Raw genomic sequence first — 144,179 nt, 5'->3', positions numbered from 1 at the left:
AAATAAAAAATAATTATTAAAATTTTTTTGAAAAGTAATTTAAAAAAAGAGAAAGAAAAAAGAAGAGAGCAACCAAACCAAAAACAATAATACACCAATGATAACAAGCACTAAAAACTGTACTAAAAAACAAAAAGCAAATGGACAGACAGAACGCTAGGACAAATGGTAAAAGCAAAGCTATACAGACAAAATCACACACAGAAGCATATACATACACACTCACAAAAAGAGAAAAAGGGAAAAAAAGTATATATCCCAAAGTCCACCTCCTCAATTTGGGATGATTCGTTGTCTATTGAGGTATTCCACAGATGCAGGGTACATCAAGTTGATTGTGGAGATTTAATCCGCTGCTCCTGAGGCTGCTGGGAGAAATTTCCCTTTTCCTTCTTTCTTCGCACAGCTCCTGGGATTCAGCTTTGGATTTGGCCCTGCCTCTTACGTGTAGGTCGCCTGAGGCCATCTGTTCCCACCCAGACAGGACGGGGTTAAAAGAAGCGGCTGATTTGGGGGCGCTGGCTCACTCAGGCTGGGGGCAGGGAGGGGTACGGAATGCAGGGTGAGCCTGTGGTGGCAGAGCCCGGCGTGCCATTGCACCAGCCTGCGGCATGCCGTGTGTTCTCCCGGGGAGGTTGTCCCTTGGATCACGGGACCCTGGCAGTGGCGGGCTGCACAGGCTCCTGGGAGGCGAGGTGTGGATAGTGACTGATGCTTGCACACAGGCTTCTTGGTTGCTGCAGGAGCAGCCTTAGCGTCTCATTACCCTCTCTGGGGTTTGCGCTGATAGCTGCGGCTCGTGCCCATCTCTGGAGCTCCTTTAAGCAGCGCTCTGAATCCCCTCTCCTCGTGCACCAGGAAACAAAGAGGCAAGAAAAAGTCTCTTGCCTCTTCGGCAGCTCCAGACTTTTTCCCGGACTCCCTCCCGGCCAGCTGTGGCGCACTAGCCCTCTTCAGGCTGTGTTCACGCAGGAATCCCGGTCCTCTCCCTGGGATCCGACCTCCGAAGGCCGAGCCTCAGCTCCCAGCCCCCACCCATCCCGGCGGGTGAGCAGACAAGCCTCTCGGGCTGGTGAGTGCTGGTCAGCACCAGTCCTCTGTGCGGGAGTCTCCCCGCTTTGCCCTCTGCAGCCCTGTTGCTGCACTCTCCTCCGCGGCTCTGAAGCTTCCTCCCTCCGCCACCCACAGTCTCCACCCGCGAAGGGGCTTCCTAGTGTGTAGAAACCTTTCCTCCTTCACAGCTGCCTCCCACTGGTGCGGGTCCCGTCTCTATTGTTTTGTCTCTGTTTTTTCTTTTTTCTTTTGCCCTACCCAGGTACGTGGGGAGTTTCTTGCTTTTGGGAGGTCTGAGGCCAGTGTTCAGTAGGTGTTCTGTAGGAGTTGTTCCATATGTAGATTATTTCTGATGTATTTGTGGAGAGGAAGGTGATCTCTGCGTCTTACTCTTCTACCATCTTGAAGCTGTCTCCCCATGAATTCTTGAAAAATATTTATCCTCTGTTGATGGGGTACAGAGTTTAAAATATACATATATATGTAACAATTAAACTTTAAAAACTGTGCTGTTCAGATACCATATAAACTTATTAATGTTTTACCAACTCAACATATCAAATACTAATAGAATTTTTATTATCTATTTTATAGTTCTTTATACATTTTGATGATAGGTTATATACATAACTACTTATGTCTGTTATAGAGTTATCCTTTATAAAAACAAAATAATCAATCTTTCCCTCTTTAGTGCTCTTTCCTTACCTTGGGTTCTACTCTGACCAGCATTAATAATATAATATCTGCTTTTGTTTTTCTTTTGTACTTTTTTTTTTTTACTTTGTCTGATATAGTATTATTTTACCTTAAAACATTCTTATTTTGTTTGACAGTGTGACTCCTTGTAAAGAGCACATAATTGACTTTGTATTTTGACTCAATCTGAGAATATTTATGTATTTTAATTGAAAATTTTAACCTGTTGATTGTTACCATCATAGCTGACATCTTTGTACATGTTAACATGTCATTTTGATTTTTTTTTTTTTTGTGGTATGCGGGCCTCTCACTGCTGTGGCCTCTCCCGTTGTGGTGCACAGGCTCCGGATGCGCAGGCTCAGCGGCCATGGCTCACGGGCCCAGCCGCTCCGCGGCATGTGAGATCTTCCTGGACTGGGGCACGAACCCATGTCCCCTGCATTGGCAGGCGGACTCTCAACCACTGCGCCACCAGGGAAGCCCTGATTTTGTTTTTATGCTTCTTTGATATTTCTGTTGATTCTTAGTTTTATCTTATGAAAACTAAAATATACCTAATTATTCTAGCAATGTTGATAATATCCATTTTTATCATTCTACTAATGATTACCATCATATTAAATAAATAAATTCATGTTTCCTTATTGATTACTGTATCAAAGAAAGTATAATGTGTAATACAAAGAAATTAATACCCTATCCACCCAACGTCCGGGTTATTCTTAAATGTTTTTATACCCTACGTCCTTTTTTAAAAATGATCTTTGCTTCTTGTTTTGAAATCATTTAAAAAACTTTTCATTACTTCTATATTTCATTGTCTCTGATGTTTACAACTAATCCTTCAATGCCATTATTAAGTTTTATATTTGCCTTGTCTCTCATTTAGCTGAAATATGTCTTTTATTTTTTTATCAGTTTATTTGTTTATTATCTCAGTTTATTTAAGGAGAACAGATGAGTGGCATATGTCCTAAGGCCTTTCATAACTGAGACGTATTTCTACTGCCTTCACACACAAATTTGTTTTTGTATGAAATTCTTGAGCCTCAGTCTTTTTTTCTTCCTGAAAACTGTGGATGGTGTTCTGTTTTGCTCTAGTTTATTATGAGATGTTTATTTTGTTTATTATAAGGTGTCTAAGACAAGCTCAATTCTTATTCTAGGATAGGAAATCTGTCTTATTTTTCCTAAAGCCTTTAGGATCTTTCCTCTTGCTTGCAATTCCCTACCTAATGTCATGGGAGTATATTTAAAGAGGAGTCTCTTTTTATCGTGATGTCTTTTCACTAAGATGAGACTGCTCAGTCTATATATATCAGTCTTTCTTCAGACCAGAAATTTTCTTCCATTAGGTCTGAAGTGTCACTTCTCTTTCATTTGTCCTCTGCATTCTATTTCTATGATCTTCTCTTTCATAGTTTAATTTTTCCTTTTTTTATTATAGTAGTTACCCTAGTATAGCTTCCTTATTGCCAGAACATTTTTCTAAATCTGCAATTTATTACTTATGACAATGTCTTCAATTCTGCAGATGCATTTTTTTGTTTCTTTCTGATCTTTCACTTTGTTCCCAGCCAACTCCCTTTTTATCCCAGTCTGTTGTCTCATCTTTTACTTCCTGATTCATAGAAGCTAAATCTTCCTGGATTTGGGGAAATACAGGGAAAAGCTTTAAAAAATTTCCTGTAGTAAATGTTCTTCAAAACTGTGCTGTCCATTTGTATCATAAAAGTGATATTTGAATTTGACACTGCAGAAAATTTTCATAGGCCTCATTTTTATTTCTATGCATTTATAAATTAGGAAAAATCTATCTAGTCCAGTCTTCTCCTCATTGTCTATCTGGTTGTTCTTGGATCCATTGTCTTAAATATTAAGTTGGAGGGCTGGCTGATGTGTATAATTTTTATCCTACTTTCTGGATATTTAAAGTCTCTTTACTAATGTGGATCTGCTGGTCAAAGAAATACCTTGATCCTGCTGCCTGAGTATCTTACTATGATAAATGTGGTTTATGCTTGGGTAATATGAGGCAACTATGTGTTATTCTCTTGCCATGACTCTTCCTGGTTGACCTCATCTTTAACATAACCAGATATAAATTGACACCCACTTTAAACTTCTGAGCCCTCCCAACTCTTCTTTTGGAGTTCCTATCAAGTTAAATAGAGAGGTGAATCTTCAGGAATGGGTGTGGGAGAAGTGGAGCTTGAGGAGGATGCAAATAGAACTGTCCTCCCTAGAAAGCACCTTCTGCCCAGTGTGAAGGGGGTTTGCTTTTTGATGGTTGATGTGGACCTCTTGTCTTTAAGGTAGGGAAACACACCATTGGTGATATATGGAAATCTCCCACTATTTTTCACCCAGAGCCTGACCTGGCACTATAGCACCCTGTGCCCATTTTAGAAAATGAAAATTTCCATTATTCTTGCTCCACTGTATTGCCTTTGCTCATTTGTCAAAGATAAGTTGACTGCATTTATGAGATCTATTTCTGGGCTATCTATTCTTTTCCATTGATCTACTTACCTATTATTTGGCTAATACCACACTGATTTGATTACTGTAGCTTTATATAAAATCTTGAAATTGGGTAGTGTCAGTCTTCCAATTTTGTTCTTCTTCAACATTATATTAGCTATCCTGGGTCTTTTGCCTCTCCATATAAACTTTAGAATCAGTTTGTCGATATCCATATAACAACTTGCTGGGATTTTGATTGGGATGGCATTGAATCTATTGATCAAGCTGGGAAGAACTGATATCTTGATAATATTGAGTCTCCCTTTCCATGAACATGAAATACCTCACCATTTATTTAGTTCTTTGAATTCATTCATCAGAGTTTTGTAGTTTTTCTCACACAGCTCTTGTTCATATCTTGTTAGATTTATACTTAAGAATTTCATTTTGGAGGATGCTAATGTAAATTGTATTGTGCTTTTAATTTCAAATTCCACTTGTTCATTGTTGGTATATAAAAAAGTAACTGACTTTTGTTTCTTAACCTTGTATCTGGACAACTTGCTATAATATTAGTTCTAGGAATATTTTTGTCAGTTCTTTTGGATAGACAATCATGTCACACATTACACAAAAATTAATTCAAAATGGATCACAAAACCAAATGTAAAATGTAAAACTATAAAGCTTTTACAAAAAAAAAAACAGGAGAAAAGCTCTGGGACACAAGGACCAGACAAAGAATTCTTAGGCTTGATACCAAAAACATGATTCATAAAAGAAAAGACTGATAACTTGATTTGATAAAAGTTTTAAACTTTTGGTCCGTAAAAGACTCTGTTAAGAGGATGATAAGAGAAGCTACAGAGTGGGAGAAAATATTTGAAACCACATATCTGACAAAAGATAGGTGTATCTTCGACAAAATATATTCTGCATCCAGGATATATATATAAAGACCTCTCAAGACCAACAGTGAAAAGGCAAGAATCCAGTCAGAGCATGGGAATGGTAAAAGACATGAAGAAACAGTTCATCAGAGAAGATATACAGATGGTAGATAAACACATGGAAAGATGCTCAGCATCATTAGCCATTAGGGAAATGTAAAAAAACATAATTAATATCACTAAACACCTACCAGCATGGCTTAAAAAAATAGTGACACCACCGAATGTTGGTGAGAATGAGGAGAATCTAGATAACTCATACACTGCTGGTAGAAATGTAAAATATACATTAGTGGTACAGCCATTTTGGAAAATAGTTAATTAGTTTAAAAATAATTTGATAGTGGTCTTAAAAATCTAAACATGCAGATATTTTCCAGCCTAACAAATATACTCTTGGGCATTTATCCCAGAGGACTGAAGACATAAATTCACACAAAAACCTGTATATGAATATTTATAGTAGCTTTATTTGTAATAGCCAAAAACTAGTAAAAAAAAAAAAAAGCAACAGATGTCCTTTAGCAGGTCTATGACATGACAAACTGGTACACCCATACCATAGAACACTACTCAGCAATAAAAAGCAGCAAACTGTTGTTTCACTCAATAACCTGGAATAATATCACCAGAGAATTATGCTGAGTGAAAAAAAGCCAATGACAAAAGTTTGCATATCTATGATTTCATTTACATGACATACTTGAAATGATGAAATTATAAAAATAGAGAACAAATTAGTGATTGCTAGGAACTGAGGAAGGGCTGGGGGTAGGTGGGAAGTGGGTGTGGTTATAAATGGGCAAAAGAGGGCTCCTTGTGTTGATGGAAATGTTTTGTATCTTGACTGTATCAATGTCAATATTCTGGTTGTGATATTGTGCTATATTATACCATATTGTACTAGTATCATGTTACTATTGGGGGAAACTGGGTGGGTAAAGGGTTACTGGATGTCTGTATTAATACTTACAACTGCATGTGTATCTACAATTACGTCATAGCAAAAGATTAATTTTAAAATAAAATGTTTTATAAAAAGGATATTTGAACATTTACCAAGAAACCACAAGAGTGGCAAAATGGAAGGATTTTTAAATGGAGGTGGGGAGGGAGCATAGAAACTGGAGAAGGAAGAGAGCCTTCCAAAAATAAAGAAACGCTCATAGGCAATATTCATGCTTACACTAATGTACACATAAAGTACAGTCAAGTACTTGCTCAGGCGAAATGAACTGACTCAGGTCCTCTGGTTGTGACCTACTAAAAGATTTTGTCCTGAGAGAAGGAAGGATAGAAAGTGAATCTCAAATTGATAAGCACTCTTTCTCCAGGGCATGGTTTACTTACTCAATATGACACCTTTGGAAAAAGACCCCATCTGAACCTTCTAGGATTTAACTTGACTGAAATGCCATCTGATTTGCTTAGAGGTTATTTATTTTGCAGTTCTAAGCATATTAACTGAAAATTGCTGTGAGTCGGAAATCCTGTGTTTTTCACCTCCTATTTAGCTGGTGCTAAACAACTGTAAAAAAGCAGAATTTTCTGCAATTATTCATATAGCTTAACGGAGAAATTGATGGCTTTTTCTTCTCTGGCCTCTGCTACCACCTTTCTACATTTCACGTTATTTAATATCCACTTCACCATTAAATTGCTACAGCCCTAATGTGATAGTTCTAATATGATAATAATGGCTAATCTTTACTGAGAACTTACTACATGCCAGACATATGCCAGGCACTGTTTAAATACTTTACATTTATTAAACTCATTTAATCTTCCTAACAAACCTATGGGTTAGATTTTGTTATTATCACCATTTTACAGGTGAGGTAGAGAGAGGTGAATTAATTTATCCTAGGTAACACTGGTGCTACAAATAGTGAAGCCAGGAAACAAATCCAAGTGATTTTAACTCTAGAGTTCATACATTCAACCACTGTGCTTTATTGCCTTCTGTGAAACTGTACTACATAGTGAAGTATGACAGTCCTCTAATAACTGTATGATACAAACATAAGACGTGACAGTTCCTGACTAGTTGTATCTTGCATTTTGGTGTAGCTGGGTGACTGAATTTTGTTAATGGTATGTGGGCAGAAGTGAAACACATCATTTCCGGGACTGACCATAAAACCTTCTGACCATGATTTTTCCATGTGCTTTCCTCATCTTTTGGCTGAAGGGTAAGGAGTTCAAGGACCTAGAGGGGGGCAAAGCCACAAGCTGAAAGGAGCCTGAATCCTTACATTGCTGCTGACGAAAGAACTGCTACACAAAAATATCCATGTTGAACTCTTGTTTGAGTGAGAAATATTTTTTTATTGTTTTAACCATTTAAATTTGGCATTGTTTCTTGTTAGCCAATCTTGAAGAAATATAAGATGTTATTGGTAGTATTACCATCTGAGTTCTCTTCTGTCTTTAGCTCTTTTTTTTTCTTTTGTATCAAACCAAACCCTTAATTCCCCAAGATTTTGTTCTCAGCCCTCGTCTTTAGTCCCTTTACTCACTCACTTGCCCAGTAATTTCATGCTTCAATGGTTAGTTCGTATGAATCCCAAGTTTCTCTCTTCTCCCATTCCTCTCACATAGAGGGTATCTTTTGGTTACCTCTATCTAGATGTCCTCCTCCTAGCCCTTCAGATTTGTGATGCCTAAAACCTACCTTGTCTTCTTCACTAACTTGGATACTGCTGTAACCGAGCAGGACCCTATGGGGCCATCCCAGAACAGATCCTCCCACCATGTCTTCTGCCTGCCTCTTGTCTGTAGAACAACTTTAGCCTCCTAGGCCTTCCCCAAGTTTCAAAGAATAAATTTAATCAGAGAAGTGAGAAAATGCAGAAAGAAAGGAAAACAGTCAAGCAAGACAAAATAATAATAGCTTAGCCATTAAACAAAGTTAAGGACCTTTAGTTCCTCCTCAAGGGCTTTAGATAATATTCTGAGCCATATCTTAGAGCTACTGAAACCCACAACAGGTGGAAGGAGTTAATTATATGCTGCCCACAAGCACTAGACCCCAGATGGATTGAAACCAGAAAGTCGATGATGTTGACTCCCAGTTACCTCACCACCAACCAGTCAGAGGAATGTCCACAAGCTGATCACACATCCCACAACCCCCCTCTCTCACCCTGTCTTTAAAAACCTTTCCCTGAAATCCTTCAGGGAATTTGGACATTTTAAGCACTGGATACCTGGATTCCTTGCTTGTTGCCCTGCAATAAATGCTGCATTCCTCCACCACAACCTGCTGTCACTAGATTGGCTTTACTGCATGCAGGCAAGCAGATCCAAGTTTGGTTTGGTAACACTACCAACCTGGCTTCTCTGCATCCAGACTGGAAACAAAATTTAAAATTTATCTTTGACTATCTCTGTTCTCTGTCTCTCTCCTCACGATTCAATCAATTGTCCTAATATTCTCCCTCTAGAGCTCCTCTCTTTCTTGGACTTTCTATTCTATGTCTATTGTCACTATTCTTTTCTGGATTGCATAGCTTTCTCCTGAACTTTGTAATATCCTTCTAACTGGAATTTGGATTCATATCTGCCTCACTCCAGCCTCTTTATTTCCTGCATAATCAAAACTTTTAATCAAATCATAGCGAAGTCACCAACGGATATTAACTGCTGTAATAATTTTAAATGTCACGATTTAATATTCAAAGTCATTGAGACAATAATAAAAATAATTTTTAGTTTTATATCATTCTCCTATACTCCAGTATATACCTTATGCTTTAGCTAAGCAGTATAGCATGAATCTCATCAGCCCAGGGTTTTTCCAACTACATGTCAGGATCTTGGTATGTCTACCCACACTCCTTGGTTTATGGAATAGTACCTTTTTGTCAAAGTCTATCCTCAAATACCACTTCATTCATGAAGCCTTTTTAAGAAGCACTTTTTATTATGAAAAAAATAAATGGACAAAAATAATGTAATGAAGCCCCATGTACCCATTAGAATAGCTCAATACTTATCAATTCATGCCCAGTCTTTTTTCATCTCTACCCCTACCCAACCTCTTATCAGATCCCAAGCTGAACATAATCACTCCATCCTCTTTGTTTCTCTCTTGTAGCACTAATGTTGCGTGTGAGCATTTAATTACTATTGGCAGGGCTTCCCTAGTGGTGCAGTGGTTGAGAGTCCGCCTGCCGATGCAGGGGACACGGGTTCGTGCCCTGGTCTGGGAAGATCCCACATGCCGCGGAGCGGCTGGGCCCGTGAGCCATGGCCGCTGAGCCTGCGTGTCTGGAGCCTGTGCTCCGCAACGGGAGAGGCCACAACAGTGAGAGGCCTGCGTACCACAAAAAAACAATAACTATTGGCATACATTTTATACTCTCTCCTAGATTTAAAGTCTCTTGAAGGTAATGTCTGCATGTTGCTGCCCTTCAGCACCTATCCAGCACAACATAGTACCCTGAGTTTAAAAGGAAAAACAACAAAAATTTTAATTGAAATATCTAACGCTATTTTAAAAGAAATTATTTTCCCCAGAGTTAATAATTGTATCTTTTAACAAAATTATCTCTGTACAAAGCCAACATGAGCACCAATCCTATTTTTAAATTTTCTGAGAAGGAGATCCATGTGCTTCTTTAGTAATCCAATGCCCTGTTTGGATTATCTCAATAATCACTCAATTCTATGCTGAGCCTCAGTTCAGGGTGACATTGGATAAATCATGTGGAATTAGCATAGTGAATATATTCTCTTTGCCTGTTTCTTTATTAGCAAATTGCATCTTCCCATTCTAGCTCACAAGAGAATTATGAGATTAAATAGGGTAGTCACCTATTGATTATACAAGTTATGAACCATTCAGAATTTTTTTGCCCTTTTTAGATCTGTCATCCAATTTTGTGTTTTTATTATTCACTAGCTCTCCCCTCAAAGGATGATGCAAAGGGAGAAATGGCATATTAAGCTTAAATTATTTAGCAGTGGGGTCAGTTAAAAATTTGGTAGGGTGGAAAATTACAGCTATTAACTAAAATGAAGATCATCTGCCCTTCATTAACATGAATGATAAAGAATCATCTGTGAAGCATTTTGAATTCCTTAGAGAAAGTCTTTATGTTAGTTTTTTGGGTTTTTTTTTTGCATCTGAGTGTATGTGTATTTTTATCATGGACATCCTTAAGTTTTCAATTTTGATATTTCACTAATACAAAAATTTCATCATACCTTAAAAGTACATATAGAATTGGAACATGAACTTCACAAAATCATTCACTATGTTTCCATAATTTGTAATGCTGAAAATGAAATTGTGGGTTGTATTTAGTTTCTGTTACGCTTATGTACACTTTGAAATGAAATACTAAATCCAACATTAAGTCAAAACTGGGATTATATAAAAAATTATGCAAAAAACTCTTCCTGAACAGTTATATTATGCTAAGTTGATGTGACGGAACAAGTTACATAGGTAACAATGAGCCTAGGGAATTATCCAGCATTGTCATTTCAGGATGTTTCTGTAGTTTTCTGCTTATTTTATGTGCAGTAACTCTGATAAAATTATGCTATGCTGGGTGAGAGGGAGTGTATGATCAGGCCACCCAAGATGGCTGTTCTCTTGCCCTCCTCCTCCGTACATGCCCTGTTCGACCAGTACCTGCTTCACCTACACCCTCCTCACAAGACTGACCTTCCTACATACTTGCCCCAGGCCCCAGCTGGTGATTGTTCTAATCTTTAGATCAGAACATCCTCACCTTGAGAGCTTATCAAAGGGGCGGGTGAGGGGAGTGCCCTTCTGCTGGTTTCCCTGGTAACAGATGAGCCAAACTGACGTCATTTCCCCCTACTACTGGTAACCTCCCCCTCCTGCAAAGACTGTGGCCCTTGTGCCACACACAGTGGGGTGTCGCTCAGGACCTTGCTTCAGACATGTAAGATCCCCCCCGCCATCCATTAAACCACTGATGTCTCTGTTGCTGATTCCAGGCTCTTTCTTCAGTCTTGAAGCTGGGCAAGTACAGGGCTTGCAGGCCTGCTTGGAGTGCAGCCTAACAGGGAGTTAGTGGGAATAATTACATATTTCGGTGGTATTGGTTAATTTGGAGATTTGCAACAATCTAAGGACACACCTTTATAAAGGCCAGGGTGCTTTATCATTGATGAGGGAATATGGAGTAATGCCCTAAAATTGTTCAGGGAAGCTTGGGGGCCATACTGAGACATGTTGGGTGCCCCATCCCCATGTCAACCAAAGCAGTTCTGCTTTCATTGGCCTTAGTGAAACGTTGTACATGGTTGCGTCTTTTTTATTTTTAAATTTAAATGCTCACTACTAAAAATACTTGAAAACTACTTATCACCACCACCCCGACTCGCCTCTAAGATTTCACTTGAACTTAAAGACTCTCTGACGTATCAGTTAGTATCCCATTCTGAAGTCCAATTATAGATTTTATGATTATTATTAGTACATGCCTGAGTTAGATACTGTCTTTCAAATTCTTCATTCTGAATTCTTTTAGTTACCAGTTCTTTACACTAGGTAAATTATTGAGTTCCTTTCCTAAGAATTTATTTTTTAATTATAACCCTCTCCCTATTTGCCTCTTAATCTTCAGTTGTTCTTCACTGCTTGACAAATTATGGACAATCTCTGTATTCTGACATTTAAAGTCCTCAATCACATGGCACCTGAGCTATCTACCACTGCACACCACCACACACCTTGGAGTGCAGCAGAGTTAAAGGGCCAGGGCAAGGTCTCACGCATGCAGGGTTGAATGAAATCTCATAGCAATAATATCAAGCAACCATATCTCTGTTATTGTCTCTGTTAATGCTTCCCATTATTAGCCCCAAGTAACTAATCTTTTTAAAAAAACTCTAATTGAGGGAGAAGAAAAATGTTTTATTTTTCTTCTCCCTCAAAAAAAAAATGCTTCTTAAGTTTATGACTAACCTATTTCTTAGTTCTGTATTTCTTCTGTCTTTGAAGAAATAGCCTATTTCCTCCCCATTTAAAAAAAATTTTAAGGATATACAAGCAATATATTTAACATTAAGTCTGATGCATCATTATAAGGTTAATAAATGCTTAATAAAATCACCAGTTTGTTTACTTTCTGAAATCACATAAGGAAATAAAAATATAATTCCTTTTTTATGTGTATAAATGTAGTACTTCTGAAAGATGCCAAATGAAGGATTGAAATCCTTCATTTATGACCCAGATAAATAAAATAAAGGAATAAAACACAGAACTCTATCATAGTTATTTAAGCTGTTAAGTATTTATGCTGTTAAGTTTTATTTTAGGAATAATTTAGAGGAGGCATTGTTCACATTTACAACCAGGAAATTTTAAATCAAAAGTTTAAAAACCATGTGGTACATTTTAATTTAATATTAACTACAAATACGCAAACAATTAGACTTACCTGTTTTCTGTTTACTTCTATTCCTAGAATACTTCTAATACAGTCTTAGTGACCAATTTTCTAGACGTAGCTTGCAGTTTATCAGCTTGCTTCTATTTAGTAATCATTAGAGCATTCAGATGCATTAAATACAAATATGATGTATACCAGATTTTGATAATATATACAATTTATGTGGTGTGTGGTGATTGCCTAGTGACTGTATTTATGCATAATATATCTTTATATATATCATATATAAGTACATATATATTTTAGAAACTATATTATAGAATGAGTGAATGTTATATATCTTCTATTATAATATATATTTTTCTTTTTCCTTGAATGGCTCTTTTCAGTTTATTGTATGAATCAGCTACTAATCACAGCTAAAAACTAGCATTGCTTTCACATTGCTTGTGTGTATGGGGGAAGTGGCAGAAGGGAGGGAGGTTGCAGGTTCTGGAAGCATACAGAATGGTGAGGAACCTCAGTGGCTGGGTCCAATAGTTTCTTTAGAAACCATAATCCAATCCAGTTCTCTTAGGCTTTGAATTTGCAATTATTGGAGGTTAGTAAATATTGTCTTTTGTTTAACATAGTAACTTCTTTTTCCCATGTTCATGTCCTCCTATGAATGTATTATCATAAAAAGAAATATATAAAAAGAAATAATTTGCTATTGCTGCTTTCTCTGGAGTACCATACCTAGAGTTGCCCATGTGGGAAGCAGCCAATTGCAAATCATCCACTGCTTGGAATCACTGTCTCTTAGAAACCATTGCTTATTTACTCCCTTCCATTTGCATCCTGTTGCCTGTGGCTTGTCTCTCCCATTGAATAGTCACATGGGCCCCTTATTGTGCTTCAGTTTCAGCTGCCCTGAGGGATTATCACATTTTCGAATCTTTAGTTTCACTCAAATCATCCCAAACATAATCTCAAATCTGGTGAAAATCAGTTCTTTTTTTTTTTTTTTAAATAAATTTATTTATTTTTGGCTGCATTGGGTCTTCGTTGCTGCACGCGTGCTTTCTGCAGTTGCGGGGGCTACTGTTTGTTGTGGTGTGCGGGCTTCTCATGTTGTGGAGCACAGGCTCTAGGCACACGGGTTTCAGTAGTTGTGGCACGTGGGCTCAGTAGTTGTGGCACGCGGGCTCAGTAGTTGTGGCTCGCAGGCTGTAGAATGCAAGCTCAGTAGTAGTGGCACATGGGCTTAGTTGCTCCACGCCATGTGGGATCTTCCCGGACCAGGGCTCAAACCTGTGTCCCCTGCATTGGCAGGCAGATTCTTGACCACTGTGCCTCCAGGGAAGTCACGAAAATCAGTTCTTAAATGCTGTGCTATTTGTCACAAAATGGAAATGTTTTATTTATGTTACATCATTTTTATTTATTTATTTATTTATTTATTTATTTATGGCTGTGTTGGGTCTTCGTTTCTGTGCAAGGGCTTTCTCTAGTTGTGGTGAGCGGGGGCTACTCTTCATCACGGTGCGCGGGCCTCTCATTGCCGTGGCCTCTCTTGTTGCGGAGCACAGGCTCCAGACGCGCAGGCTCAGTAGTTGTGGGTCACGGGCCTAGTTGCTCCGCGGCATGTGGGATCTTCCCAGACCAGGGCTCGAACCTGTGTCCCCTGCATTGGCAGAAAGATTCTCAACCACTGAGCCACCAGGGAAGCCCTATGTTACATCATTTTATTTACTTTACTTATTCCTCAGTACAACCCTATGAGGAAGGTATTCTTGTTATTCCCATTTTACATATGAAGAAACTGAAGCTTACAGAGGTTAATAATTTGCTGAAGGCCACATGAATAAGAGAAGCTAGGAATCACACCTGCTATATCAACCTTCAGAGGTCAAGCTTTTAAGCAATGCATAATATTTATCCAGCCCTGGAGGTACTGAAAAATCTTATTAAGAGAGAAAGAAACAAAAAATGAGAGCATTTGGAACAAGTTAGTAAACAATTATACCCCATAGCACAAGACTGTTACATGGTAATAACTCGCTTTTCTAGTTCATAATCTGGACTATTATTTTAAAAAATTATGTACACTGGGGAAGTAGAGCACATCTAACTATATCTTAAGAGAAGAAAAGTAACTGTAACCTCTAAATGTGGGTTTCCTCTGTAACTGAATAGCTGAAAGTTACCTTGATGTCAATTAATTAACAATTTATTTTATTTTATTTTAAATTTGTATTTTATTTATTTATTTGGCTGCATTGGGTCTTAGTTGCAGCACACAGGATCTTTGTTGTGTCATGCGGGGTCTTTTGTTGTGGTGCGCGGGCTCTTCTTTGCAGTGCGTGGGCTTCTCTCTAGTTGTGGTGTGCGGGCTCCAGAGCGCACAGGCTCAGTAATTGCGGCATGCGGGCTTAGTTGCCGCATGGCATGTGGGATTTTAGTTCCCTGACCAGGGATTGAACCTGCGTCCCCTGCATTGGAAGGCGGCTTCTTAACCACTGGACCACCAGGGAAGTCCCAATAATTAATTTTAAATGCTACCATGAGTTTGCTCTCCTATATCCACTGAACCTTATTCTCTGTCTCCCCAGGGAATTGCCTTTCTCCTCCTAGTCTCACTGCTTTAGGTACCGCCCATCATTCAGATTAGCACTCATTCTCCTTCAGTTCATTAGAGATCCCATCCATTCAACTCTAATTACTAAGCAGATGATCCTCTATTAGATTCAATGTGACAGTCTTCAAGAGAGAACAAGAGTTGAAGTTACTACTCCTTCCTTAGTTTTTTTCTTCTTTCTCATTCTTTTTATCTTAAGCTGACCCCTGGTAAACTCTATCTCATAGACCTTTGCTATTCTACACTCCAGAGAAGGCTTATCTGGAGAGAAAATCTATGCTCAGTACAAGAGTCCATACTCTTATGCCTTTGGATATCATCTGGCAACTGCATAGTCCACTTTCCTTATTTCCATTCATCCAGTTCCTGAACTTGACTTGGAATGCCTTTTCCCTGACCATCTGCAGGTTCTCACCTCAGACTGCTCTTAGGCCATTATATTCTCTGTGATCTGTTTTTCCCCTGAGTCTCTCAGTTTAGTTTTCCTGTGTTTGCCTGGTTACATTTTAAATCAACTGAAAAAGAACCATATTCCGCTTTACTTCTCTTCATAACCCTGCATTGGTTTTCAGATTGTTGAACCTGGATTCTAGCTAATGAGAGATGCTCCAGGGGGAATCACACCTTTAAAGGAAAGTGCTTCTTAATTTTGGTATCAGTTTTATAGTTTTGTATAGGGTTAACCACTGGAGGAAAAAGAGATATTTTGAACCAGTAATCCATTTTTACAAGAGAATTTATTTTATAATTTCCTAGGTAGGCAAAGTTACTTAAATAAAGTTAAGAATTGAAGACTAGACACATCCTGCTTCTCTTTTACTTTAAGGCAAATATCCCAGTTGCTGGATTCATTTTGGCATCACATCTGTGCAATAAGTATTGCATACACTGAACATGAAGTAGGGCATATGCTTAAAACAGGCTTTTTATACTTCAAACTGTAAAATTTGCAGCCAAAATAATGATAGAGAAAACAATGACAGGCATTAGTATCAAGCTTTGCTATTTTAAATATGTATCTACTTAAAATTACTATTCTGAGAAAGACCAATTAAAGTAAAATACAATCAAAAGAAAAGATAGTAGCATCTCTCTTTGAAGTGAAAATAATTCCCTTGGTCCAACTAGGAAGTGCTGATTTGGAAGAATTGGTAGTTTGACACTGTGAAAGAAATAAAATTGTCATGAACAAAGGTGAAAAGGGATTGTATTTGTCAAGAAGAGGCTCCTACTGGATGAACTCTCTGAGGGCTGTGGCATGTCACGTCTTGTCTTGGAGAGTTAATGACTGGTAATGTTGAAGGAATAGGTCTTTTGTCAGATCATTACAGCAGTCCTGGTTACAACTGCCTCAAGTGTAGTGACTGGTTCAAATAAGGGGCCAAAATACTTCATGTGAAACATGACTTAATCCAATCACCTTCTCCTGATTAGGAGAGGGAATCCAAGGCAGTTTTACCTAGAAAGCACTGAGGGTAAGTCCTAGGGCACGAACATAGGAGCTGCTTTTGGTCCTCAGGAAATGAGGGCTGAAGTTTGCTTGGTCTCTGATTCTGCCCATGTAGTGCATTGCTACATGTACTACACGTGTAGTGCATGTACAATGTGCAATATATTGTTCAGCCTTGCTCTATTATGACTATACTCTCATTGCTTAAGCATTCTGAAAGAATGAGAAGAAAAAATTAAACTGGTAAATTGAGTGAGGCTGGATGAAAGGTGTTATTGCTCCTGAATTAAATGAAACATTTTATTGCTCCTTAGAAGAAAAGACAAGATCCCACACAGTTTAGGTAACTCAAGAATATCAGGAAGACACAGGGATGTTGTCCCTTTCCAAGATTACCAGAGGTTAAATTTAATGCCTGGGGATATTGAAGGAGCATTGGTTTTTCTCACCCATACTGCATATCAGATATTGATGTGTATCTAGAGCTTGCTGACTAATGTTAACCTGGGCGGGACACAGAAAGGCTCCTACTGAAAAAGAAACAAACAACCAAGAGACATCATTATGATGAAAAATAAATATACTTTTAAACCACACTTTAACAGTTAACTAAAAAAATATTTTCCTCTGGTTTAAAAAATATCTAAAAAGTTTTAAATGGGACAGTGCCTAGTGCACTACCCAGCTCATGGTAAGTACTCAGCAGATGTTAGTGCTCTTTCATTCCCTTTAGTAAAAAAGAACTAATATCTTCATTTCAGTTATAAAGCAGTTCAATTACAGAGATTTGGAAAATTCTAAAAAAACGTGAAGGAGAAAACAAATCATCTTATAATTCCACTATCGAAAGGTGAACACTTAAAATATTGCTTATTCATTTTCTTACCAACATTCTAAATACTTCACAAACACAAAAATCACCTAGCAAGCTTTTCTTTATGATTCCACCAACAGTAGATTTCAGAGCTAGCAGTGATCCATTCATATGCCTCTACTAGTTAATTATTTCAGGAAGCCATAGCTACAAACTGGTGGATGTCACTTAAACACCTAGATTCATCAGACACTGTATAAGTGGGGGGCATTGTAACAGTTGTTATAAGCTTTAAAAATTTGCCTCCATCTCTGGCAAAAGGAGAGTATCTACTATTGAGCAAACTGTTCCACAGGTAACAGTGATAAAATATGGACAGTATCTCAAAAACAACTATCTAAAGGCATGGGAATATGACCAAAAGTAATAAAAAACAGGAGTGAATCAGAAAAATTAATTGATAAAGTGAATGACACTAAGTGAACTTCCTGTTTTTATGGGGGTTTTGGCCATCTGGTGCCATGCTGGGTGACTAAAAACCAGATAAAAACTTGCAATCTTATAGGCCTAAAGAACTAATGTTCAGTTTGCCTAAAAATTGTGGATAAATAGACAAAGAAGAGCAAAAAGCTAATGGGACAAACAGAAAGCAAACAGTAAAGTGGTAAGAATAGAGACAGAATAATAGTTACATTAGATATACATTAGTTAAAAACTCCAGCTAAAAGGTAGAAAATTTCAGAATGGATAATAAAAAAGCAAGACTCAACTACATGTTCTGTAAAAAAAATAATTTACTTTAAATACATGGCTAGGTTGAAAGGAAAAAGATGGAACATTATATAAACCATGCAAACAATCAAAGAAGGCTGAAGTGGCTATGTTAATATCAGATGAAACAGACTTCAAGGCAAAGGAAATTAACAAAGATAGGGATAATTCATAATAACAAAAGGATCAATTCACTAAGAAGACATAATAAAAGACCTTTAAAGCACATGAAGTAAAAATTGACAATTAAGTGAAGAAATAGACAAATCTAATCATGGAATATTTAACACCCCTCTCCCAGCAATTCACAGAACAGCCAGAAAAAAATCAGTAAAGATGTAGATCTGAATACTACCAATTTCCTTGACCTAACTGACACTTATAGAATACTATATACAACGACTGATAGAATATCCATTCTTTTCATGTGCACATGGTATGCTCACTGAAATAGATCATATGCTGAGCATATGATAAAACAAGTCTTAATAAATTTTAAAAGACTGAAGTCTTGAAAAGTATCTTCTGTAATCACAATGAAATTAAATTAAAAATCAATAATAATAAGATATATTTCCCCAAATGCAAATATTTGAAATTCACATTACATGTTTAACTAGACCAGTGGGTTAAAAATGGAAATCGCAATGGAAATTAGAAAATATTTCAAACTGAATGATACTGAAAATATAACATATCAAAATTTATGAGATGCAGCTAAAACAGTGCTGGGAGAAAGTTACAGTTCTAACTGCATATGTTAGAAAAGAAATTATAAAAGTGGTAACTTAAGTTTCCAAGTTAAAAAGTTAGACAAAGAAAAGCAAAGTAAACTCAAAATAAATGGGAAAAGAGAAATAATAAAAATAAGAACAGGAAGTAATGAAACAGGAAACTACAGAAAAAATTAACAAAGCCCAAAAAACAGCTCTTTGAAAAGATTAATAAAAGTGATAAATTCCTAGCTAGACTGATGAAGACAAAAAAAAAGAGAACACAAGTTATCAGTGTGAAGAATAAAAGAGGGTGTATCAGTACAGATCTTAAAGAATTAAATGGATAATAAGGAAATATGATGAATATCTTTATGCCAATGAATTCAACAATTTATATGACATAGACCAATTCTCTGAAAAATATAACTTACTCGACTGACAAACAATGAAACAGAAAATCTGAATAGCACTTTACTTGAAGAAATTGAATTTTTCACTGAAAAACCTTCTGGCAGAGAAAGCTCTAGGCCCAGATGATTTTATTGGTGAATGCTATCAAACGCTTAAACAAATAACCCTTGTCAGGTACAAACTCTTTTAGGAAATGTACCAGGAGGGAACACTTCCTAAAAAAGTAAAATAAATGGTAGCCATTTTTAAAGTAGAGCAATATAATTCTAAACTGAGAAAGCATTAAACATTTGAGCCTAAAACAAAGAAAGAAAATATCCGTCTTAGTCCATTTGAGCTGCTACAACAAAATATCACAAACTGGAGAGCTATAAACAACACAAATTTATTTCTCACAGTTCTGGGGGCTGGGAAATCCAAAATCAAGGTGCCAGGATGGTCACATTCTGATGAAGGCCTTTTTTGGCTCATAGCTGGTGACTTCTCTCTGTGTCCTCACAGAAGAGGGTAAGCAGCTGCGTGGGGTCTCTTTTATAAAAACACTAATCCCATTCATGAGGATTCCACACTCATGACCTAAGCAACCTCCCCAAAACCCCATCTCCTAATACCATCATCTCTCGGCGTTAGAATTTCAACATACGGATTTCGGGGGGACCCGAATATTCAAACCATAGCAGTAACTTTTTCAGTTTACAGGTAAACAGCAGGAAAAGGTATAAGGAGAGTTAGCTGCATGGCTTAATGCTTTATGCTCTTGGTCCATCCATATTGTTGTAAATGACAAGATTTCATTTTTTATATGGTTGAGTAGTATTCCATTGTACAAATATACTACATCTTCTTTATCCATTCATCTATTGATGGGCACTTAGGTTGCTACAATATCTTGGCTATTGTAAATAATGCTCCAAAGAACATTGGGGTGCATGAATCTTTTCTAATTAGTGTTTTTGTTTTCTTCAGAAAAATACCCAGAAGTGGAATCACTAGATCGTATGGTAGTTCCATTTTTAATTTTTTGAGGAATTGCCATAGTGTTTTCCATAGTGGTCATACCAATATATTCCCGCCAATAGTGCATGAGGGTTCCCTTTTCTCCACATCCTTGCCAACGTTTGTTATTTGTTGTCTTTTTGATAATAGCCATTCTCACATGTGTGATGTGATAATTCATTGTGGTTTTGATTTGCATTTCCCTGATGGTTAGTGATGTTGAGCATCTTTTCATGTGTCTGTTGTCCATCTGCATGTCTTCTTTGGAAAAATGTCTACTCAGGTCCTCTGCCCATTTTTGAATTGGGTTGCTTGCTTTTTCGATGTTGAGTTGCATGAATTCTTTGTACATTTTGGATATTAACCCCTTATCAGATGTACTATTTGCAAATATCTTCTCCCATTCAGTAGGCTGCCTTTTTGTTTTGTTGATAGTTTCCTTCTCTGTGCAAATGCTTTTTAGCTTGATGTAGTCCCATTTGTTTTTTGCTTTAATTTCTCTTGCCTGAGAAGACAGATTAAAAAAACATTTTGCTATGCCTGATGTCAAAGAGAACTCTGCCAATGTTTTCTTCTAGAAGTTTTATGGTTTCAGGTCTTATATTTAAGCCTTTAATCTATTTGAGTTTATTTTTGTATATGGTGTGAGAAAGTAGTCCTGTTTGATTCTATTGCATGTAGCTGTCCTGTTTTCCCGACACCATTTATTGAAGAGGCTGTCTTTTCCCATTGTGTATTTGTGCCTCCTTTGTCAAAGATTAACTGATAATAAAAGTGTGGGTTTATTTCAAGGCTCTCTATTCTGTTCCATTGATCGATGGGCCTGTTTTTATGCTAGTACCATACTGCTTTGGTTACTGTAGCTTTGTAGTATAGCTTGAAATCAGGAAGCATAATATCTCCAGTTTTCTTCTTTCTCAAGATTGTTTTGGCTAGTCAGGTCTTTTGTGTTTCCATACAAATTTTAGAATTTTTTGTTCTAGTTCTGTGAAAAATGCCATTGGTATTTTGATAGGGATTGTATTGAATCTGTAGATTGCTGGGGAGTATGGTCATTTTAACAATATTAATTCTTCCAATCTATGAGTATGACACGTCTTTCCATTTGTTTGTGTCATCTTCAGTTTCCTTCATCAATGTCTTTTAGTTTCCAAGTACAAGTCTTTTAGGTCCTTGCTTAGATTTAGCCTAGGTATTTTATTCTTTTTGATGCAGTTGTAAATTGGATTGTTTTCTTAATCTCTCTTTCTGATAATTCATTGTTAGTGTATAGAAATGCAACAGATTTCTGTATATTAATTTTGTATCTTGCAACTTTATTGAATTCATTTATTAGTTCTAATAGTTTTTTGGTGGTATCTTTAGGATTTTCCATATATAGCATCACATCATGTCATCTGCAAACAACGACAGTTTTACTTCCTCTTTTCCAATTTGGATTCCTTTTATTTCTTTATCTTGTCTGATTGCTGTGACTATGACTTCCAATACTATATTGAATAATATGATGAGAGTGGGCATCCTTGTTTGTTCCTTATCTTAGAGAAAATACTTTCAGCTTTTCACTGTTGAGTATGATGTTAGTTGTGGGCTTATCATATATGACCTTTATTATGTGGATGTATGCTCCCTCTATACCCACTTTGTTGAGAGTTTTTATCCTTAATCGATGTTGGACTTTGTCAAAAGTTTTTTCTGCATCTATTAAAATGATCATATGATTTATATGCCTATCCTTTTAAAATCCTTAAAATATAAAATACTTGAAAATATTTAAGTATTTTATTTGCTAAAATAATCATTTGATCACTTCTTGTTTCTTCTCTCAGTTCCTCTCTGTTATACTTTTAAAGACAGATGGTATTGCATAGCTATGGATATTTGGGGGATTTGGACAGGGGGAGGTTGAGTTGAGAAAATCATTTAATTTGGATTTAGGGGAATATATTTAGGTGGTTCACTGTCAATTTGTGAACCGTTAACTTTTCTTCCATAGTGCCCCCAATGTAGGAAAGATCTTAAGAATCCTGCTTCCAACTTTGCTGACTCACTTGGCAAAGCTACAGAGCCTAGGGATGTATCATGATGTAAGTGTGTCCCATGGTACCCAGCACTGGAAGTTATGTAGACAGTGAGGGGGACAGAGGGACCAAGCATGAAAGATACACAGCTAGAATACAATTTGCTTCTATTAGCTTCCAATAATCGGAAATGCAAAATTATAAGAGAAAATGTAGGGAAAAAAGTATTATAGAAGTATCCCAGGCAGTTAATAAAAATATTGTTATTTTCTGGATTCTGTTATGTTTGTGGAACTATCATTTTTTAAAGATTTGTAAAATTTAAAAAATTATATTTTGTTCTGATTTCTTTTCTCATTCTAAATAAACATTCACTTTCTTACCCAATTTTTAAGTTTAGAATTTCAAATTATTTTAAAGAGGATCCCCCAAATTGTATAAGCTTTGGACTGTACAAAAATTGGATCTTCCCCTATTTGAGTTGTAGGAGAAAGTGGGGGAGAAGGGCAGGATCAGGGCAGGATACAGATGCTACTTAATTCTACACTTTAAGAGCAAATATATATAAAATGGAGGTTAAAATTTAAATATATAGGAGCAGAATACAAAATAAGACGTATACTTTCTAAACTACTAAAATAAGAAAAAAATCAAGCTTGATTAGTTCCACAAAAGGCAGAAAAGAAAAAAAAAGTAGTAAATAATATAAATAAAATGGCAGGAATAAATACAGTCACAATAAATATAAGTAACTTGAATCCCCCTAATAAAATAAAGTCTTAATCTAATTGGGCTTTAAAAAAAAATCCAGTCATATGCTTTTTAAAAGAGTAAAGGAAAATAGACTTTTAAATTATGTTGGAACAAACTCGTATCAGAACCACCTAGAAACTTAATATCAGAATCACCTAGAGAAGTCATTATATTAGAATCAGGGGGTGGACTTTGGGATAAAGGGCTTTCTCTATTCAGGACCCTAGAAAGTTAAGCAGAGTAGTTGGCATATCTGGGCACTGACACTTGTCCTTGCTTCTGGAGAAAGAAATAGAGTACAGACGAACAGAATAGAAGGTACATTTATTTCTGCTCTTCACCATTTGCATTTTTGTACCTTTTTAAATTTAGTTTCTTCATTAATTTGTTTTGATTTTCTTACCAATTGAATGTATTGTTCACTCAAATAATACATTTAATAGAATAGTTAGGGGAAATCATCACACATTAAGAATTATATGATTTATGACAAAGGTGCAAGTCAGTGGAGGAAAGGATAATCTTTTGAATAAACTGTTCTGGATCAATTGAATATTTATATGGAAAAATTTTAACCTGACCCCTTCCTCACATTATACATAATATTAACTCAAAATAGATCAAAGATCTAATGTAAAGGGTAAAACAATGAAACTTCTAGAAGAAAACATAGGGAAATACCTTCATGACCTTAAGATAGGCAATGTTTTCTTAAATACAAAAGCACAAACCATGAAAAAAGAGACTGATAAAATAGACTTCATTAAATTAAGAACTTTCACTTATCAAAAGACATTTTTAAGAGAATGAGATAACGATACACAGAGTAGGAAAAGAAAAATATAAAACGACTATTGACAAAAAACTTATATCCAAGATATATAAGGCACCATTATAAATCAATAAGACAAAGAACTCAATTTTGTGAAAAACGGGCAAAAGATTTGAATATGTATTTCATAAATCTAGATATCTAAATGATCAACAAGCATATGAAAAAAGATTCAGTATCATTATTTATGAGGGAAATGTAAATTAAAACCATAATCAGGTACCACTACATACTAAAATTTTCAGAATCAGATACTACTACTCTTGTACATTGCTGGTGGAGTGTAAATTGGGACAACTCCTTTGCTCCTACTGTTTCCATCTTCCCTATACCCACCAGCAAATTGTCATCCTGCCAAAAACTTCTTTGCTCATCACAAGGTGATAGATTTTTCTCATACATAGTTTTTCCTTTCCAGCTCAACTGGCAAATATTAAGCACATAATAATAGTTAATTGTATAAATCTGTACCAGCCTCCTTCCTTATCTATTCATCTTACCTTTACTTTTTGTATGTAACTTGGTTCCTTGTTGCAAGACAAAGGGACCTGTGTTTCCTCACTTTTTAGTGGATGGGGTCTCAATCTGTCACATTCAGTTTAATAGGTAAACAGTTTATGCATTGATGAGTGAATTACTGGAGAGAGGACATATGGAGAGCTTCTCAGAAACAGAAAACTTAAAAATTTTGTCTTACTCTCAAGATGCTCAATATATACTAATTACTCTACAAGTAGGGAATGAATTTAGCATGATTATGGTCATAAAAAAGCAAATGACCAGGATATTTAAGGAAGTTGAGTTGCTCTCACATTTTAGGCATGACTCTCCTGTTTTGTCTGTATCATTTTCATTGTATCTCATCATATAGTAATATATTTTCTTTCTTCTATTGTAGATGCCCAGAGCAACAAATCAAAAAAGAAATCCACTTCTTTTTTCTCTTTCTCCTCACAGTCATCACACATTATAATCACTGTTTTCTATGGCCACAGATTTCCCTCTAGCTTCTCTTCAAACGTAACCTGTACTCTTCCAACCTTTTCTCCCCATAGCAGTCCTACAGTCAAATCAGAGTTTTCAGGAGTTAGTGTTACCTCTTGGTCTCAGTGCTTTCAAAATTCACTTTCAGGAAAAATAATTGATAGAGAATTCACTTTTTTCCACAGGTAACTGCTTTAAGGAATTACTGTTTAAAATGCAAACAAATGAATTTCTAATGGTGGAATTTTAAGTTCTGACAAGGTGGTAGAGGACTGGGGGTTGGTTTTTTAGGTTAGTAACCCCTCTAACCTTTCCTCTGTTCCTTATAACTATAACACATAATCTCTTTTCCAGTAAAGCTAGCTCTGTTTTCAACAGACTACAAAGTATAGCTATCTGATCTGCCCTTAGCCCCATGTATCTTTGATCTATTTTCTTTCAGAGGTATCGCCTTCTCAAAAAGCGAGGAGGAACTGGCAAGGAGTTGAAAAGAATTCTTTTTTTTTTCCCTCCCAAACGAAAATGACCTAAGTTGCAAGGACTGGGTGATCTCAGTTTCTCTGGAAAGTACAGTGTTGTTTTTCATGGTTGGTAGTAAACAAAGAACAGAACACATCATTTGCAATACTTACCTAAAACAACCCTTCAGTTTATGACCTATTGTCCAAATTAATGGCAGCTTACAAGAGACCTATCTGTAGGTGGGGACCCTGAATATAATAAAGTGCAAGCATTCACAACTTCTATAAGAAGCATTAGCAGCTAAACAAGATCCAACCATTGCTGCCTTTGCACTAAGCATGAACACTTCCACTGTCAAGTAGGGAAACATCATTTCAACAGTCTATAACATATGGTGTTCAAAAGTTACAAACCTGTAGCTTTAACATTTTAAAGTCAGTGCCTCAAAGTATAGAAGGTCTATAATCCAAAGAGATCAATAGTATTACATATTATGTTAATATCTTGCCATTATTTGAACTACAAGTAGGTAACCAATGCAAAAAACTCAGAGAGATGGTGGGCTCAATTCTTTTTGGTGCGTGAACTGTGCCCTAGTAAAAGACAGCTATAGAACTCTTTGAAATTCTCATTTAAGCACTGCTTTGTCTTTTTGTATAAATAGGAAATTACCAAAGAAACACCAGTGATAAGGGGGTTAATATTAGTATCCTTATACCTAAGCCAAAACTGGACAGCTCAAAAAGATTTATAAGCTCTGCCCTCAGTTTGTGTCTTTTACATAGCTTCTTGTTTTTACATAGACACTTGGAATTTGTTATCTGTAAGAAAAGAATGAACTTATCCAGGGAACTGGTAGCCATGGCCTAAGGAACTAGCATGACAAAATGACTAAGCATGTTAATAACAATAATAATTGCACTTGCCATACATAGCACTTAATGTGTTGGGAATGGCTTTAAGCCCTCAATGTATATTAACTCATTTATTCCCTGCAATACCCTATAAGGTAATTATTATTCCCAATTTACAGAGGACAAATCTAAAGATCAGTGAGGTAAAATCTTTTTAACATTACATAGTTAGGAACTGCCAGAATTTGAACGTAGGCACTCTGGCTCTGAAGCAACATTTATACCCACCTGAGTTCAGTCAATTAGTTAATCAGTTATTAAGTCTTTAAACAAATATTTATCAAATATGCAGTATGTTCTTGGGCTCCAGGGCATACATAAATGAGTTAAACTATATATGGTACCTGCTCTTAGAGAATGTATAGCAGTAAACACAAACATTAATCAAATAATTACACAAACAAATGTAAAATTGCAATGTGACAGGTACACAAAGGAGGGAATGTATGATGGGAATGTATGAGAGTCAATCGGAGATTGGGGGAAGTTTTGCTGAAGAACTGACATATGCACTAGATATGAAGGATAGGCAGACTTGAACTAGACAAAGAGGAAAAGGAAGAGATTTCAAGGCAGAGGAAACACCACATACAAATTCTCTGTTGTGAGTAGGAACAGGAAAAGTACTAGTAATTGAAGGAAGGCCAGTGACAGGCAATCAAAGAGAGCAAGAGTGAGAAGAGTTCAAGACAACACTCAAAGGGTTGGCAGGACCAGATCGGGCAGGAGTTTGGTAAGCTATGTTAGGTTATGTCTTTGCCTTATGATCTTCTCTGAGTCCTAAAAGGTTTTAAATAAGGGCAGGGATGGTGGTGGAATTACTTGAATAGATTTGTGTTTTAAAAGGATCACTTTAACTTTAATATTGACGGTGGGATGGGAGAGGATCAATGGGTATGACTAGATGAGTGAGAAGATTGTTATAGTGGTCCAGGGTGAGACATGAAGGTAGTCTGGACTGGACTGATGGTGGTGATAAAGAGAAATGGATAGAGCCAAGCTGTAGTAGGCAGAAAAATCAATAGGCCTGTCTTGCAAAATTAGCTAAGTCAATTTGGTCACGCACAACTATTTTGTTCTTTTTGACAGATAAAAGTAGCCGCCAATTTTTGACATAAGTGAAGGGGGTGGTTCCTCTGACATAGCTTTTTTACTAAGTCACAGTGCAAGCAAGTATTAGACCAAATTCCGTCATATAAACAGACATTTTAAAAAGTAATTAACAAGGAGGCTTACACGCAACAGTTCATACAATCTCTTCTATAAGTTCAATTAAGTTCCAGCTCTCTGTCCTTTTATGTACTATGATGTATTAGCTATCTATTGCTACATAACAAATTACCTCAAAACCTAGTGACTTAAAGTAACAATAAATATTTATTACCTCATAGTTTCTGTAGATTAGGGATAAATCAAATTGGCTGGGTAGTTTTTGTTCGGGGTCTCTCATGAGTCAAGATGTTGGCTGGGGCTGTTGTTACCCAAGGCTTGACTAGGCCTGGAGAATCTACTTCTAAGACGAGTCGCTCACAAAGCTGGCAAGTTAGTTGACTACCAGCAGGAGACCCGAGTTCCTCCCCACATGGATCTCTCCGTAACAGCTTCACAGCATGGTGGCTGACTTCCTCCAGAATAGATAATCCAAGAGAGAAAATGCAGGGTCTGCAATATCTTTTAAGACTTATCCTTGGATGGCCCTGTCTTCATTTCCAGAATATCTTATTCACACAGGTCATCTCTGTTCAGTGTGGGGGAACTACAGAAAGGGATAAATACTAAGAATCATTGGTATTAACGGCATTAAGGATCAGTTTGAAGACTGGCTACCATCTATGACTACAACATGCATGAAAGGTTCACTTAAGGTAGATGCAGTAATGTTTAGAGACAGGATTCAGGCAACCAGAGTCCAATGAAACAATAGCTGGGTACAGGACATTTTAGGGATCAAATATTGGTACCTTTCCTAAAGATACAGATTACGGTGCTTGCTAGATTTTTATACCCTATTCAGCAAAAGTGGAATGTCTAAAATATATTAGCCAATCCATATAACTTGAACAACACTAATTTCACCAATGAAAACTGATTGCTAATATTTATTATGCTAATTAGCAAAATTCTGGTGTTGGTCAAGATAAGGATGTCTAAAGCACTTGTCGTAGCTTCCTCTGGACTGTGGCCTTATGGCTAAATATCAGCTGACCATACCTGGGAGTGCGAGCTCCTAATTAGGGCAAGTAACAGCACTCATGATGTAGCCTAAATTAACACACATATATATTCCCATATAATATCACAATATCCACGCTCAATTTTTTTTTAAAGTAAATTAGAGACATCATAATGCCATCATGATTTAGAAGATGCAGCCCATGAAAAGTGTAACTATCTTGGCCAATGACAGTTACTGAATGGGACTGCTCATATTAGATAGAGTAACTTACAATGGAAATTACTGAATGGTCATTAGCAAAGCATTTCTGGGATTGGGGCATGTTGCAGAAAACACCTATATTGATTTTCATTTTTTTTTTGCGGTACGCGGGCCTCTCACTGCCGTGGCCTCTCCCGTTGCGGAGCACAGGCTCCGGACACGCAGGCTCAGCGGCCATGGCTTACGGGCCCAGCCGCTCCGTGGCATGTGGGATCTTCCCGGACAGGGGCACGAACCCGTGTCCCCTGCATCGGCAGGCGGACTCTCAACCACTGCGCCACCAGAGAAGCCCTGATTTTCATTTTTGAAGGCAGAGCATTTAAGATTATATTATAGGGTTATTTTGGGAATTACGTGAGTTAATAGTTTCAGAGCACTTAAGATGTGCCTGGCACATAGTAAAATTGTCTGTAAATATGATAGTGATGATGGTGGTGGTGATCATCCAACAGACAGATAATGCCTCATCATGATTATCAGGTGTACTGGACACTGGGGTAGATTCCACTGACACCACATTCCTCTTCAGGACTTGTTTGTCCAGCTGCTGGGAATGCTGTGGCTCACAGCTGTCAAGATGTCAGCTCCATCCAGAAATTGCCTTACCCAAGGTCACACCTACTTCCTGGGAGCAGTCTTTATCCAATGACTGATCATTGATGGGTATACAAGGGCCCAGTACCCTTGTCTCAACTTGGAACACTTCTGAAGGGCCACCCTAGCTTCAGAGCCACCCTTAGGGTAGGGTTGGTTTAGGCTTTGTTATAACTATTTCACAGCCCAGCTTCTCCTCTATCCAATCCTTCATTTCACCACAAATATTAATTCCAAGACAACCCCCTAATAAGTTTTCCTGCATGCAAATCTCTATCTCAGGGTCTGCTTCCCAGGGAACATGACTAGAAACATCTATGGTTATTTAATGAATTAAAATACTGCATAAACAAATGTATCCTTCTTTACTGGTTGGTAATGATTAGCACAGGGTGTAAGTTTGAGATATAGGTATATATAATTTAAAATATTGTTCATTTAGATTCAAAATTTGAGATCTTAAGTTGGTGGTAGAGACTAATAGAATAGGTTATTAATTAAAATGCTAATTATATTAAATATTATTGGAAAAGGTGTACCATATAACTATCATCTGACTATGGAAAACACAAAAGGCCATGAAAACCTTTAACATAGGCAAAGTTAGTATACAGATTCTATTTGTCAGGTTAGGCTAGGGAATGCTGCAGTAATAAACTATGCCAAAATTTCAGAGGCTTATCACATAAAAGTTTCTTACTCAGGCAAATCTGCTAAGGTCCAGGAGTTTCTCCAGGGCAGCCCTTCATGTAGTGGCTCAACATTCCAGATTGCTTCCTTCTTCTGGTAACTCCATCTGAATGATACCTCAGGGTTCTTTGTGCCAGGAAAGACAGCATGGTGAATCATGCACAGACTTGTAAATGCTTTGGTCTGGAAGTAGCACATCACCTCGGGTCACTGTTCATTCGTAGAACTAGTTACACAGTGCTGCTTAACTTGTAGAGCTAAGAAATGTAAGCTTTTGCATATCCAGAGAAAAAAAGAGAATTGAAAATATTGAGCATTGGTAATGTTAGCCACAAGAACAGTATTATACTGTCTGAGAGACACTAATATTTTAGTATTTGTAAGGATCAACTTATAAGAGAAATTCACTTTTGGGACAAACTCTGTGTAGATCTTATCCTAGGATAGGAATTAATTTTAAGCTTCTGTGTTTATTATGCTATTTGATTGGACGTAAATTTAGTTCAGTATAAATAGAATCAGCAGCTAAAGTAGAACCTGGCAAGGTGTGGACAATCTCTTAAGTCATATGATAAATAAAATATAGATCACATTTGAGTGAGCTGTGAAAATTTATATAAAAATATTTTCCAGAGGCTTCCTTAAAAATGGGATAGTAAAATTTAAAAATAAGAATAAAATATCAATAAAAGTGAGCTTTACCTGAATTTACTTTCACATTTGACCATTTATTCCTTTAAAGAAAAAGAATAAAATTACTGTTAAGTAAATACACCTCACACCCTATTTCTACAGCACTCTTCAATAAAAAAGTTTCATATGAAAAACCTTCCATATTATTGATTATAAGACAGTCCAAAGCTAAACATAAAAAGTCAATGTAAACAAAAAAGTGAATAATGAAAATTTTCTTGCTTTCCAGAACCTTGAAGATAAATGTAATTTTTTTTTGGTGTATAGTTCTATAAAATTTTACCACATGTAATAGATTAATGTAGTGATCACCACAATTAGGATATGAAATTATTAATTATTCCACTACCCCAAAGTAACTTCCTCATGTTACCCTTTTATAGTCATACCCTCCCCCCAACCCTAACTCCTTGCACCACTTATTTTTTCTCTATCACTATAATTTTGCCATTTTGAGAATGTTATGTAAATGGAATCATACCATATGTAACTTTTTGAGATTACTTTCTCATCAACACAGTGGCCTTGAGACCCATGCAAATTGTTGCATGTATCAAATTCGTTCCTTTTTATTGCTGAGTAGTATTTCATGTTATGGATGTACTACAGTTTATTCATTCATCCATTGGAGGGTACTGGGTTGTTTCATTTTTGGCTATCACAGATAAAGCTGATTTGAACATTTATGTACAGATTTTTGAGTGAATGTAAGTTTTCATTTCTCTAGAGTAAATATCCAGTAGATGGATATCTGGGTTTTACGATAAGTATATATTTAACTTTATAAAAAACTACCAACTGTTTTCTAGAGTGGCTGTCCCATTTTACATTTTCCTCAGCAAAGTATGAGAGATACCGTTGCTCCGTATCTTGTCAGCACTTGGTATTATCAGTATTTTTTTATTTTAGCCATTCTAATAGGTGTGTAGTGGTATTTCATTGTGGTGTTAATTTGCATTTTCCTAATGGCCAATGATGTTGAACTATAACAAAATCTTACATAAAGTTTTGCATTTTTACAAATACTTTTTTAAACATCTAAATTAATTCTCACAAGTATAGTGTGATGTATTTCAAGTGATAAGAGTCTGATATCAAGTAAATCTGGAAAAATCAGCCAAACGTAATTACACCAATGCAGAATCAAAACAATTTAAAACTCAAAACGAACATGGAGGTAATTTAGTCAAACTTCCCCATTTTAGAGAACTGTGTCCCAGAAAGGTTAAATGACTTCTCACACAGCTGGAATCATACCAAAAGTCATACTTCTGATGCTTGAATCTCTTCTATGTCTAGTCAAGTAGGTGACAATTTATGCTTGAATTCTTCAAGTGACTGGAAATTCACTCATTCCTTGCCCCATTCCATTAGAAAGTGTTTCCTGACATTGAGCTGAAATGGCCTATAAACAAATAAACAAGTCTGTAAATGTTTTGACATTGAACTGAAATGGCTTACTATAGCTCTTGCCAGTGGGTCTAGTTTCATCCTCTGAGACTTTCCTGAGGAGGTATGGACCCTTTTCCATACGACAGTACTTCAGATACTTGAAGACAGCCATCATGCTCTCACACATATACTCCAGGCCAAACATTCACATTTTCCTCCAATCATTCTTAGATGAGCTTGTTTACCATCCTTCTTGCTTGTATGTAAACCGGTCCTAGGTTTCTTATGGTGAAAAATACCGAACAAAATATTTTTTGTAACACAACCAGAATTATATACATTCTCCAGTTATATGAATTCTCTACAGGAAATAATAAAATTTTCTTTTCCCTTAGTGTATTTCCTTACATCGTTAGACAATATTTGTAAGTGTATTTTTAAAATTTTATGCTGAATACTTTTATTTTTAAATTGCGTTTCTTTTTTGGATGTATTGCAATGCAAATGGCACAAAACTCAAACCATTTAAGAAGGTTAACAGTGAAAAGTCATGATCCCTAGACTTCTAGTTGAATAATAATATAATATAATAAATATAATATATATAATGCAATGTAATATAATATTACAGATACCCTCTTTTTAAGCACATAATTCTGATTATACATTCCATCATATGGTTGTACATTTAAAAAAATTATTCATCTTAATTTTTTATTAGTATTATTAAAACTGCTGTTATGGACTGCCTTATGTATATTTTAGATTATTTCTTAAAGTAGACTCCTAGAAGAAAATAGCTGCATTGCATAGTATGACTTATCTTACTATAACATTCCACAGTTACCATTTAATACACATAAAATGTTTATTAATATACACCGGCAGTTTATGCATCCATTTCACCAAACCTCTGCAAGCATGGAATACTACTATTTATTGATTTTTTTTTCAAATTTGTTCTCCTGATTTGCTTATAATTGAGAATGAATTTTAAAATACGTTTTTATATCTCTATTGGTTATTTGTATTTCCTCCTTAGGGTGTTTAGTCCTTGTTAATTTTTAGAAGATCGATTTGTATGAGCTAGAATATCGGCCCACTCTCAATATTCTTAACAAATATTATTTTGTTCAGCTTATCAAACTCTTAAAGGTGTTTTACATATGCTAATGCCAGTCCATCCCAAACAATTAAATGTAGTTAATTTAAAATTTTTTTTGCTAAATATAAGGCCTTACAATGAACATTTATATTGTAATATATCTTATCTCTTTACAAGTCTGTTTCACCTACCATATTTTAAACTAGTGCAATTCAAGGACGATACCTTAATCATCTTTCTAAAGCTTAACATAGACATTTACAGAGAATAGATGTTCCCTAAATTTATGATATATAAATGCGTGAATAAACTTAAAAATCCCTATTAGTTTGTTGGATTCTGCTTGTATGGTTACAGATTCCCCAAATTTTTTGAATTCTAATTATGGCTATCTAGGATTTAGCCCAGAGTCAACATTAAGCTGTTCTAAGGTTTGCTAAACCCACTACCCTTTCCAACTTCGAATCAGGTAAAAATTTGATAAATATGGGTTTTCTCAAGTCAGTGAAATATAGTGTTGACCCATATAGGGACCATTATTCTACCCTAAAAACCACTGGAGAGGCTGACTGCCCTCCAGAAGTCAGTACCCGTTGGGTATTAAGTCATTGCCTGAAGGTACTATCATCTAGCCTTTTTTCCTCCCCAATTTACTTGTAAGTAAATGATGAAAAGTGTCAATAATGCCTGTTGGGCACAGATAAATATTGTCTACTGCATTTTATTGGCATACTGGTCTAGTATCCCTGTCAGGAAGAAAATAAAATTAGACAGATTCTGGTTGGTAAACCCATACTGTATTTGATTGATTACTGCTTTCTCTTATAGATGCTCCCAGAGCATCCTTTTAATAATTCCTTTTAGATTCTTGCCTAAGATCAAAGTAGTCCTGGTGGAGGGTTAGAGGTGTAAGGGACTCTCAATTGAATGATTAAAGTCCCAATCAAGTAAAGATTGAAGGGAGGGTTTCCAAATGATATGGATTTCCATTCTATATCACTGGAACCCCTTTAGTTGTCCATGATCTTTTCTCTGTTTCTGAGTGTTTGAGACTGCCAGGGACTAATGAAAAAGTACCTTTTCCTATGGGTAGTATGGATAGGATTGCAAAAGCTATTGGCATACAGACAGCTGTTACTCCTGCTACAGATCAAGGGAGTGGGGAGTGAAAAGCATTTGTCAGTGAAACAGAAACTGTTTTTGATGATATGAAATACTCTTTGAGGGAACTCTGAATATTAGATTGGCTGCCACATGGCTTTCTGGTTCTGGCAGTGCATGGTAACCCTGTCAGGTGTCTTCTAAACTCTAACAATCTCTGTCAAAGCAAAGACTGTGGGGTCTGTAATTTGCTAACTCCACCCTGGTTCACGTATTTCCTCCAAGGAGTCCCTCAGACCTTCTTCACCCTCCACCATCCATTTCACAATCCCCCATTCCCTCCAACCCAGGGAAGTCTAATCTTGAAATTCTCTTTAAAATCTGTGTATTAACTTCATAGGGCTGCTGTAACAAATTACCACAAACTGGTGGCTTAAAACAACAGAAATGTATTCTCTTACAGTTCTGAGGCCAGAAGTCTGAAATTAAGGCGTTAGCAGGGCCGCAGTTTTGGAGGACCTAGGGGAGAATCTGATTTTTGTTTCCCCCAGCGTCTGGTAGAGCTGGTCAGTATTCCTTCACTTGTGTCTGTATTACTCCAATCTTAGCCTCGTTGTCACACTACCTCCTCTTCTCTGTCTTCTCTTCAGTCTGTCACATAAAGATACTTGTCATTGGATTTATGGCCGAGCAGCCAATCCAGGGTGGTTGATCTCTTCACCTCCAGATCCTTAACTTAATTACATCTGCAAAGACCCTTTTTCCAAATAAGGTAACATTCACACATTCCAGGGATTGAGACACAGACATATCTTTTTGGGTGCTACTATTCAACCCACTACATTTTGCTTAAGGATACCATTTTTTCCTTCTTCTTTTAAGCTTTACCTCTTGAAGCTTTGAGGAAATTCAAGAAACCTCTTCTTTCTTCATCACCTTAGCTTTCAAGACTGCATCTTCACATTGAATACTTTGGAAAATTCAATCTACTCCTTTGTTTCAGTTGCTTTTTTTTTTTTCTGGAATTTCCCCTTTCCTGGGCAAATGAATATTACACCAGTGGGAGGAAACATCCCAAATAATTCCAGGTTTTATATTTCCACTTTTCACCTTGAAGGCAGACATTTGCCCATGTTTAGTGTTCTAGCACCTATTCTGTTTCCCATAATTCCTCAAAGATGGGAACAGCTATTCTCAGGTTTCATTTGTACTCCCTGCCCCTCCACCGCCAAAAGCCTGTGATATAAGCCATTCACATCAGATGATGGAATCTAAATTGGAACTGTTAGGTACTTCTTAGAATTCCTTCTTCTATTTGGGAAGAGTATTGCTTCTTGTCACTATTTATACTACTCTTTTGAGTAATATTAATAAGTTCCTATTTACTGAGTCACTACTATGAGCCTGGCTCAGCGTTTTGAATGTGTTACTTCCACTACTCAGAACAATCCTATGAGAAAGATATACTTATCTCCATTTTACAGATGGGGAAAAGGAGACCCAGGGTAATATAACTATTAAGTGTTGAAACAGAGAATTAAATCCAAGTTTGCCTGACCCCACAAATACACATAGTTCTTTCTACTATGTCAAGCTGCTTCTCAAGTTTCCTTTGTAGAGAATGAAGAAAATAATATTTAGGAACTCTGTTTTCTCTCTCAGATCTAACCTTATACCAGCAGCTGTAAGTGGGCTTTTCCCTTCCTTCATCATCTGCCTTTGAAGAGAATTTTAAAAAGCCTGTTCTTTGTCCTCTCAGCATTTTTTACAAGTCTCACCTCATTTGGGAGCTTCAGATTTCTTGACTATGCTTTAAGGCCCATGTTACCTTCTTATAATTATCCTTGGTATGTGGTTGTTTTCTCTCAAGGTTTCTGTCACTTCCAATTAGCCAAGCAATTCCTCCTTGTTGGTCAGAATTAGGTTCCCTAGTTGCTCTGCTGGGACATCAAATCATGAGAAAGGCAAATCAAAAACTTGTCAGATGTTTTGCTTTTAGCCCAATGAAACTTTTAGGAGGTGTCCAGCTATTTGAATTTTCTTTTTTGATTGTTGCATTGCTACATGTATTGACAAATAGTATACTGTAGGGTATTGTGGTATCAATAATGAATTCTTTTATGAATAATTGCATGTGACAGTACATGTTTGGAACCAGTTTTAAACCTCTTAAATAAAACACTCTAAAGCAGTTCCAAGCTTCCCATTGTCTGTGTGTACACCTAGTCATTCTAACACATTCCTGTTTCTCATTCCCCACTCAAGTCTATCACATGGAGAAATATTTTTTATTTCTAGTAAACTAGTTTGTGTATCTCATTTTGAGCATAATCCCAAACCAGAATGTGGAAGATAGGCTGGGGAATATGACCTCTCTGAAGTAAAACATATGTTAGGAAGTCTATGAATTAAGGTCACAAAACAGAGGGCTGTGAATTTCTATGAAAAAAATATTATAACCTAATTTTTGCTAACCTCTAAGTGAAATTTAGCATTTCTTTCAATTGTGAACATAGGCAACAAACCAGTGTTACTGAAGTACCGCTGACTTTTTCACCAATAAAAATCACAAATATTTTCCCATCACATTACTATAGTTGTAGAAATCTCAAGATATAATTAGTGTTCACTACTTTAAAATTATAGATATTATTCGACCCTCTGCTAGATTTTGTTTTTCAACGCATTAATAAAGAAGCACATGTACAGCACACTTTTGTTGAATAACTTGATTACTGTATTTTAGTATAATTGGTTTCATTCATGATCCTATGCATATTTTATGCATTTAAAAACATGATTCTAAAAAGGGCTTTATAGGCTTCACCAGACTGCCAAAGGGATCCATAGCACAAAAAATGATTAAGAATATCTATTATGGGGAGAGTGGGAGGGAGGGAGACGCAAGAGGGAAGACATATGGGATCATATGTATATGTATAGCTGATTCACTTTGTTATAAAGCAGAAACTAACACACCATTGTAAAGCAATTATACCCCAATAAAGATGTTTAAAAAAAAAAAAGAATATCTATTATGGATCTGGCATTGCGTTAAGAGCATGTAGTCTGGTGTCACATTGCTTAGGTTCAAATTCTGCTCTGTCATGGTATGACTTTGGCTACGTTACACATACATTTTGTGCCTCAGATTCTTCATGTGTAAAATGGAGATAATATTATAATACCTACCCAAAAATCTTGCTATGAAGATGAAGTAATATCTGTAAATGGCTTAACACAATGCCAGGCATACAGTATGTTATTTATCTCTACATATACCCAGATGATAAGGGTTTCATTCAAATCCTATTTACATTTATTCTACATACAGATTTTCTTTTTTTTAACCACGTTGTCACTGTCTAAAATTTAAAATTACATTATAAAATATTGGCTATTTGCAAATGGATATTTGTAAAATACATGTGTGATGTAAGGAAGAATTATACAGTGAAGATCCATAGGCCTTCCATCCTGTTAAAGGGAAAAAAAGATACTTTAAAAAGGATGAACATATAATTTACTATCCAAACTAGGACACTTTTGAGAGTGAAAGAGAGTGCTATTAGTTATTACACCAGGGATATAGGCAAACCAGGACTGTTCTGACTGAATTAACACATATAATCACACTACTTTTATGTTTCTTGTGTTCCCCTGCCTTAGTCCATTCCCTTCTTTCTGCAGCTAGAGAAGATCACTATCTTGATTTTGTGGTTACCATCCTGTTGCTTTATAGATTTGCTTCTTATGTTTGGTCTCTTAAACAAAATATTGTTTACTTTTACTGGTTCTTTAATTTATAGAAGTGAAATCCTACTGTACTGTTCTTTTGTGAATTGCTTTTCTGCTCAGTGTTGTTAGAGATTCATCCATGTCCATGGATTTGTGATTCATTTTTCCCACTGTTGTATTCTACTGTATGAGTATACGTAATATATTTAACCACTCTACTGTTGATAGACAGTTGGGTTGTTTCCAATTTTTACTGTTATGAATAATACTATTAGGAATTTTCTTTCTCATATATCCTGATACACATTTCTCCTGGGCCATAAGAGACATGGAATTTCAAGTTTACTAGATAATGCCAAATTGTTTTCCAAATGGATATATCAGTTTATACTCCAACCAGTAACATATAAGTGTTCTGGTGATATTGTCAGACTTAAAAATTTTTGCTTATGTGGTGGGTGTGAAATGATATTCAGCATGTGGTTGAACATCTCTTCGGGTTTCCTCCTTTATGAATTATGAATTACCTATGAATTACCTATTTATAGGTAATAGGTAATTATGAATTACCTATTTATAGTGTGGTAGTTAAGAGCATTATCTATTTTTAAAAATATTTAAATTGTAGTAATTCTTTACACAATTATTATTACAAGTATTAATCCCTTTGCCAATAATATGGGTTGTAAAGATCTCCCAGTTTGTATCTTGTCTTCTACTCTCCTTATGATGTCTTTTTTCTTTTTTTTACTTTTTATTATGGAAAATTTTAAACATACATTAAAGTATAAAAATATGCAGAATAGAATAATGAGCTCTGATTTACCTATCACCCAGCTTCAGGATTATCAACACATAACCAATTCAGCTTCATTTATACTACCACTCACTTTCTCCATCTCTTAGTATTTTAAAGTATATCCCAGACATTATATCATTACCTCTCTAAATATTTCAATATGCATCTCTAAAAAATAGGGATCTTTAAAAATTACTATTATAAACACACAAAAAAATTTACAATACTTCCCCAATATCATCAAATATTCAATAAGCATCCAAATTTCCAATCATCTTAAGCGTGTGTGTGTGTTTTAAAGTTTGAATCATGATCCAGATAAAGTCTTGTGGTAGCAGGCCTCCAAAATGGTACCCAATGATTCCTACTCCCTGGTATTTACACGCTTGTATAATCTCCTATGTGTGATCAACCTGTGGGTCACACATCTGTGTAATGGTATGTCACCTTTTTTTTTAATGTTTTTTTTGATATTCACATTGTTGATAACAAATCATATCAAGCATTTTTTAAACTTTTAATTTCATATTGGAGTATAGCTGATTAACAATGTTGTGATAGTTTCAGGTGCACAGCAAAGTGACTCAACCCTATATATACATGCACCCATTCTCCCCCAGACTCCCCTCCCATCCAGGCTGCCACATAACATTGAGCAGAGTTCCCTGTGCTATACAGTAGATCCTTGCTGGTTATCCTTTTTATTTTTTTTTCTTTATATATTTTTTGAATTGTTGAATTTTATTTATTTTTTTATACAGCAGGTTCTTATTAGTTTTCCATTTTATACATATTAGTGTATACATGTCAATCCCAATCTCCCAATTCATCCCACCACTACCACCACCCCTGCCACTTTCCCCCCTTTGTGTCCATACATTTGTTCTTTACATCTGTGTCTCTATTTCTGCCCTGCAAACTGGTTCATTTGTACCATTTTTCTAGGTTCCACATATATGTGTTAATATATGCTATTTGTTTATCTCTTTCCGACTTACTTTACTCTGTATGACAGTCTCTAGATCCATCCACGTCTCTACAAATGACCCAATTTCATTCCTTTTTATGGCTGAGTAATATTCCATTGTATATATGTACCACATCTTCTTTATCCGTTCGTCTGTCGATGGGCATTAAGGTTGCTTCCATGTCCTGGCTATTGTAAATAGTGCTGCAATGAACATTGGGGTGCATGTGTTTTTTTGAATTATGGTTTTCTCTGGGTATATGCCCAGTAGTGGGATTGCTGGGTCATATGGTAATTCTACTTTTAGCTTTTTAAGGAACCTCCATACTGTTCTCCATAGTGGCTATATCAATTTACATTCCCATCAACAGTGCAAGAGGGTTCCCTTTACTCCACACCCTCTCCAGCATTTGTTGTTTGTAGACTTTCTGATGATACCCATTCTAACTGGTTTTTGTCCATTTCTTCCAGGTTGTCCATTTTATTGGCATAGAGTTGCTTCTAGTAGTCTCTTAGGATGCTTTGTATTTCTGTGGTGTCTGTTGTAACTACTCCTTTTTCACTTCTAATTTTATTGATTTGAGTCCTCTCCCTCTTTTTCTTGATGAGTCTGGCTAATGTTTTATCAATATTGCTTATCGTCTCATAGAACCAGCTTTTAGTTTTATTGATCTTTGCAACTGTTTTCTTTGTTTCTATTTCATTTACATCTGCTCTGATCTTTATGATTTCTTTCATTCTACTAACTTTAGGTTTTGTGTTTTCTATCTGGACTATTGTGTCATTTAAAGCTTGTCTTTCCTTATTAATTTTCTGTTTGGATGATCTGTCCATTCATGTAAGTGAGGTGTTAAAGTCCCCCACTATTATTGTGTTACTCTCGATTTCCTCTTTTAGAGCTGTTAGCATTTGCCTTATGTATTGAGGTGCTCCTATGTTGGGTGCATATATATTTATAATTGTTATATATTCTTCTTGGATTGATCTCTTTATTATTATGTAGTGTCCTTCCTTGTCTCTTGTAACATTCTTTATTTCAAAGTCTATTTTATCTGATTTGAGTATTGCTACTCAAGCTTTCTTTTGATTTCCATTTTCATGGTATATCTTTTTCCATCCCCTCACTTGCAGTGTGTATGTGTCCCTAGGTCTGAATTGGGTCTCTTGTAGCAGCATATATATGGGTCTTGTTTCTGTGTCCATTCAGTGAGCCTGTGTCTTTTGGTTGGAGCATTTAATCCATTCACATTTAAGGTAATTATTGATATATATGTTCTTATTACCATTTTCTTAATTGTTTTGGGTATGTTTTTGTAGGTCCTTTTCTTCTCTTGTGTTTCCCACTTAGAGAAGTTCCTTTAGCATCTGTTGTAGCACTGGTTTGGTGGTGCTGAATTCTCTTAGCTTTTGCTTGTCTGTAAAGCTTTTGATTTCACCATCAAATCTGAATGAGACCCTTGCCGGGTAGCATAATCTTGGTTGTAGCTTCTTCCCTTTCATCACTTTAAATATGTCATGCCACTCCTTTCTGGCTTGTAGTGTTTCTGCTGAGACATCAGCTGTTAACTTTATGGGAGTTCCCTTGTATGTTATTTGTCATTTTTCCCTTGCTGCTTTCAATAATTTTTTCTTTATCTTTAATTTTTCCCAATTTGATTACTATATGTCTTGGCGTGTTTCTCCTTGGGTGTATCCTGTATGGGACTCTTTGCTCTTCCTGGACTTGGGTGGCTATTTCGTTTCCCATGTTAGGGAAATTTTCAACTATAATCTCTTCAAATATTTTCTCTGGTCCTTTCTCTCTCTCCTCCTTCTGGGACCCCTATAATGCGAATGTTGTTGCGTTTAATGTTGTCCCAGAGGCCTCTTAGGCTGTCTTCAATTTTTTTCATTCTTTTTTATTTCTTCTCTTCCACAGCAGTGAATTCCACCATTCTGTCTTCTGGGTCACTTATCCGTTCTTCTGTCTCAGTTATTCTGCTATTGATTCCCTCTAGTGTATTTTTCATTTCAGTTATTTTATTGTTCATCTCTGCTTGTTTTTTCTTTAATTCTTCTAGGTCTTTGTTAAATATTTCTTGCATCTTCCCCATCTTTTCCTCCATTCTTTTTCTGAGGTCCTGGATCATCTTCACTGTCATTATTCTGAATTCTTTTTCTGGAAGCTTGCCTATCTCCCCTTCATTTAGTTGTTTTTCTGGGGTTTTATCTTGTTCCTTCATCTGGTATATAGCCCTCTCCCTTTCATCTTGTCTATCTTTCTGTGAATGTGGTTTTTGTTCCACAGGCTGCAGGATTGTAGTTCTTCTTGCTTCTGCTGTCTGCCCTGTGGTGGATGAGGCTATCTCTGGTTATCCTTTTTAAATATAGCAGTGTGTACACGTCAATCCCAAACTTCCTAACTATTACTTCTCTCTACCCTTCACACCCAGGTAACCATAAATCCATTCTCTAAGTCTGTGAGTCTGTTTCTGTTTTGTAAATAAGTTCATTTGTATTTCTTTTCAGATTCTGCACAGAAGCGATATCACATGATATTTCTCTTTATCTATCTGACTTAATTCACTCAGTATGACAATCTCTAGGTCCATCCATGTTGGTGAAAATGGTATTATTTCATTCTTTTTTATGGCTGAGTAATATCCCATTTTGTATATATATACCACATCTTCTTTATCCATTCCTCTGTCAATGGACATTTAGGTTGCTTCCATGTCTTGGCTATTGTAAACAGTGCTGCAATGAACACTGGGGTGTATGTGTCCTCTCGGACCATGCTTTTCTCCGGATATACCTGTGATCAACCTGTGGGTCACATATCTGTGTAATGTATGCCACTTTTGAGGGGAGATCAAAAAAGACATAAAAGGCGTGGTAGCTTCTGTCTCTTTCTCTTGGATTACTTGCTTAAGGGGGAGGCAGGCAGCTCTCTGGAGAGGCATATGGTGAGAAACTGAGGTATTGTGCCAGATAGCTAATGAAGAACTGAGGCATCCTGCCAATGTGTATAAGCCATCTTGGAAGTGGATCCTCTAGCACTAGTTATGTCATTAAATTATTGTTGCTCCAGCTGACAGCTTTGACTGTTACTTCACAGGAGACCGTGAGCCAGAACTACTCAGCTAATCTACTCCTCGATTTCTGACCCTCAGATACTGCATGAGTTAGAAATGTTTGTTATTTTAAAAAATATGTTTTGGGGATAGTTATAAAGCAATATAAAACTAATAAAGATTTTGGCACCTGGAAGTGGGGTGCTGACATAACAAAAACCTAAAACTTAAGAGCGACTGGGACTTCCCTGGTGGTCCAGCAGTTAAGACTCGGCGTTTCTACTGTAAGGGGTGTGGGTTCAATCCCTGGTTGGGGGAGCGAAGATCCTGCATGCTGCACAGTGCCAAAAAAAAAAAAAAAAAAAAAAAAAGTGCAGTGGGCAGAAGCTGGAAGGACTTGGAGGAGAGTGTTTGTAGATGCATGATAACTTTGAGGAGGCTGCAGATGAGGTCTTACAGATTTAAAGTCTTATTGGAAATTAGAGGAAAGTGGCAATAGTTTAGCAAATTTGTCACCTGCAGTTATGTGCAAAGTAGAGAATATGCCTAATGAACTAACTGGGTGATCTAGTTAAGGCAATGTCCAGCCAGAATAATGTTAAAGATGTCACCTGGTTTCTCATTGTTGCTTATAGTAAAATGTGAGAGGGAAGAGATGTTAAAGCAAGAACTGTTAAACAAAAAGGAAACAGAACTTTTGGGATTTGAAGATTCCCAGTCTCTCTAGGTGACAGATGATGTTAAAATTAGTAAATGGCTCAGAACAAGAACAAATACAGGGACTTCACTGGTGGCGCAGTGGTTAAGAATCTGCCTGCCAATGCAGGGGACAGAGGTTTGAGCCCTGGTCTGGGAAGATCCCACATGCCGCGGAGCAAGTAAGCCCATGCGCCATAACTACTGAGCCTGTGCTCTAGAGCCCACGAGCCACAACTACTGAAGGCCGCACACCTAGAGCCCGTGCTCTGCAACAAGAGAAGCCACTGAAATGAGAAGCCCGTGCACCACAACAAAGAGTAGCCCCCGCTCACCGCAACTAGAGAAAGCCCATGCGTAGCAACAGACACAATGCAGCCAAAAATAAATAAATTTATTTTAAAAAGAAAGAACAAATGCAAAGCACTAACAGGAAAATATGAAGTTGAGGATGTAGTTTTAAAGCCCTTTAAGACCTCAGAAAGCTCTAGCATGGTGCTTCAGAGTATTTTTATTCAGACATAAAGGATGTACCTGATGAAACTTCTCAAGTGATAGGTTCTAAGAATTTTAAGGGTGTGCTGCATCAAAAGCCAATGTAGAGAAGGGTTTATATGGAAGATATTTATGGGTATTGCTTTGTCTAATGGCGTGAACTCAAATAAAATTCAGAGGAGATCCACAAAGTTTATAAAAGAATTATATGAGCAGAATATAATGTTTTAAAAGAGACTTTTAAAAGAGGATTATATTAGTTTGTTGTTTGCCCGCCAGAACTGAAAGGGACAGAGCACCAAATCAAAAGAGGCTTTTGGATATCTAAGCTTCTATAGGCAGAGACAAGTACCTAGCTGTAAATGTGGAAAATGAAGGATGACTCAGTGGGTGGATCCAAGTGACTAAAGTAGAGTTAGACCTGGAGATTTACTCTCAGGCCTTGAATGCAGGCTCAGCAGTTGTGGCACACGGGCTTAGTTGCTCCGCGGCGTGTGGGATCTTCCCAGACCAGGGCTCGAACCCGTGTCCCCTGCCTTGGCAGGCGGATTCTTAACCACTGCGCCACCAGGGAAGCCCAGGCCTTGAATCTTAATGAAGAAACTGCCAACCTGTTCCTAGGTGGATTTCAGAATTTCTGTGAACCTGTGTACCTCATTTCCCTCCTTTTAAACACACATCCATAGTGGTTGCCCTATTTTAAATTAAGTGTGTGGAGGCAGATACTGTGTGTCTTCAGTATACAGCTCTTCAGATCAAGAGGAACTCTATTTAAAGACCTGTTCTTAAGGAAGTACACACACAAGTCCTCATCTACACCTAGAATTGATTTACATTTCTAGACTTTGAGTTAATGCTGTAATGGCATGAAAGTTTGGGGGTGCTCAGGTGGAGGATGAGTATATTTGGCATACTGGAAGAATGTGACTCTTTGGAGGTCAAATTGTGGTAGCCAGGTTCCTGATATTCATGCTTTTGCATAATTTCCTCCCACACTCTTATCAGGGATGATCTGTGGGATTAAGAGAATACAGGACAAGTAATGCATCACTTTGTGTAATTTTAGCTTGTCTCTTTCTTGGATCAATTTCTCTGGGGAAGGCCAGGTGCCATGTTGTGAGGACATGCAGGTAGCCCTGTGAATGAACCTCTTGGAGGTGAATCCTCTCTGACCAGGTCAAGTGTTCAGAAGACTGCAGTCCAGCCAATAGCTTGACTGCAAACTCATGAGACCCTGGGCCATGAGACCTAGCTGAACCACACCTGGATTCTGACCCTCAGGAACTGTAAGAGGTAAGTATTTTTAGTTTTAAGCTGTTAAATTAAGTCTTGGGGCAATTTCTTATACAGCAATAAATAACTAATACAAGTTCACACATTACTTCATGTGTCTTTTAGGTGAGTCTCTTTTTAATCTACATTTGTTTCCATCTTCTCTCCCTCCTGCAACATATTTGTTGAAGTTAATTTGTCCCATGATTCCCATAGATGAAAAATTTCTGATTGCACAGCCACTGTGTTTAACACATTCTCTGTATTTCCTAATATCAGGTTCAGTTTTTTTGGCACAAGTTTTTAATAGGTGATGGTGTGTTTATCCATTAAGAGGCATATAAAGTTTCCTTATTTGTCATGTTAGCAGCTGTTGATATACAATGAATAAACCTATTTATTCATTAGGAATCTTAAAATTTTCTAATTTTGTCATTCATTCTTCATTTATTAATACATTTATATAAAAAACTTCCCCTCATTTACTTACCTGTGGTACAGTTCATATAGGAAAGACAGGACAAATAATTACCTTTTTAAAAACTGGTTTTCAAAATAATGATTCCAGAACATCCTTCAGTGTTGATCAATTAGATGCTTTTTGTTAGTTTTATTATCATTAAGAACTCATGAATATAAGGACATTTGATAATTTCAGATGTTCCAATCCATTGCATTTGGTATGTCCCAGTTTGTGCTCAAGGGGATTTCAGAATTTCTGTGAACCTGTGTGTCCTTATTGATATTCAAAGTGTTCCATCTTTGGCCAGAGGAATGCTTTTCAGTTGGCTCCTGACTCCATTTGACATGATCCTAGTAGCCTATGACAGCTTCCTTGCTAAACTGCACAACAAAATGTTCCAGGCTCATTGTGTACATTTCCTGTACCTAAATGAAATCAACTATTACTCCAAGGGCTTATGATATCTTTTGAACAGAGATTTAAAAAATGTATTTGAATGTAATTCTTTCTTTTTATAGGTTTTACCTACTATAAGAGCGTAAAGATATCTCACTATCTTGTCTTCTGAAGTTTTAATAGGTTTTCCTTTCACATTTAAATCTTTAATTCACCTGGAACTGACTTTTCTGTATGGTGTTAACTAGGGAGGTCCAATTTAATTTTCTTCCATATGGATATCCAGTACCATTTATTGAAATGCTCTTGCTTTTCCCATTGGCCTACAACGTCATCTGTCTTAAATCAATATCCCTTATAAGAGTGAATCCATTTCTAAATCTGTATTTCAGTACAGACATACTTCATTTTATTGTGCTTCACTTTATTGTGCTTCACAGATATTGTGTTTTTTACAAATTGAAAGTTTGTGGCAATGCGGCATTGAGCAAGTCTATTGGCACCATTTTTCCAAAAGCATTTGCTCACTTCATGTCTCTGTGTCACATTTGGTAATTCTCAAAGTATTTCAAACCCTCCACCAGATAAAAGATTACAACTCACTGAAGGCTCAGATGAAGGTTAGCAATTTTTAGCAATAGATTATTTTTAAATTAAGAAGTGTACTTTTTTTTAGACAATGCTATTTCACACTTAATAGAATACAGTACAGTGTAAACATAACTTTTAAATCACTGGGAAACAAAAAAATTTATGTGACTCATTGTGATATTTGCTTTCTTGCAGTGGTCTGGAACTGAACCCACAATACCTCCAAGGTATGCCTGTGCTCCTTATTCTGAGAACTAGAAAAGCTAGACAAAATATAAAACAAACATCTGAAGGCATCAGAGAGAGCCAATGAGGCAGTAGAAAATCCAGAAGAAGAAAAACCCAGAGTTGTTGAACCCAGCATTTACTATAGCTTTTTTCTGGGGTTACCTGCTGATTCCTGAGAAGAAGATAGCTGAGAAGCTGAACAGACCATCTGACTTACTCAGTGAGTCAAAAAGACAAAAACTGGAGTTCAGAGCCTGCCTTTGTTAACTCTACAGGCTTCAAGTTGAGATCTCAAAGGTCTATACCTTAGGAAAAAGTTTGAACTAGAAGTAGAACTTCCAGTTATCTCAGCCACTGACCAGATTAAGGTGATTTTGGATTACTAGTGCCCAGAGCCCCTGCCAGGAGACATAAATCCTTTCTATCATCATTTTAGACCTCAAAGTATAATTTCATATACCAGTTCTGGCATTCAATCAAAAATAACATAACATAAATTAACAAAAATTTTATAAATAAAAATAATATAATATAAACAAAAAATTCATAAAAGTAAGATAATATGATAAACAACAAACACAACAAAGAAACAAGGACGCTTCAGACAACAGCAGACCCCACAGCTACTAGACACTTTTTTTTTTCTTTTGCGGTACGCGGGCCTCTCACTGTTGTGGCCTCTCCCGATGCGGAGCACAGGCTCCGGACGCGCAGGCTCAGTGGCCATGGCTCACGGGCCCAGCCACTCCACGGCATGTGGGATCTTCCCGGACCGGGGCACAAACCCGTGTCCCCTGCATCGGCAGGTGGACTCTCAACCACTGCGCCACCAGGGAAGCCCCTAGACACGAGTTTTAAAGTAGTTATGCTTAATATGTTTGAAAAGATAAAAGATCAGGATGAGACAGATAACTGGATAGCTAACTGGAAACTGTAAACAGAACCAAACAGAAATGCTTGAACTGATAACAACCAAAAACATAACTGAAATAAATGCTTCAACAGATAAGTTTCACAGGAGATTAGAGACTATTAAAGAGAAGAGAGTGAACTGAAAGGTAAGAATTATCCAGAATGAACCATACAGAGACAAATAAATGGAACATAAGGGATAAATTGAAATGACTGAATATTCATTTAAGTGGTGTACCAGGAGAGGAGAGGGCAGAGAGTGGGGCAGAAACAATAACTGATAAGAGCTGAGAACTTTCCAAAACAGAGTAAGACATGAGATCCCAGATGCAAGAAGCATTACAAACCTCAAAAAGAAAACAAATTAAAAAAAAACCAAAGAAAACAACGTTTAGTTACATCATAATAAAACTGCTTCAATTTTACTATGGACATCTTATAAACAGCCAAAGGAAAAAACAGATTAAGGGGGCAAAAATAAAACCAACATTTTTTCTCAAAAAAAAATTGGAAGCCAAAAGCAATGGAATGTATCTTCAGAATGATAAAATACAATAGCTGCTAATTTAGCAAAAATGTTCTTTGAAAATGAAGGTAAAATAAGTAGTTTCAGGATATAAAAACTGAATTTGTTACCAGCAGCCATCTACAAAGGAAATACTGGAGGATGTTCTTCAGGAAGAAGAAATAAGATCCCAGATAGAAGCTTAGAAACTCAAGGAATCATAAAGTACAACAGACAAAGTAAATGTTTGAGTAAATATAAACACACATTAATTGTATAAAAATAATAATGTCTTAAGGAATTAGGAAGTATATATTAAGTAAACACAATATATATAACATGCAGTGGGGCAGTAAATTAAGTTGATGTGTTCTCAGGTCCTTACATTGTCCAGGAAGAGTATAATATAAATTTCTAAATAATACATAACTGTCAAGCTTATGGGGTAGAAGAAATGGATTAAAAATAATCAATCTAAAAGAAGGCAAAAAAGGAGAAACTGAACATAGGAGAGATGGGACAAACAGCAAATACAGTAAGTCCCCTACATATGAACGAGTTCCGTTCCGAGAGCACATTCCTAAGTCCAATTTATTCATTAAATCCAATAAAGTTAGCCTGGGTGCCCAATGAACACAATTGTCTATACATTACTGTACTGTAATAGATTTATAATACTTTTCACACAAATAATACATAAAAAACAAACACAAAAAATAAAGAAAACATTTTTAATCTTACAGTACAGTACCTTGAAAAGTACAGTAGTACAGGGCAGCAGCTGGCATACAGGGGCTGGTATCGAGTGAACAGGCAAGAAGAGTTACTGACTGGAGGAAGGAGAAGAGGTGGGAGATGGTAGAGCTAAAGGATCATTGGCAATAGGAGACAGAGGGCAAGCTGCAATTTCACTCATGCCTGACGTTGATGGCACAGTTCTGGTTCATTGCTAGATTCAATTCTATCGTTTTTTTCTCTTCAAAAAACAATCCAGCGATGTCTGGGTAGCTATATAGTACTGTACAGTAAAGTACACAAAAGCACAACCACTTGTAGAGGATGCACACACATGACAATGTAAGCCAGACACGTGAACTAACATGTGACTGGACATGTGAATGCATGGTCGCATCTTTGAAAGTTCACAACTTGAAGGTTTGTATGTAGGGGACTTACTGTAATATGATAGATTTATGTCCATGTATATTAGTAATTGTGTTACATGTGAGTCAACTAAACATTTCAATTACAAAAATATCATTAAAGTAGATTTTAAAAATATATTCTTGCATATAACTCCTCAGGTTAAAATGCTTTTTCCACGACACTTAGAATAAAATCTAAACCCTTTCCTGGCTTTCAATGCAACCATAATTTAACTCTTTCCTACCCCCAAACTTACTCTTCTTGTAGTCACTATGCTCCAACAAGGCAGGCCTTGTTTTCGTTCCCAAAATATTCCAAGATAGTTCATGCCTCAGGGTTTTGCATTTTTGTCCCCTCTGCAAGCAACGGTTTCCCCAATTTCTGCAAAGCTGGATTCTCCTGTCAAATAGCAGTTTAAATAAAAACACTTTTAGAAGTTTTCCTTAGTGACCTAATCTAAAATATTCATCTACGTTAATTCTCTGCCTAGCACTATTACTAACATATTTTTCTTGTTTATTTATTTATGGTCTGTTATCACTAAAATGTAGTAGGGACCATGCCTGCTCTATTTATCACAGTTTCCCCAAGTATAGAACAGTGACTAGGACAGAGTAGATACTCAAATACTTAAAGAATGAATAAAGCTAACTTAGGTTTTAAACTTTTCTAACGGTTTTATTGCTCTCGGTGGTGGCTGTTTAAAGACCTTCCTGATACCAAAAGGTATCAAATGATATCAAGATCTCATTTATGTATGTTAGTAATCCTTGAAAATGTGCACTGTATAATTTGTGTAAAATTTGCAGTTTTTCCACCAGTCAGATATGTAGTACAGTCCTAGATATAACTATAATAACAATAGAGAAAAGTTTCAGAGGGAGGCTACTGAACTATCAAAAAGTTGCGATACACTTCTGAAGAACGTGAGTGTTTGTGTTTTTCCCAAATTAGAAAGGTGAGAGTAATATAGGTGGATGTTACAAAGCATAATTTTTTTTGGGGAAAAAAAGCTCCTTTCATCTACTCCTAAGTAAAAAAAAATAAAATAAAAAATTACCCCCTTACAGAAAGGTTGTTTTAGAGTGGTAATTCCAGTAATGATGATTGATATATTTTTGTTACTTCCTTTTTTACTCTTTGTTCTATACTTAGTTTTTTCACGTCAAAGCAATCATACTGGTCACATTTTCCATTAGAAAGACCAGTTTAATGGCTTTTAAAAAATAGCTAGATAATATTCCACTAAGTATATATGATAGAATTTGACCAATCTCTAATTGTTAAAGATTTTTCCTAATTTTTTATGATGATAAGTATTCCTACGGCTAACATTTTTGTCCATAAATTATTTTAAGGGCAGTTTAACTGAAGTGATTTTTATCCACAACATTCCTTTAAATGGTATTTCTCAAGGGGAAGAGGGTGGGCAACACAAGAAGGTCCCAGGCATTTATGTCTAATTAGGAGAACAATATATATTGCGCAGAGGTGGGGGGATTACAATGGCACTGCACAAGAAAGTGTAAGTTATTATATTTACTAAAGTAAGAAAAAGCAGTGGAAATTTATTAGGGGAGCTAATCTGGAAAACATTTTGCAAAGAATATGGAGCTAGACTTCAAAAAAGTGATAGGTTAAAAAAAAAAAAAGTGATAGGTCTTAATGGTTGAAAACGTTCCAGATAGGTGGAGGTCCTGAAGGATGAGGTAACTATTTGTTAGTGTTCTTAAGTACTAGGGAACAGTTCTCACTCAGGACAACTCATCACAAAGCCTGAATAGTGAGCAACCAAGATTTTTTTAAATCAAAGATTCGACTCCTAACTCCCCTGACAAAAACAACCAAATTTCTTCTTAATCTCCATCATCCCTTTCATTAGTTTCCCCTTTTTTTGTACCTTTTTTTGTACCTTTGTCTAAGACTCTCATCTACTTTAAGTAATGGAAATAGGTAAATTCCTCTACTTCAAGGCATGTAACCTTACACAACATTATAATTACTCTGTGGGATTAAAAAAAAGACTGGGAGGTTGCAGCTTTAAAACATGCATTTATTTTAATCTTAAAAAATTACTTATAACAGATTTTTCACACTGTAACAGAAACATTAAAGGATATTAACCAAGAGTTATTTATCAACTTGCCATATACCAAATAAGGAACATAGAACCCCATGATCTATTTAAAATGATCAGCAGATAATAAACACTGTAATTTCCTTTCGTTTACTCTGGCAGGAATGGATTCCAACCTAATAATTTCAGTCTTACTGCCACATAGGAGATGCTTTGTGAACCTCAATGAGGCTGCCAGGTCTAGGGCAGATGTAAGAACCACAGTGTCAGAAAGGAGAGTAAGACTTAGCAGGATGTGTTGTCACTGACAGACTTATAGCCACTTTCCTTCTCCACTTTTTCTTCCTCAAGGATCGCAGCTGCTTTCCACAGACACACCTGCCGACAGACTCCAATTCCTCTCTCCCAGTTACCATCTGCAGTGCCCTGGGGCTTGTCAATTTCCAACCTTGTTCCATACAGCAGAAGTGGAACGAACCCTCAGCAAAGTTCTGGATTCAACCTCAGCAGGATCTGTTTCACAAAATATTTCCCAGCCCCACTCCACCTCCAGCTGTTTCCAATGTTAGTACTTATGATTCTTACATCTTTTTTTAACTGTCACACTATGCATCTCCCAATAAAATTTAAAGTGAAAACTAATATAGAGTAACTGCCCTACGCATGCTTCTTTTAGATGGCTGGGAACTCTGATTCTCAGGATCTTTCGACCATTTATAGCTTGGGTATCTGTGCTCTTCAGGTACTTTGGTAAGGAAGGTGAAACTTAACATCTCTAACCACCCCTGCCAACCCAATTTTCTTAAGTTCTTCTGAAGCTTCCTAGTTTCCCATTCCAATTCCAGCTTTACGACAAAACTAGACCCTATGGCAAAAAGAGATCCCACAGATGAAATTGCAGATACAGTTGAGACTTAAGCAAGGATCCCTAAATTGTGAGATGAATTTCTGGGTTAAAGGTACTCTGTATATGCACTTCAAGCCTGCCATTAGTACTATGTATAACCAAATAAAAGAGAGAGTTTATAGGTACAGAAAACAACACAACATTTTGAGGGTATATGGGAGTTGTCTTTTGGGAAAAAAAAAACAAAACAGCACATTAGAAGGTATACGGGAGTTTGACTTTTTTCCATTTGATGACATATACTTTTTAATCTAAATGGAAACCGTCCATACTGGAATGTATTAAATAGGCAGAATTCTCTTGCCGGTTTCTCTGCTCTTGGTAGATGTCCTTCTGGCTTTAGCTGGTACCTGTAATGAAGAAACTTCTCACGAACAAATTCCACTGCCCTGAGGAAGGATAGAGCTGGAAGAGCCACTAAAGCAGGGAGCAGAGACGACAGAGGGACAGGTCTGTAAGGAAAGTCTCCAAGAAAAGGCAGCTAGAAAAACGAGAAGGTAAAAAGAGAAAGGGCGTGGCTGAGCTGAGGCAATTTCAGTGTTGTCTCAGCAAGAGCGGGGCTTAACTGTGGTTTTCTCCCGTAAGAAATCCGCTGGATCTTGAGTCGGCTCCCACCTCATTCACCAACCTTTATCTCTATCACCTTGTAGAGAGAGGGTGCGCTCTTGCCAACACAACACAACCCAACCCACCTCTGGATCCTCACAGGCGCGACAGTGGCGCGCCTCCCGCCCACCTTCCTACCTGTGCTGCGCCTGCGCCTCCCGCGTGCGCTCTCAAGGTCAGCACCTCCCCCAGCCTCTAACCTAGCGCTCACGGAAGTGGCAATGAAGGACGTCCTGCGTAGCCTCACCTCTGCGTGGCGTGGGGTCGCCGACGTTCAGCAGAGGGGAGGGACTTCCTGTCCCGCTCAGGCTGAACTTCCGGCAGAGCCGGAAGATCTTCTCTCTGGCGGTGTCGAGTGGATCCCGGCTGTAGAGTGGTGAGGGTAGGTCCTGGACGGCCCCGGCGACTCCTGGGCGTCTGGTCCACGACCTGTCCTTGGCGCCATGGTGAGTCTTCCTGTGAGGGCTGGAATAACAACAGTCGGGAGGAAGGGGCCGGGAGGTCAGTCCTGTGAAGGGAGCCGGTCGGGTGCCCAGCTGAGGATGGAGCGGGCGGGAGCAATGGGGTGAGCGGTAGGACAGGACCTACCACCTGCCCCGGGGCGCCGGGGCCCTAGAGGAAGCGGCATGTGTCCTGCCCAACCGCGAGATCTGTTCAGGAGTACGGAATAGGTAGTCAGAATGTTCATGGCCCATTTACTGCGTATGGCCGTGGGCCAGGTGGTCCCAGAGTTGACCTTGCCTGGTTGATGATCTCCTCCCTTTACTCTCAGCTGTAGGGCAGTGGCAAAGAAGTTCAGATCTTATAAATGCCTATAGCCTTTACAGGTGGACACAGTACCTTCCCTTCTTGTAAAGGATTAGCACCTGTCACTTAGAGAAAGGGCAAAGTAAAGAAACGGCAAAGTCAGTTTGTCTTTCAAACTCAGCCCTTGTGGAGTTGGAAAAGGTGTCAAATAAAAAATCTGGACTTAATTAGCAGGGTCTGTATTCGAAAGGAATAGCAAGGGCGTGGACGAGGGAACTATTGGAGTAGGGAGAGTGCCCTGACCATAAGATCTGCTAGAGTCTCAAAGATTAGGAAAAAGAGCTTCTCTTTTATGGGCAGGAGGAAACAAGGCTAGAAAGAACTAGGTGTGGGGAAGTGAGATGAAAGGGTAGTACGATTGGACTGTAAATCAGAGAAAGTTTTACCCCCACGCAAACCTGTTCTGAGGAAAAACTGTTGGGGGGTTATATCCTGTTTCAGACTGAGTGTGGGCCAAAGTTCAGGAACCTAGGGGAAGAGATCTTGGAATTTGGGTAATATTTTGTTCCGGTTGCTCTATGGGGACAAGCAGTTCAACTAGTCAGTTTTGAAGCAAAGAATGGGAATTTGCAGGTGCTATGTCTGCCCTTGTTATAGGTAAACAAGGTGGGTGGGTAATTCCTGAGTCTTGCTCACCTAAGTCCTATGGGGACTGTTAGTTCTTTGCAGTAAGTCATTTCCAGATCACAGAAGGGTGGCAATGGGAGGATTTCTTAACCTTTGCTGTTTCCCAATATCACAGGGGTTTGGTAATGTTCAAAATTGTCAGTTACTTGACTATATAAAAGATTTCAAATCCTCATCTGAAGACATTCTGTCTTGGAATTTGGAGTTTGCCATATTTTTTCAGGATCAAATGTTGACATTGTTCAGCTGCTGTGTATGGTGATTGACTTTTGAATGATTTATAGAAACTTAACTGACTGTGAAACAAAAGAATTTCAAAATAATGTGGTTCCTGGTGCTCTCTACCAGCTAACCTCTGACTCTTTCGGGCACCGGTGTGTGTGTGTGTGTGTGTGTGTGTGTGTGTGTGTGTGTGTGTATTTTTCAGACTTTTTTGTGTGTGTGTGTGTGTGTGTGTGTGTGTGTGTGTGTGTGTGTGTGTGTGTGTGTGTGTGTGTTTCTTTAAACCTCAGTGAATGGTACAATTTGTAATCATTAACAGTTTTTTTTCCTCCTTTTGTATCAATGAAATTAGACAAAGATAAGGAACAGTAGAACTGGAAGGCACCAAAGATAATAACTACGGTAACCACCGTCCCCCCTCCCCCCACCCCAATTTAATAGAGGGAAAGATCTGACGTCTAGAAATAGGCAGTGATTTACCTAAAGTAGTGATAGTTTGGCACAGTCTGGACTATAACCCAAATCTCCAGTTCTTAAATTTCAGCTTAGTATTTGATATCTTGGTCTGAAAAGTTGAAGATAGGGTGTAATTAAAAACTTTAAATTTACAATTGTCACAAAGAAGCTGAATGTGAACTTGTCAGTATTCTGTAGTAATAGAAGTAGAACCTCTCTCCCCCTGCCAGCTCAAAAAAAGGTAGTTTTGTTTTAAGCTAAGGTAAACTCATGATGTTTATCAAAATGCCACTTAAGAGAATGTCACCTGGAGAATGTCACCAGGAGCCAGATAGTTTACTCTCCATTTTGTTATTGCTTATAGTTCTGAGTTAATTACTAAGCTTGCAGCTTTACCTTCCCCAACTATGAAATTGCATAATGTCTGTATATGCAAGTGTGGTCATTCCCTGGAATCCTTCAAAGGAAAGGGTTTAGCTATTATATGAAGTGAACAAGGGTTGAATTTGTTTAGGATTCAGCTTAGTTGAATTGAGGTCTTGTGCACTGCTTGGTCCTAATGATATAATGAAAAGGGCACAGAAGTCAGGAAACCCAGATTCTGCCCATTATTATATGAATTGGGCAAAATCACTCAACATAGATAAGAATTCCAATTTCCTTCTAGATAAGAGAAGTGGAACTTGATAGGAATTAAAGCACCTTTTAACTCTAATATTTATGATTTTCTGACTTCACCCAGGACTTTTTTTCAGAATTTTCAGAAAGTTTCTGATTAAGTAAAATTTAGTCTAATTTTCACTGTCCTGTCCCCCCATCCTCAAGTTTGATTTTCTTTTTTTTAAATCATTCACCTTTTCATTTTTTAATATATCAGGTTGGTAATACTTGGAATCTTTGTCAATATGTTTGGTCAAGTAATTTACTACTGTTTTAAATACAATTATGGAATGGAAAGCAAAGTCTTTTTTATTTTACACCTTGATTTTATTTTTGTTTTAGTCGATATAAACTCATGATCCAGACCAAGAATACTGAGTATTCACTCTTAATTTTTTTGCTTTCATGTTGTGAGAATGGATAGTCCATAGAAAATTTACTAAAGGAATAAAGCTATTATCTTTTTGAAAGTTATAGACCAACTTTAATCAAATAGATCTTTACACCATTTAGGCTGATTTGTGGGAGAAAAGTAGATTAGAGCTAAGTCCTGGAATTGTAGGAATCGCATGGCTTATTTTATCTATGTAACATCCTCTAGTAACTTTTACTGTGGGATTGTGCTGTGGTGTGTTAGTTGTGAAAAAAAGGTTGTGAACCTCTGCCTTAATCAGAGTTAATGAGAAAGTTTTCTTTTTGGGGAATGGGGAGGGCTGTTGGGAAGAGATAATGTGGTATAAGTTACAAGAGAAATACATGTAATGTGTTCAAAGAGTAGTACAGAGAAAAGAAATTAATTCTAATGGGGGGGAGTCATGTAATAGGTGACTTCAACTGAGTTTTGAAAAGTGTATTAGGACACTAGTTCTCAACTTAAGTTCACATAGGATTCACCTGTGATCCTTGATAAAAATGCTTATCTGGTCTCCATTATTGGGGGGGTGGAGTCTGAGAATTTAATTTTTAATGAGTTTTACAGTTAAGACTGAAACTCGTGGTCCTTAAACTCTAATGCAGACATTAGAAACTTTGATGGAGATATTAAGGTTTTTGTGCTGAGTGATAATCAGATGTGTGGTTTGTTGATGTGGTGGATTACTTTAATTGATTTTTGAGTGTTGAACTAGCCTCAAATACCTGGAATAAATTCCAGTTTGTTGTGGTGTATAATTCTTATACACTGTTGAATTTGATTTGCTGGTATTTTGTTTAGGCTTTTTGCATCTATGTTCATGACATAGTTTTTGTTTTTCTTGTCTGTAGTTTTTGTTTTTCTTGTAGTTTTTGTTTTTCTTGTAATGCCTTTGCCTGGTTTTGGTAGTAGGGTAATGCTGTCTTCATAGAATGAGTTAGGAAGTATTCCCTCTGCTTCTGTCCTCTGAAAGAGATTGTAGAGACTTGGTATAATTTCTTCCTTAAATGTTTGGTAGAATTCACCAGTCCACCCTACTGGGCCTGGTGCTTTTTGTTTTGGAAGGTTATTAATTATTGGCTCAATTTCTTTAGTAGATATAGGCCTGTTCAGATTGTCTATTTCTTGTGTCAGTTTTGGCAAATTGTATTTTTCAGAAATTGGTTAATTTCATCCAGGTTATAAAATCTGTGGGCATAAACTTGTTCATAGTGCTTCTTTATTATCCTTTTAATGTCCATGGATCTGTAGTGTTATCTCCTCTGTCATTTCTGATATTAGTAATTTGTGTCCTCTCTTCTTTTCTTACTTGGCTTGTCTAGAGGCTTATTGATTTTATTGATCTTTTCAAAGAACCAGCTTTTGGTTTTATTGATTTTTCTCTGTTGGTTTCCTCTTTTCAATTTCATTAAAAATAATTCACATTATTTCTTTGCTTTTGCTTACTTTGGATTTAGTTTGCTCTTTTTCTTGTTTTGTAAGGTGGAGCCTTAGGTGATTGATTTAAGATCTCTTCTAATATATGCATTCAATGCTGTAAATTTCCCTCTAATCACTGCTTTTGCTGTATCCCATAAAATTTGATTAGTTGTGTTTTCATTTTCATTTAGTTCATAGAAATTAATGTTTTTAATTTCTCTTGAGATTTCCTCTCTGACCCCTGTGTTATTTAGTCTCCATGTATTTTGGGATATTCCAATTATTTTCTGTTACTGATTTCTAGTTTAATCCCATTGTGATCTGAGGGCAGACAATGTATGTTTTCTATCCTTTTAATTTGTTAAATGTTTTATGGCCCAGAATGTGCAGTTTGAAGGATGGATTCTGGTCAGGTTTCATCAGTTTGCCACATAGTGGTGGAGATTTGGGCCTCTTCTCAGTTCTCTGACTCTTCTTCCACTTCTTTACTAATTCTTTCCAAAAGAGGCTTAGTTCAAATAATCGTAGAGACTGTTCTCTTGGTTAGCATTTGGTTGATTCAAGGTTGATTCTTTTTTTTTTTTTTTTTTGTGGTACGCAGGCCTCTCACTGTTGTGGCCTCTCCCGTTGCGGAGCACAGGCTCCGGACGCGCAGGCTCAGCGGCCATGGTTCACGGGCCCAGCCGCTCCGTGGCATACGGGATCTTCCCGGACCAGGGCACGAACCCGCGTCCTCTGCATCAGCAGGCAGACTCTCAACTACTGTGCCACCAGGGAAGCCCCAAGGTTGATTCTTAAGACTGGTTTATACTTTGGGCTGTGTCCACTTTTTAGATAATTAATTCGTTTGTTTGCTCTGGGATAGAAGCTTAAAGCAAATACAGTTGATTTTAGAAAATCAGAACATATTCTAAAGTGTTCATTTTTTAAGAGAGAATTTATTATTTTCTTACTATTGTGCCATGGTTTTCCCATGTTACTAAGTCAAGAATGAACACCAACTTGCCCCAAAGGAACTTTGAAGAAATAAACCCGTTTTGTACACTGCCCTCCTACTCTTTCTGTACCACCTACCCTTGAGTTACAGAAAAAAAAAATTTTTTTTAAAGTCCTGGTGAGATGAACATTCTCTTGTTTTTAACTGAAATGATTATGTCTTTTGTTTCACCAAACACTTAAAAATCATGCTCTTACTTCAAAAGTATTTGTTCAATCATTCATTCATTGTCTGTTAAGCAGTATCTGTATGTCATGTACTGTTCTTGGCAACAGAAATATAACTGTTTATGAAACAGAGACATTCTTGTCTTTATGGACCTTATGTTTTATTGAGAGAGTCTGACAATAATCAAATGAGACATAATATTTTTTAGTCACGGTAAATACAATAAGGAAAGGTAGAACAGAATTAAGGAAATGATTGGGGTGGTTATTTTAGATAGGGCATTCAGGGAAAGCCACAATGAGGAGGTGACATTGAAATAGATTTGAGTTCATATATGTATTCAGCCTGTATACCTGGTATCTTTGAATATGTGTTTATGAACTGCACCCTAAAAAAGTGTTATAGTGTCAGGCACAAAGCTCATAGTTTCTTTAACTATAGTGGGAATCTTTCAATAAAGGCATGTATTATCATCTTTCTTTGCAGTGAACAGAAAAATAATAGAAATGTGTGTTTTAAAATCGTATATTAGTAGATGATATATTTTACTGAATAGATTACATTTTTTATGCCACATATTTTTAGTCTTTTAAGTTATTACAGATCTTGGGAGAATATAACTTATTCACTCAAAGTATTCTGATTTTACATTGTATCTTTACTTACATTAAACAGACTTAGTAATTCTTTTGTTAAAGTAAATTAAATATCTTTTGTGTTTTGACCATAAACAAAGATTTAGGAAAACCTGAAATAATTTCACCTTTGATACTTTGATGTTGAAGCTCAGGATTTTAATATCTGACTATAGTGTTTTATTTATTTTTAAAAAATTGTAAGATGTTACAAAAACTGACTGCTCAAACATGCGTATCTTTAAAAATGACTTTGGGAAGAATACAATATATATATGGTATTGAAAGTCTGCTTGAACCAGAACTAGATGACCTCCATAGTTTGTTTCAAGGTTCTGTGATTCTGGATGTGTGATTTTGTGAATATTATTGATGTACTTTTAGTTAAATGTACATTGAGGGAACAAAGGAGGGAATATTCAATTTGTATGGAGTTTAAGAAGGATTTCACAAAGGACTAGGTCTTTAAGGGTAAGTGGAAATATGTCAGGTAGATAAGAAATTGAGTGTTACTTTTCCTCAATAGCAAGAATAGCTGCATTTATTTAAAGTTAATATTTACTACTCTACTTATATAAACTTAACTAAATACTTATAAAGTTATTCAGTCTTGGGTTTTTTTTTTAACTTCCTACTATTTTGTTTTTTAATCTCCGTATTTTACCTCCTTTTTTTTTTTAACCTCTGTTTTACAGATGTAGAAATGGAGGCACAGCGACATTAGAGTAATTCATCCAAAATCACATCTATTGGTGGTGGAATTTGACTTCTAAATCAGGCTGTTTGGCCACTGTACTGTTGTGCCAATCTTATTGTTTATCTTTGATAAGTTTTAACTTATGAAAGGATTGAATTTCAAAAACATTTTCCTATAGAAGTAATATTATAATTAGTGATTATATTTCTAGAAAATCCTTCCCAACTTAGTTACTACCTAGTATCACATCTCATGGTATTAGAGAAATTAATTATTACTGTCATGTGTAGCGCTAATGATTGGCATTTCTAACTCAGATGCTAAATACATCTGACACTGCTGCAGTAAGTCACAATAAGGATTCTGTCATATTCCTTTTACCTTAACTGGCACTCCTTCACGCCAAAGCATTAATTTCCCTTAGGCCTGGGGTTGAACTAGTAACACTGATGAAGTGTGGAGCAATTAGAGAACTGGGGATGAGGACCTGTGGTGAATTGGAATTTCTTATCAGCTTAAGTATGTAGTGTGTCACATTTGTTCCAAGCCTGTCTCACAGCCCATTTCTTTTCCTGAGGGCTCTCAGGATTGGCTTGCTCCTTTTCTTTTCACTTGGATTACCTATTGCTTGCAACTAGAACTTTGTTCCCTCCCTGAGTTGCAAAGAAGAATGTGGTCTTGTAGGGTATTTTGCCTTCCCTCCCAGACATTCAGCACACTCAAAAGTTTTTACTGCTAGAAGAATTTGTAAAAGTTATCTCCCCATGTAACTTCTGAGAGACCGTGAACTAATTATCTATCTATCTAGCTAGATATTTATTATAAAGATCCTTTAGGGAAAAAAATAGAAGTGCTAGATGATAATGATGAATCTTTGCAATAAATTCTTGGAAGTAGGTTTGGATTGTGAAGAAGAGATGAGATGGAAATACTAAGGGACATTGGTTAGAGAAAGGGAGACTTTTCTCCAACAGTAGAAATTACTTAGGAAGTAGGAACTTCAACAAGCTCCATATTATAAATATATGATAGTAGACTGCCATCAGTTAATGTCACAGATAAGGCACTGCTAAGGCTATGGCCATTTTTCTTTTTTTTCTTTTTTGCGGTACGCGGGCCTCTCACCGCTGCGGCCTCTCCCGTTGCGGAGCACAGGCCCCGGACGCGCAGGCCCAGCAGCCATGGCTCACGGACCCAGCCGCTCCGCGGCATGTGGGATCTTCCCGGACTGGGGCATGAACCCGTGTCCCCCGCATCGGCAGGCGGACTCTCAACCACTGCGCCACCAGGGAAGCCCCTTTGCACTCTATTTCTTGTTGGTCTCCCACTTTGCCTTATCAATTTATATCATAAGAAAAATATCTAACGTTTTTTTCAGAGGTTAATCAAATTCTGAAAAACGGCTTTCTATCATCATCTTCAGCAGAAAATGTGGAGCTGCTATTACTGAATATAGTTATGTCAAATTCATGCATTCTACTAAGTTGTAGGTCTAATTAAGATATTTAGGGTGAACCAAGGCATTTTATTGAAGGTTTGTGGTTTTGGGCCTTAGTTTTAAAGTACATTAAATTTCTTATTCTGAATTTGGAAACAATAAAAATTTCTGCTTGTACTTTTTACTCTAAAGAAATTAAATTTTGTGGTGCAAAACATCGATGTTGGCAAACCAGACTAATTCTGTAAACATTTAAATTTGAAAACCATGTCATTTGAGTTCAAATCATAGTTGTTGGTAATTGTGTTTTCCAATTCCCTTTCTGTCAATTTACCTTCTATATATTATGTGTATATAATTCTATTTGTAGTAACAATCTGAACCATATGAAATTGCTGTTTTGTAGGTCAAAACAAATATCTGATTTCATATGGTTCAATCAATATGTCTGTTAAATATCAATAGACTTTATTCATATTCTTTAACTGCTTTCCTACCAAAACCTTTTATTTTCATTTCATTTGTTTAGCAAAGGCCTCCTTATTTTCAGGTCTGTTTACTGTGTCTGTAAGGGCTGGAGCTATGATATAAAACCAGATAAAGGCCATTGATAGCCTGTATAATGAACCGTGGGATTCTAGGGATGGTCTGTGGGGAGGAATTCTCCCTGCCTATTCATGATTGTTGTATGCTTTTATCTGCTTTGGCATTATGTGGAAGAATTTCTCTTCTGGGTGAAATTTAGATAGCGCTCAATTCTATTAAAGAACTTACTGGAAGTAATTGTTTTTAAAAATGCAGCTTGGGTTTGTCAGTCATCTACATGTATAAGTTCATCAGACCTTTCTTAAAGTTTCTGGACATCCTCTCAGTCACATTGCCAAGATCTTGACCTGGATGTAGTTATTTTTCAAGATCTCTCAAACTTTGTCCACTTTGGTCATTTCTTTGTCTCTCTTGACCAGCTACTTAATTATCCTGCAGATTTAACCTTTAACTCCACATCTTTCATTTCTCTGATGTTGTACCTGAGCTACTGAGTCATGCAGACTTGTAGTTGCTTGGCAATTATTCATTCAATTCTTCCGTTAACTTTTATGTCAAAATTCTCACGACTTGCTGCCCCTCCCCTCTTTTGGTTTACAGATCAACTCCCCACCCCATCATGGTTTTTAGGGAATGATCTGAGGACTTTGAAATGATATGTAATGAGTTTTCCAAAATGACTATATCCAGTGGAAAGCAGGGCATCAAAAGTCTTGACGTCGTTTTTCCTTATCCCACCCCAGCCAAGTTATGTAACCTTTGAAGACCTCAGTTTTTCAATTTAATACGTCTCTATACCTTTTGTGCTTCTGTTCAGTAGAACAAGGTCTTGTAAAGTTTTACTTTCAACTTAGGCCTTCAGTCTCATCTATTTCTGATTCATAAGCAATACCCACAGTTAACTCCTTTTTAGAATATTTAGCAGCCCCCTTATATTGGTTCCTTCCCTTTTGCCTTAAGTATGTATATTTTCCCCCTTACAAATGTATATTTTTATATGTGAACCTTTTTAGTAACTGTCATATTTTCCTCTTACTGCTTAATTTTTCCAAGGAATAATTATGGCCATTATTCTCATTTTATCTTTACATAATCACTTAAGTTTAATCTTTACCTATTGATACTTTTCTTGCAGAGATAATTATTAACCTCATGCCTAATTCCTTTTTTTTCCTCTAAAAAAATGTTCTTAATTTTGCTCTTGTTTTTGAAGCTGTTTTAGTTTAGGCTTTTATGGTGTTGGTTGGACTATTTCAGCAGATATCTAATCTAGCTCTTTGCTTCCAATTACTTTTACCCTCCCTCCACTTGATTTTTCCACTGTAGTGGCAGAGTTATCCTTCCAAAATATATTTGGTTTAGTTACTTCCAGGCTTAGGATCCTTGACTTATTTCTGAGTACCTGCAGAAGAGTCCATTTTGGGCAACCCATACCAAAATCTAGCTGTGTGGAACTGCTCATTATTTCAGCTCATGCCATTTACATTCTTGGTACAGATAGGTGTATCTGTCTAAACTTGTATTCTTTTCCTGTCTGACATTGGGATACTACTTTAACCTTGTGACATTGGTTTAGATGTCACCTCTGTGAACAAGTCTTTCCCAGTTCTCTAATGTAGATTTAATCACTCCCTTTCTTGGAATGCTCCCATGACACTGGGCACTGACCTCTACCATACCACTTATCACATGTTATTTGTAGGTGGCATGAGGGGTGGTTAACATTTTAAGAGTTTGATAAAATCAACACGTGATGGAAGAAATAAGTTGTCCTCTCACCTTGATCTTAGATGTGGATTGTTTGCAAGACCTAAGGTAGACTAGATTGTAGCCAAATCAATGGTATTTGCATGTCAAAAGAGAGAAAATTTTAGATAGGTTTTCGCCTAAAGAAATAGGATTGGAAAGTAGTTTTGTCGTTTGAAAGTCTAGAAAAGCAGTTTGAATAGCCAGAATTTGACATACTTATCCAGAACTATTTAGTGTTGGAGTATTTTATACTCTAGAGGGCTGTTTTGTGTATTTCTTCAGACTTCTTTGCTACGTGAATGAAATATCCCTCAATGATGCCTTTTGCTCTGAATCACTACGTTCCAAGCAGCCTGTTTATAATTTGACTTCCAGTGTATCATTAAGACAGTAAGGAGTGGAGTACTTAGTGAACTTGAGCATCTGATTCACTTGATAGCTTATGTTTCACTGTATATTAGTTGTTAGAACTCTTATAAATCTGATTATTGACAGTCTGCCTGATGTAGAATTGGTTGTACCAGAGAAACGTGTTCTGTGTGTGTTCTGAATGGCTGAGGATACAGCCAAGGTGGGAGGCCTGTGGTAGGGTTGTTAGTCCACTTCCTTGAGTTCCCTTCAGCCTACAACTTTTCTGTCAGTGGCTTTAGGATTCTGCCAGTCACTGAAACTAAAACATCCTGAAATAACCTTTGAGACATTCCTGTTTTATTCTATAGTTGTTTTCCTTTGTGGTCAGTCACACTCAAAAGTTTGATTGGTTTTCTACTGACCAAGTTTTAGTTTTGTTCTTTCCTTCCTAGTTTCAACTGTTTCTACCTTAGTCTTAGGTTTTCTCTTTAATTGCTCAATATATTGCTGTGTCTAATTTTCATTATATGTTACTTGGATTATTTTATTCTCCTACCCCTGACTGTTTAAAAAGCCTTCCAAGGTGATCTTTATAGATGCCTCAGCTCGATGCCTCCTCTTGGTTTTAAAGACTCTTAACAATCTGAAATTCTGTCTTCATCTGATTTCTCACAATTCTTTGTCATATATTAAAGTCTGCTTTGGTTAAGTTAAGCTTTTTGCTGTCCCATGGTTACTCTGTTCACATTTGTCATTTAGCCTGGAAGTCCCTTCCTTGATTTCAGTTTACTCATCCACTCTATGAAACTTTTGTATTCAATTTTTTGAATTTTTGTAACTGTTGTTCATAGTGCTATGCAGTTTTGTGCTCCAACATTGTCTTAATAATATTTGTTGTTACCTAATATGATAATCTTGGATTTTAAGTTCTGTTAAGACAGATTGTTTTGTAGTAGTGTCATTCATTCTTTCAACCCTACTATGTACGTTGAATTATTCTAAATGTCATTGCTCTGAGTATTTGGGTTATAATAGTCAGTGAAACACAGAAGTCCTTTGCCAAGTTTCTAATAATAGCCAGTAAGATATTGGATGTATGTTAGGCAGACAGCCTATATTAGTTAATTAAATTTTTGTTTGCTTTTCTCATTTATAGATATAAATAAATAATTTCTGTAGTGACATAATTTGAACTTATAGATTTTTAACATTGTTTGGCCGAGACCCTAACTCATTTGTCACTATAATATATAGTGATTCTATATAGTTCTTATCACCAATGTAAGAGAGGCTGCACCTCTCCCTCCTGTAGTACTGCTGCTACCTTTAGTGCAGTTCCTCCTTTCATACCTGGGCAGTTGTCTTAGTGCTGCTTGGGTTATCCCTCATCCAGTCTTTACATGCTATCCAGAGCAACTTTTCTTAAATACTGATCTGGTCATATTACTTTTCATGGGTTTCCTTATTGTTTCCAGGCTAAATTCTAAACCTGTAAGTTTTGCGCTTTAGTATCTGGTTTTGGACTACTGTCATCCTATGGGAAGCAGATATCACTGATGGTTCATCAAGCTGATTCCACTGAGTCTTGACTCATGCTATACTTTCCACAATCCCCTTTCACAGCTTTTTGCCCTCAGTACTCTCTCTCTCTCTTCTCTCTTGCTGTATTCTCATAGAATCCTCTACCTGTTGTCTCATAACTTTGTATTGTAAGGGTCCATTTACTCTGTTAGTGGACTGGTTGCTCATTTATGTCAGGGACTGTACTGTTTCTCCCTATTGTGTGCAGGTGGTTCAGTGCCTGAAGTGTGTTACTTGATAAATGTTCACTGAATGCACTGAAATGACTTAGTGCATTCGGTTGGAAATTAGGGATCTGGGTTCTGGATAAGTCTGTGACTGAGTAGTTCTGTGGTCTTCGCTGTTTGGACCCTGACTTCTTCATTTGTAAATTGTACAGAGATGGTTTGCTTAACTGCTCAGTGTGTGAATTCTAGGTTTTATGTGAATCTAGATTGAAATAACAAAGTTCGCCCCTTCTTTATAGTATAAATCATTTGAGCATCTCTAAGAAGTCTGTTTCAACATGTCTAGCTATCACTAAAATATGTAAAAAGTTAAGAAACCGAAAATAGCAACGTCATTGGGTAACAGCCTCTTTCTTTTTTTTCCCTTCTTACTTATTCAAGGGGGGTGATAATTAAAACCCTTTGGGTGGTGTGAGTCCCAAGTATGTATGCTGATTTGCCTTCTGATGCTAAACAATGTATACTTTGTTTCAGTCTGTTGTTAGCAGCAGAGCTAGTTTAATGAAACAAAACAAAATGTCAACTCCGCTGAGGTTGACATAATATTGTTCCAAGTTTGAATTTTAAAATTGCTGATCCCTGGTCGGGGAGCTAAGATCCCATGTCTTGCGGCCAAAAAACCAAAACATAAAACAGAAGCAATATTGTAACAAATTCAATAAAGACTTTAAAAATGGTCCACATCAAAAAAAAATCTTAAAAAAAAATTGCAAGATGTTTGTTTTTAAGTTTGGGGAGTTTTATTGTCAAGCAAGGTAAAATACTGCTGTTTGATATATTTTATTTCTTGGAGAATTGTTTAATTTTCCTTGGTAAGAATTTTTTTAACCTACCCAGAAACGATTACTAACAAAAATTGAAATGATCATTCTTCTGTAGACTAAAGGCAAACAACTTTTTCTTGCTCTTCATGGCCTCAGGTTAATAGATGTGGAAAGGTTGAAACCTAAGTTGCCCCAGTGTTTCACCCTTCTTGGGTGCTTATGAGCTATTTCATAATTGACTTTCCCCAGTTCCAGTTATCAAGAGAATTGGGGCCTAGGGGCAATAAATCCAGACAGAAACCATCTCTTTGGTCAAGTTATTGTTTTGAGGCCCTAATAAAACCATTAAGGCCACTTGGGTCAATGACCCATATGGTTGTGTGTTTGAGAGTTCAGCCATGATGAACTTTATCGTTTCAGCGCATATCTACCCAGTTTAATAGTTTTTTCTTATGAAACTTGTTTGTTTATGCTTAAATTTACTTAAGCATTATCTTTTTTTTTTCTTGCGGTACGCGGGCCTCTCACTGTTGTGGCCTCTCCCGTTGCGGAGCACAGGCTCCGGACATGCAGACTCAGCAGCCATGGCTCACGGGCCCAGCCGCTCCGCGGCATGTGGGATCTTCCCGGACCAGGGCACGAACCTGTGTCCCCTGCATCGGCAGGCGGACACTCAACCACTGCGCCACCAGGGAAGCCCCTAAGCATTATCTTTTAATTAAAAATAATGAAAAATATTCAGGAAATTTGGTTTTTAAACATTTCAAAAATTCTGTTTTGTATAAACTTAGACATACGTAGACATTTAAATTGGTCAGTGAAGGCAGGTTATTTAAATGGCTTGTTTTTAAATTTCAAATGATTGTGTCTCTTAGTTAATGAATTGAGTTTTTAATATGTTAATCCCTAGCATGAACACTGTAATTGTCAATTGTATAGTAATGTCTCAAAAGTTGATCTAAGTTTAGTATTAATAATATATTAAATTGATAACATATAATTCTATAAAATGGTTGCCATTTTGAAAATATATTCCAAGGACTCTTTTCTAAATATGTATGAAAAGGAATAACTTTGGGGACATATATTCCATATAATTTAAAAATTACTTCTCCAAAAAATTAGGTAGATTCTTGTATTGGGAAAAAAGCAACATATTTTCTTTCAGTACCACATATATAGTCACCTAACAGCTGATTCATTCTTAGAAAGATTTATTGACTTCTATTAGAAAGTTGGAAAAATACTTCTATTATACAATATATTTAACCCAGTATATAGATGAGGTTTTGAGAAAGTATTTTCATTTAAAAAGATGGAAATGGCATAGTAAGGTAAATGAATGGAGTGAAGTTACACTTTTCCATTGAATGTTTTTTAGTCAAACATTAACTACAACATTGAGAATGAGTTTGCCTTTCTTGGGGTTGATCTCTTTAGTTCCTCCTTTGCCTCAATATACCATCAGTCTCTGAATACTTCAACAATATCCTTAGAATGCATTTTTCTTCTGAGTACCAGAGATAAACACAGTAATTTAAAGCGTCATCATTTCTGGTCTGGATCATTGCAGAAGCCTAGTTGCTATTCTTAATTCTAGTCAGTCCAATTTGCTGATTTTTGTTTGTTTTTGCCTTCACATGGTTTACATTCTTCAGTAGTGGGTTTATCAGCAATTTATGCTTAGTGATTTGGAGTAAGAGGAGAGAGTTTGGCAAGATGCCTCTTTTTCCCAGTTCATCACAGTCCATCATATATATATATCTTCCAGATCAGTCTTTCTGAAATGCCATTTAATACCTGTAACATTTATTAGGTGTGACTAAGATACGATTTCTGCTATTAAGGAGTTTACACTTTAATAAATTGTTGTATATGTTTATGAGAGATTGTACTAGATGACCTTGAAGATACTGTGATACTATCACATTTCTTTCAAGGCTAGATTGAGGTTCACTTTGTCCACAAAACTTTCCCTGGCTAAAAAATTATCTTTTGCTTTTAAGTCTATAATCTCAAATAGACTAACCTTCTGACCTACTTGCTAATGTATTTCTTGGCCTTGTTCTGCCTGAAAGAGTTCTTTGTAGCGGCATTCATTGTATGGAGATTGCAGAACTTCTATCACAATCTACATAGAAAATAGGATAGTAAATTCAAGTGATAGGAAATGTGAAAGAAAAAAGGTAAAAATGTAACCTTTGATGTTAGGTGAATGTAAAAGTGGTCTGAATCTTAACCCAATTGATAGAATTTAAGGCATTAAAATATCCACAGTGAAACCAGAGTTGAGGCAGGTTTAACAATTTTAAACAGTTGAGGCAGGCTTAACAGGTTTAAACAGTCCTGTTTAAGAGCCATTTTACTTTTTTAAAGAACAGTAAGTACATTTTTGTTCTCTTTTTAAATTAGGCATTTGTTCTTTTACTAATTGATTTATATGAACTCTATATAATATCTAACAAGTGGATTATCCCTTTGTGATATGATTTACATATACCTTTTCCCAGTTAGTCTTTTGACATTGTTTATATTGTTTCTCTGTGAATAAATTTGATTTGATTTTTCTTAAAATCTCATATTGTTGGAGCAGTTTTAGGTTTGTAGCAGAACTGATCAGAAGGTATAGAGGGTTCCGTATCCCCTGTCCTGGCATGTGCGCAACCTCCCCCACTATCAACATCCCACATCATGATAGTGCATTTGTTACAGTGGTGTACAACCTATTGAACAGTTGATGAAACCTGATGTTTGCAAAATTTTTTTGTGTTCTTTTATCACTTAGGAGACATGTCATTTTTTATGGTATGATTCCATTTATTTTGTTTTTTAAATTTATTTTTTATAGAAGTAACATTGGTTATTTTTTGCAAAGTCTCTTGTATTTTTGAAATTAAAAAAAATTATCCCATAATAGTAGTGATAATAATGACAATAGTACTAATTCATATTGACTGCTTACTCTGTAAGAGGCACAATTACTAACCACAGCTTGATTAGTAGGTAGGTTGAATTATTAGCTTCATTTTATAGAAGAGGAAATAGAGGTACAGAATGTTTGAATAACCTGTCCAGAAGGCATGCAGCCAGTAGATGGCAGATTCTGTCCCAGGCAGTTTGGGTCCAGAGTCCATGCTCTTAAACCAGATAAACTATACTACTTTTTAAAAAACATTTTAACATTTTTTAAAATGCACTTGTTTGGCATTGAGGAAGGAATTCAACTTTATTTTTGGACTGCTTAGATAGAGGAAGAGCCAACAAAGAGGAGTATAAAGAAATGGTCATCTAGGTGGGAGTAAAGCAAGGGATTTGGTAGACCTTGTTGGGATTATGCTGAGATTTAAGATAAGGAAGGATAGTTTGGCAAGGTGAAGTGATTGTGATTGTAGGTGTTTTAATGGAATGGGCCGAAGCAGAAGTCAGATGGGAACTGTGTGGGCATATGAGAACATAGAAACAGTGAAAACAAGTCTTTTGCAAAGTGGCTACGTATTTGAAGAAGGGGAGGGCTGTAGAATAAGAGAAAATTATTGGTATTTTTTAGAAAGGTGAAAGGTGTTAAAATGCTGATAGGAAGGATTTAAATAGAGAAGAGATTAAGGAAGATACAGGAGGGAAGCTATTCATTGATTAAGTTTCCTGAAAATCAATGAGAGGATTTGCTCTGAAGCATATTTAGAGGGATTTGCTTTATACTGAAGATGCTCTGTTATGTCTAGAGGGTGTGGAAGAAGGGTGCAGATGCAAGTGATTGTGAGCTTGTCCATGGCAAGTGAGAGTTCTCATTTGATGCTGTTGTTTTTCTCTCTGTGAACTGGAAGATGTTCTCTACTGAGTAGAGAGTTAGAAGTTTGGTGGGGGGGATAAATTAGGAGTTAGGGATTAGCAGATACAAGTTACTATATATAAAATAGGTAAATAACAAGGTCCTATTGTATAGCACAGGGAACTATATTCGATATCTTGAAATAACCTATAATGGAAAAGAATATGAAAAAGAATATACGTGTGTATATATATGTATGTATGTATAACTGAATCACTTTGCTGTGATTGTAAATCAACTATACTTCAATAAAAAGAATTTTTAAAAAAAGTTTGAGGGAAGTTGGAGGTGTGAGGAGATGGGAGAAGGTTTGAATTAGGTATTACGGAGAACAAGAGAGGGATTGATGAGAGCAAACTACGGGCATTTTTGGACCTTGTTGAAGGTCCACCCACTGGAAGTTGGTGATGACAGTATTAAAATTTTTTTTCGAGTGACTTTCAGGCCAGTTCTTCCATCACACTTACTATAGTTAATGCTCTTTAGTCATTCACTACCACCCTAGAATTTAAAAAAATGCACACTGCTTTTAGACCTAGCCAAGGTAGTGTTTTAAGTGTGTTGAATAGAGTAACTTTGGAGAAGGATGAAAAAAACAAAATCACCATTTTTCACTTCATTTTGGTACACTTAAGTAATGGAGAACGTTTCTTAGGAATAGATTTTGAATGTGTAGGCTACTTTAACTTGTAGAGGATTATGAGAGGGGATCATGTATTTTAAATTTAAACATATGTGGTCTTGAATACCTAAATGGCAGAATAATATGTATTTTGGTAGTAAATCCATCTTTCTTAAAGTATAATTTTCAAAATGTATAGAAAGCTTTTCAGCAATGTCTTCAAATCTAAATTCGTTCATTGTTAAACTTGTTTGTTTGTTTCTTTACACAGGGTGTGATAGGTATACAGCTGGTTGTTACCATGGTGATGGCCAGTGTCATGCAGAAGATTATACCTCACTATTCTCTTGCTCGATGGCTACTCTGTAATGGCAGGTAAGGCAAGGATAGGCTGATTCTGACTGGCACTTTCAAATCTTTGTTTAGTTTACCAGGCTGATTAACTTCCTAGAAGTTCAGTGCTAATTCCAATTTTCTAAAAACATGAAAAAAGAAAATAATGATGAAAATCTAGCTTCCTTATTTCTCTTACTTGAGATATTAGTAGTTTATCTGTTTAGTATCAAGGTAATTGGGTCATGGTCAAGAATTTAGTCCCTTCCTTCTCTATCCCTTTCTGTCCATGGCCACTGGAACTATCACATGACTTTTCTAGTTACCTTTAATAAAAGTTGGTCCACAAGAGGAAGAGACTATAAATCGAAATGCTTAAATATTTTTACCATTGTTGGAAAAAGTGATTCAAAGCACATATCCTATTATTGGTGACTTACCTGAGAGTTTATTATGAGAATTAGGGGCCCTTTTTTTACTGAAAATAATTTTAAACTTTAATTTAGTAAGGAGGCGCTGAAGTTGTTTTGTAGGATTTTAATTTTGTTTACTGCACTTTAAGCTTACTACTGTCCCCTCCTTCTGCAGAGGAGGTAAGTTACCTTGCTGAAATTTGTACAATAAAAGAATAAAATCAAAAGTAAAGAAGTTAAATATAGGAGGTGTAGTGAGGCAAAAGCAGTAAAACTCTGCATACAGAAATACATGCCACAATCTTGTATAATTATGAAAGGTAAATTATAGATTTGGTACCATGACTATAGTTTTACTCCAATTATTTGTCTCTAATAAATAACCAAATTCTATTATTGATTTGTATATTAGTTTTCTTTTGTTTATTAGACCGTTTGAAGTTAGAAAGCAATGGATAGCTATTATCCTCGTAATGATTTCATATATTGCAAGACCAATAATAAGCAATTCTATCCATAAAGCTTAAATTTATTTTCTAGTTTCAAGTATATTCTTCTTCTCTAATGCTTTATACTTTTTCCATATCAGTGTTTAAATAGGAAAATATTATTTAGACTGCTTAAAAAGTTTTTTTGAATACTGATAGGCACACGTGTGTGGAATGTGTGAGAGAACAGCAGTTTAAAAATGTGTATTTTATTAGCAAAGTAAATAATGACTAAAGTTTTAGTAAAGTTAAATAAAAGCTTCATCAAAGCTATTTATAAGTGAAAAAAGTAAATCATCTGTGACTAGTTTTTAACTATGTACGTTTATGTCCTGTGCAATCTTGCTTCCTTTTTTTGCTTAGCAAAAACCCTTTTTCGTAGATCATGAAAGGGTGAACATCTGCTGGGCAAATACCATTAATTCTAAATAAAAGGAGTCTGAATTAATAAACTAAGTAAAATACATATTAAGGTAGCTTGTTTTCTACTAAGAATTGCACATTTCTAGATTTTGTTTATGATGAGTCTCCAGGGAGACTTCCAGGTCTCTTTCGGCTTTAAAGATCTTTGCAGTCATGTGCCTTTTTAGTCTATAGGCAACTTCTACTTTCTCACATAATCTGCATCGCATTTGTTTCTATAAAACTAAAACTTCAGAGCTTGAAAACTGATTCTCTTTGTTAATATTGGAACAACATATTTAAAATCTTTACTCATTTGACAAGTATGTGTCATAAGTATATATATTGCTAATTTTTTTTTTTATATTGCTAATTTGAAGAGGTGCTCAACCTTCAAAAATAAACGTGAAGTTGATGTTTTTCGTGATCTTGATTTGCTTTTATAAATAGATTAACTTTAGTGGTAATTAATGCTGTCTCTAATTCCAAATCAGGTTCCAAGGATACCAATCAGGATTTTCTAGTAATAGTTACTCTTCTGCTGTAGTTAGTTTCATTTCCTTTCTGTTTTTGTTTGTTTTGCTCTGTGTTCTTAAGATCATCTATTTTTCTTTAATATTAATTCTGAAATTTTTAGGTCATGAAGCTATATTACTCAATGTTGTTGCCTAACTCTGTTGAATAACAATATTGATTTTATCATTTTGGGATAATTATTGTTTTGCCAACCTTTTGTGATATGAAATGATACTGTTTTAATACTAAGAAAATCTAAAATCTCTGCTAAATTGCTTATGTAAAAATATTATTGATCAGAAACGACAGTTTGCATTTTAAACCATATGATGTGGCTGAGTTGAAGGAGAAAGAACTGAGGGCCTTCTGAGATTTATCGGCTCTAAAATACTTGAAGAAATTTAAAGGGAGAGGCTTATGAGGACTTTTAAAATTATGAATAGTGTAGGATGGTTTGGGAGTGACTATATTGAATAGCTATTTAATAGAACTATTCAAGTGAATAGATGTGTAGATACCACGATAGGTTAATCATGGGTATGACAGAAGAAACTTCTTTTTAGTTTCAGTATCTGTCGACTTAATATTTATTCCACTAGTATATCTTCAAATTGTAAGTATTCATATTTTCCTTAAAAGTTATGGCTTCTCTTTTTATCATGTAAATTAGTTTCTGTCCATATCTCTCATCAACCTCTGTCTCTTTTAGAATGGAAGGTGTGAAGTGGCACCTGTTTGACTTATGTTGACTTAATGAGTAAGCTTGCCAATTTCCTGAAGAAGTCAGTACCTTGAAGGAATTAGCAGTTTTTGCTTATAAATTAACCTGCTGATTTTTTATGTTAAAAATTGACTAGTTTTCTAGCTCTTGTTAAATAGCATTTATATATTGTAATTAGTATTGTAGATATCTAGTTTTCAAAAAAATAATGCATAGTCTTTAGCCTGGTTTAATTCCATTAATATTACCTTTACAGTGTTATAGAACTTTGTACTGATAAAATTTTTATTTCTGTTATCTCATTTGGATCTCTACACTTTGAACTTGGAAGAAGGAGATGTATTAGGATATGTTATGACCTCAGAAATCTTGGTGTCTGAACTTAATAAAAGTTTCTCACTCAGTTCCTCAGCCAGGAATCAGGGTCAAATGGGGGTACCTGAGAGGGGTCAGTCAGGCAGCTCTCTGTGTAGATCCTTCACAAAATGATGATTCAAGGATTCAGCTATCCTTCAGGTGGTTACTTAGGGATTCTAGGCTTCTTCTGTCTTGTGGCTCCTCTGTTCCTTCTGCTGCTTGGAGTCCTTCTATTAGATGCTATGCTGGTTGGCAAGTAGAGAGAGAGTGGGCTATGGATTTTTCAGGAGATTCTAGGGGCCAAGCTTAGAAGTAGATATATCATTTTTGCCCACATTACATAGTCTGGAGCCCTATGACTGGTTCAGGCCAAAGTGCACAACAGGTTGGGAAATACACTTTTCACTGTACCTAGGAAGTAAAAGCAGGATTGGTAAGTGCCTAGTCCTTCTGTGCTGTAGGTGATATTGTCTCCACTTTTTTTTTTTTTTTTTTTTGCGGTTCGCGGGCCTCTCACTGTTGTGGCCTCTCCCGTTGCAGAGTACAGGCTCCAGACGCGCAGGCTCAGCGGCCATGGCTCACGGGCCCAGCCGCTCCACGGCATGTGGGATCTTCCTGGACCGGGGAACAAACCCGTGTCCCCTGCATCGGCAGGCGGACTCTCAACCACTGTGCCACCAGGGAAGCCCATGTCTCCATTTTTACAGATGAGAAAATTTTAGCTTTACTCCTGTTTACATACTGAAAAATGAAACAGATCCAGGCCTTTTACCCTGGAAGTCTGATTCATAGTCTAGTAATTATTTGATTTATGGCTGCTCATCAAATTCCAGACCCTTGTCCTGGAACAGACATACTTGAACCAAGGTTTGAATTTGGTGGAGTTGAACTTTTCTACAACCACTGTGACTTCTGCTGGCAGTTTATAGAGTAATTTATTGAAGGTTTTCTTTTTTCTACCTTTTTTCCCTAGCTGTGCTTAGCCTTCTACAAGATATCCTCAGGTTATAAGGAGTATATGGTTTCTCTTTACTTACTTACTCTTTACTTATTCTTCTGGCTTCTCTAGGATTACAGTCACCATTTATTCTAAGTTAAAAGGCACATCAGCATTTTTCTGATTACCAAAATCATGCTAAGTGTGAAGAAGAGTTTAAGAAATATCATGTTAAAATTATACCTCTCCTCACCATTTGAGATTAAATTTATTCCACATTACTAAATTATAATTATTTTGTATTGCATTCTTCCAGTTTTTTTAATAGACAAATGTTTTTCTTCTAGAAAATGTTATTAGTTCTCCTTGTTTTACATGCCTTTTTATATAACTATCAGACTGTTGAGGCATTCCTGCTTTAACGAGAATTTAAGTAGCAAAATTTTTCTTGCCATAACCCGTGAGCAAGTATTACTGACCTTGAAAAACTCAGGTGCGAAGAGTCTAGTGCTCTTAGGTTGCTCTACTCTCTCCTTCCTCCCCAAAGGAAAGAAAAATTGTGGAAAGTTGGTTTCTCTTTACCTTTACTGTGAATTGCTTTCCCTAACGCAAGGAGCATTCGTTCTAACCATTGCTCAGGTTGCCTAAAGACGTTAGTTCTTTATCATGTCCAGCATACCACTGATTTGTAGCCAAAGTATTCTCTACTTTCTAATGTAATTAAAGTTCATTTTTGTTTTGAAGTTTGCTTGGCCCCTCTTTTCATGGAGAGGTAAGTGATAGGTTACATTCTTTGTACATTTGAATAGTGGGTTTTGCATGAGGAGTAGGATTTTGCTTTTTCTCCCTTATAGCTTCCTTGCTGAACCTGCTTTCCATTTTCCTGATTGTTCAGCTCAAACCTTATGCATTTTTCTCTACCCCTTTATTCCCCTAGGCTCTCACTTTGGTCAGCTACTTCCCTTCATATGTCCCTGACTCAAAATATATTACGGTTGGATTTATTCTGATTTTGTGTCATCCTATATTGGGTAAAGAAGGTGCGAAAACACCCTATTCAATTGCTCTTAACTCTTTTTGCCTGTTGCCTGATCCAAGAATTTGCAAATTCCCTTTGGTGAGAGAAACCTACTATTCAAATGCACAGTAGGTGGGACCTATGACCTAAGGGAAAGGTTTAAACCTTAAGCTACTGCCCTTAAGGAATGCCTGAGTCCTTGCTTTCCTCCCTTAGCTGTCTTAACTTCCAGCTCCAGAATGTCATGATATTCTAGTAAAGTTTCCAATAAATAACAAGAGAATGTATATGTATAATAAATGATATTTTAGTTACTTGTACTGAAAGGTTTTCTAGGTTTTAAGTGGTGTTTGTTTTCCCTTAGTTTTTTTTTTTTTCTCACTTCTAAATTATTATTTAGAGATTTAGAATGGAGACTAAAACTATGTTGTGGCCTATGTTGTGAAAGAGTTTTGTATGATTATTTATGTGTTAAAGTTTTTTTTAGCTTTCTCTCAATACTAAGCTTTTCCATATTTGTTCATGTTCAGATTTTCATTTTAAATTTCTGAAATTTTTACTTCTGAAAAATTTTTAAGTAGTTTGCTTGAAATGACATCGCTGCTTAAATTTTTTTTAAAGAATCTAGGTCAGTACATTCTGTATTTTCTGGTATATGTTTTTTCAGTGCTCTTGAACTGCCTTAGTAAGAAAGGTTGTAGCCTGATATTACTTTATGTAAGAGGTTTATGCAAGAAAATTATTGAAAAATTATTTCAGTGATTTAGTGGAGTATAACACCAAGTTGGCTTTGTTATCTGAGACACTGCTGACAGTCTGAATATAAGTGAAAATAGCCAAAGCATATGTCATAAAACACAATTTAACTTAAATGTAAGAGGTTCAGTTTCGTAGTGAGATTCTATTAATACTTACTGTTTTTAAATTTTTTTCTATTACTAACACAATACATGCCTATGATGTAGAAAAAGATGGTAAATTGATAAAAAGGAAAAATAAGAGGTAGCAAACTATATTACTCTCAGCTAAAGACAATCTCTGTGTAAATTTTGTTGTATTTCCGTCTAATTTTTTCTATTCATATTTTCCCCTCATGGATGTGATTATTTCATGTGTAATTTTACATCATGCTTCTTTTGCTTAACATAAAGCATTTTTCTCTAATTGTGGTTTTGTAACCATTATTTAGCATCGAATCTAAGGCTGATAAACTTTTATATCTGTCTTCTAAGCCCATATTTGAAAGGCCTAGTACATCAGGGGCAAGCAGATTGCAAGTCATTTTGCTAAGGAAAAGACCAAAAATTGAGACCAGAACTTAAAGTATAGTAGATGGGAATCATATGATATGAAATCAAACTGTGTATGAAGCATTGACTGTTGAAGAAAATTGTGCAACTGTACCTTTAGGTTTTACTTTGAATCCATGTCCTTAGATGGCTACTACATGCTACCTGTCAGTCTTTGTGTGTTCCACTTCTCAGACAGCTTTTTCAACCCAAATCCTCTCTTCATTTATACATGCCTGCCTCAGCCTCACTCTAAGCTCTTGAAACTGGAGCCTGTCGCTCTCATCTTCATGCCATCAAACCCACAACCCTAGTTACACGTGCAGCCTCTCTTTGTTGTTTTTTTTAATGTTTATATATTTTAATTTTGGCCTATGGAGGAGGTATCCTGCTATCAAGACCTAACTCCAGCATTTGTGATCTATATCCCATTCCCTCTAACCTTCACCCTGACTTTTTTTCTTTGGCCCTTTCCTCTCTTCTTTGCCATTAATTGCTTCCTTTCTGTTGGATTATTCCTGTTAGCACACTTTTTTTTTTTAAGGTCTCCCATTAAAAATAATAGCAACAACAAATAAGAGTCACAACTCTGCCTCCCTTCCTTCTTAAAAAACAAAGCCCCTCCCATATCTATTCCTTAGTTTTGGGCCTATTTCCCTGTTTTCCATCAACGCTGAATTTGTTACATACTTGTCATGAACTCGATTTTCCCACTTCCTTATTAACTATTTAGCCTTCTAAATAGTTATTTCCCCCTTAGGTGACCTTATTCATGCCTGTGGATTTAAATACCACAATTATGTAATAGCCCCAGGTTATCTGTGAGCTCTTGATTCTAATATACAGTAGCCCTCTTGATATTTTCACTTCATGTCTCATAGGTACTTAAAAACTCAGCATGTTTAAATTCTTGATTTCTTCCTGCTCTACTCCATGTCAGAAAATATGCCACCATCTTCCTCAAATCAGAAGTGTAAATATTATCCTTCATTCCATCCTTTCTTTCCATTCCTTACCTTACAAGAACTGTTGATTCTGAAATATATTTCCGTGCTATTCTTGCCTTGTTCTCATTCACAGAGCAGTAAAAGAAATCTTAAAATGTAAATCAAGTTATTTCTCTTGCTTTGAAACCATTATTTTAGCATAAAATCTACACTCCGTATGGACCCAAGAGGCTTTGCATGACCTGTTCCCTGTTATCTCTTCAGCCTCCCTCATGCGTTTCTCCTTGTACATGGTGCTACTGCCTCCTTGCCCTTTTGGTTTACTGCATTGTTCTGAGTTGTTTCATGCTTTTGTGCTTTTGGACATACTCTTCTCTGCCTGGAATGCTCTCACACTCCATTCTTATTCTTTAGTTTGCTGGGCAAATGTCATCTCAGAGAGGTTTTGTAACCTAATACCTTAAGGCTTGTCTCTCATTCTCACTAAGTATTTTATTCTTTTGTGTAGTATCCAGTATATGATGTTTGTCTTTTTAAACATTGGTTAAATTCTGCCCCAACTGAAATATAAACATCAAGAAATCAGGGACTTTGGCTTTGTTATGGGTGATTATATCTCCGTTGCCTGGCAGAGTACTTGACTGTAGTGGGCTCCATAAATGTCTGATAGATCAATGGGTGGACGGATGAATGGGTAGATGGATAGATAGATGAGTAACAGACTGGAAGTGTCCCTGAGATCACTCAGTACTTTTAGATTCTAGCTTTGAACAGTAATTGTTACTAATGAAGATGACCTGAACATAATAAATGCAGTTCATTTTAGAAAAATGGATTCACAAAATAAGATTAAACAAGTTTGAGAATATTTTAAAAGAAAGTTGGTCCTAGAAAATGTAAGGGTCTTATAATATTTTATTATTACAGGACTCTAAATGTAACTTAAGTTTTCCTATAGTACTAAGAGTCTTTCACTGATAATTATTTCTCAAAGAAATAAACAACTAATTTTAGTCTTTATAAATGAGTTATTGCTTATGTGTTCTCCTAAATGTTATACAGTCAATCCTCATTATTTGTAGATGCTCTACTTGTGATTTGCCTACTTGCTAAAATTTATTTGTAACCCCAAAACCCATACTTGTGGTGCTTTCAAGGTCATTTATAGACATATGCAGAGTGGTAAAAAATTTGAGTGGCCTGTTCCCAGCTGAGGCCCAGGTTCCTAGCTGAGGCCTTCTTGTTGTACCTCTCATATTGTAAACACATATCCTTTTTGTGGTCTATTTAGTGCCATGTTTTTCATCTTTTTGCTTTTTGTTGGTGACTTCGCTGTTTAAAATGGCCCCCACATGTAGTGCTGAAGTGCTTGATATCTAGTGTTCCTAAGCACAAGAAGGCTGTGATGTGCCTTATAGAGAGAATTCACTAGAAATATTCACAGAAATCAGGAAAATACTATACTTATGATTACAGTTATTAGAAAAGCTTTGCTCACGCATGAGTTTTATTACTGTTGGCCATGAATTTAATATTAGTGAATCAACAGTATATATTAAATAAGGTACTTTAAACAGAAACACACATAAAACAAGGGTGTGTATTGATTGATTGATGAAGATGTTGTGACCAGAGGCTCGTGGGAACCTAACCCTGTATTTCCCCTAGGAACAATGGTTCAGTGTTCGCGGCGACTTTATAGAACATAACTACCGCGAATAACAAGAATCGACTGTAAGTTAAAATTCTGGACTTCAATCGAAATTTCAGGAAGTGCCTCCTTACCCGTGTTAAGTATAGTTTAGGGAATGTTGGGTTGGGATATATATATTTTATTTTAAAACCCTTAAACTAAGAGGAAAACTGAATTCATTCATTGATCCTTTTTGAGCACTTACTATATGCCAGTCACTGTACTAGTTTTGAAGTATACAAAAACAAGTAAGTCATAAAATCTTCACTCCAAGAATCTGTCAGCTAGGGGAATATTCCATTTTAACCTAACTGGTCTGATACCAATTGCAAATCAATTTTGACACTAACTACCTGGAGTTAGCACAGATCCCACAGGTTAAAGGCAAAGTCCTCCATAAGAGTGCCCAGGCTTCAGATGCCAGCTGCAAGTTCTTTGGATCCCTGGGCCATACTCTGACAACCAGCTACTGGCTACCAATTAGGGCGTTCCCATGACCCCCTCAGGTTCAATAATTCTGTATAACAACTAGAACTCAGGAAAGTGCAGTGATTACAGTTTTATTATAAAGATTACACATCGGATGGCGTTTGGGAAGGAGCAGTTTCCATGTCCTGTCCATGTGGAATCAGGGCATGTCACCCTTCAGGCACTTTAGTGTGTTTAACAGCTAGGAAGCTCCTCTGAGCTTCGGTGTCCAGAGATTTTATGGAGTTTCATTACATAGGCATGATTTTTAATCAATGGCCACGTGATTGAACTTAATCTTCAACCCCCTTCCTCTCCTTGGAGGTCAGCTGGATGAGAGTTCCAACTCTAATCATGTGGTTGGTATTTCTGGTGACCTGCCTCCCTTCCAGAAGCTATCTAGAGGTCCCCCCTGAGTCACCACATTAGCATAACAAAGACTCCTTTATCACTCAGAAAATTTCAAGGGCTTTTTAAACTGTGCCAAGAAATGGGGACAATGACCAGGTATATTCTTTATTATACCACAGAGAGACTGCCTTATAAACCATCAAAGGTAAATTAGGAGTTTCCCAGTAGTAGCATAGGTGTTCACAAGCAGAGAGAAGAATATATGCAGAAATGCCAAGGGATGAAAGAATTTGTGGAATAAAGATCATTTAGTCTAGGTAGAATGTCATGTACAAAAGGAGAATTCTTGAAGGTGAGTCTGGCGAAGCAGACAGTAGTCAGATTGTAAAAGGCTGTGAAAATAGGAGGTCACAAACTCTATATTTGGCCTTGTAATGTGTGTTTTAGCTTTAATGCAAACATTTAAACGTATACAATGAATATAGACAGAATAATATCATGAATATATAACAAATAAGCTCCTGTGTATTCATCTCAATAGCTGGTAGCCAGTTTGTTTCATCTATGCTCCCCTTCATCTCTGCTTTTCCCCAACATTACTTTGTAGCAAATATTATTATTATTTCATTTGTAGATATTTCAGTGTATATCTCTAAAATATATGAGCTTTTAAAAAATTACTATAATCCCATTATTACAACAAAAAATTTTTAACAATAATTTCTTTACATCATTAAATATCCAGTTATTACTCAAATTGCCAGTTCAGCAGTATTTTTAAAACAGCAAATCAGCGGTAGCACTTTTTAAAAATTGGGGTATTTCACTTTAAAACTCTAGATTTTTGTGGTTGAAAACTTGAAAGATCTATCAATACTAGGTGTCTTGTTTCTTTTTAATAACAGCAGGACCTTGGTCAGAGTCCTTGCCTAACTGCCTTACTCACTGCTTTACTCTGTGAGGAGTCTTGGAAAGGATTTACACAGGCATATATACCTTGATAGGATTTGCATTACGAAAAAATAAAGGTGGGATCAGAATGCCTTTAGTCCAGGGGAAAGGAAGGGGAGGTTTGCCATAGTCAGAGCTAGAGAGGAAGATAGCTGAACTAAGGTCCTTTCAGGGAAGTAGGCAAGTTTAGAATTTTAAGAGTTAAAGAACCAAATTAATGATAATATGTGGAAAGGGCATATTGAAGGTAAAACCCAAATATCAAATTTAGGTGGCCGGCAGAAAGTTCACGTGAGACAGGAAATTGAGAATGACCAGGTGGGAGCTTGGGAAGGAATAACAATGACTTGTTTGGCTGTTTTGACTGGCTGGTGGGGGTAATAAATACAGTCAGTTGTTTTTGGAGCCATAACTGAAGAGGATTAGCTATAGCCAAGAGTAAAGGGTTTTGTAAATACAGCAATTCACTTGAATCCTTATACACATAAAGTTCGCGAATTCTCCAACTAAATTAAAGGGAGGAAAGAAAGAAAAGGAAAGCAAAGACTACTTTGTAGTTCTGAGGTCATTCAAAGGACTCTCTTTTTAAGACAAGTAACAATTCCTTCTGTGTAATGGGTGGAGAATTCTAATGTGCTTCTGTCAGCTTGCCTGCAGGGTTTGTTAAAGTAAGCCAATTTGATCTTAATATATATTAATACACTGTCAGTTGTAAGAAAATTACCTACAAACAACATTGCAGGGTCTGGCATCTAGTAAGTGCTGGTAAGTGGTTGCTGGATTTGAATCTAAACCTTTTAAGACTTAAGCAGTAGTATCTGATTCAGATTAGAGTTTTTCACCTGATATTTCCCTGCAGTGTCTTCACAATTAGGAAACTCAAATATTTGTAGAATAAGTGAATAATTCTGGTGATCCTAATTCTTTATTTAAAAGAATTACTTTTTTCTTAGTTTGCGATGGTATCAACATCCTACAGAAGAAGAATTAAGAATTCTTGCAGGAAAGCAGCAAAAAGGGAAAAGCAGAAAAGATAGGTAAGTTATACTGTCAAGCTTGTAAGGTGTCAAATATTTAATAGAATTTATGTAAATATATTTTGATACTTTGGTTAAAGGAACATTTACAGATTATGCTATAAACAGTTGGTAAATCTGAGATCAAAATTCATGATCTAAAATAATATTGAATCACCCTTTAAGAGCACCCAGTGTGTATTAATCTAATATATAAGCACAAAAGTGACTATTTTACTTAAGAATTGTTAGTGGGGGATTGAATAGGGGAGACCTGTAACCCATGTCTTTACAACTCATTTAAAGATACCAGTTGGTCTGGGTTCTTTTCCAGATTTTGTTACCACTCAGATACTGGGCAAATTCATTTGCTTTTTACCTCTGTTTTCTCATTTTTTAAATAAAAGGGGTGGACAGTATTAACTTCTTAGGTCCCATTAGGCTCTTGAATATTATACTTAAAGTTTCTGAAGAAAACTGCCTGCTAATAAACCTCACTGAATAGACCACAGCAGCCTAATCTGTGAAGTAGAAGGACCAAACATAGTAGCTGTGAAAGATTCTTCCAGCTTTAAAATTTTGTATCCCTATTTATATTGAATTTTCAAGGAAAGTGCATGTTAGTTAGCCTCTCTAAATGGGCCTTAGTTTCCTTAGCCGGGGAGGACTTCTTAGGTTCTGATTCTGTGATCCTAATATAAAATGTCAGTGACAACATGTTGTCACCAAATTCCTCATGTATATCATAAAAATTCTATTAATGTGGGCTAATGGATTTATGGATGCTAAAAAAAATTCTTTGAAGATTAATGATCATTTGACATGAAATTGGAAGTTTGAAAAGACTGTCTTTTCTGATCTTGCTACCATTTTCTTTTTCACTTATCATTACAAATATACCTTGAAGCTCATTGGAATATTAAGTGCAAATCCTCCTTCTCTGTATTCCAGTGGTTATGTTTTTTAATAAAATATTTCTGCCTAATATTATAATTTTCAAAACACTTTTACACAGTCTTATTTAATCCACACAGTAACCCTAAATAGTCACTGTAATTTAATTTATGTTTTACTAATGAGGAAGCTGTTGATCAAAGAAGTTAAATGAGTTGTTCAAGTTCACTTAATTATTAGGAATCAGGATTTTAATCCAGGTCAGTTTTTAGTTTCTGTGTTTCTTTTTAACTATTCCACATTTGCCTTTTCACAGCTACCATAGTCAACATTTGTAAAACTTAGTTATGTAGTACAGTATTTATTCTATAAACATTTAAATTCTTATTATATGTCTTGTCAATAATTTTGTTATTTTTACAATAATTTTTATATGTTGAAAATGCTTTATGTTTACAGAAAGATGCACTAACAACACTATTCTGTTTTAGTAGCAATAATTATTATTTGATTTATTGACATGAATTAAAATTTTTACTGAGGTTTTCCCAGTTTATATTTAATCAAGAACAAATGCGAAATTGTTTCTTGTTACTATAATTATTGTTACTGAAAGTTTATTGCTTTTGATTTATGTTTGATTGTGTTTAAAAATTAAATTTGGAAATAATACACATGCACCTGAAGAATTCTGTTGTTTTCCTCCATCCATGATTCTTAGTAAAAGCAACTCTGAGCTAGCCTTTCACATTTCAGGATTTCTCATGCACATAAGTCTTATATATTTTTTCAGCTCTGACTTGTTTATATCTACAGGTCTGTTTATGTGTATGTGTGTGTGTACGTGTATAATTTCAAAGTGAAATGCATTTTGTCTTCATTTCCTTTTACTCTTGTGCCTAAGGAAAGAGATGTTAGGTCTGTCTTTAAATCTACAGAAGAGAGATCAGAAAAAATGGGGTGCAGTGCTAAGCTAGCAGTCAAGGTTTTGCTTCTGTCACTAGTTTAGGTAACTCTTTCATTGGTAATCTGTATATTCTCATAATAATTTACATCCATATTTTGTAGTTCCCCTTTTAAAAACTACTTTTGAGTGCCTTACGTCCTTTTTGATGAAATATTAGAAGTTCTTCTTTTTCACTGTGAAGTTTATAACCTCATTTGTAGTTAGTTTGATACAAACACTTGAATAACAGTGAGGGTAACTTGTTTTCTGTGTCACTTGTCTGATTTTTATAGGAAATATAATGGTCACATTGAAAGTAAGCCACTAACCATTCCAAAGGATATTGATCTCCATCTAGAAACAAAGTCAGTTACAGAAGTGGATACTTTAGGTAAGGGAAATCTGGGTAAAGTGTTCTGTAAATCTCAGTTTTATATTATGCTAGTGAAAGTACTTTATCTACTGTTGTTAGATTTTTTTGTTTGTTTTCCTAATCATTAAGTCCATTATATAGATTGAAATCTTTCTCAGAGCTTTAGAAGCTCAGAATGACTTCATCTGAATTGAATTTGTCTTTCTATCCACCTAACTTGTAGTAAGCCTTATTTTTCCCATTTTTTAGAAGAGGCTGTCTTACACAAGTTTGTTACACAGTTTTTATTTATGTTGAGATTACAGTCAGTTTTCAGTATCTCAAATTTTATTCTAAATTGTCATCTATACCAGTTTACTTGTTTTATAGTGTTGCTTGCAGAAATGCATTTGTATGTTTGTATTAAACTACCTGTATTTACAACAGTTCAACTTTATGCTGCACTTAGTGGAAAGGAAAGTGGTTTTAGTATGATGAACTAGATTAGGAATTAGGAATAGAAAACTTTATTCAAGATTTATTTTTACCCATTGGATATCTCTGAATAAGTCATTCAATTTTTCCCCTGTATATCAGCGTTTATAATTGTATAATAACTATAATGACTTTAAATTTAAAATGAAATTTATATGAAATTATCCAGATCCTAGAAGAGAAAGGCATCTAAGGTGATATTGTTTAGAACACTAGTTTTCAAACCTGGCTGAATGTCAGAATCACCTAAGCAGTTCTTTAAAAATAAAGATACCCCCATACCTACCCTTGGAGATTCAGTAAATCTAGACTGGCTTCTGGGAATTTGTATTTTTTAAAATGTTCCACGTGGTTCTGATTTTTTTTGACTAGGTTTGAGAACTAATGGTTTACATGATAAGTGAGGAATTAAAATAACACATTTAAAAAAGTAATTTTGGTAATGTTGTGTAATGTATCATTATGTAATTTGGTCCTTCTTGGGTTAAATGATACCACCTCAGAAAAACCTTAATAGATTCATTTAAGCATCTCATAAAGAATTATTTTGTGATACAAGGTGGCTTCAATACATTTGAAAATCGATTCTACATTTACAAAGATTGTATGTATATATATGGAAAGGGTGTCCTAGAAAATGTCAGTGAGGAACAATATAAATCAGTTGTCTGGTGTCATTCAGACTGTTGAGACTGGTTATGTCATCCTCTTTTTTCTTTTTAAATATTTTTCATGCAAAATTTAAAACATGTAAAAGCACTTGAACTTTCTGATTAGTTGTCCCATTTGTTTTATTAATCCTATATGTGTGCTTACTTGTACAAGAATACTTATACACGTTTCCTGATTTCTAAGACAATTTTTTGTTATTTTTACTAATTAATGTTTATTGAATAGTTATCAGCTAATTAACCTTAATAATAGTTTAAATTGAGTACTTATCAGACATTGTTATAAGTACTTTATTTGTATAAACTTGCCCTCACAGTTCTATGAGGTATGTAACTGTTATTGACTTTTTTTTTTTTAGCTCATTAGATAGAGGAGTTAAATAACTTGACCAGGGTTACACACTGAATGTGGTAGAGCCATTTAGTGAGAATTAGGCTATTTAAATAAACTTAAAAAATTGAAGTTAGGGGTAATGTGGTTTCAGCTTATTCAGTATTTTGTTTTACTTTTACAGTTTTGAGAACTAACTGCAAATGGTACTAGTTAAACAACTGGTCACATAACATTAAGATCATTGTAGTTAATCAGAATAACAGAGAGATTTTTATTTATATTTATGTAATCATCCATGATTGCATGCTCTGTGTCTGTGTTTAGGTAAAAGTAGAAGGTTTTCTACCTGAACTTTAGGGACTCTCAGAAGGTTAGGGCAAACCACTGGGATTGATGAACTCTCAGTTTTTTTGTATTCCAATATTCTATGAGAAGCATGTATATAATTACATTATTGAATACAGAAAGAAGAATATAATACTTGAGTTAAATGTATAGCCAAGAATATATAATTTGTTCTTTTGTTGAATGTATATATTATTGATATCCCAATAACTATCTTATAGTCTCTCAATTTGTATTAGCTCTCTATTGCAAGAACCTCTTAAAGAATGTAAGAACATTTGAACATTTGTTCATTTGGCTGTTTGCTGTGAATGAGTTCCCTGAGGGAAGCCTGTGTGAGTGCGGGCAGGCATGGAGAATTGGAACATTTACTTTAACTTTTGTTAATAAAAACTGAAAACTTTTAGTTAAACAGATATTTGTCTGTCTGTTCCATCCATTTCTCTGCTATCCTTCCAGAAAGTTATTTAAAAAGCTCCACTGAGTGACTTTAGAGGGGAGGAGGGAGATCTACAGAGTAGGAATTTGCAACCACTGTAGGGTGTATCTTTCAGAGTGATGTTCAGAAGCTATTAGGTGTAATACAGCAAAAAAGCTAAAGCAGTTAAAATAACTTGAAGGCAAATTAAGTGTTGTTAAATTAAGTTGAAGCAAACAAATAATTTACCCAATTATAAAAGGATTTGGAATTTTTGCTGTCACCTCATAGAAATGTAAGTTTGGTTAGTTTGTTTTGATATTTTAAATAAGTCTTATTTTGAGTGGTATTTTATTTTTAAAACATTTTTTCTGTAAATTCTGATTTCAAAATATCCTCAGGTGTTACATTTTACAACTAAAATTTTTCCAAAGCAATGTAGATCATTTTATTATGTGCCAGTGAGAATGTAGGAAATGCTATTTTAGTATGTGATATATTTCCACATTTTTAGGAGGCCTTCTACAAAATGATGTTGATATTTTAGACTGCCCCCTGGCAGAAGTAAACCAGCATATTTGAGAAGAAAAGGGGATGGAATTATACTTACTTTCAGACAATGCTAGTTTTAATGTCAGTGAATAGTTTGTTGAAGTAGTATGGCTATATGGAAAATTGACAGGCATTTCATCAGCTTTTCTTGTAGGAGTAGAAGAGAGAATAAAAAGTACATTTATTTAATTTATTATTTTAATCTGCAGTAACTCACAAAATTACTAATCCTCCGTTAGTATGGTTAATAAATGTGACATAATGTTCAACTCTCTTGCTTCACAGAAATGAATATAAATAAACCTGTAGTATTCTACATCAAGTTGTATTCTAAAGCTAAAATATTATAGCTCAGATTCTTTTAAAAAAATCGTGATTTATAATTTCTGTAGAAGCTGAGTAGTTAAAAAATACCAACTCATTTTTCAATCATTTATTTTTAACAACAATTTAAATAATTTTTGGTATAGAAGCTGAGTAGTTAAAAAATACCAACTCATTTTTCAATCATTTATTTTTAACAACAATTTAAATAATTTTTGGTATAGAAGCTGAGTAGTTAAAAAATACCAACTCATTTTTCAATCATTTATTTTTAACAACAATTTAAATAATTTTTGGTAATCATTTCAGGTTTATTTTAATTATTTAACTTATGAGGTATTAAAATTTAGTTTTGGTTGCCAACTTTCTTGATCTATTTCCTGCATTTTTAGATTCTCGTATTTGCAAACCTTACATTGCAAATCATCAAACAGAATAAAATCTAACATGTTTGAAGTTAATTATAGATAAATCCTCCTAAGCTGTTTATGAAAGGTTAAGTAAAGCTTTCTTTCTTAACACCTTTATTTTTCAGCATTGCATTACTTTCCAGAATATCAGTGGCTGGTGGATTTCACAGTGGCTGCTACAGTTGTGTATCTAGTAACTGAAGTCTACTACAATTTTATGAAGCCCACACAGGAAATGAATATCAGCTTAGTCTGGTGCCTGCTTGTTTTGTCTTTTGCAATGTATCCTTCAAAACATCATTAATATTAATTTATGAATTTGTTTTCCTTTTACAGCTAACACCATTAGATCTCGTCTGTGACTTAAAAAGGATTTTAGATCATTAGAGAATTTTTCTTTGTTGAAATCCTCTTTATTTAGTTGAAGAAAATGTTCAAAATAGAGGTAAATAGTTTCAAAAGTGAAATACAAGGAAAGATACCAGTTCTCTGCCTTCCCTTTCCTGTCTGACTCATGTCACAGAGGAGCCACTTTTACCTCTTTTAGGTATTTCTTTTGAGATTTCCTTCCATATGTTTAAATCTTACGTGATAATGGTATTTCTTTAATTTTAGGTATTATTGCATCTTTCTCCCCCTTCCTTTCCTTCTTTTCTTTCCAAATACTAAGGAGACAGCTTTTTACTTAAATCAGTAGTTGGTTTTAGTTATACCTATGAAAATATTATTGATAGTTAAGCATTGTAGTATCATTACCCTCCTTGAACAATTTTCTATTCTTCTTGTATCGAAGCTAAACTCTCCTACAGAATTCTAAACCTCAGTAGTTCAGATACATCATTTCTTTTTTTTTTAAATTGAGGTATAGTAGATCTACAGTATTCTATTAGTTTCAGATGTACAGCATTTTTTACAGGTTATACTCCATTCCTGTGCTATACATTGTATCCTTATTGCTTATCTATTTTATACATAGTAGTTTGTATTTCTTAATCCCATACCTGTAATTTGCTCCTCCTCCCTTCCTTCTCCTTGGTAACCACTAGTTTTCTATATGTGTGAGTCTGTTTCTGTTTTACATAATACATTCATTGGTTTTTGTTTTTGTTTTTGTTTTTTTTTGGTCATGCTGCTCGACATGCAGGATCTTAGTTCCCCGACCAGCGATCGAACCCACGCCCCCTGCAGTGGAAACTCGGAGTCCTAACCACTGGACCGCCAGGGAATTCCCTTTTTGTATTATTTTTTAGATTCCACATATACGTGATGTCATACAGTATTTGTCTTTCTCTGTCTAACTCATTTCACTAAGCATAATATTCTTTAGGTCTGTCCACAGTGCTGCAAATGTCAGAGTTTCATTCTTTTTTTGACCAAGTAATGCTCCATTTTGTGTGTGTGTATATGTATATGTATGTATATATGTATACTACATCTTCTTTATCCATTTGTCTGTTGATAGGCATTTGGATTGCTTCCATATCTCGGCTACTGTAGATAGTGCTGCTATGAACAGTGGGATGTACTTATCTTTTTGAATTAGTGTCTTTGTTTTTTCTGGATGTATATCCAGGAGTGGAATTACTGGTTCATATGGTAGTTCTAGTTTTTTGAGGAACCTCCATACTGTTTTCCATAGTGGCTGCCAGATAGCATCATTTCTATTCTGTTTTTCCTTGGAAATATCCTAGAGCCCTCAGTTCTCTCAGCTTCCTGTGTATCTGTTATCCTGGGATTTCCTTCACTATCTTCCCAAGAATTCCCTGTGCCCCTTTTTGGATAACATCATCTTCTCTTCTTTGGTTTACTCTCTTGTTTTGGCAGAGTGCATTCTCCTATAGTGTCTTTAGAAAGTGTGGTATGTTTTTTATTTTTGGAAATCTTGCATGCCTGAGTTATCTTTATTTTTTTTTCCCCATATTCAGTTTATATTTTGGCTCAGTACAAATTCTAAGAAAGAAATAGTTTTCCCTCAGAGTTTTGAAGGCTCTTGAGCAATTGGATGCCATCTTGCTCTTGGCATATGCCTCCCCTCCCCCCACTCACTTTCACTCTCCAGAAGCTTTTTCTCTTTCACCGGAATCCTTACGGTATTCTGAAACTTCATCATTAATTGTGTTAAGTTCTAGGTTTAGCTTTTTCAGCTGGAAACTCATTTCCTTTAATACTGGGCAATATTTTTGTTATATTTTAAAAAATTTTTTATTGAAATTAAACATTCTCTCTTAAATTTCCACCTGTCCGGAGGCAACTTTTTCTAGCTCCTTTCTGTTTGATGTTTATATCCATATTTCCATATGCATACAAGGCCACTGCCTGATTTTAATTTTAGGCTTTAAATATTGTCATTTCACTCTGGAAAGGAGGACTTAGCACATCTGCCTGGGTTGTCACCTACCATTGATCATTTCCCATTCACCTTATCTTCTGACTATAGTAATGTCATATTTTAAGGAAATATTCATTATTTATGTTATTATCATGTAAATGCTATTCACAGATAAATACTTGCCTTTTCATTTGCATTGTTTTCTTTGTACATATTGTTAATTCAACTGCAAGCTCAGTATGTTCAGAAGCATCAGGTGGTATGTCAGTTTCATCTTCCTGGAGAGAGTTCTTTGGGAGCCCTCAGATAGGCCCTGTTCTGGATTGGTTAAGTTTCCCAACTGATGCACAGCTATTCCCCTGGAAGCACCAGTTATTATCTTCTTAGGGATTCTCTTTACATGTCTCAGACTGGGACTCTTTTTCTTATATTCCATGTCTGCCTCTTACTTGGTTTACTTTCTCATTTTGGTGGAGCGTTTACCCTGCCTGAAAATTAATCGATCCTTTGATTGAGAATGCAATTCCAGGTTTTACATCATTCTCTTTATAGTTTTGAAGGCATTATTTTTCTGTCTTTGAAGTTCCATTCTTGCTCTTCAAGGATTCCAGTTGCCTTTCTGATTTCTGATTTTTCATATGTCCAATATTTTCCCCCTCTATGGAATCTTTACTGTTTTTTCTTTGGCTACCTGGTATGTTGAAATTTTATGAAGATATGCCTTCTGTTGAGGATCTGTTTTCATCCATTGTGCTGGGACTTCACCAATCTGGAAACTCATATTCTTGACTTCTAGAAATTTTTCTTGAATTATTTTATTTGTGATTTCCTTTTCTTCATTTTCTGTGTTTCTGAATGCTTATTGTTCAGATATTAGATTTCCTAGACTGGTTCTCTAAGGTGCTTATCTTCTGTCTCTCAAAAAATGTTTATATTTTTATATTTTAATTTTCTAGGAGTTTTTTCCAACCTTTCCAACCCTTTAATTAAATTTTTGTTTTTAATTTCTGCTATAATTTTTAATTTTCAAGTCTTCTTTTTCTTCTGTTTCTATCCCCCACCCCTCACGGGGTCATACTTTTTAAAAAAAAAAAAAATATATATTTATTTATTTATTTTTGGTTGTGTTGGGTCTTCGTTGCTGCGTGCGGGCTTTCTCTAGTTGCAGCGAGCAGGGGCTACTCTTCGTTGTGGTGCACGGACTTCTCATTGCAGTGGCTTCTCTTGTTGCAGAGCACAGGCTCTAGGCATGCGGGCTTCAGTAGTTGTGGCATGTGGGCTCAGTAGTTCTGGCTCACGGGCTCTAGAGTGCAGGCTCAGTAGTTGTGGCACATGGGCTTCGTTGCTCTGTGGCATGTGGAATGTTCCTGGACCAGGGCTTTAACCCGTGTCCCCTGCATTGGCAGGCGGATTAACCACTGCACCATCAGGGAAGTCCCATACTTGTTTTAAGATTACGTTATCTTCTCATGTATATTTGAGATATTGATAGATTTTGTAAAAGTTTTCCTTCCACCAAGTATCTTTTTGCTCTGAGTTGATTTAGTTTCTTTGGTTTGGTCACTGACTCTCAACCACTGCACCACCAGGGTAGCCCCTCCCCCTTTTTTGTTTCAATCTCTACTGTGTTAAAGATTGTTCTTGAATGTCTTGTGGTCTTTGAGTACCTGTTTATATTCAAGAAGGAGGGGTTAAAAACTGGAAGTTTTGTGCACGTGGCTGGAGCTTGTTGATTGGTAGACTTTTTAGTGGATGATTGAATAGAGACCTGGAAGTATTCTTCGGGAACCTCTAAATATCAGTGTCTGCTGGTTGTTGGGCCTATCGTTTTCTCCAGAGAAGAATTGTCCATTCTCCCATCTGTGGGATCTAAGTCTGACAACCAGTGTTAAGAGAGCTGATTGGGGAAGAAGGCTCTGAGACTCAACATTCATTGTGCAGGCGTTAATTTAACTGCATGTCTGAGTCCTCCCCCTACCATTTGTTTTCAGCTCTTCATTGTCACCCTGAGTTTTACATAATACCCCCAAGCCCAATCTTCTCTAGTTTAATATCTTTAAAAATTAATTCTTCTGGGTTTTGCCAGAATTGGGGAAAAGTCATCATCAAATCTCTATAATTAGGCAAGACAGAAGATCTGGGAAGTCTAATCACACTAATACAGACATTCAGCCAATCATCTTGTTTTCATACATTTTGCAACCCTACCTTCAGAGGTACCTGCTGTCTCCCAATTCCTGACTTTTGTTTGTATCATGTGTTATGAATTAATTGGCTTTCTTCTCACTGGGTTCCTCACCCTGTAGATCCAGCATAGTAGAGAAAACTGAAACCTAAATCAGTTACTGCTTGTCCATCTATTTCATGTCTTCCAAAATTTGTTGAAAATTTTTTTCTACTGTCATCTCTTTTCCTATTCTTTGTTTGGAGGAGTTTTACTTTCCTTCCTGTGTAGTTTATTTAGTCAGATTTTGGGAGTAAGCAGAATTAATACATATCTTATATCTTTTATTTTCAACCAGAGACTGCTGAACGGTCTTTTAAAGCTGTTAGTGGGGCTTCCCTGGTGGCGCAGTGGTTGAGAGTCCACCTGCCGATGCAGGGGACACAGGTTCGTGCCCCGGTCCGGGAAGATCCCACATGCCGCGGAGCGGCTGGGCCCGTGAGCCATGGCCGCTGAGCCTGTGCGTCCGGAGCCTGTGCTCCGTACCAAAAAAAAAAAAAAAAAAAAAAAAGCTGTTAGTGGATACCATTTAAAATACATGATATGATTTGACATTCGACACCACTGTGCTATCTCTCTACTGACTTTTTTGGATTGATTTAGGTATAATTTAGAGTAGAAGAGCCAGAACAAAGCCTTAAGAGTTGATGTCTTCACAAGGTTTATATTGTACTGGGTAGAAATACTGATCATGCGTGTCAGTTGAGAAATATCCCCAGATATTCAGTGTTGTACTTATTCAAGAGCAGATTAAAGAGCAGATTAAATTCAAGTATTTAAAATATTACTATTTAGTTCTATAGTATTAAATATATGAAAATATCAGTCAGAATAAAGACCATCCCTAGACATCGTCATATGAAACACACTAAAAATATTTTAACTTGATAATTAGCACTAGCTGAATGTATGTCTTGCTACTTTTTTCATACTTTGAGTATTTATGTTCTCTGAAATATTGTTTATTATGGAATATTCTCGTTTTTGCTTCATTCTCTTCATGGTTTGTAGCTATGATGTATTTGTGTAGAAACGTGTATCTTGATACCCAGTTTTATTTAATGTGATACAGCCCTTAATACCTACTTACCAGAGAAATTAGAAAAACGTACTTCTTAATAACTACTCAAATTATTGTTTATGTGAATAAATTTTTATCTTTCATTTCACTCAGTAATGCCTAATAATATGAGAGCAGAGGTCCCAAACAGTCTTCAGCACTGAACTGGCTCTGCTTAGTTTTAAGTAGCACACTCGTGAAAGGCACCAAACAATAGCATCCCTGCGGGAATCTAGTAGCTGGCTGTCTCTCCATCCCAGAGAAGACAGAAACTGGTGAAGGGCTTTATAATCCAAGCTATTTTCTGCCAACTTTGACCCTCCACAAAGGGGGTAGAGAAGAAGAAGGAAAGTAGAATTGTGTGTATGATTTTCTTTCGAACTTGTAGCATGTGAGAAAATGACCTGCTGCCTTCAATGGCGTGCAGGAAACCAGAATTAAATGCCAGATATCCAGATGAACACCAAGGAAGAGTCTGTTAATAGCCTATCTTTTATCTTAGTTATAACATATCTGGTATGCCTTTCACACCCTATGAACAGTCTAGGTGCAGTGACCTCTGTCTGGCTTCTCTTTATTTTCTTATTGTATGTGCCTACTTATTAGTCAAACACATGTCTCCATTGATTACATAGGACAATGGCTCCACTTAATTCCAGAGTCACACATACATCAGTTGACTCAGAAATTCTCTGCAGTTGTTACTGATGAAATGTCCTTTGTTAAAGTGGTCCCCAAATTAGACACATATAACGTAAATAATTGGTTCACTTCAAAGTGAGGAAGAAAATGGTTTTATTTTTGTAGTCATTTTTTCCCCCCATCAGTTTTATTTGACATTCTTGTGTCGGACAACAGTTATAATTTTTACATAATCTTGAAAGTTTTAAAAGCACAAGAATGATTTTTTAAAACGTGACACTAAAATCTTGAACCCTGGAACCTAAAACTGACCCATCATCCCTTGTCATCAGCTCTGCTTTCTGCTTCAACTGAGTTGTACATGCATCTAAGCTATGATTCCTGCTTCCAGTCTTACTCCTAAACCCATACAAATTCTCAGCTCTACTCTCTTGCCCATTTGTAATTCTAACCACCTATTTGTCTAAGTCTGTGTGTTCCGGTTCCACTTATGCCAAGTTACATGGTATGTAGAAGGTAAGGGGTAAAGAAAGCCTTATAATGAAGATGGAGAGATTGTAGTAATTGTCTTTCCTGTATGATGGCCCATAACGTCTTAGAGTCACTGGAGAAATGTCTACTGATTTCCTAATATGAAGCATGTAATTTTCATTTATGAATAAAGAAAAGTAAAAAGGTAAAAATGGTGCTTGCAAAAAATCCAGCGATCCTTTGGTGGAAGTAAAACTTTTAAAAATTAAAATATTCTACAATTGATGGATTTCTTTTAAAAAAGAACCTTTTCTTATGAATAAGCTGTATCGTAGAGTAATATTGAGTCAATTACGTGAATTTGAGTGAGAAGAAAGCTATTCTACAAAGAGTGATAAAGCTTCTCAGTAGTCCTATTATATTTGGTTAAAGGACTGGATCATTAGTCACATTTCCACAGTGCTTGTATTTTACAATGTGGATGGTTTAAGGTACAAAACCCTATTATGTATGTTTTTAAGGCTATGTTTTAAAATTTTAATTTGTCTTGGTTGCCAGACATGCAAATTTTATACAAAGCAAAAAGTTGTGAATGGTTTAAATTGAAATAAATTCTAAGGTTTTCTGTGTTAAATATTCAGTTCTATATGTAGATTTGTAAATTAAAGGTCTACAAATTAAATGCTGTATTTGTTTGCTCTAAGAAATAGACAACTACAGCAAAGTAGTGCAACTTAGTCACCTCTTCTGAATTCCTTAAACGATTCTAAATTACTGTATTCTTTACAAAAATGTTCTGCTTTAGATTAATAAGAAAAACGAAACACTAAACCCTGAAGTGAACTGCATAAGATATCATGTTTCCTAGTGAGAAAGGAACAGAGTCAAAGCTATTGAATTTGAGCAAAGGTACTTTTTTTGTCTTGAAAATTTGTACATAGCGTGTTGTGTCAAAACTTGATTCTTTAACAAACTTTTGGAGATCTTCTGTGACATTAGTGCTGTCAGATTATTCACCTTTCAGGTCAGAAACCTAGCGTTACATAGAGAACTTACATGGGAGATAGGACTTTTTCTGTTTATTAATATATAGTTAAGTATGACTTTTTTTTTCTTTTAGCTAGGAAATGATAATTTTCCTTCTGAATCTAAAAATGTAAGTGTAAGTTTGATTGTTTTGCTCTATTTTAATCAGAAGATTAATTAATAGTTTTTTGTTTGTTTGCTTTATTTTTTAATAAAGCCTTTGTTTTTATGCTTTCAAAAATCTTTGGCCATCATTTCTTTCCATAATCTGGTTAGGTTGAGGCTGGCTGTAAGCTGTTGTGTGGGATGGATTTTAAAGTTGCATAGTAGTTTTTGGCTTATATCTGGGAGGATTTTAACTAAAAGTAATCGAACCTTCACCTCCAAGAAAACATGAAAAAATGTTTTAGTTAAAAATTCCCCAAATTTTGTTTTGTTTTTTTAACATTTGACGACAGATCAGATTATTTTGACAAGGATTTTATTTGGTAACTCATAAGAATTACTTTATTGTTTTTAATGTCCATTCTGTAGCAGATTCTTGGTATAGTTTCTAGGTTTCTCTTCAGCAAAGTTTAAGAATGCCAAGTTTAATGTTTTGAGTATTTCATTTGCCTTTTCTTATGGAAAACTAGATGTGTTAGGTTTAATCATTTGAATAGGAAAAAAGTTAGGGTTTTATTTTTTTTGTTAGTGGTCACAAAAACAATATAATTTTTCACATATTAGAAAACTTGCAGTTTACATGGAAATTGCTTAGTTGAGTGGAAACGTGATCTATTTTAAAAAGGTAATTGTACATTTTGTGAAAAATTTTTGAAAAACGTCTGTGAAACCTCTGTGTTTATTCCTTAGGTTACTATACACTAGATATGTATATTGGCAAAAAATTTGGCAACATTTCTTATCAGAATACGATTTCTTTGTATTTCCTTCTCAAAAGAGTATTTATAAAATATCTTTGAATAATTTCAAGATGTTACAGTGTAGAAGACATTTTCTTAATATGAGAATTGGGTCTTTAAAGCAATGTAAGTATAAATTATGTTAAAACATCGTAGTGCTTTGACACGTATATGTTATTAAAGTTGTTATCCTAGTTGAGGGAAATTTGCCATTTTTAGAACTAAAAATTAAGCCTGCTCACTATTTCAAAGCTCTTATCTCCAGCTCAAAGATAAATATATTTAAAATACTTCCTACCGTGTAAATCTTCCTACCTGTCCTTGATTTTTATTTTCTGTTGTAATTTTTGTATCTATAAATTTTGGGCTAATTCCAGTTGTGAAATACATTGACATTAAATTAGAACATTAAAAATATCAGCCACATGGCGGAAAAAAATATATTCCCTCCCTAACATTCTCTTTATTTCAGGGGTTGAGATTTTATAATATAAAGCAAAATAAGCTAGCACCAAAGCAGGTGGCCCGTTTAGCTAGGACTGAGGGGTTAATTAACAAGGGGGAAAATTATTAAAGGAAAAGAAAATGACTATTTGCATCAATGGTTTTGCATTTATAGTTTTGAATATTTACTAATATATTCTTTATGAAAGTCTAATGTACAGGATGATCTATGAAAGTAATAATAGCAAGATAAAGGTAAGGAGAAGCATTTACTCAAGTGAAGGTACTTGGCCATTATTTCCATTGTCATAAGTAAATAAATGTTATATTTTTACCTAGTACGTGTTTTTTGTTATACATGTACTGATAGAAGCCTAATTTTGGTATTATAATGTTATTTACATTATTGAGTTGTATTTGTGTACAAAAGGGTTAAAAATAACTATATCTAATTTGCTTGGAAATTGTGGACAATTAGTGAAGAAAGATCAGATCAAAGGAAATAGCTCTTAGAGAAATTTTATTTTGAAAGCCATTTCTATAGTATTTCATGTGTAGTTTATTATTTATTTTTCTGTATGAATAACTTATTGTTAATAAGCATACTCCTGGGATTAGAGAATAAAAGGATGTTTCTTCCTTATTTAGAAACAATCTGTTATATAAGCATTCGAGAAATTTGATAAGTATCGCAACCAGAAACTTTGTTAGTCTCTTAGCTAGTACAGAAAGTCTCTATAAGTGATCTCAAAAGAAAGTTACCACAGTTGTTAGTGAGGAACTAAATGTGGCACCATAATGTAGTTATTTCTCCTGTCTCTTTAAAAAAAAAAGCCAGATTTATATTCTGATATGTCTAATGCTAACAAAAGTCTGTCTTCTTTTTAGGAGATTTTTGTTTAGTCTACTACCATGTACTACTGTTTGGGTCTGTTATATATTAATTGAATAAAATACACATTGCTCTAAAAATTTGGTAGGATAAGCAGTTGAGTTTTGAATTGAAACATAATGAAACATCTACAAAATAAAATCCGAGAATAGACTTCAGTTGGTTCAGCAAATCTTTGTGTAACTCTTGGCCAGTTTCTTCTTGACCAGGAATGAACTGTTAAGGGTTGTTGCTGGAAAATACTCAGATTTTTTTCTTATTTTGTAGGGAATGTATAGCTGTTAGAAAAGCTGCCTATTTACTTCTCTATAAAACAGATCAAATACTTGTTGTGTTCTGTCCTGGGTGTATGTATGTCACATCTTTGCCAGTGAAAGACTTAGACTGTATTGAAATCTTAAGGTTTTTATGATCATAGTGTTTAACAAGCATGGGAAGCTTTTCTAACAGTTGGTTAATGTTAATCATCATTAACATTTTACTATTTTAATTCATAGGACATGGAAATAATCTCAGTGCATATGTGTTTTACACTTTGAATTTGTGTGTAGTTTAGGTTCTGTTAAACTCTAGGACATAATGTACTTTCTTCCAGAGTGGGGGTACATTGTAGATCAAGATTTTATTAAAATCTAGATTGAATCTTCTAAAATGTTAACTTTTATTAAATACTATATATACATTGTTTATATAGACAAAAAGTTCTAAAAGTGTTGTATTAAAAACCAAGAGTCCCTTACCTTCTTGCCACTTCTTCTGGTCCTGTTTTAGCTGTTTATTCAGGCTTTAATTTTTTTTTCATATTTCTAAGTATAATGCTTATACTACTGACACTTAATTCATCACTTGTAATAGTTGAGGATTTTTCTTAAACTGTCATCCTCTGTGTTTTCTCTTTTTTATGTTCTTAATATAGTTACTTTACAATTTTTGCTGAAATCAGTGATTTTTAAAAATGTATTTATTTTATTTATTTATCTTGGCTGCATTGGGTCTTCGTTGCTGTTTCTTTCTCTAGTTGCGGCGAGTGGGGGCTACTCTGTTGCGGTGCACGGGCTTCTCATTGCAGTGGCTTCTCTTATCACGGAGCACGGGCTCTAGGTGCTCGGGCTTCAGTAATTGTGGCGCACAGGCTCTAGAGCGCAGGCTCTAGAGCACAGGCTCAGTAGTTGTGGCGCACGGGCTTAGTTGCTCCGCGCCATGTGGGATCTTTCCGGGCCAGGGCTCGAACCCATGTCCCCTGCATTGGCAGGCGGATTCTTAACCACTGCGCCACCAGGGAAGCCTTCTGATTATTATACCTATATAAATATTGTTCATATGTGAGCATTATAAAGTATTATATCTTCTTTTGCAGTGTTTTTCATTAATTAATAATTTTTTAAATTTACTTACTTTTCTGTGTGTTTATTATTCCACTAGCTTTTCAATATAGTTATTTCACAACGTCACTTATAATTTGTATTAGTTCCTCTTCTGTCCCACCCCCCACCCCCATAGAGAAACCCTTCCTAAAGACCTCTGTTCTCTGGCTTTTATCTGAACTGGTTGAACTTTTGGCTTGCTACACAACTGTCATCCTGGGACTTATTTTTGTTGTCATCCTAGGAATTCCCTTTGCCTTTCTCCCAAGTTTAATTTGCCATTTCTAGGAATCAGGGTTTTTCTCTTCCTTGGTTTGTTCAAATGTTTTGGTGGAGCTTTTTGCGCATGTGAGGTAACCAGTTTTAGACTTTGCAGTTTTGAAAGTGTCTTAATTCTCTACTCTCATTTATTTAATTGATATTTTGGTTGAATAGTGAATTCTGGGTTGTCAGTATTTTTCTTCGTAATTTTGCAGACATTGCTCCATTGTCCTCAGTGTCAAAAGTTGCTGTTAAGAAGTACAGTGTCATGATGTTTAATCTTTTGCATATGACTTGTTTTGCTTTTATTTTTCTTTTCCGAAGGATTTTACAGTCTTTATTTGTCTGGTTTTTGAAGGTTTATGATCATGTGCCTTTTTGAGAATCTTTTTTCATTCTTTGTGCTGGGCTTTTGGTAGGCTCTTTTAATTTGGAAACTTCAAGTTTGGAAATTATCTTGTACTATGTCTCTGATAGTTTTTTCCCTTCTGTAATCCTGCCATCCCCTGTTCTGTTTCTCCCTCTCACTTTTGTTAGTCAGATACTGTGCCTCCTGGATTGATCATTTCATCACTCTTTCTGCTTTCTTATATCTGTGTCACTCTATAGTTCAAGGTAGCTTGTATACTTGGCAAGTGAGTTATAGTAGTAAGTGCTGCGAGTTCAAAAGAGGAAGGGAATGGTCTGGGCAGAAGAGGTAAATGGTAAGCTTCGTGAAGGATGTGGAGCTTGAGCTGAGCCTTTGATTAGCTAGAGGGAAGGGAAGAGGGTAGTTCAGGTAATAGTTATAATCCAAGACAGTATAACTGTTACATTTAGGCAACGGTAAATACACTGTTCTGATTTAAGTGGAGGTTTGGGGACTATTGAATGAAAGCTTGAACATATGAGCGTAGCTAGATCATAGTATTACATATCAGAATATTGTTTGTGTGTTTACACTGTGGGTTATGGGAAGGTTTTGTTCCAACATAGAGCTCAATAAGTAGTTGGTTTTAAGATTTATCTACTCTTCAGTATGAATTCAAGATGTAGGCATTATAACCTGGGTTTGGTTGCATCTAATTTTGGTTTTTTTTTTCCTTTAGTATTGACATATTTTGTAATTTATTTAATAAGTCTGTGGTAACAAAATTTGGCAGTAGGTATAATCTTTGAGAAATTTCATTTTGGTCATTTGATATCACTTTTGGCTAAAGGTGTTATTTTGCGTTTTAGTGTAAGTGAAGGAGTTGGAAATTGTATCTTTATAGACGCTAGTATCCATTTTCAGTAAAAATGAAGCAGTGTTTTTCCAACCTGGGCTTGGGGCCCTCAGGCAATGAGAGAGATCATAGCTAAATCTCAAAAGCATTTCATTTGTGGTTTTGGAGTTTTTATGTTTTGTTTTTAAATCTTTTTCCTTTTTCCTTGTTATCTCCTAATATGTAAGCTCTTCGTTAGAATGCCAAGAAAGAGATGGACCTGTAGTGTTTGATAGTAGTAAAATGAACCACTAGCTTTGTTTCTTTTATTTTTAAGTTTCAGAGAAGAGAGAGATGAGTAAGGAGCATGGGATTCAGAATATCCTGGAGAGAAAAGTTTGAGCATCTGTATTCTAGAATCTCATCACCACTCTTAAAACAGTGTTTTGTGTTTCATAAAACTGCATCTTGAGTGTTGAAAGTTAGATGAAGTTTCTTTTAAGACTTGTAAAATTGTTCTTAACTTGCTGTCTTAGAAAACTTGGTACTCTACTTCATTATAAGAAAAGCTACTATTTGCATGGGGAAGAGCTCCAGTAGTCCTCTTTATTTAAAAATCAGATTTTTTTCTTTGTTATTTGCTTTTGTATTGTTTACACTTAACCTGGCTTAACTCTTACTGAAGTGATTAATTTCACTTATTAATCATAAATATAATTAGGTTATGCTTTTAAAATTACATAATTTTAAAAATAATTGTATTATAGACTCTTATAATTCTGTTCTCTCCTATAAGGAGTTCAGAAGATTAACCAGGGAAGTCTTAACTTTGTAGTTTTTCTTTATTAATTGAACTACTAAAAAAATCATTCGTAATGTAAATTTAAACTCCAATGTGTTTATTACTTTGGTTAATTAGAAAACTCTTCCAAGAGCTTAGTTTATGCAAGATGGTTTAGAGTTATGCTTTGTAACTTTTTTTTTTTTCTACCTGCACACACAGCTGACTCCTCTCAGAGGCATCTTTCATTACAAACAATGTATCTTCACCCAGGTTAATGGGATGGGTGTGCGCTGATGGTGGGGCAGGTCCTGCCTTTATCTCCCCTAGCTGGAGCCTGTTGATTACTGTCAGAGTTCTGACCTGGATACATAGTCTTCCCAGTTTTTTTTCCCTGTAAAGTCTTTTTACTTTAAGCAACTGTAGACTACCAGTGTCTTTGATGTGAGAGCATAAATGCAAAAAGTCTGAAATAAATGATATTCTTACAGAGAAGGAGGAGAAAATAGTGGTAGGATATATGCAATGATTAAGTTATAGAAAAGTTTAAAAAATTCACATCACATCTTAAAATGACATGGAAACTAAATGTGCTTTGTTAAACCCCCATCAATCATTTTAATTGAAATTGACATCCTATCAATTTGACAGCCCTACTTAAGCTTAATATAACAAAATCATGCCAACTTCTGCAGTGATGTAGTATAGTCTTATTGCTTATAAATGATTTAGTAGTTGTTAGCCAAAATAGGAAGAGGATTGACAACTATGTTTAGGGAAAACTTGAACAATAATGTTAGGTGATTTTAGAAAGAATTTCGAAGGAATAAGACATGGAAATACCACAAAATTCTTCATTACAAAGTAAGAACTGGAGTGTAAATATCACTCTTTAAATTCTTACTATAATTTGCAAAGATTGTTGGTTTTACAGATATATAAGAATTGAGGATTTATTTCCCTTGTTGTAAAATAATTTAGCTTCCCTTTTCCCCTGATGTTCAATATCATAGAAAAACTGACATCTATTATTATGTGGATTAGCTCTTTTACTTCAGTAGAGTTTCAGATATCTGTGTATTGCAGTACTCTATAACCAGAGTGCTGCAGAGTTAAATTGAGCAAGATAACCTTGTGTCAGGGTGCTGAATATTTGGTGGAGGAGATAATGTAAACCAGTGGCATTTCCATGTTTATTAGTTTTAATTTTTACATTAGAGCAGTAATTTGTTAATAAGAACCTACTGCATAGCACAGGGAACTCTATTCAGTACTCTGTAATGACCTATATGGGAATAGAATCTAAAAAAGAGTGGATATATGTATATGTATAACTCACTTTGCTGTACACCTGAAAGTCACACATTGTAAATCAACTATACTCCAATAAAAAACTTAATTAAAAAAGAAGTAATTTGTTCAAATACTTGACTATGTAACCTGAGTTATGGTGACTATAAGAAGACATTCATTTTTATTTTTTTCAACTATATGGATTTTTTAAAAATTTAATTTATTTTTGGCTGTGTTGGGTCTTCGTTGCTGTGCGCGGGCTTTCTCTGGTTGCAGCGAGCGGGGGCTTCTCTTCATTGTGGTGCGCAGGCTTCTCATCGTGGTGGCTTCTCTTGTTGAGGAGGATGGGCTCTAGGCTCGTGGGCTCAGTAGTTGTGGCTTGTGGGCTCTAGAGCACAGGCTCAGTAGTTGTGGCGCATGGGCTTAGTTGCTCCATGGCATGTGGGATCTTCCCGGGCCAGGGCTCGAACCCGTGTCCCCTGCATTGGCAGGCGGATTCTTAACCACTGTGTCACCAGGGAAGCCCCAACTATATGGATTTTTAATTTCCAAATCTCTTAAAAAAGATAGTTCTCTCTAAACGTAATAACAAAGGTATTGATTTTTAAAAAATTTTCATTGGAGTATAGTTGATTTAAGAAGACGTTTAGAATGAAAGTAACATGCCTGGTAAATGTCTTCAGGTGTATGCCTAAGTTCTATAGTATTTCTGGTTATATGGATCCTAAAGCATGTATTTGTTATAGCAAATATGAAAACATGCAGAGGTCTTTTTTTTTTTTTTCATGCAGAGGTCTTTTTAATCAAAAAGTTAATAGGGTATCATCTAGCTTTTCATGATCTGGTTTTGTTTGTCTTAAAAGGAAATCAGGTACTTAATTTATAGAATGTAGCATTATAAGTAATATTATAGTAGTCTGTAAAGAAATATATTAAGAAGTTGAAATAAATTCCTAATACAGCAATTTTTAGATTGTACCTTCACCTTGCATGTAGATTGTATTCCGAAATGCTTGGAAATAAAATAATCTTTTTAGAGAAATAATGCTATAAATGGCATCTCCTTTCGGATTAGCCCATGAAAGTTCATTTGATCTATAATTAGCACACAAGACCACATTTTTTCCAAAGAAAATAATTCTATTGCTAGTAAGTAATTAGGAAAATAAATTTTAGCAAGTATTTATCTCGAATCATGGAATTTGAGAAAGAGCAGAGAGGTTTGTATGAAAGGGAGATTAGCTAGAGTGGGATTAATTGAGGTGAGAACAGTGAAAGTCAGGAAGGGGGATGATACTCATTGAAAAATGAGGTGCTTGACTAAAGGAGGTTAATAAAGACACTTCCCATCACACACTTCTGAGGGCCTTGTTGCCCCAGGAATAGGTGGATAAAAATGAGCTATTCTTATACTTCATTTTATTTTTTGACATTTAAAAGAGGGAACTATCTTCTAAATAAGCCTTAAGAAAACAAAGCCTAAGCCGTTATAAAACTTAGAACACTCTTTAAATTTATAACCCTGAGTGGTAAATAATTTGTATTTTTTGTTATTACCACTGATAAAAACAGATCTTAGATTAAAACTTTTTCTATATTAGTTTTTTACTTTGAGTATCTTATCCCAGAGAAAGAATTGTTTTTATCTCATTCTTCAAAAGGTCTATTTACTGTTAAAGCATAGAATTAATAGTTTCAGGTTACCTAAACTACCATGTAAAACATTATTTCTATGGCAAAATTTGTTCACTGATTGTTTGAGTACCTACTATGTGCCAGGCACTTCTTTTGGTGCTCTAAGCAGTGCGCAAGAGACAAGAATCCTTGATACGGAGTTTACATTCTAGTAGAGATTTATTTCAAGTTGCATTTGAAAGATGCAAGAAAGTCATCTGTCTGTATTACCTTCATGTTGGCTTACTTAGGGTAGGTGCCCGTAAGCTTTAGAGCAGCTGGGACTCTACATTAATATCCAGTATCCTAGGTAGGATCTTAATAGAGACTGGGTAATAACTGTATTAGCATATTTTAAATAGGCAGCAAAGGACATCTTCCTTTTAAAGAGCAAGGACGAGCGTCCTTATCCTTGCCCATCCATTCCTTAATAAGAATACTTCTGGGCTTCCCTGGTGGCGCAGTGGTTGAGAGTCCACCTGCCGATGCAGGGGACACGGGTTCGTGCCCCGGTCCGGGAAGATCCCACATGCCGCGGAGCGGCTGCACCCGTGAGCCATGGCCGCTGAGCCTGCGCGTCCGGAGCCTGTTGCTCCGCAACGGGAGAGGCCACAACAGTGAGAGGCCCGCGTACCGCAAAAAGAAAAGAATACTTCTGATTGTGAGGATGTTTGAATGAACGATTTACTTCTGTCAAGGCAGCTCTATTTTGAAAATGATTTCATGTGTTGCTGCTAACTACCACATAGCTTAGGTGCTGTATACAGTATCTTAGAGGCAGTATACTAAGTTGTTAGCTGAACATACTCTGGATCCAGACTGCCTAGATTTAAATCCCAACTGCCTCTGATCTAGCTGTGTGATCTTGAGCAAGCTATTTAACCTATCTGTGCCATAGTTTTTTAAAATCTGGCAGAGTAATGATAATAGTTGGCTAATGTAAGGATGAAATGAGTTAATTGGTAATGCTTAGCACTTGGCAAGTACTAAATGACAGCTGCTATTATTTCCTATGCTTGATATATAATTAATGTACAAGTTGCTTTTCTAGATTTTTTTGGCCAAGCACCTTATTTTGTTTGGTGGGTTTATGCTTTCAAGGAGAACAATTTGGTATAATGGAAATCTGGATTATAGCTATGGATCATCCACTGATTTGCTCTTGATTTGATTAATTACTAAGGGGGGAAAGGCTCAGATAAAATAGTCTCTTTAGTACTTTCATATAAAATTTAAATATTTAAAAATAGGTGAGCATGTTGAGCCTTTGGTTGTTTTTGAGTACTCAGCAGGAACTTGTTTAAAGTATTTTGTTTTATCATACTGTGAAATGCTGATCCCAGATGCTTATTTAGTTTTTGTGCCACAGCTTACACATTGGCTATTAGTAATTCTCAAATTTTGAATTAGTGGATGATTTACAGATGATTCCTATGATGTGTGTTTAATTCTAAATATAAACTACTTGACAGATATACACAATAAAAGGTAGTTCCCTAAGATAACTGGTACCTTGGCTTTTCTGAGAACTATTTCATAATAGTTTCACTGAGAACCTATTTCATAAAATTATTGTAATAACCTCCAAGTAAATTTGAGTTAGATAAAGTAGAAATACATTCTTTCCCTAATTACAGCTTAGTATGTGTATGTACACTTTTTATTAATTTAAAAATGTTATAAACTTCACTTAGATTTGCTTTGTTTTTATGTCTTATTTTCTGGAAGACTATTCAGATTTTCATTAGTTTTTCACTTACTTCCAAACGGCACTTTGTAGTTAAGCATGTTATAGCATCAAAATGAATGTTGTAGTCAGATTTTATTGGAGTTCAGGCCCTGTAAAGATGGTTGTGTTTAAGTTCCACAAAGTTATTTGTGGTTTTTCCTGAACTTTTCCTTCTGCAGCAAAGTTCTATTTTCATTAACTACACACTATTTTAAAGTAGAAGATGGTGGTGAAAGATCAGTCTGTGTTACCTTTGGATTTTTTTTCTTTGTGAAAGCAATGGCAGTCTTGATTGTAACAGAAAACTATCTGGAATTTGGACTTGAAACAGGTAAGAATTTCATATCTGTTAAGTTTTTAAAATTAGGTTTGAGGCGTATGTTCTGTAATGTTCTAAATAATTAACCTTTATTATTCTTAAGATCTTTTTTTTGTTTTTTTTTTTTAGCTAAGCTTTTGCTACCTTTTTCCAAAAGTGCTGTTCCCTCCCATTTTTTCCTTAAAGTTAAATAAGTTTCACCAATACTAATGTTAGATAAAGATGCACACAGATAAAAATGCAAATTTTAATGCAAATTTTATGCATACTCATGGAATGTACAAATATCAAAGGGATGTTTTCAAAGACTATTTCTCCTAATAACTAAGTTTTATTGCATTATGACATACTAATTAGCACATGAAAGAGCTATGCTCATTTCAAAATTTAAGATGTTCTGTTTTCTAGCATTTTATTTCCAAAGATTCTGTGTTTTACCCCTATGATAAGAGTAAATTTTTTCCCCCTACAGGGTTTACAAATTTTTCAGACAGTGCGATGCAGTTTCTCGAAAAGCAAGGTTTAGAATCTCAGTAAGTTTTTAATTATTATTTGGATTTAATTTTTTCCATTTTTGGTAAAATAGCATTTACTATAAGTGGTTCTTTGTTTTTAATCAGTGAAAGGAGTTCTTTTTTAAGTAGGACTGTCTCTTTTTAAGCAATATTCTTACTCATGTTTTTTACATTTGTATAAAGTATCTTTTATAGAATTTGAATTTGCTCTTATTTAACTTAATTCCTCTTCTACTAGAGATTAAATGAAATTTATGAATCACATGTTATTTTCTACGTTGAACATGTAGGTTAGATTGTTAAAACTGTGCCTTAAGAGATGTCTGATTTACTTTATACTTCATCAAAATCCTTTATGGATGATTGAATAAGAGCAGTCTTTTTGTAGGAGTTTACTTTGTTTGTATTACTGTTATTATTGTGGTTTGTAAAGTAATTGATTAGAAGAATGGAAATTTCTAGAAAGTTAACTTCAAAAGTTTATCAGCTTTTTAAAAAATTTTATTTTTAGGGGTCCTGTTTCAAAACTCACTTTCAAATTTTTCCTGGCTATTTTCTGTTCGCTCATTGGGGCTTTTTTGACATTTCCTGGATTACGGCTGGCTCAAATGCATCTGGATGCCCTGAATTTGGCAACAGAAAAAATTACACAGTAAGCGGAAAATGTACATAAGCACATGCAGATAAATATATGTTTTTCATCTTAATGAAGGTATATTATTGTAATGAAATCATAAATTATTGTATTGAAAATTAATAATCATTTGATGTCACACTTCTTCCTCTTTCTACTATAAGCAAGCTTCTTTCATTCACTTCTAAATTTTAAGTCCTATGTAAAAAAACCCCACTAAATTATTAAATTTCTCTTTTATCTGTTAAAATGGAAATATCAGTATTTATGTTAGTTCTTTTGAACTCAGAGATGAATGTTTATGATATTGTAATCTCTGCCACTGATCTAAGGATCTATGGAAATTTCTTTAAATCAGAATTTTTAAGTTAAAAATACTTATTTAAATTTCATATAAATAATTTTATTTAAATAATTTAATATTTTTATTTAAAGTATTTTATATAAAAATGTTTTGAAAGTAAATCTGTATACATAAGGAATGTTTGTTTTCCTTATATTATTGATCTGTTTGCAAGATTATTTTAGTTCGGGATGGCTAATACCGTACAGTGTTAAATATCATAGATTACTATTTTAGCTTTCAAATGGAGAAATCGTATTCGAATCTCTGCATATTGTTCAGAGCCCATTTACTATCTTATTTGTGGTTGTCACAGATTTTTTGTTGTTGTTGGTGTGGACACCTTGGCAGAGTGACAGATTTTTATCTTCATTTCATATCCAGATCCAAATTTCCAAGTCCTCTTTTTGTTTTGCAGTAGAAGCCTAAGTTGAGAATACTCCATTTCGATATATGTATTTATAGTCATTAAGTTTCTCTGAGTAATCATATTTCCTAACATTTCTGCTCTTTAAAAGCCGATATTTAATGATGCTGATTCTCTAGTCTTTTCACATTCTTATGTCTTACCTATGTCATTTTCCTTTATTTTAATTTTGAAAGTTTTTTTGTGTTTTTCCTTACCTCCATTTTTCTTTATTTGCTTTGTGTGTGTATTTATTTATTCTCACCTCCCAGTACACACTCCTTCATCCCTTTTTTCCACTCCTTTTACTCTAGCATGCTGTTGGCTACATCCTGCCTTTCTCCCACCATCCGTCTCTCTAATGGCTCCTTTTAAAACAAAACCTGATTCTCCCCCTCCTCTCTCCACACACACTTCAGTCCACTAACCCCAGTGTTATGATTTAAATAAGCTGAAAGAGTGGGTGGAGGGGAGCCCTTCACCAGCTACTGAAACCGCTGTGGGCTGCTCCTTGATACTAGTGTGTTCCCTAGCAACACTGCATACCTAATACTGCTGCTTTCTTCCCCTGCACCCGATGGTTTACCCAGGCTGTGGGATGAAAGAATCACTTTATAAAAACATTTAAAGCATTTAGTGGTGGTTTGGGGTTGGGGATGGGGGCACATTTTAGTTTCCTTCTCAGTAAAATGTGGCTTCTTAAGATTTTTCCCTTTGGGAATTTGGAGTTTTATTTTTCACACACACACACACACACACACACACACACACACACACACCTGCCCGGATACAGGGTGTGGGAAGCTAGTTTTGTTGTGAGAGCAGCATGACTGGCACAAAGAGCAGCATTCTCTTTACCCTCATGGCCAGGCAGTGGTACTTGTTTTAGTGCCAGAGCTTAGAACCAGAGTGCCACCTCTCCCTGTCAGGTGTTCATGGTTTCCTGATCTGGCCATTTGCTCACATAAATCACTATCACTTGCACTGTAGTGGTATTTTAAAGTGTGTGTGTGTATGTGTGTGTGTGTGTGTATTTTAAACCCTCCAGTTTAGCTCCCCCAGCATGGTTGGTAATAAAAGCAGTATATGGTAATAAAATAGTCTGAAGAATTTTGTCTTTCTGAAATAAGGACAGTCTTTACCAGTCATCTATCTCTGTAGGATACAAACTTGGGACAACAATTAACAATGACATTACATCTCACACCTGAAACCTTTTGCTGTATTGGGTATTTTGCCTTGTAGGAGAAATATAAATTTCCTTGGTTTTTATAGGATAGGGAAATTAATTTCAGGTATGTTCATAATGCTTCAGGAAGAAATAAAAATGTGAGTCATTTATGATTTTAACAATGTAATTAAGACCTTTTACATGTTCATTACATATTGAAAGTTTCCTCATTTATAAGTAAGTTGCTGCAGTAGCTTCCGTCTTCCATATGCCTTCTAGTATTATGGACCTTGCTAATCACTGTCTCTTACTTGTAAATAATGAGAATGCACTTTGTTTTAGCTGGACTGAAAAGTATCAAAAGATGACTCCTATACTGAAAATCCATTGGATTCATTGATTGTGCAAAGTTAGAGAATCATTTAAGTACCAGTGTATTAAATCAGGGATACAGTAGGAGATTGTTAAAGAACACTAGAATAGGAGTGAACAGATTTAGATTTTAGTGCTAGATCTCCTTCTAACCTGTAATATTGCCATGAGCAAGTCATTTAACTTTCCTCAATCTGAATGTTCTCTTCTGAACAATTAAAATAATGAGGTATTTTTACAAGGGCTCAAATCAGTGTTAAGTAGTAGTGATAAATATAAAATAATGGTGACAATAGTACCTTAATATAGAATACTGAAAATAAGTTCCTACCTTCATTTTTTAAGTCCCAAGGTTCTGTAGTTTATTAGTGTATTTTGTTTCTGGATTTTTATGTTTATTTCTTACATACTTTCAGAACATTACTTCATATCAACTTCTTGGCACCTTTATTTATGGTTCTGCTCTGGGTAAAACCAATCACCAAAGACTACATTATGAACCCACCATTGGGTAAAGAAAGTGTCCCTTTGTAAGTATGGGTATTTGGGGGCTAATTTTTATTTCATTATATAATCAAAACTTTTCTAAAATGTTATTTACTGTGTTCACATTTTTTAATGATAACATTAGGACACTATTTTTAAAACATTAATAGAAATGTTTAAATATATTATAAAATAGAAACTATAGGTCATCATTTTACCTTTTGTGATCTTCATTAATGGTTTTGGATCATTGTTACTCTGCACTAATATTATCTTGTACAGTTGTAAGTTTTTCTGCTTTTTTTAAGACACTACATTTCTCTTTTTTCTTAATTGTGAAAATTATGGAGGAAAAAATAAGTAGTATAAATGGAAATTCATATATTTAGCCCCTTAAGAGTTGTTAACATTTTCCATATTTGCTTCACTGTTTTTTGCTTTGTTTTTGGATGAAGTAGTTTTTCAAGTAAATTAGAGGCATAACATTTTTACCCCTAAGAACTTTAGTATGCATCTCTAAAAAATAAGGATATTTTTCTACATGACAGTATTATCATCATAGCTATTAAAATTAAAAATAAAACCTTAACATTGTTATCAAATATTAGGTCGTATTTCCCCAATTAGACAACTGTATTTTAACAGAAGAAGGTAACATAGAAACAATTTATTAAAAGGCATTAATAACTATACTTGATATGTTAACTCATTAGCCTTATGGAACTATGTTAGAGTAATAAAAAGATTCAGGCAGAGCTGGTTCAAACCCCAGTTCTGATCCTCACTAAAACTATCACTTGAGGGAGATTATTTTACTTCACTGAACCTCTGTTTCCCCGTCTGGAAAATGAAGATAATAGTATCCACCTCACAAGGTTATCATTGGAATTAAATGAAAGAACACATGTAATGCAACCAGCTGGAAGTAAGTGGTTAATAAATGTTCCTTCCACTGCTTTGCCTCATCAGAATTAAAATAGAAAATCTTGACTAGTCAGTGATTCCACAGTATGCATTTTATATTATGTATTTCTTTTAGATCCTGGTACAAATTTGTCTTGAAGTGTAGAATCGGTGATGACCATGATTTTTTTTTTTTAACACCTAATCTTATTGAACTAAGAAAGTATACATTGAAGTCATAACATTTTTTCCCCCACACAAGTAAGCTTTAATGGTAATTTTAACTTGACAGGTTCACTGAGTATTTAAAAGTAATCCAAAGGATTGTAGGGTTCCAGACCAAATCTTAGATAAACTTTTAACCCACATCTTTGATGCTGAAAGCATTCCTAGTCCTTCCTTGAAGTTTGATCATGGAAGTTGGATTTTATACTTCTGTAATTATGTTTTCTGATTTTATATTTGCCTTAGTTTAATTACGAAAACAAGGAAACTAGCATTTGTGACATACACCAGTTATTATGCTGGGTATTGATATTTTACATATTTTATCTCATTCATTCTTATAGTAATTCTCTATTTATGATCTCTGTTCTCATTCCATTTTATAGATGAAATAACAGACTCAGAGGTTAAACAATTTGGCTAAGGTTATTCAGCCAGATCTGGTGTATGTAAAGCATTTAGTAGTTATACCAATATTCATTTCCCCACTTGTAGCCTACAAAACTATGTACAGATTAGTAGTGAATACTATGCTTAAAGGAAGTAGGAAGAAGGAATTTTCCCCTTGGTATGTTAAATTACAGGAAAAATTTTGTTGCACATGAAGACCTAGAGTCCTCTTCCTATAGCTTTATTTCCTTTGTCCCATTCCCTTTCCTGACCTTCATAAATGAAACAGAATTACAGTCATATCTCTGCTCCATTTTATTCTTTTTTTATTTGTCAGATCATTACATTAAGTGATTAGACAGGTGATTTTTAATTTTTGTTTAAACTCCAAAGTCCATGTTAGATTGAGAAAAAATGGCTGCCCGTCATCCCAGGTTCTTCGTCTGTCACGTGGATTAAATGGTTTGTCAAAGGCCTTTATTTGTAGTCAGAAGCAAAAATGGATAGAATGCAGTTTCAATCTGGAAATATATTTAAACTCATCCACCCTGCTTGGGCATCAAAAAAATAAAATGTGAGCAAGCAGAGTCCATATGTGTGTAACCTTGTGAGAAGAAAACCAGAAGAGAACATATATGGTGAACCCTAGAATGGCTTCAGGAATTTGGAGAAATTTCTTCTGCCTGTTCTTTACCTGTATATTTTGTCCCAGCTCAGACTCTTTCTTGAGATACCCCATCATTTCAACTTACCAAATCCTTATGAAGTTGGTTAAATAATCTGAGTTAGCAGTACTATTTAATTAGGGACTGTTATCTAAATCCTGAACTCCTCATAAACAGAGCAGATATGTTTTGATTCACTGCCTTATACCATTTGCTTCATTTCTGTTATCTGTCTCCCTCAAAGCATGCGTAATAGCTGTCTTCAGAATACTGCCAGTCAAGCCTCCTGGTTGTACCACACCAGGGAGCACAGTATTGTCTGTAAGCCCCTGGAAAGGTTCAAGGCTGTGAATGGTCTTGACTTTTGTGTACTGTCAGTCTCACATGACTGATATCTTAACCTCATTGTTCATTACAGTGTAAATGTATTGATAAAAAGTTATGCCTTGGGCTTCCCTGGTGGCGCAGTGGTTGTACCAAAAAAAAAAAAAAAAAAAAAAAAAAAAGTTATGCCTTTATGCTTCCTAACCAACAGTACATCTCTATTGGAGCTTTATGTCCATGTTCACTCATGACCTTGTAAAAAGGAAACCAAAGGAGAACATACATAATAAAGCCTTTGTTCCATCCCTATTTTCCCTCCACTTCATAAATAGTTCAAACCAAACTATACACTTTCACATCTTCTCTGCCTTTTCTGTTTCCTGTACTGTTCTTCAACTTTATTTCCACAGGCAACTTCTATATTGTAGTTTTAGTCCCTTTCCTAGGTGCTTACACTGGACAGAAGGAAGGGGTGATAATGGAGCCTATTTTGGAGCAAAGTGTTGTAAGGTTTTTTATCTTTTTCCACTTGGTCTTCTTTATAGCCATCCATACTACCCTCATGGTCTTAAGAATTTGGGGGAGACGACTATAAATTCCAGATCCTGTCTGGCAGATCACTCCACACATTTCAACAGTCACATATTAAGCGCCTGATGTGTGCTAGAGCTTTGAATAGAGTCAGGCATGGGGTAGGCATTATTTTCAAATTACAATATTATCTTTTATCAAAGCAGAAACTGTGGACCCCAAAAGGACATCAGAATTTACCTCTTCTTTCTAAAGTCCTTTAGGGAACATCTGATTTTGTCAGTATATCAGAATTCTTGATCCCAATCAGGAATTCAGCAGAGTGAAAGATCCTACTCAGGTATTTATATAACCAAACAAAACTCTAGCCAGAAATAGATGGGTTGATAACTTGATAGTTCCACAGGCAAGCTCCTCTGGTTTCCTTCCTTCTTTCTCATAGTCTCCAGTTTAAGAGCACCCAACTTCCCTTTTCGTTTTATAGCCGTTTTTCCCCCCATGGAGGAGCGTAGTTAGAGAAAAGAATCCCAAGTGTTGCTCTACTTTTTTCTGCTAGATTAATTCGTACTGTTTTATTTCATGATACATTTATCTGTTAAGCAAGTGAAAGTATCATGCAGGTAAGTCTGTGGTAGAGTGGGATACTTTTTATATCTCCATCTGTAGCTAAGTCTAGATTTCCCTATATCTTAAATGATGAACATTAACACATATAACTAGCATGCTAGCATATTTTGGTCTTTGAGAGCACCATATCAACTTTTTGATCTGTAGAATGACAGAAGCTACATTCGATACTCTGCGACTCTGGTTAATAATCCTGCTGTGTGCTTTGCGGTTGGCCATGATGCGTAGTCACCTGCAAGCTTACTTAAACTTAGCCCAGAAATGTGTGGATCAGATGAAGAAAGAAGCAGGGCGAATAAGCACGGTTGAGCTTCAGAAAATGGTAAGTTTTATACTGCAGTCAAAATGAAAAATAGCAAATACTGAGTTGTAAATGACTATAAATAAATGGGATAATCTTAAACTGACATGTCAGAGACTTTGATCTGATTTTGGTGCTAGGTGAAGAAAGGATCTCAATTCCCCTTCTTGCCTTAAATACATTAAGTATCATACAGTTTGGGTTGCAAAGCTGTGGTATATCTACTTTTGGTAAATGGGACTCCCCTAATTGATTTGAAAGACATCACAGTATATTGTATAGCCTTTATGACTTAAAGAGTAGGAAATATTAGTTTTAGTGACTAAATGTATTCCTTTTAACATTATTCCAAGTACTTGAACCTGAAGCATAAAATTTAACTTATTGGGGATTCCAGAGAAGGAAGGTGCTAGGAATCCATCTACCATTATAATGGACTGGACCTATAACCTGATGGTGTCTTTTTGAAGAAATGTGGTGTTGGATCCTCTGTTTTTTAATCTCGAAATTTCATTGTAAGAAGTGTCTATCAAGATTCAAACAACTTTTTTTATGTCTTACCTTTCATGTATTTTCATACTTTGTAGTTTTACCTCAGTCGAATATAAATGGGGATTAATGTTTTTATTTATGCTCATATATGACTGTTATTGTTATTTAGTTTGATATTTTAGGTGTCTGTCTTTAGAGATTTTAGCATTTTGTTTTGTATGTGAAATAGTAAGTGAATATAAGCAATTTGAATTTTAGTGGTTTTGTTTCTCCAGTTTGTATTAATCACTTAAGAAATATTTTTAAGGAATTTATTTTAATATTTTCACATTTTAAAGAACCGTCGAACTGAGCCTTTCTGAAGTCAGTCTGGTGGCATTTATAATGAAGTACAAATTTATTACCATTTAGCTTTCTTCCCATGAAAGGATTATTCATCTCTTAAGCAATTCAGTTTGACAATTACATGAAAGTTTAATTCATTCATAACATGTCAACCGTGTTAGAAACTTAAGAATGTTGTTGGTTGCAGGTCGCTCGAGTCTTTTATTACCTTTGTGTCATTGCACTGCAGTATGTGGCTCCTCTGGTCATGCTGCTTCACACAACCCTGCTTTTGAAAACTCTAGGTAGGCATACCCTGACAACTGGGAAACTTGTTGCTTTACTTTCTACCTATAGTTAATAATGCTTTTTGTTACCTACAAAGAAATAATCCTCTTAAAATTGTTCTTCTCTTTAAAAATTTTAAGAGGAAACATACGAAATTTTAATCTGTGGAATTTGATTCATTGATTGATCATCTTGATTTTGAAAATTCAGGCCCATATCGTCTTATAATGTTAAAAGAATTGTTTGCTAAAGGTTAATTCTGAGTAACTGGAGTGAGCACTTTTCATCTTAATATTTTATGTTGTAAGAGAGTGATTTAAGATTTTGTTAGTGCATAACATTTAAATTATTACAAGGTGCTTGTAAATTTATGAATTACAGAACGCTTTGGTGAGTTCTGCTTCAGATAACTTACGTTGATAGAGTAAAAGATTTCTCAGTGGCAGAACAAAGTTCTTCTGTAAGTCTGTTCACTAAGCAATCCAGCCCATCTGTGGTGTTACTCAAGAATCTATTGTTGTATTGATCATTTCTTTGCTTAGGTCAGGCAGTCTGCCAGTGTTGGGGTTTTAGAAGCCAAAGGAACTAAAAGCATTATTGGGTGGGCTTATAGATGCTTTAGTAGAACTGTGATAGATGTAAATGTCCTTCAGGAATCTATGGAACATAAAAGAGTAGCTCAGTTGTAAATTATGTGACTCATATTCTATCCAAAATAGGAAAGTATATGATAAAAATATTTCTGGAAGCTATTAATAATCTCTCACATTGACATCAGAGAGAGTTTCTGAGAAAGAATTTATTCTGATATTCTAGAGGTAGAAAAGATTCTCAGAAGTTACAGAGTCTGTCCCTGTCACTCCATTAGAGGTAGTTGATTCATGGATTATACAAGAAAAAAAACTGTTTTTGTTATTTTACGAGATTTTAGTGCAGTTAATTAAAAGTAAATTAGATTTTAGCTTGTATGTGCACCTTTACTGATAAGGTTAGATTATAATCTGGTCAAGTTAAGTGAATTTTCCCAAGGTGTGTAGAAAGATTATTATTTTACTTTATTTTCAACATTGAATAATTTGTTGTGCCACTAAACTTTTTGTTCTTAATTTCAAATATAAGTTAAATAATTTATTTTTTCTAAATAAGGAGCTTTGGAATTACTTTTCACATTTTATTTGCGTCTTGAATTTTCTAGGTAATCATTCCTGGGGGATTTATCCAGAATCTATCACTACCTTGCCAGTGGATAATAGTCCACCCTCCAATTCTGTTTACTCTGAATTACCATCTGCTGATGGGAAGATGAAGGTAACTGTTACACAAATAACAGTGGCACTGAGCAGCTTAAAAAACATTTTCACTCCTCTGCTTTTTCGAGGACTTCTGTCTTTTCTGACCTGGTGGATTGCTGCTTGTCTCTTTTCTACAAGCCTTTTTGGGCTTTTCTATCACCAGTATCTCACTGTGGCGTGAATCTCAGTTAACAAAAAAGGATATCGAAGTCACTCTGAATTCAGATACTCGTACCTTGAAGGTCTGACAAAAACCAGAAGAAAGCAAATACAAAGGAAGGAAAACCATATCAGAATATCTTGTTTCAAATACTTCCTCTGTATTCTCAGGGTGGATTAATGGTATTAATATTTAAAATTATAGAATAGATTGTTAACTGCTATACTGTGGCGTTGGAATTTTAACTCCTTGTATTAATGGATGTGAGAGAGCTATCTACAAGTGTAATACTTCTGATGACCTTGGTTTACAGAAACCTCCATCAGTCTTTGAAACTTCTCATATGACTCCAGTTATTGATTGGTTGCTCTTAATGGTATTAAGGTACTGTTAATATTCATAATGGATGCCTATAGAACAATCTTCAAACTGAGCCATGCTTTAGAGGAGGGAAAAGAGCTAAAGTCACTTCTGTTGGTACTATGTGAGTCACTCTTCAAACAGCAACAACAGCAAAATCCAACAGAAAAGAATAGCTACTGTATATTACAGTAAAGAAAGCTGCATAGTAATTTTAAATTTAATGGAGTTGTACATGCTTAATATCTACAAGTACTGCTGCTTGAGAGTAGCAAGAATATTGTTTTAAAATGCATTCTAGCCAACTTGAGGGATCTTTTAAAATAATTGGCTACATGAACATTTGCAGTCTTGCTATTAGGTTTGGACTGCCCATATTTTATTTTATTCTATGATCCTAAATATAGTTCTTTTTAATAGTCTAAAGATATTTATCAATATTGATCAAACTTTTAAAAAATTACTTTGTAATCCTGCTGACTACCTGTATGTATTGTACATATATATTATATATTAAATATATAATATATTGAGATTATAAAAGATGAAAATGTTGGGTTCTTATAATATTTTAAGTTGCTGAATGTATTTTAAAATGTGATTGAATGAGATGTATTTGTATCTAGAAATTTTCTTTCTGGAACGAGATTAAAATACATTTTGAAAATTCATCTGAGCAAGTGATTTATTTGTATTGCCTATGTGTGAGAATACTTCCGATTTTATAAATACTTAGGTGGTTGCTGCCAAATTAAAATTCTTTTTCTGTCATTTAAAAATAATTAGAACCTTTTGACAGATTTACCAGTATTATTTAAACCTATGTTAAATAGGACTTGTTTTAATTTGTAGTGTTTGTATTTTATTTTTTATTTATTTTATTTGTAGTGTTTTTACTTTATAGGGCAGAAATTAAAGTAATTCGAATGAAAAATTCAAATGAAATGGGGGAAAAAAGTAAATTTTGGGGATGCTTTTTTCCATAGGGAATGAATATAAGAGATAAACAGTTTTGTTTTGTTGGGTTTTTTTCCCAAATGAATAGAATTTACTGGTAAATATTCTTTCATATAACTGTCTTGAGAGGCTATGTATTATGTTTCAGTGCTATTGTCACTATTGAAAGCAATTTTGAAACTCTTCTTTTGGAATTACTTTGAAGACTTGTGGTTCATATTCATTTGAATAATCTCAGTACAGCAAGTTCCTGTCTTTTGGTGTAGGTTAAATATTTTGAAAATAGATGATATTTTAAATAAGACAGTGATAAAGTAAATGCTTAAGTTGGATAAAACTCTTTGGTTGAAATGAATTGTGAATATAATATAGAATGATAGTCCATGTGTATTTCCAAAAGCAGCATTCCAAATGTATCTTGAGATATCAGCATCACTAAAATAAGTATCTTATAACAAGATTACAGTGAAGTATGACATTTATTTTGTTTATGAAAGTTCTTACATGTTGGAGTTGCAAAAAATCTCACCTGGTATTTATTACCATTCTTATTAAAAAGCTATACTGTGAAAGTTATAATTAAAGTTATTATTTTGATTTTCAGTGATTGTATAGTGGAGTAATATGGAGGGAAAGGAATAGAATTCATTATTGGATGGAATAACGTATTTTTGAAATACTGTTGATTGACTCTTTTTAAACTTGAATTCTCCCTAAGTATATTATGAACGTACACAAACTGCTTGTTAACTGAAGTGATGAGTTGGTTTAGGTTTTTTTAGCCTTTTAAAGCAAATTTTGAGAGAATGATAGTTACAACTACTAACTGGTTTATTTAAGCATGTTATGTTTGTACCAAGAATTGTGTTAAGTGCAAAAGGGTTTGTACTTTATGTAAACCAAGTAATATTTTTTAAACTGAGATATAATTGATATATAATGTTGTATTAGTTTTAGGTGTACAACATAATGATTTTTGATACATGTATATGTTGCAAAATGATTGCAAATAATATTTTTGAATACCCCAGATTAGGCCAGTAGAAATCTTTTGTTTTTTATATTGGGCTTTAGTCAGTATAAATGCTTCAGAAGTCAGTTATTTTTATTTTATATTTTTGCCAAGTCAACTAGGAACCTGTAGAATCTTGCTTTTACTATGATCTGTAGAATATTGCTTGACAGCTTGTTGGTTCCAGCCCTCCCCACCCCCGCCCATTGCACTATAAAAATTAGAGCTTATTCTCCTTCCTACTCCCATTGATTTGTCTGAAATGAAAAGCATATAATTTTATCTTAATACCACATGCATTTTGATGATCTTTGGTATTTTCCCCAGAATTTCAGTTGTTATGCATAAATGACCAGTGCATCCATGCAGTGTGGGCTCATTGTCTTACTGTTTCTAATATAAATATCATTGGTAAAATAGTGACATTTCTTCTTGAGTTTTGATTCAGAAGAGATATTCATCTATTAATGGAATTGATAGGTCCAGGAAGCAATAAGTAGAATTCATTATGAAATCTGTAATTGGAACTTCACTGGATAGATTTATTCTTTCAAATGAAAGATTAACTTCTCAGTATTGTAAAGCATGGGGTCTCAACATTCTCTGAATTCATACACACTTTCTGAGCCATCACATAATTGAAAATGGTCTGTCGTGGTATATGGCTCTATTCAGCAAAATAAAACTAAGTGATTTTTGAATGTGGATCATCCTTTGTCTTCACAGAGCTTTAGGTGGCTTAAAGAATCAGATTATGATCCTAGAGCTTGAACTCAGTGTCTCAAATAGTCATACAATCTCATCTTTTAATTCCCATTTGTCGCGTTATGTCTATACCCTGAGTTTATAGATGAGCTGGTTATACGCCCTGAAAACTCTGACATGGGCATTAAGGATGATCAAAGAGCTAATGTCAACCTTTCCCTTCTTTTTTAAAATTTTCATTGGAGTATAGTTGATTTACAATGTTGTGTTAGTAACCTTTCCCTTCTTTAAAGTGGTAAACACTTTACTTATTTTGTACCTAAGAAAAAGGAAAACCAGATATAGCCTGTTCATATGATCCTATTTTGTTACCATTGAACTCCTTTTTAGCTACAGAAGATTACATTGGAAGGGCCTATCTTTAATGATTCAGAGAGTTTGTATTTTTCTATCCTATTGTTGTTTTTTTTGTTTTTTTCTTTTTTCCTTTTCCTTATAACTCCCTGTACGTAGCTACTCCCCTCCTTTTTCCCATTTGGCAAAAGGCTACCCATTTTATAAATGAAATAGCAGCACAATTTTCTGGCAAGAATGTTGATCTAAGAATCAGGAAGCATTTCTTCTCATCCCATTTCTTCCTGCAATTAGCTGTTTTTTTGCACTTACTAGGCGTTAACTGATACTAATTAAACAAAACTGAATTACCATCACTATTGACCTCAGGTTTATCACATGTAAAATAAAATAAATAGTTTACATTAAATGTACGGCTATACATTTCCAAATCTGATATTTATTTCTGTTTATGTTAGCATGAGAAAAATGAATAGCTGTTTTTGGCTTCTGGAATGGTTACAGATCATGTTAGTTAGAGGACATTTATTTATTGTTAGTTGAGAATGACTTTACAAAGAACATTTCCTCCGGGAGTATTTTGGTTTGTACTCAATTATTTGTTTAATAAATATGTATTGAGTGCCTATAATATTCCAGAAACTGCCCTACATACAGCAGTAAACAACATATCAAAATCCCTGCTCTCCAGGAGCTTAGGGTCTAGTGGGCAAATGCAGGCACTAAACAATGATGAATATGAATCACATGTGGGATAGGTTAGATAGTGATAAGATCTAATAGGCAGGGGATGGGGGGGCATCAGGGAAGGGGGAAAATGAAGTTGGAGGGTAGGGATAAAATTTTAAATGGAGCATTGAGGGAAAGCCTCACTGAGAAGATGATTTCTGAATAATGTTTTGAAGAAAATGAGTACCATCATAGGGTTTCTTCTTATATCACTGTGGTTCGTTGGTCAGCAAAACACCCTGATTACTTGGACTTTGCTAAGTGTGAGGTCACTAAAGAAATGTTTTAAGAAATGGACAATATTGTATATTCCCCTTTTCAGTTGGTGCATTGTATAGGAAGGATTATAGCCATTGAATTAAATGCTGCTTGTTTACTAATGAACTAAAATATGCAATAAGTATAATCTCTTGCGTCTCCTTTTTATAGTTTTTCTGTCGAGTGCTTTTTAACTTAATTTGGACATTTTTACATTTTATTTCAGTAGAACTTTTAAAGACTCAAAGGGTTGCAAAAGAGTTGAAGATATGTCCATTTGGCAGACAATATGATATGTATATGGCGGACAGATTTTACCCATAGTTCTTTATCTGTCAGATAATCTGTTACACAAATGTAATTATGCAAAGAGTAGCATAGCTGAGGATGAATTTGGATTAATAACATCTTATCAAAAATTTAAATATATATAGTGCACAGTTTGAATATATTAAGTACCCATTGCTGAAGTATTAAATATGAGGGAGATATATATTTCTAAAATAGTGCTCTATACAAAAATTAGCTTTAAAATCTATTTAGTTTGTTTGGAATGTATTTTCTTTCTGTAATTCTACAGTGAAACAATTTGTACTTATGAATAGGAAATTCCAAAAGACTAATAAACAACTGAAACTATGTTAGTAGGGCTACTTTGAATAAGTAGCAATGATAAGATATAGAAATTATTGTAATAGTGTTTTGTTTACCCTATATGTGTAAGCTCATTCTGTCTTTTCTATTTTTAGCAATTCCTTAGAGCGTGAAATGTAATTTTTTTCCACGTATTTAAATTTCCATCATTATAGTCGATGGTCTGTGTACCTGTTTTGGATAAGTGGCTGATGTCTAAAGTTGATAGTCTGTCAACTTGATAGTCTGTCAACTTAATTGTCTGTTGAAACGGAATAGCTACATCAGAGAAAGAATTGAATTATAGAAAAAAAATTTTATTTAAAAAATGTTAATAACAATTTTTAAAATTTAATAGTAAAATCTTAAAAGAGCAACATTGCAACAGTGGGGAAAACAGTCATTTCAACTATTGGCACTAGGGTAATTGGGTATCCACATTTAGAAAAATGAACCTCAATCCCTATCTCATACTACACACAAAAATTAATTCAAGAGGGACCATATTTTTCATTGTAAAAGCTAAAACTATGAAGTTTTATAAGGAAGTTTTTAGAGGAAGTCATAAGAGAATAGTTTGATAATTCTAGGGGTAGGCAAAAGTTTCTTAGGACACAAACAGTTTTAACCAGAAAGTTTATTTTAATGCTGTTGGGGCTGGCCAAAAAGTTTGTTCGGGTTTTCTGTAAGATGTTAATGGAAAAACCGAAACAAATTTTTGGCCAGCCCAAATAAAATTTCAAAGAAATTAAAAGTTTCTGCTCATCAGAAAACCTGTGAAGAAAATAAACATGTCATAGTTTGATAAAATATTTGCAAAATGTGAGACAATGGACTAATGTTCAAGGTAAATGAAGAACGACTAAAAAAAACAAAACAAAGGATGGGCAAGAAATATAGATACTTCACAGTTAACAAAAAAGCACATGGAAAGTGCTTAATCTCTAGCAATTTTAATATGATAGTCCTTATTACAGTTTGCACTGAGTTCATTGAGGTTCTTAGATCACTAGGTTTTTATCTCAGGTCAAGTTAAAGACTGACTAAGTTTTCCATCCTGAGGAAAGAAGTAGAAACACAGTTGCGATGCACTGTTGGATTTTACAATAATTTTTTTGATAGCTTTTTCTGCAGAAGAAAGTGTTGAAAGAAAAGAGTGTTAGATCTTTAAAAGTTTGGATGGTTACATAAAATATTAATAGTACTACCTGGGTCAGCCACAAAAGGCTTTTCAATTATATGATCAGACATATGCAGTAAATTTGATAATAGTTTTCTTTGCCTTTTAAAGTATTGATCCTGCTTGAGAATATTAAAGTTCTTGGCAGAAGTAGTAGATTTCAGTTTTAGCATTTTAATGGAAGACCACTCTCTGGTCTTGTCACTTTACTTGAGAATTTGGAAGTATGGTGTTTGTACTTACTTAACTGGCTTGCAGAACAATAAAAATTTTTTTGTCTGTTATTTAAAAAAAGTTGAATTTGTCCCACAACTCATTGATACCCTGTTCGTTTTTTTCTAGTTCTTTTTCCCCCCCCTCTGTTTCATTTTGGATAGTTTTTATTGCTATGTCTTGAAGTTCACTACTTTTTTTTTCTTTTTTTTTTCAGTGTCTAATATGGTATTTAACTCATCCAGTGTATTTTTTATCTCTAGAGGTTCAATTTGGGTCATTTTTATTTTCTCCATGTCTCTCCTTAACATGTTTATTCTGTACTTTCTTGAACATACAGAATATATTTATAACAGTTAACTCAGTGTCTGTGTCTACTAATGTCATCTTCTGTATCACTTTGGAACTTGTGCCTGTTGATTGATTTTTCTTCTCATTGTGGTTCATATTTTCTTGCTTGTTTGCATTCCTGAAAATCTTGGACTAGAAGCCAGACACTGAAATTTGCCTTGTTGGGTACTGGATATTTTTGTATTTCTTTAAATATTTCTGAGCTTTGTTCTGGTATGTGGCTAAGTTACTTGGAAACCTAGGAAACAGTTTTGACTCTTTGAGGCTTGCTTTTAAAATGAGAGCAGCTTTTAATTTAGTGTTAATTTTTACCCGTTACTGAGGAAATACTCTTCTGAGTATTCCACCAATGCCCCGTGTGTTGCAAAGTTTTCTCACTTTGGCTGGTGGGAACAGGAACTATCCCTACCCCTCTTTGAGTCCTAAGGATTTTTGTGCCTGTTCCTTTCTGGTGATTCTTCCCCCAACATTGCGTGATTTCCTCAAATGCATCTATTGATCAGGACTCAGCTGAAGATGTAAAGGAACTCTGCCAATCTCTAGAGCTCACTCTCTTTACAGCTCTCCTTTCTGATACTCTTCTATGATTTCTAGTTGCCTCACCGGGTTCTCACAACTCAGGGAGACAACTGGGCTCAGTTTAAGGTTTTGTTTTTTGGGGGTTTTTTTGGGGTTTTTGCCCCCCAGAGCTGTGGCTTGAACGCTTCAGTCAGTAAGCTGGAGCAGAATTCACCTCATAATTTTTTTTTTCCCTCAGGAATCACTGTCCTGTGCTCCCTGTTCAGTATCTGAAAACTGTTGTTTCATGTATTTTGTTCAGTTTTTTAGTTCTGTAAAATTAAAAAGTGCATCTGCTCTCTATTAACTTCACCTTGGCTGGAAGTGAAAAGCCCCAGCTTCTAAGTTTTAGTCTTTTACTGGGGACTTTTTCTACCCCACCAAAAGTCTGTTCAGAGACAGCCTTCCATTCATATATTATTTTAAAAGATGTGTCACTTAACATCACTTGTCATTAGGGAAATGCTAATTAAAAAACCACGAGATACCAGAATGTATCCACTGAAATGATTAAAATTTAAAACTCTGACACCACTAAATGGTCACAAGAATATGAAGCAACTGGAACTTTCATATTGATACTTTGTGGTGCAGCCACATTGGAAATGATACAACCACTTTATAAAAAGTTCTGGCAGCGTTTTATAAAACTAAAAACACAGCTACCCAGCAGCCCAGCAATTCTACACTTAAGTGTTTACCCAAGAGAAATAAAAACACACTCACAAAAAAACTTGATAAGAAAATTCATAGCAGCTTTAATCATAATAGCCCCAACTAGAAACAGCCCAGGTATCCATCAATAGTAGAATAGATAAACACATTGGTATATTTGTACAATGCAATACTACTCAGCAGAGTAATGAGTAGTAATACATGCAAAGTGATTTCCTTACAAAGACTACTGTATGGAAAGGGGAAAAAAGCTAACTTGTCAGTGGAGAAACCAGATAAACATCACCTTAGCCTAGTGATCAAGGTTAGCATCAACAATAAGTTAGTAGTATGTATCCTTAATGTGATGAGAATGGCATGTATACCTCTTGGCATTTCTTCCTAAAATCCCTAACATTAGTCTAATCATGAGAAGACCATCACAAAAATCCCAAATGAGGATTCTTCTGCAAAATACCTAACCATTATGTCTCAGAACTTTCAAGAATATCAAAACCAAGGAAATTTTGAGAAACTGTTAGAGCCAAGAGAAGACTAAAGAGACATAACGAATAAATGAAATGTGGTATCCTAGTTGGTATCCTGGAAAAGAAAAAGGACGTTAGGTAAAAACTAAGAAAATCTGAACAAAGTCTAGACTTTAGGTAATAACACTGTATGGTATTGATTCATTAATTGTGAGAAATGTACCATACTAATGTAAGTTGTTAATAATAGGAGCAACTGGTTATAAGGTATGTAGAGCTCTCTGTACTATCTTTGAAATGTTTCTGTAAATCTAAAATTGCTCTAAAATTTAAATGTTTTAAAATACGTAAATATTAGACTCCAGTAATGCCAAGTGGGTAAGCACAGAGCTCGTAGTTGGGTTTCTGAATGTAATGGACGATGTAATCTGTTTTTCATGAAGCTAAGTTGATACAATTTAAAGGACTATTATTTATCTTAAGATTGTTTCTAGAGTTTGAGATGTTAAAATATCTTTTGCTTTGAAATGATACTGATAGCAGATTTGGTCTACTATTATACTACCACAATAAAAAGTTTATTAGTCCCTGAAGTAAGAGTCTGAGAGCCATAGACTTTACCAGTTCGGTTCCTGAAAACTCTTACAGAAGTTTGCTCCTCCTCCTGAGTAGAGCAGCCAAAATACTATTGCTTTACGGTGTTTATCTTACATCTACCCCTGCATATTTTTAAGAGTCTATATAGGTTTCTGATACTTTCTGGTGCTCTTGAGCAAAGGAAATAAAAGCAGAAGAACCAAATAAAAGCAAAGAGTTCCTGCAACCTCATCTGGCATCCAGCGGTGAAAGGAAATGCCAGGATCTTCCAAAGTTCAGAATCCAAGAAAAGAGCTCTTATCAACTCATCAGTGAGGTAGGAAATGAAGGCCCTAGAGAGTGTGGCATCTCGGGGCAATGGATTCAGAAGGTGAGTGGTAGAAAACTCTCCATAATGAAACCCCAAAAATGTTAATCATGGGTTTTTAGTCTGGGTTTTAGGAGTGAGCTGGGGTTTTTTCCTTCTTAGATTACAAGAGTTGGAAGTTCCACTGACTAATATTTTGAGGTTATCTGAAAATAATTTAAACCTCCATCAACTACTACAACTGCTATTACCTTGTGTGGCAATAGCAAATTAAAAAAGCAAGGAAAGATTTCAGGTGTTCTCATTGATAGTCATACCTCTATAAACTAAGTGTATGCTTTAGTGATGTGTATCCTTCAGTCAGATGTGCATTAGTTTACCCAGCAAACATTTAGTGGTTACTGTTTGCCACTGTAATGTGTGATGTGCAGGTAAATGTGAACAAGACACTCTTTGCCTTGAAGTGGCTCCTAATCTAGTTGAGAGACATGATTGCCATATAGGATGGTAAGTGCTTTGTTAAGGATTAATGTAAGTTTGGTTTTTAGGGAAAACTTCATGAAGGACAAAAGCTGCTTTGAAAGTTGGAGTTTGTGTGGCTAAATTGCTAAATATTAAGAAAATCAAGATGTTAAGAATTTTCAATACTCTTAATGTTAAGAGCAATCAAGGCAGAAGCCTCAAACTTAGCAGTTGGCATAATATTGAAAGGAAAAGATATATTCTAGAATCACAGATGGGGATAACAATATGAAATACTGTTTAAACTATTTTAGAAGTCTGGGAATATGAATTATCAATTTGCTTTGAGCAGAAATGCTTATAAATGAAGAGGAAAGAGGAGATGGTCTATCTCAGAATCCCTCTCCTAAAACTCCTTTTTTCCCCTAATTTATCAATTTTATTTATTTTATTTTTAAATTGAGGTAACATTGGCTTATAACATTATGTAAGTTTCATTTATACAACATTTTATTTCAACTTCTGTATATACTACAGCATGCTCATCACTGAAAGTTTAGTTTCCATCTGCCACCATACAGTGGACCCCGTTTAACCATTTCACTCTCCCCTGACACCCTTTCCCTGCTGGTAATCACTACTCTGTTCTCTGTATCTGTGTTTATTTTTGGTTTTTTTGGTTTGTTTATTTTTTATTATTAGTCCACATATGAGTGAATTAATACAGTGTTTGTCTTACTCTGTCTGACTTGTTTTACTTAGCACAATACCCTCAAGTTTCAGGCATGTTGTCACGAATGGCAAGATTTCATCTTTTCTTATGGTTGAGTAGTACCCCATATTTATATACCACATCTTCTTTATTCACCCATCAGTGGGCACTTAGGCTTGTCCATATCTTGGCTGTTGTTAATAACACTGTGATGATCATAGGGGTGTATATATCTTTCAAATTAGTGTTTTTGTATTCTTTGGTTAAAAACCCAGAAGTGGAATAGCTGTATTATACGGTAGTTATATTCTTAATTTCTTGAGGAATCTCCATACTGTTTTCCATAGTAGCTGCACCAATTTGCATTCCCACCAACAGTGTATGTTGGTTTCCTCTTCTCCACATCCTCTCCAACACTTGTTATTTCTTGCCTTTTTGATAATAGTCATTCTAACTGGTGTGAGGTGGTATATCTCCTTGTGGTTTTGATTTTCATTTCTCTGATGATGATGAACATCTTTTCATGTATGTGTTTGGCCATTTGTATGTCTTCTCTGGAAAAATGTCTCTTCAGATCCTCTGGCCATTTTTTAATTGGGTTGTTTGTTTCTTGTTGTTGAGTTGTATCAGTTCTGTATATATTTTGGATATTAAGCTCTTATCAGATACATGATTTGCAAATATCTTGTCATTCAGTAGGTTGTTTTTCACTTTGTTCATGGTTTCCTTTGCTGTGCCGAACCTTTTTAATTTGATGTAGTCCCATATGTTTATTTTTGCTTTTGTTTCCCTTGTCTGAGGAGACATATCCAAATAGATATTGCTGAGACTGATATCAAAGAGCGTACTGCCTACGTTTTAGTCTAGTATTTTTATGGTTTCAGGTCTTAGACCATTTTGAGTTAATTTTAGTGTGTTGTGTAAGATAGTGGTTTAGTTTCATTCTTTTTTATGTGGCTGTCCAGTTTTTCCATTACCATTTATTGAAGAGACTCTCCTTTCTCCATTGTATCTTCTTTGCTCCTTTGCCCTAAATTAATGGACTGTATATATGTGGGTTTATTTCTGGGCTCTCGATTTTGTTCCATTGATCTGTGTGTCCATCTTTCTGCCAATACCATGCTGTTTTGTTGAAATCAAGGAGTATGATACCTCCAGCTTTGTTCTTTTTTTTTTTTTCTCAGAAAAGGGGTCTTTCAGGGACTTCCCTAGTGGTCCCAGTGGTTAAGACTCCACACTTCCACTGCAGGGGGCGCAGGTTCCATCCCAGGTCGGGGAAGTAAGATTCCCCCGCATGCTGTGCCATGTAGCCAAAAAGAAAAAAAAAAAAAAAAAGGGAAAGAAAAGGAGTCCTGTGGTTCCATATAAATTTTAGGATTTTTGGTTCTATTTCCATGAGAAAAGTCAATAAATCTCTTTATCTTTGTAGTTGCTAATGAGAAAGCAGAAAACACTAAATGTATAGGGCACACATTTGTCCAGAGACAAAGATAATGGAGCCTAGGTTTGGGATTCAGATTAGGGACAGTAGGGAAAGGGATGACTTCTGTCCTGCAGAGGAGAGAGGAGCAATCTAACAGCAGAGTGTCTTTCTACATTCATTGCCAAGGCAAAGGTCATGTGATGGTCTGAAATGAAGACAATTATTTTCTAATAGACAAAATGCAAGTTGTAGCAGCTTGTTTTCCTGTATTTCTTCCAAAGTTAACATTCTCTGCAAAATATGCAGTTGTTTAAGATGGTTGGCTCAAACTCAGACTTCCCCTTGTTACACTGTTCCTGAGGTTGGATGGTGTTGGAGTGTCTGGGACATCCATTAAAGGGGGAGCTGAATTACAGATACGTGTCCTTCAGGTTTAGTGGGGTATGTTTATGTGGCTTTCTGTCACTTCCATATATAATTATTGCTGGCCATCAAAGTATAGGGCTGACTTCTAGAATATGCCTAACTCCCACTATGCTGACTCATCCAGCATCATGTCATGAGATGGGCCAGAGGTATGTCACCTAATAAAAATATTATGTGATTTTTCTGGATTTTTTGACATTTATTTTATTTTCAAGGTTGTAATAATTGTGATTTGATGTGATTTTTCATTCCCAGTAACTTCACTTTTTAACCTAATTTTTTATACATAATTATGTATTTTTCTTAAAGTCCCCCAAATTGTTTATGCTTCAGGATCCACAAAACCTGAATCTACCCATGTTAAATTCATCTATGGGACTTCAGCTCATTCACTCTTCTGTTCTAGTAGTCAATCAATCAAACAACAATAATTTGTCTCTCTGCCTGTTAAAGCACAGAAGTACAAGAAGGTAACATTTTTATTTCACATTTACACATACAAATTTTTAAAAAGTAACTGCCTGGTTGAAGTAGTGTTTTCACCTACTTGAGTTTCAGTTATGTATAGCCAATTATTCCAAAATGCTGCCTGACTGCCATATAGTTCCTTCTTTGTTTAATACTGAGAGAGGATGAGAGGTGCAGGAATGGTTCTAGAGATGAGGGCACTTTGTCACCAAGGAGATTAATAGGTCAGAAGGAGGAGACTGAGTACTTAGAAAGCCAAGCCAAGCCATATCCCTAGTTATCGTCAGCGTGGTAGTTATAAATGGAAGCTGTGGACAAAGGAACCTTCCTCACTGGGCAGCTTTTAAAACTAGCTTCCCGGGACCCTAGAAGTTAGACTGGTTTTTAGGAAGCAGCCTCCAGAGACCACGTGGCATGAGGATAACCACTAAAATAATAATTCTGGTAAGCCTCTTGAGAGGTTTGGCAGCTTTCCTAGACTTGATTTTTCTCAGATGAGTGGCAGAATGGTTAAAATATTTGGCATGTGGAGGAAGCTCATTGGATGGGTGAAGGCTGAATGTAAGACTTTAGATTTAGTTGGGTGAGTTTTGAGGCCTATTTTGTAGGTAAGAATATGTAGGTGAAAGGACCTAGGGAAGGAAAGACACATTGATTCCAGTTCCAGCTATACCGCTTCATATGGCCCAGTTTCCTCTTCTGTATTATGAAGATAACAATACCTTCCATGCAGGGTTGTCACGAAAATAAAGTTGAAATAATCAGTGACTGACACATGATCTGAGGTACATGAATGACCTTGAGAAGGGAGAGTGCTCAGCAAACTCCTTAAAATTTCATGCAAATGTTTCTGTGTGTGAACATTTTGAGGAGAAAGTAGTTCATAACTTTTGTCAAATTCTCATTTGACAGAAGGAGCTCATTTCTGTTTGAGAATGAGTTGCAAAGGGAAAAGTCTGAAATTCTCTAGAATAGTCATCAAAAAGAAAAGAGCTGGGACAGAAGAGAGTGAGGCTTATAGTGGAGAAAATAATCAAATTGACATTGATTAAAGTAATTCTATATTTGTACTGAGTACTCAGCACTATTCTTAGTTTGTAAATATATTTGGTTCTATGATGAAAAGAGTATAAAATATTTTCTTCTTTTTCATGCCATGATAACATGGCTGATATATTTTCAATGCAAGTAATTTAAAAGAGCATTAGAGTGGGAGTTTAAAAATTAAGGACATAGTCCTGGCCCTACAACTGATAAATGATATGAATTTGAGAAAGTCATTTGCCTCAGTTTCCCCAAGTATAAAATAGTATAGATAAACCACTCCCTAACAATAATGCTTAAAATTTGACTAATAAGTGAAAATATGTTGAATTCCTTTGAGGGCAGGAGCTATTTAAAATCAAGATGTTATAGCATATTTTTCTTTTAAAATTTAATCTACTCTTTACACATTATTATTGTTAAACAATAATCATATCTCAAATTCATTTTAATCATTTATTGAAGAGCTTAAATTATTGGTTTCTACACTTTAAAGTCCTTTGGTATTGATGGTGAACATTGTAAATAATCAGTTTCACTGCATGTCTGGTGATTTTTACACAGCTATATCATACCAGTGATACCTGTTGCCAAAGTCCAAAATTTTCATGCCCCACAGTACACATTTCACCCATCACCCAGCTAATCCTGTACATCATTATATTCTTAGCATAAAGATCACCTTCTTAGGGGGGACCTTCCTTCAGTCTCTACAGTTGAACAGCTTCCTCTCTTGCACTTATAATTACTTGTTGAACTCTTGCTTTCCCTGCCAGACTATAAGCACTAAGTGGCGGGAACTGAGGGTTTTTTTCCTGCTCCTGTATTATTCCTAGGACTTAGCAAATAGCCTGATTTATAACAAACCCTTCAAAAAAGAAAGATTATTATTACTGTTAGTTATTTTGAGACTCTTAAATTTACATCACAGTTTTGAGTACAGAACAAAGGGCATGTTTTGTTTTGTTTTGTTTTTAATTTGCTGAACTATTTCGTAGTAAATTGCTCATAAAATGCCCCCTCACTCACTAATACTTTAGTGTTTCTTTGCCAAAGACATTCTCCTGTATAATAATACAACCATCAAAATCAGGAATTTGATATTGATATGTGACTTCTATCTAAACTTTAGACCACAGTCAGTTTTGCCCCTTGTCCCAATGATGTCCTGTATGTAATCCAGTGCAGAATCATCCACTGAGTTTAGTTGTCATGCCCTTTAGTCTGAAATAGCTCCTTAATCTTTTCTGAGCTTTCATGGCCTTAACCATTTTGAAGATCATTTGCCAGTTAGGTTATATAAGGACCTTCAGTTTGGATTTGTCTGATGTTTCCTTATGAGTAAATTCAGGTTATTCAACTTTGGCAGGATTATGAGAAAAGTGGAGCCTTGCCTATCAGCTGACACATAGTTCCTGATGACTTTCTCTGTAATCCCTTAAGGTGATATCTGCCACTGTAAAGATGTTTTTATCCTTTTGTAATTAATAAGTATTTTGTGGAGAGGTACCTTGAAACATTGTAAATATCCTGGTCCTCACCAAACGTATAATTCGTTAATTATTTAAATCATATGGACTCATGTTTATTAAGTGAGCCACTCATTATCTGTTACTTTTTTTTTTTTTTTTGCGGTGCACGGGCCTCTCACTGTTGTGGCCTCTCCCGTTGTGGAGCACAGGCTCCGGATGCGCAGGCTCAGCGGCCATGGCTCACGGGCCCAGCCGCTCCATGGCATATGGGATCTTCCCGGACCGGGGCACAAACCCGCGTCCCCTGCATCGGCAGGCGGACTCTCAACCACTGCGCCACCAAGGAAGCCCTCTGTTACATATTTTGATACTCATTGTTCCAGATGTTGCCAGTGAAAGTTTCTTCAAGCTGGCTTCTCTGACCTTTGACACGTCCCCATCATTCTTTGAGCTCCCTTACACTCTGGCGCAGCAAGATATACCAGACTCATGCTTTCCCTACTCTGGTATCAATCATTTCTCTAAGAAATCCTGGTTTATTTTGGTGGGGAATGGTATTTAGAAACCATGAGATGAGCATTTAGTTGTGTTTATTGCTTTTGGATTGTCGTCGTTCCCAAGCCCTCTCAGTGGACAATGGATAGAGCTATGGAATATAGGAGTATGAGTGCGTGCACACACACAGACACGAAAACGTACATATACACAAATGCAATTATATTTATTTTCATTTATTTTTGATATATACTGACAATGGCAGAGCCCCCTCTTCCCAGCATGGATGTCTGTCTTGCTCAGCCCACCTAATGCTTCGCATTCGAGAAGAGGAGGGGATCAAAGATTACTTTTTAAATGTCTGAATAAAAACTAACTTAAGATGTTATTAACTTTTTTCTCACATTTCTCCAATCTCTTGATGCATTTTATCTTTTTCGAGACTAATCTGCATTTCTCTGGGTATGTGATAGAGTTCTGCTTCATTGGAAGAAGAATATAAGAGTCCATGCTTGATTTCTTTTATCCTAAGTTTTTGCATTTGTTTAGCTCAGTACCTTTGGCAGGAAATGCTTTACTGTAGGATTGTCCACACACTGCAAGATATTTGGTATCCCTGACTCCCCACTCACTATTGCCACTGAAGGTCCCCTGCTAAAAAGAAAAACTTGGGATAACTGAAGAGCAAAAAACAAAGAACTCCTATACGTTTCTAGCTGCCTCCTAGGAAGGCACCCTACCCGTAGTTGAGAACCCCTGGAGCTCTTTGCAACTTGTATAGTAGCTGTTTCCCACTACATTCTTAGGTTCACACTAATTCACATGAAAACTCACTTATACATGGAACAGTTTTACTACATCAGTCTGTTCTACTCAAGTGTGTTAGCCTTGTCAAATCAATGTTATTTTTTGATCCAAAAAAATTACATGCTTTTGGGTTGGTAAATGTTGGCTGTTGATTTTTTGGGGGGTTCGGAGGCCCAAATCCAAACGCTGCTTTGAAAAGGTTTTCTTCTGTTGTTGAAATGTCTCTTAAATTAATTGAAATATGTCAAGTCATAAATACAAAGCTGTCTGAAGCAACTGGGTTATTAGTTTAAATTAAGGCCCCAATACTGTATATATAATATGTGTTATTGGCTTGTTAGCTATATATTTTCATAGCAGTGGTAGATTACTTGGGTTTGGGCAAATCAACTTCTAGTTAAGAGCCAGAGCTATACTCAGCAGGCTTGTAAATAGAGAAGGTTTGAGGGCCCTCTTTCCTTGGTGGCCCAAGCCTGTCATACCTGCTGATGTGCTGAAGGCAGTACTCTTTCCCTGATTAGACAAGGAAGGGTCATGTTCTCTCAGGCTCCACAGGCTGTGGAACAAGTTCATCCCCCTTTCTTACCAGTGGTGTGAACACCAGCTGACCTGCAGTGGGAAGAAGCCAGACCCTTCAGCTAGAGATCTGTTTCTTTCCCAGTGTGTCTTAGTTTGGGCTGCTATAACAGAATGCCATAGACTGGGTGGCCATATATAAACAACAGAAATTTATTTCTCATGGTTCTGGAGGCTGGTAGTCTGAGATCAGAATGCCCACATTGTGTTGCAAACAGCTGTCTTTGAGTTGTGTCCTAGCGCACACTTGGGAGGAAAGGGACAAGAGAGATCTCTGGGATCTTTTTTATAAGGGCACTAATCCCATTCATGAGGGTTCCACTCTCAGGACCTAATCGCCACCTCCCGAAAGCCCCACCTCCTATCACATTGGGAGTTAGGATTTCTACATAAAATTGGGGAAGGACATAGTCCATTGCACACCAGGACTCAAAAGAATAAAAGCTTGCTTGTGTTTTGCCCTTATGAATTTGAGCTCTTGTTTAGATGAGAAAAAATCTGCTCCTAGTTCCACCAACTATATAAATAAAGGAAGGAAAAATAAGGTTCAACAAATGTTATGTTTGGAAAAAAAAAAAAAGGTCATCTTAGACTTGAGAGTAAGCTCTGTATAAAAACTTGGTATGATTTAAAAAATTAGTTGGGTACATCTGCTCTGTTTTGGGTAGAACCCGTGGCAGAGATATTTACTGCTTCTCAAATATGTAAGTGCTCTCCCATACTTCCCAGCTCTCTCTGGCAGTTAGGCAGGGCCATGTGACTAGTTCTGCCAACTAGGGTGAGCTAGAGTAGTGAGCAGAAGTGATGTGTCACTGCAACCTCATATTTGTAAGGATATGTTCATTTTAATGCATGCTTTCAAGTGAACTAAATTTGAGTTGTGCTGAAACTGGACATAGAATGTTTCTAAGATAATTTCTAGCTGTCCCAGGAAATGGAAGACATTACACTAGTCTGGTGCAACACCTTCACTTAGAAAGTAATGTGTGGATTTACTTGGTTTGGTAGTGAACAAGTTTGAACCAGGGCTGATATAATCCATTATCTAGAAGGACGTAATCTGAATGGGATCAATTCAATAATTTAAAGACAAAAGCAAACTAGAAAATTGCGTCAACGTGAGTTTTAGTGTTCTTCAGTTGGTGGTTTAAGCCATAGGAAATTTATTTTAACTCAAAAAGAAACTCATACACTATAAAGTGCGTAATCCATTTCCTTTGTCATCCCACCTCTTACTTTCCCTGACAAATGGAGCATGTTATTTCAAGGGCATTCCCCAAAACTTGCATCAACAGTCTTCTTTGTACCTGTGAATTGCCTCTTTCTGTTCATTTAGGATCCTGGACAGATATAATTCTCTCTCTGTCTCTCTTTCTCCCCCCTTAGGGATCTTACCTAAAATTGAATATTTCTTAATCTGAGAACTTCTTAGAATTTTGATTACTTGGTGCTGTTGAAAAATGGAGATTTTTTACATTGTGTCCTTATGACCATTTTTTTTTTTTCTTTTGGCACTTGGTGAACAACGAAAACAAGGAGAAAAAACATAGAACAATTTCACACCTAAAATTGAAGGAGTTGATTACTGTCATTTTGATGATGTGCCTTTCATAAGCTTGCAATGGTTAAGAAAGACTTTATGGTTTGGAGCATGAGCACTTTAAAGTGATTCAAAATTATTGAAGAGCTACAAATTTTATAAAGTGCTTCAATTTGTTGCTGACTGCAGCTGCGGTGGAACAATTCGGCAGAGCTTTTAGTACTATGCACAGCCTCCAAATGCTCTCATAATCTTCCCAGGTGTAGCTCCTTTACACTTGGGGGCTCTGAGTGTTCCCCCCAGAGATACTGCATTGCTAACAGTAGCAGAGCCTCTGTTCTGGAGACTTGCATGCCACAAAAGAAGAGCTCACACATGGGTGTCATTTTGGCAGTGCTGCAAACTCCAGAGCAGCCTTCTGTTGTTTTATGGCTTTGCCAGAATTATAAACTGTTGGTCTAAAAATCTACTGGAATACTAGTGTCTGAATGGGTGTAGGTATATGTGGAGTGGAAAATAAGTGAGATAAGAGTGGGCAAGGTGGCTGAGACACTGAAAGATGAGAAGATGACCCTTTTAGTCCCTTTGAGACGCATGGAGACTAATGTTTAAATAGTTGGTACTTTTGAGAGAGTAACTTTGTAATAGCAGGTTTTAATGATACTTTTCTGCTTTGCCATTAGCTTACACTATTTTGCTGGACTTTGATTTACATGCTTAGAGCAACAGTAAGCCCTGCTTATGTAAAGTAGGAAAAATAGGCATAATCTTTGAAATTTAAAATGACCAGGTGCTTTAGATGTTGACTTGTAATGTGGGGTTCCGCTAAAGCACGTGTATAATTCTGCCTTTTAAAATGGATTTACACAGCTGAGATGTCCTGAAAAGTACATGACTTCTCCATGTGATGGCTGTAAATGGGACAACATTTAATTTCTTTAGAGCTAGAGTTGTATTGATAGAACTCAGCTAGTTCATTAAGGAGAAGGTAATCTTAAATCGGGACAAAACTAAATGCAGAGAAGTCAGTTCCAAGGCATAACCAGTTCAGCAGTGGGATGGGGGGAGGGTGGCCTTTAGTAGCTCTCTAGTATGTGAGTAGTCGGTAACATTAAGAGTGCTTGAAAAATCTTGGTTACCTCACATAGGTGATTCTTGCCAGAGCTGAGGTGAGAGTCCACATTTTCAAGACTTATCTCACCAGTATGCTTTTTACCACCACACTGTTGATCATTCATTTTATTTAAAAGCATAATGTACCCCTTTTAGGAGAGGACTTAACATGTTAGAATATAGCTTTTTTGAGATGTGCTTTCTCTTATCAGAAAATCAAAATTGATGGTGACTCCCAACTCTGCTCCAGATGGGCCCCAGATAATAAATACCGTTGCAAGTGTGCGCACCCACCCAGCTGAACGTCATAGTCTGTTGTGGGCAGTGCTTGGTTGAGGAATTTCAGCCAGATTCATTTAGTTCTGCCTGATCCACTCTGTTTTATATGATTAACGTGCAAGCACCTGGATATTTGTAAACAAATATTAAAATATCCAGGCATTCTGTTTTCATTAAGAAAATTTAAGAGCTACAAATTGAAACTGCCAAAACTTAGTAAAATAATCAGGAATGAGAGATTTTGTCCTTCTTTCAAAAGCAGACAAAAAACTATAAGGGACATTTGCATATTGAATTAGTAGTATATTTTAATTCAGCCCCAAAGCCAAGCAGATGTGATATGAAGCTCTTTAACCTTGCCTCAAGAATGTGGTTTTATATACCAAGATGATTATGTCTAAATGTTGATTCAGTAACTTTGATCTAAGAAAGAAAATCTGATCTGTATTCAGTGCTTCTTTATGAAACTATTACTTTTGAATTCTGTAAGTCAGGCTTTTGTTTTTTAAGTTAAATATATTGAATGACTACAAACATTTTATAAGCTAGATATTATTTTGACTTAAACCCTTTATTCCATGTAAAGCTCTTCCCTTCTTATTTCTACCTATCAAAATCCTATCCCTCATTTTCTGCTTGATATTGCAATCATCCTGGCTTAAAGCAATCTTTCCCTTCTTTGAATGCCTATTATTGCACTTGCTCAGGTGACCCCTATAACATATATCACACACTGCAGACTCTTATTCCTAATACATCGTAATACATCTAATTTCCCAAAACGGATTGTCAGTTTTAGGATCTCATCTGGACACATAGTTCATTCAGCGTTTACTTGATGCATGTTTATCAGTTGACCACAATGTGCAAGAGCTATGCTAGGCACTGGAGATGCACAAGTGAAAAATAGATGTGACCACAATCCCTGTGGAGCTGATCTGTAAAGTGAATAAGTGAATGAGGGTCAAAGAATGTGTGTCATTTGTAGTATCAAGTAAACTGCTGTGACCATTGTCATGGTACTGGAGTTACTTTTGAGGAAGGATCCAGTATTCTCTGTTTGTTGATAAGCAAACTTACATCTGTCTAGTAATGGAATGCCAACTGTTGGTGTGTATGCTTTTGCTACAAGTAGGATTTTCTAGTTTCTTTAAGTAGCTTTTGAAATATGTGTGGTATAACTAAATTTCAATAAATCCAACATTGTCTTTTCTAGGCTCTTAACACTAACATAGGACCCCCTAGAAATAAACACTTCATATCCATTTTATATTATGAAGCATAAATTTGAAAAAGAAAGAGTTATGTTTGGTCATTTAAATCATCAGAGATTGTGTCTTAGAACTAACTTTCTTTCCAATTTATACTGTAAATTAAACTCGGGTTCATGATTAAATAGAAACTGCCAATAAAAAGCAATAAATCAGGTGTAGTATGAAATAAGTATAAGCAATATAAAAAAGCTTTTAAATTTTTAAACATAAGCTTCTGACTCAGTATGGCAGTTTGACCCTCCTAAAACATTAATAAATTATAGAAAATCATCTTTAAAAGTATAAACTAAAGGACATAAGAGTCTAATAGCAAAAGAGAGATTTTGAAACGTTCTAGAATCTGAAAAACAGATGCAGGAGTGGCAACTGATGTACCAGGAAAGAAGCATCCACTAGCTAGAATATATGCTGAAGTGAATCAGGCAAAAACGGGGCCAGTCTGCCCTGTGGAACCCTGGAAGGCTCAGAACTCAGAAACTGCAGGTGTGAGGGGGGATGGAGGTGAGATGTGTGACTAAAAACAGGCATTTAATTGATTATATATACCATCAAAGCCCCCACCCCAGTGTATAGAGTACAGGAAATTATACCTTTCTCATGCAAATACAATGAAGAGCCTCCACAAGAGAAATTGTCAGAGTGCAGGCAGTGACACCCCAGAACAAGGCCTTTGAATTATGGCAAGAGTGTGTTCTTCAATAAAATGGCCAGCTGCCCAATCACATTTCATTTATTGAACTGCTAGTAAAAAGGATTCTACCAGTGTTCAGAGAGCTACCAGTGAGCCATTTTACTATTTCCTAGTAATAAACAGAAACAAGTATCTAATCATTTGAGAAAAGCCAGCAATATAAGTGACAAAGGCCAAGAAAACCAGTCATTAAAAAAAAAGAGAAACAGGCAGGGAGATGGCAACATTCTGAAGGAAACAGATAATTCAGGAAGAACAGCCACAAAAAAACCCTTAAAAATTCTAATTCATACCACGGAAAGATTAGAAAACGTAATGCATCCATAAAAGAATAGGATGCTATGAAAAAGAAATTATAGATCAAGTTAGTGTTCTTGCTATTTAAAAATGTGATTATCAAGGCTTCCCTGGTGGCGCAGTGGTTAAGAATCCACCTGCCAATGCAGGGGACACGGGTTCAAGCCCTGGTCAGGGAAGATTCCACATGCCACAGAGCAACTAAGCCCGTGAGCCACAACTACTGAGCCTGTGCTCCAGAGCCCGGGAGCCACAACTCCTGAAGCCCGGCGCCTAGAGCCCGTGCTCTGCAACAAGAGAAACCACTGCAATGAGAAGCCCGTGCACTGCAACTAGAGAAAGCCCACGCACAGCAACGAAGACCCAACGCAGCCAAAAATAAATACATAAAATAAATAATAATAAAAATTTTTAAAAATTCTAAAAATGTGATTATCAGACTAAAAAAAAATCAATTGGTTGAATAATAAAATTAAGTAAATTTAATTTAAAAGAAAGTAAAACAAGTAGAAAAATAAATGGAAAAAATAATGAAAATGTGAGGGAGAAAGAATTAATCTCAAAAACCAACTCCCAACAAATAGGAATTTCAGAAACAGAAAAAGACAATTAGGGCTTCCCTGGTGGCGCAGCGGTTGAGAGTCCGCCTGCCGATGCAGGGGACACGGGTTTGTGCCCCGGTCCGGGAAGATCCCACATGCCGTGGAGTGGCTGGGCCCGTGAGCCATGGCCGCTGGGCCTGCACGTCCGGAGCCTGTGCTCCGCAATGGGAGAGGCCACAACAATGAGAGGCCCGCGTACCGCAAAAAAAAAAAAAAAAAAGAATGTTCATAAACTTAATTTTATGAATTAAAAAAGCAGAATGTAATGTCATCAATTTTGTTAAGGTAAATACGAAGAATGCTAATTGGGTGGTGAAAGATGGGAGGAGAGCTAAATTGTGAAATCAAAGGATATTGTCTGAGGTTGTATCAAGAAATACAGGTGAAAATGTATTATTTAGAATTTAAAAGGCAAGCAATGTAGAAACTAAAAAATAGTGATGAAACTATATTGGGAAAAGGTGTGGGATAGTAACCTATATTTGCATTTCCCAATGGTAGATGTATAAACATTTAACAATATGGTGGTAATCACTGGCAAAAGAACAACCAGAAAGAGCTTAAAATATTTAAAGTTATTCTTTATGAGGGGCTATAATGGAAGTAGAGAAAGTTAGTGGAGGAGACTGTGGCTTTTCATTTTAAGTCATTCTATACTATTTTTTAAAACCATGCATATGCTTTACTTTGATTAAAAATTTAAAATATTATGGGAATTCCCTGGTGGTCCAGTGGTGAGGACTCGGCACTTTCACTGCCAAGGGCCCGGGTTCAATCCCTGGTCAGGGAACTAAGATCCCACGAGCCCTGCCATATGGCAAAAAAATAAATAAAAAATAAAATAAGTAAGTATTGTATAATTAAATAAATATAATAAAAAAATAAATAAGGCGCAGAGAGAGCTCTTCTTGCAGGAAAATTAATGACCAGATTAAGAAGACTGTCTACTTTCCTTTCAAGCTCCTTCATGCCCTTGCACAAATCTTCCTTATATTTCAGGCCTCTTCCAGATGAGATATTCTTAACACTTCCAAGATAATACTTTTAGTAGGAGGCAGGGAGATTGTTTGCAAATTTATCTCTGACATACAAAGAACATAACTGTTTGGTTTCATGTTAAGTGTAACAGAAGATATTAAGTGTAACATTCTATGAAAATATCAGAATGTTAAAAAACATGGGATATTGTAGAAGTAGCTAGGGGAGCCTAACCTAACTGAATATTGTCATTTCAATTTTCAAAATAGAGCTGCAATTAGGATACAATTCAGTCTTTATGTCTACATAATAATAACTGACATTTATTATATACTCATATCAAGTACTTTGTATCCATTATGTTTATTCATTACAATTCCATGGGCTTAGTATTTTTAATGCCAATTTACAGTTGAAGAAGTGAGGCTCAGAGATAACTGAGCCCAAGGTCTCACAGTCAAAAAATGGGGAGTTAAGGATGTGAATCCAGGGTATTCCCTGGTGGTCCAATGGTTAGGACTCTGAACTTCCACTGCAGGGGGCATGGGTTCAGTCACTGGGGGTAACTAAGATCCCACATGCTGTGGGGAGGATGGGGGGTATAGGATGTGAACCCAGCTCACCTGACTCTCCAGTCCATGCTATGCTGCCTGTCTACCTACCTACCTACCTACCTACCTATCTACCTATTTGCCATTAGCAATATAAGTGTAATCTTTGGATTCTTGGAAGCAAGTACCTGCTATTTTTCTGAGTATTTATTTAGTTCTCTTGTTTGTATATTTCTTTCAACAAATTATATGAGCATCAATTTAACACTGTTTTGTGTTAGGTACCATCTAATGGTTAAGAGCTCTGTCTCTGTAATCAAACTGCCTCTATTTGAATCTTGGCTCCAGCATAGACCAGTCGTCAGCATCATACGATGCTGAGCAGTAAGTTCCCCGCTCTGGGCTTCAATTTCCTCACCTGTAAAATGGTCATAATAGTCCATATCTCAGAGGTTTTCCTGGGAGATGGAATGAGATAATCCACACAAAGCGCTAAGAACAGTGCCTGACACTATAACCTCCTGATCTTCCCAAGGAAGTTTAGATTTTACTTACCCCATTTCCATCAGTTGGGAGACTTAAAAAGAATTTTATGATAATGAAGAGCTTAACAATTTTATTTCAGATTTATGATACGTATTTAGTATCTTGTTGTGTTTGTTTTGTATTTTTCATGTAAGAGCACTTATAATAAAGGACCCATTATAGGAATCACTAAAAAACTGCCACTTCTCCTATGGTTCCAAGTAGTCAAATAGACATTAGGTATCCTGTATTTTTTTTTTTTTTTTGGCTGCGTTGGGTCTCTGTTGCTGCACACGGGCTTTCTCTAGTTGCAGCCAGCGGGGGCTACTCTCTGTTGTGGTGCGTGGGCTTCTCATTGCGGTGGCTTCTCTTGTTGCAGAGCATGGGCTCTGGGCTTGCTGGCTTCAGTAGTTGTGGCACATGGGCTCAGTAGTTGTGGCACATGGGCTTAGTTGCTCTGCAGCATGAGGGATTTTCCCTGACCAGGGCTGAAACCCATGTCCCCTGCAATGGCAGGCAGATTCTTAACCACTGCGCCACCAGGGAAGTCCGTAGCCTGCATATTCATTCATTCATTTACTGATTCACTTATTCTCTGAGCCTTGTGCCAGGTATGCTGATGGAAATAAGGTGAAGACATACCAGCGTTCTACCTCTGTCAACAAAAGGGCAAGCAAAATATGGTGCCCAATTGGTATTTAATCTTCTGTCTTGTGTGAATATGGCTGTGGTAGGAATTAAGATAATGATGTCTGGAATTCTGAATGTGCCTCTGTTAAGTCACTTGTAATCTGTTAACATTTAGCAATTAAATGGTTGTGAACTAGTGCAGCAGAATGGTGCCAAAAATCCTGTCAATGAATAGGAGGATCTTAAGCAGCTTATTGAAATTTAAAAAAAAAAAAAAAAAAAAAGGTAAAGTTTCAAAAATGGTATTCAGCTTTTATTCTGTGATGAGGAGAAAAATGCCCGTGCTTTAATTGCAAACATGATTTCCTGAAGCATTCCAAGTTTTCCTTGGAGACTTTCAGGGCCA

At 35.7% G+C, this 144,179-nt stretch overlaps 1 protein-coding gene across 4 annotated transcripts; it reads left to right on the top strand.

The window, feature by feature from the left end:
• The first annotated feature begins 53,517 nt into the window (after positions 1 to 53,517).
• Positions 53,518 to 119,081, top strand: TMEM161B (transmembrane protein 161B). Of its 4 annotated transcripts, XM_024734356.1 has the most exons (12): positions 53,518 to 53,603; positions 71,636 to 71,739; positions 83,202 to 83,285; positions 85,398 to 85,495; positions 89,131 to 89,287; positions 107,464 to 107,615; positions 108,076 to 108,136; positions 108,630 to 108,770; positions 111,461 to 111,574; positions 115,343 to 115,517; positions 116,521 to 116,617; positions 117,796 to 119,081. In XM_024734356.1, the coding sequence occupies exons 1-12, from the start codon at positions 53,601 to 53,603 to the stop codon at positions 118,071 to 118,073; spliced, it is 1,464 nt and encodes a 487-aa protein (XP_024590124.1). In that variant the 5' UTR covers positions 53,518 to 53,600; the 3' UTR covers positions 118,074 to 119,081. The 4 variants fall into 4 exon arrangements, with proteins under 4 accessions (XP_024590124.1, XP_024590125.1, XP_024590126.1 ...); XM_024734357.1 differs by lacking the exons at positions 53,518 to 53,603; positions 85,398 to 85,495 and adding an exon at positions 80,454 to 80,519 and having other exon boundaries at positions 71,635 to 71,739; positions 117,796 to 118,073; XM_024734358.1 differs by lacking the exons at positions 53,518 to 53,603; positions 89,131 to 89,287 and adding an exon at positions 80,454 to 80,519 and having other exon boundaries at positions 71,635 to 71,739; positions 117,796 to 118,073.
• The last annotated feature ends 25,098 nt before the right edge of the window (positions 119,082 to 144,179 follow it).

The sequence above is a fragment of the Neophocaena asiaeorientalis genome, unplaced genomic scaffold (genome assembly GCF_003031525.2).
Source record: "Neophocaena asiaeorientalis asiaeorientalis breed wild unplaced genomic scaffold, Neophocaena_asiaeorientalis_V1.1 scaffold184, whole genome shotgun sequence".
NCBI classification, from domain to species: domain Eukaryota; kingdom Metazoa; phylum Chordata; class Mammalia; order Artiodactyla; family Phocoenidae; genus Neophocaena; species Neophocaena asiaeorientalis.
Note: the sequence above shows the minus strand (reverse complement) of the source record. Positions and strands in the feature narration are given on the sequence as shown.

Bases quoted from the DNA above. Each gene is read 5' to 3' on its own strand.
- TMEM161B (XM_024734356.1), top strand. The intron at 108,137-108,629 runs GTAAGTTTTTAA...TTTTATTTTTAG, and splicing joins AAGCAAGGTTTAGAATCTCA to GGGTCCTGTTTCAAAACTCA. The intron at 115,518-116,520 runs GTAAGTTTTATA...TGTTGGTTGCAG, and splicing joins CGGTTGAGCTTCAGAAAATG to GTCGCTCGAGTCTTTTATTA.